General features: G+C 35.0%; 5 protein-coding genes, 3 long non-coding RNA genes and 1 other non-coding gene across 19 annotated transcripts; 6 read left to right on the top strand and 3 right to left on the bottom strand.

The window, feature by feature from the left end:
- Window positions 1–18784: 18784 nt before the first annotated feature.
- Window positions 18785–24238, top strand: LOC145115195 (glycine dehydrogenase (decarboxylating) B, mitochondrial-like). 6 transcript variants are annotated; one of them, XM_079051426.1, is made up of 15 exons: window positions 18785–19279; window positions 19365–19508; window positions 19580–19644; window positions 19772–19917; window positions 19994–20094; window positions 20165–20359; window positions 20448–20573; window positions 20679–20864; window positions 20949–21062; window positions 21857–21946; window positions 22745–22791; window positions 22869–22959; window positions 23037–23117; window positions 23281–23360; window positions 23954–24238. In XM_079051426.1, exons 6-10 carry the CDS (start codon window positions 20300–20302, stop codon window positions 21917–21919), a joined length of 549 nt encoding a protein of 182 aa, XP_078907552.1. In that variant the 5' UTR covers window positions 18785–19279; window positions 19365–19508; window positions 19580–19644; window positions 19772–19917; window positions 19994–20094; window positions 20165–20299; the 3' UTR covers window positions 21920–21946; window positions 22745–22791; window positions 22869–22959; window positions 23037–23117; window positions 23281–23360; window positions 23954–24238. The 6 variants fall into 6 exon arrangements, with proteins under 6 accessions (XP_078907552.1, XP_078907551.1, XP_078907555.1 ...); XM_079051425.1 differs by lacking the exon at window positions 23954–24238 and having other exon boundaries at window positions 23281–23662; XM_079051429.1 differs by lacking the exons at window positions 23281–23360; window positions 23954–24238 and having other exon boundaries at window positions 19455–19508; window positions 23037–23187.
- Window positions 24239–33001: 8763 nt separating this feature from the next.
- LOC145115649 (uncharacterized) lies at window positions 33002–35947 on the top strand. Of its 5 annotated transcripts, XR_013711642.1 has the most exons (6): window positions 33005–33794; window positions 33909–34006; window positions 34149–34224; window positions 34387–34741; window positions 35356–35523; window positions 35617–35947. It is a non-coding gene; the product is annotated as an uncharacterized LOC145115649 (long non-coding RNA). The 5 variants fall into 5 exon arrangements; XR_013711643.1 differs by having other exon boundaries at window positions 33002–33794; window positions 33909–33973; window positions 34149–34200; window positions 34387–35523; XR_013711641.1 differs by having other exon boundaries at window positions 33002–33794; window positions 34149–34200; window positions 34387–35523.
- A 4647-nt stretch (window positions 35948–40594) lies between these two features.
- Window positions 40595–77941, top strand: LOC145112293 (protein FAR1-RELATED SEQUENCE 5-like). The gene is made up of 7 exons (XM_079048470.1): window positions 40595–40649; window positions 40726–40818; window positions 40896–41044; window positions 41125–41753; window positions 41860–42091; window positions 77748–77827; window positions 77878–77941. The coding sequence occupies exons 1-7, from the start codon at window positions 40595–40597 to the stop codon at window positions 77939–77941; spliced, it is 1302 nt and encodes a 433-aa protein (XP_078904596.1).
- A 3057-nt stretch (window positions 77942–80998) lies between these two features.
- On the top strand, window positions 80999–82201 carry LOC145112973 (uncharacterized). Its single transcript, XR_013710701.1, has 2 exons — window positions 80999–81277; window positions 81746–82201. It is a non-coding gene; the product is annotated as an uncharacterized LOC145112973 (long non-coding RNA).
- A 9119-nt stretch (window positions 82202–91320) lies between these two features.
- On the bottom strand, window positions 91321–91992 carry LOC145112292 (protein FAR1-RELATED SEQUENCE 5-like). Its single transcript, XM_079048469.1, has one exon. It carries the CDS (start codon window positions 91990–91992, stop codon window positions 91321–91323), a length of 672 nt encoding a protein of 223 aa, XP_078904595.1.
- Window positions 91993–92471: 479 nt separating this feature from the next.
- On the top strand, window positions 92472–94772 carry LOC145116094 (proteasome subunit alpha type-4). Its single transcript, XM_079052453.1, has 2 exons — window positions 92472–92639; window positions 93904–94772. Exon 2 carries the CDS (start codon window positions 93904–93906, stop codon window positions 94651–94653), a length of 750 nt encoding a protein of 249 aa, XP_078908579.1. The 5' UTR covers window positions 92472–92639; the 3' UTR covers window positions 94654–94772.
- A 250-nt stretch (window positions 94773–95022) lies between these two features.
- On the top strand, window positions 95023–95805 carry LOC145110884 (uncharacterized). Its single transcript, XR_013710085.1, has 2 exons — window positions 95023–95486; window positions 95625–95805. It is a non-coding gene; the product is annotated as an uncharacterized LOC145110884 (long non-coding RNA).
- Window positions 95806–98634: 2829 nt separating this feature from the next.
- TRNAF-GAA (transfer RNA phenylalanine (anticodon GAA)) lies at window positions 98635–98707 on the bottom strand. Its single transcript has one exon. It is a non-coding gene; the product is annotated as a tRNA-Phe (tRNA).
- Window positions 98708–115838: 17131 nt separating this feature from the next.
- On the bottom strand, window positions 115839–117440 carry LOC145116867 (NADP-dependent malic enzyme-like). Of its 2 annotated transcripts, XM_079053180.1 has the most exons (6): window positions 117177–117440; window positions 116895–117046; window positions 116707–116805; window positions 116532–116597; window positions 116328–116423; window positions 115839–116231 (listed from the first exon to the last, which is right to left on the bottom strand). In XM_079053180.1, exons 4-6 carry the CDS (start codon window positions 116592–116594, stop codon window positions 116097–116099), a joined length of 294 nt encoding a protein of 97 aa, XP_078909306.1. In that variant the 5' UTR covers window positions 116595–116597; window positions 116707–116805; window positions 116895–117046; window positions 117177–117440; the 3' UTR covers window positions 115839–116096. The 2 variants fall into 2 exon arrangements, with proteins under 2 accessions (XP_078909306.1, XP_078909305.1); XM_079053179.1 differs by having other exon boundaries at window positions 116707–117046; window positions 117177–117439.
- Window positions 117441–128331: the final 10891 nt, after the last annotated feature.

The raw sequence follows: 128331 nt of genomic DNA, 5'->3' as shown, positions 1-128331 counted from the left end.
GTTGAGAAAGAAATTGTTTTAGTGTCAACTTTAATTCATTATGTTAACTCTAAAACGTTATGTTTCCTGAAACTAAGATTTAAAAGACTGTTGTAAAATACGACGGATCCAAATTGACTTAAATAATATTAGCTCAATGCGGAATGGGATCAAAAATTATCAAACCGTAATAATCACAACGTAATACGAATAAAATAAATAGAATAGAGACACAGGAATTTACGTGGAAACCCAAATCGAGAAAAAACCACGGGCGGAGGAAGCCGAGAAACAATTCACTATAATTTGCAGTGTTTACAGGGATTATGAAAGAGATTACAAATAGAGTGGGAGAGCTAAAATATACGGTAGTGTATCAATATATATATATATATATATATATATATATATATATATATATATATTTGATTTGGTTCGTGGGTTTGTTTATTCAAGCCTTCTGGCTTAGGCTATTTATAGCCAAAAGAGAACATATGAAAAGGAAAGAAAAAGCCGTCCATAATTGTAGGCGAAGAAGAAGTTAGGCGCCCCACATGTAACTCACCGTCCATTCTAATTTTCAATTTCACACTTATATTACTATTCATAGTCAAACTATGAATAGTAAATGATAAGTTACTGAAATAACCCCTGAACTATTTGTCACTTGCTAATTTTGGAGGCAACTTTTCCACAATCTCCACCTTGACGTCAAAATTAAGCAAGTCATGCTTTACGACTAGTCAAAACATATAGCTCATCAAACTCTAAAACTTCCATAAGAACCTGCAAATTTTATATAGAGAAATTTTTTTTCCGAAAAATAAATAATACTTCCTCCACCTACGAGCCTTCAGGCTCAACTGCGATCAGAAACACCCACCATGTCCAAACATAATTTGAACTTGGCTATAGGAAGACTTTTAGTGAACATATCAGCGGGATTATAATCTGTATGAATCTTGTCCACAACACAATCACCTTTTTCAATGATATCCCGCACAAAATGATAACGAATATCAATATGCTTTGTTCGGTCATGAAACATTTGATCTTTACTCAAGAAGATAACACTCTAGTTGTCACAGAAAACTGTGGTCACCTTTATTCTATCATCGAGTTCTCCAAATAACCCCTTCAACCAGATATCTTCCTTAACTGCTTCTGTAATCGCCATATACTCTGCATCGGTAGAAGACAGGGCAACTGTAGACTGTAACTGGGCTTTCCAACTAACAGCACAACCATTTAGAGTAAACACATACCCTATAATTGATCTTCGTTTATCCAAATCTTTGCCATAATCTGAATCAACATATACGAACACCCCAGTGTTAGATTTACCAAAACGTAAACACATAGAAGACGTACCGCGTAAATAACGAAAAATCCACTGTACTGCTTTCCAGTGTTCTTTCCCCGGGTTCGCCATGTATCTACTAACCATGCTAACAGCATAAGCCAAATCAGGGCGCGTGCAGATCATAGCATACATCAAAGATCCAACAGCACTAGAGTATGGAACACGTGCCATGTAAGCCATATCAGTCTCATTAGTAGGACTCAAAGCGGATGATAGCTTGAAATGAGCTGCAAAAGGTGTGTTGACAGACTTTGCTTCGTGCATACTGAAGCGTCTTAGGACTTTCTCAATATAACTTTTCTGAGAAAGATGCAAGATCCTAGACTTCCTGTCACGAATAATTTCCATACCTAAAATCTTTTTGGCAGCTCCTAAGTCCTTCATTTCAAATTCAGCTTTCAACTGGTCTTTTAACTTCTGAATCTCCTTCATATCTTTCGCTGCAATCAACATGTCATCCACGTACAAGAGTAAGTAGATCTTTGAACCATTGTCACCTTTCTTGAAATAAACGCAGCTATCATAGGTGCACCTGCTGAATTTGTGACCGGTCATGAAAGAATCGAACCTCTTGTACCATTGTCTAGGAGACTGCTTGAGGCCATAAAGAGATTTGTTCAACTTGCATACGTAGTTCTCCTTTCCAGGAACTACAAAACCTTCAGGTTGTTGCATAAAAATCTCTTCCTCAAGCTCATCATTTAGGAAAACTGTAGTGACATCAAGTTGTTCTAACTCAAAATCATTAGAAGCAACCAACCCCAACAATACACGAATGGAAGTATGTTTGACAACTGGGGAATAAATGTCAGTGTAATCAATACCAGGAATCTGACTGTAGCCTTTAGCTACTAACCGAGCTTTGTATCTTGGTTTATCATTTGGGTTGACAGGTTCCTTGAGCTTGTAGACCCACTTGCATTTAACTGGTCTCTTCCCTTTCGGAATAGGAACTAAATTCCAAGTACTGTTTCGCTGCAAGGATTCCATCTCATTTTGCATAGCGAGCATCCAATCATTTGAGTCTTCAGATTTGATAGCCTCGTCATAATTCGCAGGCTCCGTTGCGGACTCAATATTATCAGCAACAATAAAAGCATAGGCAACCAAATCAGATTCAGCATACCTCTTCGGAGGAATAATCTGTCTTCTCGATCTATCTCTTGCAATGCTTGGAGTAGTAGCTTGTGGTTGTGAAGGTGTTGAATCTTCACCAACAACATGCTCATCCGACGAAGAAGAATCTTGATGTTGATTTGTACTCTGATTAGTGGTAGGTGAAGTAGGAAGCTCCACCTCCATTTGAGCATTCTCTTTATTTGCTTCGGATGATACATCTGATGCATCTGTTCTTTTAGAAGAGTCAGCAACTGGTTGAATTATAGCAGACTCATCAAAAGTAACATCTCTTGAGATGATAATTTTCTTCAAATCAAAGCTCCATAACTTGTAACCCTTTACACCTTGATTGTACCCAAGAAAAACGCATTTGATTGCTCTTGGTTCTAGCTTCCCATTGTCAACTCGTGCATACGCTGGACATCCGAATGGTTTTAAATCTGAATAATTGGCAGGTTTACCGGACCATAACTCAAACGGAGTTTTCTTCTCGATTGCTCGTGACGGTGATCGGTTGATAACATAGCAAGCAGTCGAAGCAGCCTCCGCCCAAAAAGACTTTGGCAATTTGGAATTAGAAAGCATACACCGGACCTTCTCCATAATGGTGCGATTCATCCTTTCAGCTACACCATTTTGTTGAGGTGAATGGACTACTGTGCGATGTCGAGTAATGCCTTCCTTTTGACAATAGACATTAAACTCTTCTGAGCAAAAGTCAAGTCCATTATCCGTACGAAGATACTTTAACACCAGACCTGATTTCTTTTCAACCTGAACTTTCCAATTTCTGAAGGTAGAGAAAACGTCTCCTTTATGTTTTAAGAAGAAAGACCACGCCTTCCTGGAGAAATCATCAATAATAGTGAGCATATAAATAGCTCCACCTTTTGAAGCAACTCGAGCCGGTCCCCACAAATCCGAGTGAACATAATCAAGTGGTCCTTTCGTTGTATGGATACCACTTGCAAACCTTACTCGTTTTGCCTTGCCATATACACAGTCTTCACAGAAATCCAAATCAACAATCTTTTGTTGACATGTTTAATGCTTCTGCACAGTCACTGTCTTGCTTACGGTCTTAATTTGAGGATTAAATTTGTTAGAAGCTCACCTATGTTGAAGCAAATAATTTGATCGACTCAAGGACCAAAAGTAACATTTATTTGAAACAACACATGAACCGTTAAAATCAATGACTCAAGGGCCAAAAATACTGCTAAAAATCATAATTAATATTAAATGTCTATGCATAACATATATTGGATATTCAAATAAATATGTATTAATTTTAAAAAAAATATACAAAAAATTTTAAATTTTTTTTAAGGGATATATACACTAAAGTCCCAATATTTTCATCGATTTGACAAAAAGTCCTAAGCTTTATTTTTTTGACAGTAAAGTCCAAATTATCGGCAGTTTTTGACACTTTTACCCTTTTTTTTCCGGTTAGCCGGTAATTGGGAAATCTCCAGAAAAGACCCAATATTTTCGGAAAAGTTACAGTTTAGTCCCAAGATTTTATTTTTGAACGAAAAAGTCCTGAAAACCGGCAAAATTTTGCAGTTTGACCCTTTTTGACCGGTGAAACCGGTACCAAATTAATTTGGGACTATTTCCTAAACTAACCCAAAATATTGGGACTTTTCTATAAACAAAAATATTAGGACTTTTCTGAAAACAAAAATATTAGGACTTTTCTGCAAACAAAACCCTTATTATTATTATTATTATTATTATTATTATTATTATTATTATTATTATTATTATTATTATTATTATTATTATTAAAAATATAAATAAGAATATTATTTTTTGAACTTGTATTATTAATATTGTTAATAAAACATATAAATGCATTTAAATGAAAAAATAATGACATTGTTTAAGGCTGAAGGTGGAGGAGATGGTGATGCTGTTAGCATTGAAATAATGAATTTCTGCTTGTATATTTTTACTTTGTATATGGTCATTTCACATTTGTTATTGTTGTTTTCAATTCAGAATATTAATACTTAACAATTTAAAAGAAATTGCATATTTGTAAAATTGTTTATAAATAGTTTAAGGTAGAAGTCAACGGTCAAGGTCAACAGTCCATGTTGACCCAACTCGTCGAGTTCATCTACTGACTCGTCATGTTGACCCAAAACGAAGTAGATACTGGATCTACAAGCTCTTTCTCGTTCCAAACTTCTAAATCTTCATGTCTCTTCAAGAAATGCACCAAACACACACACTTTAGCCTCTTACACACTCAAAATAGGAAGTTAGCTCGATTAGGGTTTGTTTCTGGACGTGAATGTGGTAAGGGAGGCTGGAAGGAGGACTTAAGGTCCTTTAAATAGGGTGAAAACCTTAAAAATTAGGGTTTTCAAACACAGCCTCAACTCGTCGAGTTGGGTCCTCCAACTCGTCGAGTTGTACACGACGAGTTGGTGCATCCAACTCGTCGAGTAGGTATAAAAATATGAATAATAAACTTTATATTTTATACTTGGGAGTCGGGATGTTACAATTTCTTTTAAATTGTTAAGTATTAATATTCTGATTGAAAACAATAATAACAAATGTGAAATGACCATATACAAAGTAAAAATATACAAGCATAAATTCATGATTTCAATGCTAAAAGCATCACCATCTCCTCCACATTCACCCTTAAAAAATGTCATTATTTTTTCATTTAAATACATTTATATGTTTTAGTAACAATATTAATAATACAAGTTCAAAAAATAGTATTCTTATTTATATTTTTAATAATAATAATAATAATAATAATAATAATAATAATAATAATAATAATAATAAGAGTTTTGTTTGCAGAAAAGTCCTAATATTTTGGGTTAGTTTACGAAATGGTCCCAAATTAATTTGGTATCGGTTTCAATCGGTTAAAAAGGGTCAAACTGTAAATTTTTGCCGGTTTTCAGGACTTTTTCGTTCAAAAAAAAATCTTGGGACTAAAGTGTAACTTTTCCGTAAATATTAAGACTTTTCTGACAATTTCCCGCCGTTAATTAGGACTTTTTTGTCAAAAAAATAAAGTTTAGGACTTTCTTGTCAAATCGTCAATTAGGACTTTACTGTCAAAAAAATAGAGTTTAGGACTTTTTGTTAAATCGTTGAAAATATTGAGACTTTAGTGTATATATCCCTTTTTTGGTTAGAAATTTAATGGTATGATACTCTTTAAGCATAAGGGTTATTGAAACCTTCTCTAGTCAGCTAGATCCTATTGAAATCCTTAACGTTTGCTTCTTGTTAAATCGTTTTTTTAATCTCAACTAACCGACATTGAAAAAATGGAGATAATCAAGAAAGAAAGAAAGAAAGAACTAGGGTTGTGTTGGCTTTTTGCAGTCCCAAAAATGAAGAAATAAGAAACCGAAGAAAAAAAAACGAAATTTCCCTTGTTTCCCTTCTCCACATTCACACCTTTTTTACTAGGCATGTGTTGTTTGTGTTTGTATAATCTGTCCTCACTTTTTAGTTCAATATTTGGTGGCGAAGCAAGAAGAAAGTTTTACAAGTCTTTTCACACTTTCTCGCTCTCTCTTTTGCATATGTTTCTCCTGATCGTGATTGTTGGGTTTTCTATGCATCAAATACACTCTAAAACTAGGCAGCGGAAAAATCGAAACAACGATATACTTAAGTGTACATGCAACCTATGGATCTATGGCTTCATGCTAATTACATCAACCCTAGAAAACATAAAAACATAAAGAAGAAAACATACCTCTTATGTAGCCCTTGATCTCCATGCTTGAGATCTTGAACCTCCATGAAGTTGCGTGGATGAAAGGATCCAAACCAGAATCCCTCTAATGGTATCACACCCAATGACACCAAAGAGTGGAATAAAAATAACTAGGAGAAGGGTCAATTTCACAAACCCAAAGGGGTTAGAAATCGTCCCTAAGAGGGGGAGGAAGAAGGGTTGGCGAATACTTCAAGCCAAGGTGTGAGGAGGAATGAAATCCCTAAGACCCTATTTATAGCCTTGGATGCCTCAGTAGGTTTAGTACTCCTTCCCATGTGGGATGGGAGCATAACCACGAAATTTCACTCCTTTCCCATGTGGGATGGAGTGATTTTCATCCAACCCTAATTCCATAAGGTTCTGGAACATTCCTGATTAACCAACTATCGATTAATGAACATTCAACCCTTTAATTAATTAAAGAGTAAATTACTGAAACCGTCCCTGTGGTTTGGTTAAAATTGCGGGTTTGGTCCCTAACATTTTTTTTGAACTCGGACCATCCCTCTAGTTTGTTTTTGTTTCGATTATGGTCCCTGACAAACATGAAAAGACAATTTTACCCTTGCTATATTTTTTCCTCATATTTTAAATAATTAGTAAATATTTATTTATAATAAAAAATCATTGGGTCCCACCACCCTATCCTAACACCGACCCCACTCATCTTCTTCCTTCCATAAAACACTTCCACAAAATAGGCGTCCATCTGCCGATCAGCACCTCCAGAAACCACGATCAGTAACCTCAGTAACCACCACCGACACCAAATCATATGGCTACAAAAGCGAACATAAACCTGAAAAACTGATGAACCAGGAAAAAGAATGTGGTCATCCTTCCTTCCAATCCAGGAAAAAGAATGTGGTCATCCTTCCTTCCAATCTTTTTATCCCTAAACCATTAAATCAATAAGACCTCATCAGCCGCCACCCGCCACAACCGCACTGGCGCCTTGGCTGTTTTTGATGATCATACACATTGAGTTTTGCTCCACCGCCACTAGACTGTTAGAGGAACCACCGGACTTCCATTGGAACCACTAGAACCCTTCGTTCACTCTTTCTTTTTCTCAGTAATCTCCATATCGCTTATCCCTAAGAAGTTGGGAATGGATCTGGGTCAGAGGTGAGGGATCTGTAGGTGGGTTTTTTTTGTCAGTTTCACCGTGCGTTTTTTTGTGGGGGTTTTCATAGTGCTTCAATGTTAGTCTCCGATGGGTTTTTGGTGGTGTTGGATAGCGAAATTAGAGATTTCCGGTGGCTTTAGAGTTGCAGGTTTTCGGTGAATATAGAGTTGCAGGTCTCCGGTGGCTTTAGGGTTTCAGGTTTTCGGTGGTGGTGTTCGGATGCAAGATGATGGTGGCAGCAGCTCCGAATGGGACTTTAGGTGTAGATCGGTGGTTTTAGGGTTGACTCTAGATGAGAGAGGCGGGGGGAGGGAGCTTGAGCTGCAAATCGTCGGAGTTCTATGCTCGTTGGAGTTCTATGGTGGTGCTTGGGATTTCAGTAAAAGCATGGTGATGGAAAAGTGAAAGATCTTTGGTTTCTAAAGATTGAACACGTGAGAAGAAAGAAGAAAAGGGGGTTAGGGTGGGACCAAAATTTATTAAAATTATATTAATTGATTTTTTAATTAGTAATTAATAGAAAAAGTGAAAAAATGAAATAGTAAGGGCAATATAGTCTTTTTATGTATGTTAAGGACCACAAACGTAACAAATTCATAATATAAGGACCGTCCGAGTGCAAAAAAAACGTTAGGGACCAAACACGCAATTTTGACCAAACCATAGGGACTATTTCAGTAATTTACTCTTAATTAAACTGTTAACTAATTCCCAAAATATATTTCCAATTAGTTTCTAATTAATTATTAACCATAATAATTAATAAACCAATTTCTCCTTTATTTATTCTACTCAATTTGGGTCTTGAGGGCAACCCAAAAGGACCTTGCTATTATTAGAAATATTACCAATAGTTAATGACCTTGGACACTATTCCAACAGTCTCCCACTTGGACAAGTCATCAACTATACAAGGACCAATATATCTCAATAATCAACAGAGAGTTAGCCATCCAATGCAACTACCGAACTCTTGGTCTAATCAAGATTCAACCCTTAGATAAGTGATCAACTATCCCTTCGTTCTATGATATCTGTATGAATTTGAGACATGGATAATGGTAAATCTCAGAATTCAAAATTATGTTTCCCGATATAGATTTCTGACGACTACATCTGACTACTAAATTGAACACATCAATTCCAGTCGAGGCTCGGCCAATCACTTTAGATGTCAGCACCAAATCATCGAGGGGCCCATAGACATCGCTTCTCCTATTAAGGCAGAAGGAACGAATAAACTTTGACTACATAGTTTCTGTCTATTTCATCATGTCACACATGGACATACCCTTTATAACTACCAGTTACAGTTAGCGTTGGAGTAGACCAATGCATAACAGAATCATAGAGCAAAACCCCACATGTATCTAGGTTTGAAGAATAAAAGATATTATCGTCTTAGAATTACTCGTGACTGAATCCATGAAGTAATCTCTAAGCGTGGGTTGGTCCAATACTTAAATCTCTATTAAGCACTCATGAGTGTTAGCGCAATCACTATGCTATGTTCGATCATTATGGACAATCCACTAATACTCATGACAGTCTTGAATCACTACTTACTTCCAAGAGTATGACCGACTGTGGACGTTTGAGTAAATCAATACTCGGGAAGTGGGTTCCAAACATGCAAAAGTGAGAACGCAGTGATAGGCTATTTGAAATGACCGAAATCCATCATATATTAAGATCACACTTAATAATCGCCAAATCAAATTAAAACTTATACTGCTTAAAGTTCTCGAGTTTTAAAACAAACCAAACTAAGAGTGTTTAAGCCAATTCATTTGCAAATCTAATGCCTCTAGATTTTGTCTGACTGTCAGACTTGGTCAGTGACATTGGCTTAGGAATGGATCGACAAGATTATCTTTCGATATGAATCATTGACTATGATGTCTTTACATTTGACTCACTATCAAATGCGTTGGTACTTACTGAGTATGTGTAATGTGAGCTTGTGTGACTTGGGATCCATACTCGAGGTAAGTTCACCCAAAGTCACAAGAAACTTCATAAGGACCATCAATGATTAAATCAACAAAGATGTCACTAATGAATCTCTTTCAGTCACATTGTCCACTTTGCAATTTAACCAACTGCAATATACTCTAAGTATGTTAAATCCACTATGGTGTATTACCTAGTACTCTTTCAAGCTAATATATCATCATTCAGTAAAAGCACGAATTCCGACTACGAACGGAATTGCCTTTATTAGTGCGGAACTTAGCATCAATGTAACTCTTACAATTATCTCTTCCATACTATCAAGATCATCTTTTATGTCCTCCAAGGACACTTAAGAATGTTCTTGATCTTGATTCATTGATTCTTGCCAAATTGATCTAATCAAACTTGTCATGCTCAAGGCATACGAGTCATTAGATCTAGTACATGTCATGGCATTTATGATCGATCCCATGGCAGAAGCATGTGGGACACGACTCATTTGCTTTAGCTCAATTATAGAACTAGGATATTAGCATTGCTCAATGTCATGCCAGCCTAAACTCCTTTTTGAGTTCTGCATGTCGAGTTTCCTCAACATTCAATGTACTTTGGCTTAATCCAATTAATCACTTTGATCTATCTCCATAGATCCTTATTATGTACGTGTTTTGTATCTCCCATGTATATCATAGCGAAACAGTTCTCATACCAAGCCAAGCTTTTACACTTGCTAAGTTAGAATATAATTTCCTATGAATAGTACATTATCTATGTATAATACAAGGATGACTACAGTGCTCCCACTAGTACTGACATATATATGGCTTATCTATGTTTCTTGAAATTCAAACTCCTTGAACATTCTCATTGAAACAAGGAATCCAATTACTCCCACTAGCTTTGACATATATATGGCTTATCTTTATTTCTCGAAATTCAAACTCCTTGAACTTTATCATTGAAATAATGATCCCACTTGCGAGATGCTTATTTCGGTTCATAAATGAACTTGTTAAGCTTACACATCCTTCAAAACCTATCTTGGTTTGATTATGTGTTTGTTCATATCCATGCTTGTTTCTTCTTGAAGATCCACTTGCACCTAAGGGTTAAGGTCAAGTGCTTGATCTACCAAATTACAACATATATGGATTGAATCTCGCTTTCTGTTTCCTCCTTCTATGTTGTTGCCTTTAGGGCCTACCATAGCTTCCGATAGCTGGTACACTCTGATTGCTATCTACCAGTGACTCAAATACCTTAGCAATATAAACTCTTATATAACTAGGTCCATGAGGTCTTCTATAAGATCTATATGGAAAAATGGAAATATGTCAGTTTCCTTAATAGCTCTTTCAATTCCAAATTGAATGTTATGTCCAACTTTAGGCTCTTCGTTGGTTGACTCTTGAATCTTACCAAGATCAATGTGGCTCCCACTAGCCCTTTTGGAAATCAGCTCCCTCTCTTGGAAGACTGCCCTTTGAGCAACATACACTTTGTTCTCAGAAGGTTGTTAAACAATTATCCAAAATCAAAGTCCTAGATTGTCGAGCGCTTCACGACAAGCGTAAGCCTCATAATCGTAGACTCACATATATGGCAGTGAGGATAGAATCCCACTTCACATATCATAGAGTGTTTCAGGAACCTACTTAGTTGGCACAAGACCAAAGGACTTCTTGTAACACTATTCATGGTACAATCCACGAATTGTTAGCAAACACAGTGCGAATCATCTAGTACAAAATCAATGAACGATTTGTTTCTCTATCCAACTAACACTTCCTAGTGGTAGTGTTTTGGGTGGAGATAGATCATGAAACTCTTTCACGATCACTTAGATGATCGATAAAGTTTGGACTGAGATTCTCACTATGAGTGTCTCATCCTATTGCCCAATTGATTCTTAACTTCGCTATATGAGAGCTCTGAACACCTGAGAGGTTCTAGACTCACATTCATACGAAGTTGGTCAATATGTATCGTGGTTAATCTGAACGGTCCATTAGTGTGAACTAATTCCAACAGATACTCACATCACCCAGTGACACATTCATCATCTATCTTGATCAACAAGATTTGCATTTATCATAAGACTCGAGGTCAAATGATATCCAAAATCCGATCCAACTGGATACTTGGTAATGCATTTCTCATTTATGTATCCAAGACTGTGATGCCACAAATACATTTCACCCAAAACTTTGGATGTATTTGAATCAGTACATATTGTGGTCATTCTGAACGATCCATTAGTTGAACTAACATCAACAGATATTCACAATAATACACCTTATTCAAATGTTCGAATCAATTTTAAACTATTGCTACTATACTAGCTTCATAGATTTCATGACTTTTAACATGTTAGAATGCTCCACATTTAAATAAGTCAGAACTATCTCATGAATCAGAGTATAAACAATTTCAATTATAATACCATATAGACTACACATTTTGAAAAGAGTTGTATTTTGATCCTATGAATGTAGCAAGGGCTTGGCATTCATGATCAAATTATTTTCTCTATGTTTTAGTCTTCTTACTTCATTTTAGTAACTGCACATTCTTGCAAATGTCAGTACTAATCCTTATAAATCCATATATTTGATTGAATACCAAACATGGAAGAACTAGTTATCTTTTGATCCAATGGAAAGTAGCACAGGCTCGTGATCCATGATCAAATTTTAACTTCTTCATGTTCTAGTCGTTTCACCTCAAATATACATTTTGGGCCTGTATACTTTCTTGTCCTTTTCTTGCTATCAGAACATGTGTTAGAACAAGCCTTCCTTTGTCCTAGGTATTTGGGCCTAGATTAGATATACCAACACTAATCGCCTTTTAAACCATGGGCAATTGGCTTTCTTCTTCTTGACACTTCTATTCATGATAGTAAATTATGGGAGTGTTTTGAAGTATGAGTTTCTATGATTGGCCATGTTAGTTCCAAAATGAAACCTCAACATGTTACACAACTCCTTAATGAAACATTCCAAGTTGTTCATATCAAAATCAAGATGAATTGATTATACGTACATGTCAGCTAGTTGATTAACCCTAGTCAACTTCTAACTCAAGGAAATTCCATTTTACTTCAATATGTCAATTTACAACGTACATTTGATAATTGCTCTTTCTAACAATTTAGAATGCAATGTTTGAAGTAACCTAGGAAGAGCTTTAACAAAGGCATGATTTTTCCTTTCGTTTATGAGAACTACTCCCAAACTACAAAATTGACAATATTGATCATCCTTATAGCTAATCCTTTCAAAGGTTTTATAGCAGTAGATTTTAGTGGATAAGGTTATAGTCATCATTCAATAACAAATTCCATTATAGTTTGTTTTACTTATCCTTAGAAAATAATCACCCTAAATAAAATTATTTTAGAAGGCTAGGATCCATATTTGGCTCCATGATGTGTAAAGGGATGCCGTAAACACACCATAAAGTTATTTAGGTAGGCAAAGCCCTTTGCCAATTTCGATCACCACAAAATTCCTAGATCTTTGAGATTCATTGACTATCAATGGCATGTTAATCTCGGATTATGTTCATCTCAAATTCAATGACGGGGTCGCCGCGGATCACTAAACAGATGGTGAATCGACCATACAAAATCGCGTGGTCCCCGGCTCAAGTTACGTTTGAGATTCGCAAGTTCCACATCATTCTCTACCTATACTCTCAAATTGACGTGTCGGTTAACCACGCGAGCTCCATCAACAAGTTATAAAGAGAATGTGCAACTTTTATAGATAACATAAGATTCACATTAAATAGATTGAGAATTAACCATACAAAATCGCATGGTCCCCGGCTCAAGTTACGCTTGAGATTCGCGAGTTCCATATCATTCTCCACTATATTCTAGATTGATGTTCTGGTTAACCACACGAGCTCCACCAACAGAATATAAAGAGAATGTGCAATTTTCATGGATAATTTAAACTCACATTCTATTAATAAAATGAGATTTTGTTTTATACTTGTATTTAGAATACTCTTAGATTGACCATTATCACTATCAAACCCTTTCGGTAACTCCATTCTCAAAATGCAATTAGGCGGTGAGGGTGGTAAGCGCGAAGCATATTAAAAACCGACCTCATTAGGAATCAAAGAGACCTCCTTAAACCCCTACATTAGAACGGGTGAGCCTAGTCGAGGTAAGACTGACAATGTCAACATTTAAACACGCGAGGGCGCATGTTGTAACTTTCTTATACATATAATAAACACAATTCTAATATATATATATAAACACAAGGGGTAAATTTAAAACTCTTTAAATTTAGTTGTCTATTATTAATTCTAATTAATTGCGAGGACGCAATGTAACAATTAATAAATCATTAGGGGTTAATATTCAAATTTATAATTCTCTATTGCAAATAATTTTAAATATTAAATTCATTATTTAAATAATAGATAAATATCCAAATTCAAATAAACATATTTAAATAATATTTATCAATTACCAAATAAATATTCAAATTTAAATAAACACATTTAAATAATATTTATTAATTTTCCAGATTCAAAAACAATTTAAATTAGGTATTTATCCATGTTTATCAAAGCTTCATATTTGAAAATTAAAGGAAAATTCGAAAATCCCGAATCTGCTAAGTTCACGTCGTGAACGCTTAGTTCACGCCGTGAGCTACGACTAGGGTTTTAACACATTACGAATTTTTCAATTATTCTTTCATCCATTCAGTTTCAAACAAGTTTTTACTGAAAACATGGATCTAAGGTGAAGGTAACCATGAACCAATGTCTCTGATACCACTGTTGGGTTTTCTATGCATCAAATACACTCTAAAACTAGGCAGCGGAAAAATCGAAACAACGATATACCTAAGTGTACATGCAACCTATGGATCTATGGCTTCATGCTAATTACATCAACCCTAGAAAACATAAAAACATAAAGAAGAAAACATACCTCTTATGTAGCCCTTGATCTCCATGCTTGAGATCTTGAACCTCCATGAAGTTGCTCGGATGAAAGGATCCAAACCAGAATCCCTCTAATGGTATCACACCCAATGACACCAAAGAGTGGAATAAAAATAACTAGGAGAAGGGTCAATTTCACAAACCCAAAGGGGTTAGAAATCGTCTAAGAGGGGGAGGAAGAAGGGTTGGCGAATACTTCAAGCCAAGGTGCAAGGAGGAATGAAATCCCTAAGGCCCTATTTATAGCCTTGGATGCCTCCTTAGGTTTAGTACTCTTTCCCATGTGGGATGGGAGCATAACCACGAAATTTCACTCCTTTCCCATGTGAGATGAAGTGATTTTCATCCAACCCTAATTCCATAAGGTTCTGGAACATTCCTGATTAACCAACTATCGATTAATGAACATTCAACCCTTTAATTAATTAAACTGTTAATTAATTCCCAAAATATATTTCCAATTAGTTTTTAATTAATTATTAACCATAATAATTAATAAACCAATTTCTCCTTTATTTATTCTACTCAATTTGGGTCTTGAGGGCAACCCAAAAGGACCCTGCTATTATTAGAAATATTACCAATAGTTAATGACTTTGGACACTATTCCAACAGTGATTGTGTCAGGGTAAAGATGATGATGGTAAGAAAAACAGTGGTGCTACAACAAAAGTCACATTTAAAAGTTCTTGGGTTACGAAAATACACTAAAGTCTCAATATTTTCAACGATTTGACAAGAATGCCCTAAACTTTATTTTTTGACAGTAAAGTCCTAATTGACGATTTGACAAGAAAGTTCTAAACTTTATTTTTTTGACAAAAAAGTCCTAATTACCGGCTAACCGGAAAAAAATGGTAAAAATGTCAAAAATTGTCGGTAATTTGGACTTTACTGTCAAAAAAATAAAGTTTAGGCCTTTCTTGTCAAATCGATGAAAATATTGGGACTTTACTGTATATATCCCTTTTTTTAAATCTTATTAATAATTTAAATGTTTTATAGTATATATATATATATATATATATACACACACACACACACACATATATATATATATATATATATATATATATATATATATATATATATATATATACACACACACACTAGGTTTAAACCCGTGGAAATCCACGGTTGATAAATTGAAAAAAAAAATAAAGAATAGTGATATTGTAATTAACATGAATAAATCAAATACAATAAAGTATTATAAATTAATTAATTAATATGATGGATGAAGTGTGATACACAATAGTAAATAAAAGATGGTAGAAGAACACTGTTTATAAATTCCCAAAAACTTCCTTATAAACGACATTGGAAGTTTTATTTGTAACATAATGACACAATGTAGTCTCCCTTACCAGCTGCGTATTGAAACATGAACGTAAACAGGATTGTAAAAGATATTTTCTTCCAAATTTATTGATATTCGATTGCCTGATTTATTGGGATTGATATGCTAATTAGATATAGATAGAGTTTAAAAGATATTTTCTTCCAAATTTATTGTAGATTTATATGGTATAATTCAAAATTCAAAATTCAAATTTCCTGATTTCCTGCTATACATTTTTACCGAAATACATTAATTTTTTGGAATTTACAGTATTTTTCAAATAGAAGGGCAATCTGGGAAATTCACTTACATCTATTGAACGAAAAAATTGAAGAGGGAGGCGTTAAGGTAATGCCACGTGGCATTTGTGGTACTGTTTTATTAGAAGAGAAGATATATAATTATAAAAATTTATAAACAAAAAAGAACACCGACAATCAATAATGGATATAACATTATTTTATTTAAAATTTAAAGCAAGGTAATGTAATAATAATAAATGAACAATAGAGCATCCCATGTAATGTATGAATCTTTGGCATAGCCTGTAACAAATAGTTATATTAAGATTATCAAAATTTTGCATTATTAACAGGTAGTTGAATTAAAATTATAAAGATATCCATTAAAAAATTAAAATTTCTTATTCTTTTACCTTTCCAAGTTCGTAAAAATTGACAAGGGAGACCAAGACAAAAGCTTATTGCTGTGGAAAACATTTATGTATTTCCTTCTCAATCAGATTTTCCATGAACTTGCCAAAAGTGACATCATTTGAAACACCAAATTCAAACGTGTACCTTCAAGTTCAATCATAGGAAAGTAACATAATCAAAATCAAAACTTTAATACTTAAAGCATGTTTAAGATAAAACTCAAGTATTATTGATAATACACAACAATGTCAACACTTCTCAATCAATTAAATGGCATTTAAGTATTCTCATCTCCATGAACCAAGCTAAAACCAGTTAAATAAACAATAATATTAAAAGACAAAATCGAAATGGGTTATATCAGTACCTGAATGTTTTGATTACCTGCAACACAAGCATTTTGGCATTTTGATAATGTAACAAAAACTTAACTTATATTAAGATCCACAAATATACAACAATAACCAAAAGAGAAAGTTAAATACTAAGAAATAACAACTGAAGCCCCAAAAGATGGTCAAACTTTCTTAATCTAAAAAAAAGTCGGATTACAACAATGTGATGGAACAAAAGAAAGATAATTTATTACCAAGGGTGTGTAGATTTGCATTGCATTTTAAAACTTTCAAGATTCAAGTTGTAATTTGGTAGATTTTTAAAATGTAAACTGTACTGAAAGACCCTCATAATCATGATCATGCAACTTTATTTCTAGACATTTCATCGAACACCTTTAGGTCACTTCTTAAATCCACACTTTAACAATGAATTGTTGCAAAAGAATCCACATTAGAATCATCGACATCAAACCTTTTATCTAATATATTAATCCATTATTACCTATTGATCAATTTTGGTTACTGTGGGTTGCAAGATAAGCTCGTGTTGCCACCCTTTTCATGAACCATTCAAGGAGTTTGATTGTTCAAGAAATCAAGCACAAAGATAAAAATAACTTACAAATCCATTATAAAACTGAAAGATTGAAATAGAACTTATCAAAAGGAAATTCCACAAAAGAAGCATCTAAAAGCGGAAGCCATTTCATACATATCAGCAATTAATGTTCATCTTCAGTAAACACAAACAAAAGATTTCATACATATAATACAGAGTAATAACTAATTTTCAAAACCTCAACTTTGAAAACAACGAAATAAAAGAATGAGCACTACTCATCCATCCCCAAACACACGCATTAAATGTGAAATCAAATAAATCTAGGCCATAAACGTTACCTATCGTTAGAGCTTAAAAATCAAGATTGGATATTCTAGTCTCTGTCTCGTCCCTTTGAAGCTGCTTGTAAGGGCTATAAAAGTGAAGCATACCGACTCTTATTTTGAAAGATAGAATGACATTAAGCAAAAGGTGTCTTGGGTTAAGAAAAAAGGGAAAAGAATAAGATCACCCGGTGACTGCAAAAATCATCAAAAATCCATGGCCATCAGAGAGAAATCACTATCAACATAAAATAGATGAAAATGAAGAGTATTTGACCAAAACGTACTGATGGATCTGAGAATAAGGACGATAACAACTCATAAGAAACCTCCAGCAACCAGTCCGTCATGCGGTTCTTCCCAAACACTCTTCATCTTCAATTACTGCTTCAAATCTATATCATAACCCTAGATATATAAAAAAGGGCGAGATTTAGGGTAGATAATTAGGTATTCCAAAACTAAATCTCGTTAATAAATTTTAAACCAAATCAGAAACAACTACGATCAACAAAGGGTGGATGGAAACCATCAGAGTCGATCCTGCCAGTTTGAACTTCCTTTCCGCACATAGGCGGTGGAATTACACAACAAAGATGTTGAGACTTGGTAGCTAAAGAAATCGTCAAATGAGGAGGGAGAGAGAGAGGGAGGGAGAGAGAGAGAGAGAGAGAAGGAGAGAGAGAGAGAGTAACATTGAAGAAGAAGAAGAAGTGATCCTTTAGGGTTGAAATTTGAAAACCAAATCAATTTTATAGGATTACATCCCTGATTTCTGGAAATTGGAGGCTGATTTATAGCATAGAAGTTGGAAACTCTTAATTGTTTCCAACGCCAGAGCGAGAACGAAGGCAGATAGGGATATTAAGAGATAGAAAGGGTGTTTTTGGAACTTCACATAGAAACTTTGAACGGGAAAATTCACTGGGAAGAGGCTCAGAAAATGCCACCTGGCATAAAGGTACTGTTTTATTAGTATAGGGGATATATATATTAGATGTGAGACTCGTATGTTATACGAGTTTGATAAAACAAAACATTAAATATGAAAGTTTAATCAAAAATTTATTTAAATTTGAAATTTTATATTTGAAATTTAAAATTTAAAAGGAAACATATTATTATATTTTAAATATTATTAAAAGAAAACCTTAAATTCTAAATTGATGAAACAAAGCCTTGATTGCATTTCATTCCTTAGCTCTCCAGATCGTTTTGCTGACGTCATCTTACACCAAAATACGCATACTCATCGCATTGTAACGTCGTTCTTGCGTTTCATTCCTTCCTAGGTTTTCATCTCCACATAGTTAGCAGCGAAGAGCGTATATCAACATATCAACATGAAGTCATTTTCTTCTTCTTTTTCCCTTTCTATCTCCAATCCATCAATGGATGTAGCTGTGTTCGAAAAGGTGAAGACATTAACGCTCCTCAATGGATTGATTTCTCCAATCATGATCCTCCTGTTTATGATGAAGCTTTGGGCATTCACAAACGTCGTTGAATTTTAGGGTTTTCTATCCACCATTTTCCTGCACCACTTCTTCCATCGATTTCTAGAAGAACACCTTTTCTCTTTGTCCATCCACAATCATATTTTAGTTAATTTTCTAATCCGCTATGGGCCTGCAAATACACACCGCTTTTCTGCTTTGTTCTCTATCTCGACAACGATCGGTCTTTCAAGGAGGCATCACATCAATCGGGATCGGAATCGGCTTTGTTGCCGGAATTTGATCACCCCTGTCTTATATTATCAGGTTTAATGTGTTTTCTTGTGTGTGTCTGTAGTTTTGTGTGACTGGGAAGGAGCGAGATGACCTAATTCCTTTTCTATTTAATCAGGTACCTTGTGTATTCCTTTTCATTTGCTCCTAGTAACCACCAATTATTACAAACGATGGTCCCACTAATCATATGGTTACATCAAAATAGCCAGAGAAAACCCATACGGACGTCCTCTCTGATGCTAGACCAACCTGCTACAAGGTAATTATTAGTCACACATCATCTGATTATGTTTAATATCTAAAATATTTGTGAAACTTTCTTTCCTACAGAAAGAATCGAAGATGAAAGCCACATTACTGAAAAAAATCATCGTCCTCTTCAACATTCATTAGATGTAAGTATAAATATTTGTTGGAAATTTCATGTTTTGATATTTTTTTTAGGATTTTAAATATGACCGGGATGTTATAAGCATCGAATGATTCATGGAGATTTGAAACCGGACAATTTTTTGTTTGCAGATTGACACCACAGGTCTCTCTCTGTGTGCTCTTAAACTTATTGTCAAATATGCTCCTGCTTCTCTCAGATCACTATCTCTTTTGATGAGAAAACAATGATTGAAGACGTTGATAATCTGTTCAAAGTTTTCGCCTTGGGAAAACCCGTGAGTTTGCTCTTTCTTTTGATTTAACGAATCTTTATATAAATCAAGAAACTTGATTCTTGATTCTTTATTCTAGGTGACATTCAGTGCTACGTCACTTGCACCAGAGGTTGAGGATAATATCCCTTCCGGACTTGTCAGGGAGACTCTATATTTGACTCATTCGATTTTCAACACGTATGGATCTTTTTCAAAACTTAGATTACATAATTTAAAGTCAACTTTTTTATTAATAATTTTATTTTAGTTATCATACGGAGCATGAGCTACTAAGATACATTAGTAAGCTGCAGTCAAAGAATCTGTCATTATGCCACAGTATGATTCCTATGGGATCTTGCACCATGAAGCTTAATGCAACTACAGAGATGATACCTGTGACATGGCCAGTCTTTGCAGATATGCATCCTTTTGCTCCTACCCAACAGGCACAGGGTATCAGGTAATTTTGACTTACAATTCCAAATTATATTTCGGTTGACTTATTATTATTTTTTTTTAACTTGAGAGCAACATAAAATATCTTGCAGGAAATGTTCAAGAATTTGGGTGACATGTTGTGTACCTTAACCGGATTCATCTCTTTCTCTTTGCAACCAAATGCTGAAGCTGCTGGAGAGTATGTTGGACTGATGGTTATCCGAGCTTATCATATGGTATGCTAAATTGCTAAATTATTATACCCTTTTTATATCGGTTTTAGTTTAATCATATATATATATAAAGTCAAAGTCAAAGTCATTGACTTTGGTCAACTATAGGCGAGAGGAGATCATCATCGTAATGTGTGTATCATCCATGTGTCTGCACATGGAACAAATCCTGCAAGTGCTGCTATGTGTGGAATGAAAATCATTACTGTGGGAACTGACTCCAAAGGTAATATCAATATTGAAGAGGTACGCAAGGCTGCTGAGGCAAACAAGGAGTATCTATCTGCTCATATGGTAACCAATTTTTTTTATCAAAACATAAAAATAGATAATAAAAAGAAAAAGATTAATAACTAAAGTAAATTCTCTGTTTTTTAGGTTACCTATCCTTCTACTCACGGAGTTTATGAGGAGGGTATTGATGAGATTTGCAAGATTATTCATGACAATGGAGGTGAAGTTTACATGGATGGAGCTAACATGAATGCACAGGTATATAAAAATTACACTTCTTGTGTCTGATCAAATACTTTTCTGGTAAAAAATTGATTATTGCTTGGTTTTTTTAATTGTTTAATGTTTAATGGGTTTAGTTGCTTTTGAGACTTATGTAATACATAAAAATACAACAATGTGAAGTTAAGAATAACGTACCCATTTCGAATTCTATGAGTATTAAACATGATTTATCATTTTTTTTATGTTAATGGCTAATGAAATTGATGTTTGAAATTAAATATTACAAGATTACAAACTTTCAAGCTTTTATAAATGATGAGTGAACCATTTCAAACCTTATTCACCTGTATTTTTCAGCAAACAATCATTATTATACCAAAAATGCCCTTTTATACTTTTTACACTCCAATTCCTGCTACCAGGATAAATTCTCGAAAAAAAGAACAATAAATTAGCATCAAAACACTCTTTATAGCATCCTAATTTGTCTTGATTCAACTATTGAAAATTATGACAATTTAACCTTTTTCTATTACCATTTTGCCTTGATGTTTATCACTAGAAAACATGCATCATATGTATTTATACGAATTTTTTATAATTAGCTGATCATGGTGATATGTCTACTATTCTTTTCACTCATTCACGAATGGGATGTCTTTGTCTTATCTACTTTAGCATAAGAGCAACAACAATTTAAGAGATTAGTATTTGCTGCCACCATACAAAACAAACAGTTTTCAATTTTGATGGAATCAGTGATTCCATTCCTTTCCGCAATTCCATCATTTTAAACACTAAATTTTCTTAATATTTCTTTTTGGCAGGAATCTCAGAGTTATCCAATAAAGGAGGCATCTATTATTTTTCAATTTTCATCTGGTGCTTAACTTTATCCTGATTCTTATAAACAATGGGTGAGTTTTGTATAAACTGTTTTTACTGTTTAGTTATGAAGTGGTTATAAACAATGGGTGAGTTTTGTATAAACTGTTTTCGCTATTTAGTTATCAAATGGTTATAAACTTACCTCTGATATGACTTTTACTTAAAAATACACAAAAGTTTAATCAAGACCTTAAAAGGCGAGATATACAATGTTAGTTATGCTTATATGCTATTCAGTAGACTTATATAGTTTGAATAAATATTATTAGAAGAAGCATAATGTCTTCGTGAAAAAGTTTCGATATTCGCATAATTTCAATAACTAATTTGACATAAATAATTTTCTTTTTCTTTTTTCCTTATTTTTTTTTCACAATGTTGCTAATTTTGTAAGGTCTATTTGTTCCAGTACATATAAAAACAAACCAAAAATGAAAAGTAAATTATAAGTGTATTCTTTTTCCCTAATTTTAGAAGGCAAGAAAGAACCTGTTGTTGTAAACATAATAATATACATATTAATAATGTTCATTTGAATTGTAAGTTTATTCCTTTTATTCGAGGGGCCTGCTGTATTATTTTTTTTCAGAGTACTTTCGCTATTGGAGGAAGAAAGATGACGATTTATTTTTGAGAATTTATAAGAAGTATTTTCATTATTTACCAACTTCTATGCAAATCATAACGATAACAATTCCTCCAAATTAATTTCAGTGTGTGACGACCGAAAACTAACTTCATGTGTTTTCACAGATATATTTTTATTAGAGGAACTAAGTTACATGATGATAGTGACACTAAACTTTCTTAATATTTCTTTTTGGCAGGAATCTCAGAGTTATCCAATGAAGCGTATGTTATTTTGAAGAACATGGTATTACATCTCCTCCCATTTATTTTTTTAATACAATTATCGTCCCTCCATCTAAATAATAATTCAAGTTTTGTTAGAGTGATCGACATAGAAGGCAACTTCAATGGTAAGCCATCTGACATTAGGAGCACCACCCAAAATACAAAACCAGTCCAATGACATTGAAAGGTGAAATATTTATAGTTTCAACATTTTTGTTTCTATAATTAATTTTTAACAATATTTTCATTTAATCTAACTTGCAGGAATGATATTAATATTTAAGCACATATAACAGATGTTATCCCTTCTTTTAGGTTCTTGTAACGTTTTGGTCCCTTTTTAAAGTAAGTTGACTATTTTATGTATCGATTTATTCCACTTCATTAATCAGTAAAGAATGTTGGTATTGACTTATTTCTTATTAATTTTTTCTATATTTTCAGATTTATTCAATTCTTATATGTTTTTTATATTTTATTCTGATCCGACTTCTTTCAATGCTTCAAGGATATAGGCTTCGTATATTCATTGAAGTTAGTCAACATACTATGGTTGGAGGGTCTGTTGCTGCCTCTTCAAGTTCTAAGGTTTTTTTTTTAATTTCAAAATTTTCATTTCTATGATTTTCTTTCTTACACATCATTTACCTAACAACATTTGACCATTAAGTGATTGCTTTCAAACCTCTTAATGAAAGCATGTTGTTTTGTAAAAAAGATGTATTATATTATATTATTTTTTTATTGTTTTTTCAAAATAACACATTTTAAAAAAACAATTCAACTCTAACTATTTTACTTTTTTGTTTAAGTAAGTTACTTTCTCTACATTTTCTAATTTTTAAATCTCTTTATGTTGTTTTCGTTTTCATGCTTTGTTGACTTTCCATATCATTGCTGTTTGTTTAAAATAAACTCAATCTATTTTATGTTATTTTTCTTCTTGAATAAGAACACATTTTATCCTAATTCCATAGGATAGATAGATTTTCATAATTTAAACTAATATGTCATGTTCTATTGGTTCAATTGGTTGTATTTTGGTTATAAACTGATTGGTTGAGTTAAATTTGAGTTGTATCATTTGTTACTCATTTTGTCTCTTGCACATGGTTTATTTTCATATCTTTTGAAACTTATGAATGAATTTGAAAACATGTATCCGATGTCTTCCTGTATAGGACACTTTACAAGTCCTTTCATAAAGGAGTTGGTTCAGATAAGGCTCAAAAGTTATGAATTAGCAGGCTATTTTAAATATTTTTTAGATTGATTAATGGCAGTATGGGAAAGAACCTCTATGGGAAAGTCCATCAGATACTTTAGGGAATAATTACTGCAGCCTTAGATAAATCTTGCAAGGTTATGAATAACATCAAAAGCAACAACTTGTTTCCTTTTTTTTTTTTTAACTTTTTGTATATTGTAATGATACTAAAATGCATAATTCATTGGTTTTTCAAGAAGAGATAGAGGAGTTGTGGAAAAGTTGCCTCCAAAATTAGCAAGTGGCAAATAGTTCAGGGTTATTTCAGTAACTTATCATTTACTATTCATAGTTTGACTATGAATAGTAATATATATGTGAATTTGAATAATTGGACGACACATTTTGGACGCCTACAATTTGACTATGAATAGTAATGTAATGTTTGAACGGCGAACTTTTTGGTCAAATGTTAGGCGCCTAACATTACCTAACATTGCCTACAATTGGACGCACAAAGTTGGACGACATTTTTTTCCTTTCATATGATATTCTTTTTGGCTATAAATAGCCTGAGCCAGAGAGATTTAACATAATCATCCAAGTATATATAAAAAAGCATTACATATATATACTGATACACCACCGTGTATTTTAGCTCTCCCACTCTATTTTGTAATCTCTTTCATAATCCCTGTAAACACTGCAAATTATAGTGAATTGTTTCTCGGCTTCCTCCGCCCGTGGTTTTTTCCCGATTTGGGTTTCCACGTAAATTCCTGTGTCTCTATTCTATTTATTTTATTCGTATTACGTTGTGATTATTACGCTTTGATAATTTTTGATCTCATTCCGCATTGAGCTAATATTATTTAAGTCAATTTGGATCCGTCTTATTTTACAACAATTGGTATCAGAGCATCCGGGTTGTGATATTAGCTCGTTGGGTTCATTTTATCAAGTAATTAATCATGTCTTCGGTAAAATACGATATTCCACTACTGGATCGTAACACCCGATTTCCGTTGTGGCAAGTAAAGATGAGAGACATTCTCATTCAGATGGATTTACACAAGGCGCTCTTGGGTTTCAATATGATGCCCGATACATGGACCGAAGAAGAAAAGGAGATGAAAGATCTGAAGGCTTTATCCCAGATTCGTTTGCACTTGTCAAACGATGTTTTGCAAGATGTTCTAAAAGAAACGTCAGCGGCTTCTTTATGGCTAAAGTTGGAGCAACTGTTGATGACCAAGAGCTTACCAAACAAGTTGCATTTGAAGCAACGGTTGTTCAATCTCAAGATGATTGAAGGAGGCTCTTTAGCTGAACATATATCCACATTTAAAGAGTTAGTAAATAACTTAGAGAATATGGATGTTCAGTATGAAGATGAAGACTTGGCTCTATTCTTACTATCGTCGTTGCCAGAATCCTATAGCCATTTTCGTGATACTATTATCTATAGCCGTGACACTCTAGTTTTAGATGAAGTCTATACAGCTTTGGATTCCAAAGAGAAGATGAAGCATATTACTGGTGGTGGTTCAAGTGATGCTAAAGCCGAAGGTTTGAATGCCAGAGGAAGAACAACAGAGAGAAGTAGAACTTCTCAATCTTCCAACAGAACCAGATCCAAGTCAAAAGGCAAACGAAAGTTTTGCAACTATTGTCACAAGAAGGGACATGTGCTTGAAGAATGCTTCAAGTTGAAGAATAAAGAAAAAAAGAAGACGGCAGCAAATGGCAAACAAGCTAGCACTTCGGGTGAAGCCGATGTAGCTGAGGTTGAAGGTATTGGAGAACTTTTGACAGTTTATTCAGATAAACTGGATTCCACTGGTGATTGGATACTCGACTCTGGTTGTACTTTTCATATGTGTCACAACAAAAGTTGGTTTTACACATTTGAAAAGGTTAACCAGGGCTATGTGTTGATGGGTAACAATACTACATGTCCAGTTCTTGGACATGGTTCAGTTAGGATCCGTATGTTTGACGGAGTTATTCGAACCATGGGGGATGTTAGATATGTTCCTGACCTCAGAAGAAACTTGTTATCTCTCAGTTCCTTTGACAAAAAGGGATACGAGTTTGTAAAGGTGGAGTTCTCAGGGTATTCAAAGACGGTTCCGACAAACTGAGAGCCAAACGAAAAACCTCAGATCTTTACTTTCTTGACGGGCAAACAATTTCGAGTGATGCTGCTGTTGTTTCAAAGTCTCTTTCTAATCCAGATCAGTCCCGTCTTTGGCACCTTCGACTCGGCCATATGAGTTTTCAAGGCATGTTAGAATTGAGTCGAAGAGGTTTACTTGGTCAACAAAAGATTGTTGATTTGGATTTCTGTGAAGACTGTGTATATGGCAAGGCAAAACGAGTAAGGTTTGCAAGTGGTATCCATACAACGAAAGGACCACTTGATTATGTTCACTCGGATTTGTGGGTACCGGCTCGAGTTGCTTCAAAAGGTGGAGCTATTTATATGCTCACTATTATTGATGATTTCTCCAGGAAGGCGTGGTCTTTCTTCTTAAAACATAAAGGAGACGTTTTCTCTACCTTCAGAAATTGGAAAGTTCAGGTTGAAAAGAAATCAGGTCTGGTGTTAAAGTATCTTCGTACGGATAATGGACTTGAGTTTTGCTCATAAGAGTTTAATGTCTATTGTCAAAAGGAAGGCATTACTCGACATCGCACAGTAGTCCATTCACCTCAACAAAATGGTGTAGCTGAAAGGATGAATCACACCATTATGGAGAAGGTCCGGTGTATGTTTTCTAATTCCAAATTGCCAAAGTCTTTTTGGGCGGAGGCTGCTTCGACTGCTTGCTATGTTATCAACCGATCACCGTCACGAGCAATCGAGAAGAAAACTCCGTTTGAGTTATGGTCCGGTAAACCTGCCAATTATTCAGATTTAAAACCATTCGGATGTCCAGTGTATGCACGAGTTGACAATGGGAAGCTAGAACCAAGAGCAATCAAATGCGTTTTTCTTGGGTACAATCAAGGTGTAAAGGGTTACAAGTTATGGAGCTTTGATTTGAAGAAAATTATCATCTCAAGAGATGTTACTTTTGATGAGTCTGCTATAATTCAACCAGTTGCTGACTCTTCTAAAAGAACAGATGCATCAGATGTATCATCCGAAGCAAATAAAGAGAATGCTCAAATGGAGGTGGAGCTTCCTACTTCACCTACCACTAATCAGAGTACAAATCAGCATCAAGATTCTTCTTCGTCGGATGAGCATGTTGTTGGTGAAGATTCAACACTTTCACAACCACAAGCTACTACTCCAAGCATTGCAAGAGATAGACCGAGAAGACAGATTATTCCTCCGAAGAGGTATGCTAAATCTGATTTGGTTGCCTATGCTTTTATTGTTGCTGATAATATTGAGTCCGCAACGGAGCCTGCGAATTATGACGAGGCTATCAAATCTGAAGACTCAAATGATTGGATGCTCGCTATGAAAAATGAGATGGAATCCTTGCAGCGAAACAGTACTTGGAATTTAGTTCCTATTCCGAAAGGGAAGAGACCAGTTAAATGCAAGTGGGTCTACAAGCTCAAGGAACCTGTCAACCCAAATGATAAACCAAGATACAAAGCTCGGTTAGTAGCTAAAGGCTACAGTCAGATTCCTGGTATTGATTACACTGACATTTATTCCCCAGTTGTCAAACATACTTCCATTCGTGTATTGTTGGGGTTGGTTGCTTCTAATGATTTTGAGTTAGAACAACTTGATGTCACTACAGTTTTCCTAAATGGTGAGCTTGAGGAAGAGATTTTTATGCAACAACCTGAAGGTTTTGTAGTTCCTGGAAAGGAGAACTACGTATGCAAGTTGAACAAATCTCTTTATGGCCTCAAGCAGTCTCCTAGACAATGGTACAAGAGGTTCGATTCTTTCATGACCAGTCACAAATTCAGCAGGTGCACCTATGATAGCTGCGTTTATTTCAAGAAAGGTGACAATGGTTCAAAGATCTACTTACTCTTGTACGTGGATGACATGTTGATTGCAGCGAAAGATATGAAGGAGATTCAGAGGTTAAAAGACCACTTGAAAGCTGAATTTGAAATGAAGGACTTAGGAGCTGCCAAAAAGATTTTAGGTATGGAAATTATTCGTGACATGAAGTCTAGGATCTTGCATCTTTCTCAGAAAAGTTATATTGAGAAAGTCCTAAGACGCTTCAGTATGCACGAAGCAAAGTCTGTCAACACACCTTTTGCAGCTCATTTCAAGCTATCATCCGCTTTGAGTCCTACTAATGAGACTGATATGGCTTACATGGCACGTGTTCCATACTCTAGTGCTGTTGGATCTTTGATGTATACTATGATCTGCACGCGCCCTGATTTGGCTTATGCTGTTAGCATGGTTAGTAGATACATGGCGAACCCGGGGAAAGAACACTGGAAAGCAGTACAGTGGATTTTTCGTTATTTACGCGGTACGTCTTCTATGTGTTTACGTTTTGGTAAATCTAACACTGGGGTGTTCGGATATGTTGATTCAGATTATGGAAAAGATTTGGATAAACGAAGATCAATTACAGGGTATGTGTTTACTCTAAATGGTTGTGCTGTTAGTTGGAAAGCCCAGTTACAGTCTACAGTTGCCCTGTCTTCTACCGAGGCAGAGTACATGGCGATTACAGAAGCAGTTAAGGAAGATATCTGGTTGAAGGGGTTATTTGGAGAACTCAATGATAGAATAAAGGTGACCACAGTTTTCTGTGACAACCAAAGTGCTATCTTCTTGAGTAAAGATCAAATGTTTCATGACCGAACAAAGCATATTGATATTCGTTATCATTTTGTGCGGGATATCATTGAAAAAGGTGATTGTGTTGTGGACAAGATTCATACAGATTATAATCCCGCTGATATGTTCACTAAAAGTCTTCCTATAGCCAAGTTCAAATTATGTTTGGACATGGTGGGTGTTTCAGATCGCAGTTGAGCCTGAAGGCTCGTGGTGGAGGAAGTATTATTTATTTTTCGGAAACAATTTTTTCTCTATATAAAATTTGCAGGTTCTTATGGAAGTTTTAGAGTTTGGTGAGCTATAGGTTTTGACTAATCGTAAAGCATGACTTGCTTAATTTTGATGTCAAGGTGGAGATTGTGGAAAAGTTCCCTCCAAAATTAGCAAGTGGCAAATAGTTCAGGAGTTATTTCAGTAACTTATCATTTACTATTCATAGTTTGACTATGAATAGTAATATATATGTGAATTTGAATAATTGGACGGCACATTTTGGACGCCTACAATTTGACTATGAATAGTAATGTAATGTTTGAACGGCGAACTTTTTGGTCAAATGTTAGGCGCCTAACATTACCTAACATTGCCTACAATTGGACGCACAAAGTTGGACGGCATTTTTTCCTTTCATATGATATTCTTTTTGGCTATAAATAGCCTGAGCCAGAGAGATTTAACATAATCATCCAAGTATATATAAAAAAGCATTACATATATATACTGATACACCACCGTGTATTTTAGCTCTCCCACTCTATTTTGTAATCTCTTGCATAATCCCTGTAAACACTGCAAATTATAGTGAATTGTTTCTCGGCTTCCTCCGCCCGTGGTTTTTTCCCGATTTGGGTTTCCACGTAAATTCCTGTGTCTCTATTCTATTTATTTTATTCGTATTACGTTGTGATTATTACGCTTTGATAATTTTTGATCTCATTCCGCATTGAGCTAATATTATTTAAGTCAATTTGGATCCGTCTTATTTTACAACAGGAGTCATATAGTTCCAAAGTTTAACTGTCAAAAAACTTCTTGACCTGGTAACATTGTCTTCTTTAATTTATTATGATGCAATTTTAGTTACATGTATGTATTCTATTTTTTTTTGTAACAGTGTTATGTTTCCATAATGAACCAAAAACTGAAAAACATTTGTATAAGAACTGTTAAGTTTTTTTTTTAATTTGTTATAGGTAAGCATGCCAATTGTTTCGATTAATGCCTTCATGTTTCCTTTGCTTTATCTAAAAAGTTAATTTATTATTAAATATCCTTTGCTTTATCAGAAATGTTAATTTTTTATTAAAAATAAAAGAGTTCAGGAAATCACTTAGATACCATGCAATGCTACTGAAATTGTCTGCAATTTGTTGGATTCTTAGCTGCTACATTGTGTTCTTTTGGCTATTGGAATTTGAGTTATGCTACTGTATTAGCGAAGGGATTGGTAAAAAGATCAATTGGTTACTTTTATCTTTGGTTGATAATGGGTAATGCTCTAATAAATGATCTAAAGTGAAATTTGAATGTTTGGAGCTTAATCACAGTCGAATCTTTATTTTAAGGATGAAGGGATTAATATGGCTTGGTCAAAATCTGTTTTGGTTGACTTTCAAACATTTTTTTTATTTTCGAATACTTGGAGTTTGAATGACATTAATATGGCTTGGTCCAACAATTGCATCTGTAATTGGATCGTTTTCTTCAGGAAATGGTATAGTGAAGTTTTGATTGAAGGGTATTTATGTCAACAAGGGAAAATTAAGGAAAGTTTATTTTCTTTATGGAAGTTGATATCTCTTTGATTTAATTTTCATTTGCAGTGGAGGGTTTTTTTTTGTAGATTTCATGGGTTTTTTGGTCGTCCTATTCTTGAATGGATTATCAATGGTAAAAGGAAAAGAAAAAAAATAAAAAAGGGAATTTTAATTGGAAGTGTAGTAAGACCATTACCTTGTGAAGTGTTTTTTTATTTTTTGCAAATGGGTAGAACCCCCATTTTCTATGGTTCAAAATGTTTCGGTTCAATTTCGAACAAATTAAAATTGGACTTCACCTATATATATTTCTTGATGGAATTTTAGATCTTTTGATTTTTAAAACTGCTATTTTACAATCATTTTTTTTTAGAGAAAACATCTTTTATTTTCAAGAATAATGTTTTGGGATTTATATGTGGTTTGATTTTAACATTTTGGTAAAGTTCATTAGCTTGTGGTGGAACAGGACAATGACATCTCAACACGAAAAAGGCTTCTTGAAGCATGCACTTTTTAAAATTTTTAATTCTATCGTGTTGAAAGTATTTGAATTTTTTATTAATATACCACACTCATCTTTGCTTTTTCAGTATTCTGGGTGGGTGTCTATTGGAGGAAAAGGTGCGATTAATAATTAATAATTAATGATATATTCTTAGTTGACTACAAATTAGTGTTAATGTGTTTTATGATATTGTTTTGTACCTTTATTTATTTCCCAGTTTTCAATGTATGTTCATTAATTGATGTGTTTTATATCTTTTTGTAAGGAATGTTATTTGTTATTTTTTACTAAGTTAAAAATTACTATCATTTGGTTATTTTTTTGCAAGTACTATATTTAAGTTTGAAATTCTAAAAAAAAATAAAATTATGTACTTGAAAGCAGGATAGTATAATAGACACATCACTAAATGTATATTTATCCCTATGCATTGTCTATTAAAAAAATAAACAACTTTGTTTGAATGATATAAATATAATCGGGTAGATTTGTCATAGTAAAATGGTATAATAGGAACAAATGAAAGTATAATGCAACAAAATAAAGTAAAATTGGTTTATTGTTTTTGCATCCACATTTCAAGTAACTATTTTTTATTTGTTGTCATGTAATGCGTCATCAATTCTATAGACAATTATATATACAAACAATTAATGTTATTTATTTATAAGTATATTCATATATAAATAAATATAAAGAGTGTTTCAATAGTAAATGACATTTTTTTAACTAATATAATCTTGACATAGTTGCCCTTCAAAGTTTTTGTCAACAACCATATCAGGTCAAAACATTTAGGATTAACAAACTTGGACTTCAATGTACCAGGGGAATAAAAATACAAAATGACAACGAATTTGACCCTACTCGAAAACTGTTTTTAATAAAAACATGAATTTGTTGTTCCTGAAACAAATATATAAAAAACATGAAGTCATTGTACTAGGGGATTAAAATCTAATAAATGCCAACAAATGTGATTGTTTTGCCCCTCCTCAAAAACTATATATATATATATATATATATATATATATATATATATATATATATATATATATATATATATATTCCTTGCTCCAAAACTAATTAATTAATCATATTATTAGCACAATATTCTTTTTGCCAGATTATGTTACTTTTTGTTCGACTTTAATTACATTTTCATGAAAATGTCAACACAAATTGAATTTCAAAATGGCAACGAACTTTCAATACCTACTCCACAATACCAATCTACTTCTGACTAAGAAGCACATTTCTATTTTTATGTGGGTATTGAAGGTTTGTTTGTGTTATTCAGTGTAAATATCTTTCAAATAAAAAACTGCTCATTTTATCCACCTATTGGACATATCTGCCCTTACACAGTCAAGTTGACATATTTGCCCCTCCAGTTCTATTTTCCATACCTAACCTGCACAGTAAAATTAACATATTTACCACATATTGGACATAATTTCCCCTACATAGTCAAATTGTCATATTTTCCAGCTATTGGTGGTTTTACCCTAAAATACATTAATGTGTTACTTTCCGTTGTTGTAAGTCTTTGGAACAAATAACATTGTACTTTAGTAAGTCAACTATTTTTTTCTTTTTTTCATTAAAACATAAAAATAAATACTATTTTATGTTTTTTTCCCGAATGAAAAGCTAAGGGTGCACCAGGAATGGAAAATAATGTTTGTGTTTATTGATTATGGTAATGTACTTTTAATTGTTATGACGTTAAAATAGCTATTGTAATGTATGTTAATGAATTTAAAATAGCTATGAAAATATACTTTTAATTGTCATGCTTCCTATGGTGTAATATATGTTTACAATTCTATGTTTTTTTATGCGCTCCCCGCGTTTAAAACGGGTCATAATCTAGTACTATACTAATTCTAAACTAACGGGTCATAATCTAGTACTATACTAATTCTAAACTTCTTGATAACAGGTATTTGCTGTGATTGTCTGAATTATTTTTTTCTTCCTTTACTTTGCTGTAAGGCCGTAAAAGCACTATTGTTTTAATGTGTTGGAGCTTTTCTCTTTCTTGGTATCTTCAAATCCAGGTGTTTTGATGTGTAACAGCAAGATGCTCCACCGTTACTGTCACCCAATAAGAATGGGATTAGTGTGACCGATACCGACTCGCCTATCACATATCTGTTTCTTCTCCTCCCACCGTCCCTTGGGGGATCGATGAAAGCTTCGCCGTCTTCATATCAAATCCTCATTCGTTGAATATCGATTGAACCCTAAATCATTGTCGTTGTTGGTGGTGGTGGTGCGACGGCATGGACTGCCGGTCTTCGTGGCCGGAGGCGTCTTTGCTTACGGGTATACGTGTTTTCCTCCGCAGCTTCCTTCATTTGTGTAATGCTCTCTTCAGTACTATGGTGTCCTCCACCATTTCTGTTTCCCGATTAAATTACTCCACACCACCACCGACTCCAGCCCGATGTTTGGTCCATCGGCTTTTCTATATCTCTATTTCCCTCCTAATTGGATTCATAGTTGGAAAAAAATGGCGACATCACAGACTCAAATCGATAGGGAGGAGAGGAACTGAGGCCGGCGGCAGAGGTGGTTCAACCGGCAGGAACTGTGGTTGAATGACAGGCGCACACCCCCTATTTTTTTTACAGACGTTCGCTCAAATTCTCGCTACCATCATCACAGGAAGTATTTCGATTAGGGCTTAATTCCCCCAATTTCACCATCTGTTCGTTGCCTTTGGTTTCGCCCATCTTCACCGTCATCTTCAACACCGGTGAGTTAAAAAACACTTAACGTATGCTTTAATTTGAAGTGATTCATATCAATTTAGGATTATCGTATTTTTTTTATCATGAGTTAATAGTTTTCTTTTTGTTTTACTTTTCAGTTGACTTATGGTGTTGAGGGGTTGGTATTGTTGAAGACAACAATAATAAGCTATTCCATTCTCAGGTCATCCAGTCAAATAGATAGACTTAAATTACAGTTAGGTTTTCAGTTGATTATAATATCCCCAAATTACATAAAAAAAATTATGAATTGATCATGGTTGCTCTTCTTATTCTAACAAAATTTGCTGTTGGTCAGTTTGGCATATTCACATTTGCAATTTGTCTTTCATTTTCAGGTTCTTATATGGTCAAGTAGTCTCAAATTTACAGATTGCAGTTTCTGACAGGGTATATTGACCTCACTATAGAAAGGTTCTGCTTTTCAAATGTATATGATATGTATTGTTGTAATTGGAAACAGTTATCACATTAAGCTATAATAGCTTATTACAAGAATAAGAAATGTTGAAACAGGAAAGGTAACAACATTATTATCTATCCATCTGTTAATAAAAAATGTTTATTTGATTGCAGGTGTTTATCTGGTTGCTGGCATACGTGTTATCTCCTCATAAACCCACCACTTCCCGACTTGGTAAGCCAATGACATAACGATTGGTGTTGTTTCTTTTTTACTTAACGGGTTTAATGAGTTGAGCATCAAATTCAAAGCAGTTATACCTTATTGTTTCTTTTTGACTTAATCTGGAGTAAATGACTTACTTAATAGGTTAAGCCAAAAAAATCAGCTTAATGTATTAAGATACTATTCATTCAACTATTTGTACCTTTTTTTCTCCCAACTCCACCCACGTTAAAGTTGACCTGTCTTGTGAAATTTGGTTTATGGAATGCAAGCGCAAATTGGTCATTTGGTCCCCATTTTCAGGTACATCCCCTTTTAACATTTTCGTATTATGGAATAAAAAAAAAAAAAGAACGGTTCATTCCATTTTTTATCTATTGGAATGAAATGGATGATTCTTTAGGGAAATTGGTTCCTTCAAATTGGTTAAATTTCATTCAATTATGGAATAGATGAATGAAATGGATTATTCTTTAGGCAAAGTGGTTCCTTCAACTTGGTTAAATTTCATTCATTATGGAATGGAATGAAAGTGTTCAAATGGGTTTTTCTTTTCAAATGTCTAAATTATTTGATTGGATCAACATCAAGAAACTTTTTGTTGCTCTTCAAGATTCTTTAAAAACCTTCACATATGGTTTGTTTTTCGTTTTATTTCTTCTTTTTAGTGATAAGGGCAGTTTTGACATATTTTTTTCAGGTTCCAAACATTTTTTTATTTATACAGTTTTCTAAAGTTTGTGCTTTGTTAAAACCGTTTTAAATATATTTTTTTCTTGTTAGAGCATTGTACTTTGAAAGTACAATGCTATGACCATGTACAAAGATAACCACAAGTTTAAGTAAAGTGAGTTAAGTGAGACCCTTTTTTTCTTATCTGCATTTAACGTTTTTTCCCCTTTTGGTCCTGCTTTTAGAAGTGAGGCCCAAGGTTTGGTGTATCTGACACACGTAGGTGAACACAGTGATGGGGGCTTTACATGTATGGACAAAATAATTAAGGTCAGGAAAGGAACAGACGGGTAGGATTGAGTGAGAAAATGACATTAGAAGTGATGATATAGTATTCTACTTTGACTACTCCGGTATGAACCTTTTTTTTTTTTTTCGCATGTTTCACTTGAATTTGTTTCTTCATTGGATCCAAAACACTAACGATCTTCTTGGTTATTTTTCAGATATGGTTGAGTTTCTTGCTTTCGATATCTACACAAAATAAAAATCCAAGCCTCCATTCAAAGTGAAACCCTGGTGGCTCCTTATAGCTTGAAATTGTTTTGGCATTATACAAGGGTTCACTATTCTTTTGTTTTTTCGTGTTTTTGCTGGTAATTTATTTTATTTAGGGTTGATATTTTGATATTCCTCTTTTGAATAAAGAGGATATGCTTCTGCTTCTACTGTGTTGTGTGGATATGTTACATTCGTAGACAATTTTTCCCTTGAAGGAAAAGATTTGTGATAGAAATAAACCTGGCATGAGTTCTATAATTGATTGGTGGTTGACAACAGTCCAGAACTCCATGGCTGCTATGTTTTACAACCAAACACCTTCTGACCCCCGCAAAGCGGGATCCTTCCCTAGTTAAATACTATATGAGTAATAATATTGTAATTTATTGGTTATTTTCAATTAAGGAAATTATTAATTGAGGTATAAATATGATGTGTTAATTAAGAAAAGATAAAAAAAAATGAGAAAAATGACAAATGGAAAAAACATTTGTTAAAAAATACCAAAAAATGACATGTGCCCAAGTTAATGACATGTGACAAAATTATTTTCATTTATTAGGGAGGATATATATATATATATATATATATATATATATATATATATATATATATATATATATATATATAGGAAGTGGTTCAAATGAGAACTTAAAAAAAAAAGTTAATAACCCTAAGAACCACTATTTTAAATATTTTCATTAAGAGCATTCTAGACAAATCCAACATTTATATTGTATTAAGCAAACTTTTTCATTCAATAGTTTACAAACTACTTAACATTTGTCGACAGACCACCATCAGACCATCTTAGGACCACCATCGGATGGTGGCTAGACCGCCGCCATATTAACATTAAATTCAGTAGCAGTTTTGTATCCATATTCAATGCTTAAAACAAACGTTGTAGCTTCCATTTCTTTGGTAATACTTTTTAGTTTTCCAGCTAAAATATATAAACTTTTAGCAAAAATAGAATTATGTTTTGAAAAAGTCAATTTTCTTTTTTCTAAATTGTAGATTTATTTAGAAAAATATATATCGTGTATAAGAAATATTCACAGTTTAATAAACATAATAATTCACTAATACACGGTTTAATATTTTCATGCATACCTTCATACATAGTTTAACACAAAATTTATATAAAATATACAACTTAATATTGTCCATTTTTAGTTTAATTCATAAAATTCACAACATGATATAATACAATCCATTATATATTAATTTATATATTTAAAGAAGTCAAACTCAAATTCGCCTGCCACCACGACCAACTATCATACATCACCACCAACCACCCGTCCCATTGTTGCAGTCATTATTTCTTCCAAATCAAATCTGTATATAAAATCATTGATTGATAGTTAAATACTATATTCACAATTTAATAAACCAATTAATTCACTTTTTCAAAGTTTAATGCAAAATAATTATAAAAACAAATACATTTTTACATATTTAAACAACAGAAAAATAAATATATTCACTAGAAATTTGTACAAACAATCATACATAAATCATTCATAATTTAATATAAAATTCATAAAAAATTCACAGTTTAAATAGAAATTTCACAGTTTAGTGCAATCAATTCACAATTTATAACACAAAAATCACAGTTAAATATACATAATTCACATCTTAATAAAGTCAATTCACAGTTTAAACAGAAAATCTACAGCTTAATGCAGTCAATTCACAGTTTAAAACCCAAAAATCACAACTTAATACACAAAATTTATAGCTTAATACAAAAAATCCGCAGTTTAATACACAAATTATGCATTTACAATCATATTATCAACGTAAAACTCTTAATACAATTAATTCACAGTTTAGTACACAAAATTCAAGAATTTATGCAACAAATTCGCAGTTTAATACACACAATATATATTCATAGCCATATTCTCAAAGTAAAACTTACATTTATACATTCATGTATGAAGACATTTCTATGTATTAAATTGTGAATTTGATATATTAAGTCGTCAATAAAATTCACAGCTTAATACAAAAAATTCACAGTTTAATACAATACATTCAAAGCTCATTTACAAGTATAGTCTCATATATCATTCACAATTTAATACATACATAAATTATGTTATATTTAAAGTTACTTAAAAAAATATTAACATATAATATTTTGCACTAAAAGTTAACTTTAATATTATTTTACTCAAATATGAAACTAAACATACATTATTTTGTTCATACTTTACGATAGGAATTGTATACAAATATATCTTCGAAAATTTAATAAATAAGGATAATATTTGTAATTTATATTATTTGTTTTAAAATATCATAATATATTTAAATATGATAAATCTTAGAATTTATATTTATGTTTATAAATGTCAATAACATGACTATTTTTATTTTATTTCTCGTAAATCAATATAAAGTTAAAAAGATTAGTATAATACTAAGTCATCAAATTATAATATAAAAAATTATTTTATTGATTATATTATATAAATTTGAAATAATAGAAAGAATGAGAAAGAGATCAAATGATGATATGATTACTTGATTACACTATGAACCATAATTGTGTGTAACTCTTTTTCTTGGAAAAAGAAGTACACAATTTAAAATTAATATCTCAGAAAAATAAGACATAGGGAGGTGATAATAGAGTCATCCTTATTGATTGTTTAGCTTGGACCTAGGAAAAAAAGTCAAAAGATTATTTTCTAGATAGTTTACTTTATAAGCACACATATACATTTAATATATGTAGACAATTTACTCTATACACACGTATATAAATTTAATATGCATTTAAAGTAAAAAAGATTATCCAAATTTCTATTTGTATTTTCGTAAGAGTTTTGTACCAGTTATTTCTTTAACAAATTAAAGTTTAAAGATTTATAAATGGACCAACAATAAAAGGGAATAAAGCATTGTTGAATTTGTTTACTTTAACAGTAGTTTAGTATTTCAAGTTTCAATAATATTACATTCTACTAGAGAGGAAGATAAAAAGTTCAGGACTCTCATTCACAGTTTAATGAAACAGTTCATGATTCTTATTCACTATTTAATAAAACAGTTCAGGATACTAAGACACCAGTAAAAAAAATACTAGTTCAGACACTAAGTCACAAAATACTAGTATGATATCTATTCATAGCTTAATAGATTATTTCAAATAGTCATTCACAACTTAAAATATACAATCATTTCATTAAGGCATTTCATCAAACACCTTCTATGCATATTTTTTCTAGTTATTTTATTTCTATACTTTTCTACCAGATAACTGATAAGAGAATAGAATAGAAGGTAAGCATTTATCAAACATATTGTGTGCATAACACATATCAGATCTATAAGCACAACACATAAGATCTAACCTGATTTATACTTATACATCAAACACCTTGAGAAGAGGTCAATGGTGGTGGCGGTGGCGGTCGTCAGCAGTAGCAGCGGTCAACAACGGTGGCGACGGTGTGATGGCAGATCTGAAGGAGGATGTTATAGATCTGAGGCGTAGGTTGTAGACCTAACCAGATCTAGACTAGGAACACCATCAGAGACGAGGAAAACCCACCAGAATCATTTAGATCTAAACAAATTTGAGCAAAAAACACAAAAGAAAGTGGTCGGAATCACGTCACCAGAGACGACAGGAAGAGGAGGTGGTTCGCCGCTGATATGAGACAACGATAGTGGTGGCGGTTATCAGCATAAATCGGAGATCTGGAGGTGGAGGACGACGAAGCTAGCAATGCATCTGGTTGTTCTTTGGTGGTTCGATACAATGGATCTAGAGCAGAAATCAGAGATCTAGAAAACAACGACAATACACACTTGGATTCCGGAGTGGCGGTAGTCAGGCGAACATCGGCGGCGACGACGGCTGGAGGCTCGTGACGTCGGTGGTAAAAGAAGGGAGAGGATGGAAGGGTTGATTTTTTTAGAACTATGAAAAATGAAACAGATCTAGCATTTAGATCTAATTTGCAACATCTTATATGTTGTTTGTGAAACAAGGCTATGATGTGTTGTTATTTACAATAATGTCATTTTTTTTAACAATTGGTATACGAAAATGGTAACAAATATACATTTAATTATAAAACTAAAACTAAAGGTTCCTAGGGTTCTTATTCTTTTGTGGTTCTCATTTGTATAGAGAGAAAATTTCAATAGAGAACCAATATGGATCAAGGAACCAAGGAACCTATCTTAACCATCTATTTTCTTGTAATCTTGGCCATTAACCCTTAATTAACCAAAACAAACACGGAGGGGAATTTTGGTAATTTTAGGCTCTCATTTAATAGTCATGTTTGTCTCTGTTATCTTCTTCTGTGACTGCCCATCATCTTCACCACCAATCGATCCAAAATACTCTCGCCTGTTCTTTGAAATCTCAACCTTTTTCATCCAATTTACTAATAGTTTCTTCAGATTTCAGCTAATAATCAGGTATTTTTAACATCTATTCATCTTTTGTTTATGATTATTAGGTCAATTATAGATTTTCATTTTACCGTTGTTCTTCCGATGCTTTGTTATCAACTTATTTATATTGTTATTGTACCCGTGTGATTGTCAAATTCTCATGATTTTACCGTTTAATCTTCAAATAGTTATGTTTTTATTGTTAATTTGCTAATTTTATGTCGCATGTTGAATATGCGTTTGATGTTACTGTTTTTCCTTCGGTCGTTTTTGTAATCATTCGTCTGTAATGCATCTTCGACATTTAGATAATCAATTCTATCTTGTGCATATTCGACATTTAAATTATCTCCAAACTTTTAGTGATTTTGAGAATCTTATCTTATCTCGTGCGTATATTTTAAAGTTTTGTGATTATCTTGTTTATTTGTTTCCTTTTTTGTATCATTATCAATTCTAATCTCTATATAAACTCTAGGTTACTGATTCATTATGAGTTCTCTGAGTTTTTGTTCAGATTTGCATTCAACTATTAATGAACAATCACGTAAGTTTTTTTTTCTTAATATAAATTTCACATTTTCTATGTAATGTAATAAAATAGATGTTTTTTTCTTTTGCAGTTCATGATCAGTCATCTTCAGGTATGAATATTGATCATTCAAATAGCAGTAATTCTTGTTCAGATTTGCATTCAACTATTAATGAACAATCACGTAAGTTTTTTTTCTTAATATAAATTTCACATTTTCTATGTAATGTAATAAAATAGATGTTTTTTTTGCTTTTGCAGTTCATGATCAATCATCTTCAAATATGAATATTGATCATTCAAATAGCAGTAATTCTCGTTATAGATTTGATTTTGAGCTCTACAATACTGAGTCTTTTAAGCTTGTTTGTTATGATAAGTTGATACATAAGAAGCCTTTCAACGGATCGGTATTTGATTCGTTGGACATTGGTCTTGACTTTTACAAGACTTATGGTCAAGAACATGGTTTTGATGTGAATATGTCAAGTCAAAAAGATACAATGATGGCACAGTTCGTCTTAGATATTTCACATGTAGTAGATCTGGTTTCACGGAGTCGTTCAAGAATGAAAATATTAATGTGAACTTTTCAGATGCTAAGAGAATGAGAACTTCTTCTAAGAAGAATGGATGCCCTGTTGTTTTAAAGTTCAAGAATCTCCGATGTTCTTTAATGTTCTACATTTATGTGTTTGTTGAAGATCACAACCATGAACTTGTTGCTCAAGATCAGTTGCACTTATTAAGGATTAATCGGACAATTGATTTTCTTGATGAATCTTTTATACATAAGGTTGGTACTTGTAACATTGGTGCTTCAAAAGCTTATAACTTGGTGAGTAGTATGAAGGGTTGCTTTGATTCTAGGGGAGGGACTGCAGTCGACTTCAAAAAATTTCATAGAGATTTGAATTCTAAAATTGGTGTCAAAGATTACCAAATGGTTGTGGATATATTGACAAACAGAAAATTGTGTTTCTCTAAATTTTCATTTGAGGTCCAAAAAGATGTTCATGATCATCTTACTGGACTTTTTTGGGCTGATGATACTTTGAAAGCCAACTATAAGGAATTTGGAGATGTACTATCTGTTGATGCCACTTATCAAACAAACAAGTAATTCCTAATCCTTATTTGTTCTTTTTATGGTATTTGTTCGTTTTAATAATACTTATCAAAACAAAAAAAAAATCAGGTATTCTATGGTATTTGTTCTTTTTAGTGGAGTTGACTATCACAAGTGTTGTGTTACTTTTTCTGTTGGTTTACTAGCTCGTGAGACAGCAGATGCATATGTGTGGTTGCTTGAAGAGTTTCGTAAAGCATTTTTCAAGCCACCCATGATGATTGTAACAGATCAGGATTCATCAATCAAGAAAGCTGTTAATTTTGTTTTTTCTGAATCCAAGCATAGACTATGCATGTGGCACATCACTCAAAAACTTGAGGAAAATGTATATTCTTTGTTTCTTGATTCCTATATATGTTTATAACCATCTAGATCATAAAGCAAACTGTGAATTCACAATGTAAATTTTCATATGATGAAAGAAAAAAATCTAAATCATAAATCACATTGTGAAAAAAAAATTATGTTACTATGAACTACATCAAATATTCAACTTAATTAACGATTCTTATGTGTTTCCTTTTTTTAGATTCCTATCGATGTTTATAACCATCCGGACTTCCAAAAGACCTTTTTAATATTATATGGAATCTTCAATGTTCTCCACAATATTTTGAAAGTTCCTGGTCAACAATGTTAGATAAGTTTCATCTCAAAGAAAATGACTGGTTAAAGACTGTTTTTAAAATAAGGGATTTATGGATTCCGGCTTTTATGAGAGATCTTGAAGTTTCTGGTTTGATGCGAACTACTTCAAGATCAGAGAGCCTGAATTATGATTTCTCACATTTTTTGCATCATAAATCAAATTTAGTGAAGTTTATGATGTCATTTGATAGTGCAATGGAGAAGCAAAGACATTGTAATGCCTGGTTCCTGGTATGCATTTAAATTATAATTTATTCATAATTACAGAGCAACTCGACAAGTTGGTAGCCCCAGACTCGTCGAGTAGAGATTTAATGAAACCGCGTACTTTAGGAGACCTACTCAACGAGTTGGGAGGCCTCAACTCGACGAGTAGGATGGCAGATATGAAACCCTAATTTTCGGGGTTTGCACCCTATTTAAACACCTTAACCCCAATGTGTTGGCCTCATTTCCAGCCTCCAAGTCCCTAACCCTAGATCTCGAAACCCTAATGCTATTGTGAGTGTTCGTGAGCCATTTAAGTGTTTTAGTGTGTGCTTGAAGCCATTGGAAGAAGGAAAAGCTTGAGGACACAAGAAGGAGCTTATAGATCCAGAATCCTTGCCTCATCGACGACATTTTGCTGGTATAAAGCTTGAACCTTGCTTTGTAGTTGTTTAGATCTTCTTTTAGGGTTATTTTGATTGGTTTTGGTCCAAATATCATGGTACTTGGGAGTTGGACGTCCCAAATGGGTTTACACTTCAGATTTATGGTCTTGAGGGGTTTTCATGGCATAAATGTGCCAACTTTATGGCCATGGAAGTCCCATGCAACCCATCATTTTGGCCTTTTGGAGCTTCTAATGGCCATGCATGTAGAGAAAGCTGCGACTTTACGTGATCTTCTTGTCCCAAGAGTCCAGATCTATGACCTCATGGTCTATCTTGTAGTTTTGGTGGTATTTGGTATTAAGACTTTGGCCTTTTTGGGTTAGGGTTTGAGCTTAATCCATTTAGGAAAGGTATTAATGGGTAAAGTTGGAAACTTTACCCTCCTAGAAGCATTTTCAGTCTAGATCTGGAGTATAGAGTGTAGATCTAAATAATAAGGGCTTAATGCATTAAAAAGGGCTAACAGACTAAAGAACTCGACGAGTTCATAGAGGAACTCGACGAGTTGGGTCGAAGATTCACAATGTGAATCCTTACATTTCATACCAAAACACGTTGAGGTTCACCAAGTGATGTACACATACACATGGTGAATCTTTTCACTTTTTTGTGCATAGTGAAAACAAGCGAAAGTGGTAATCAACTTGGAAAACATTTTTAAGAGATTCACTGTAACATACACGTTCAGTTATCGTGTTTTGTAACTTTTAAAAATGAATAATATTATAAAATATTATGTGATTTTGAGCGTTGAGTTCTAACAGATAGTTTTTACTAGAAATGAAGTAAAACTATGTTTAGAATCACTCGGAAAATATTGGAAGTCTTATGAGATTCCAATCTAATGTCAAATATTGAAATTTAATGAAAATATAAAATTTGAAATAAGTAAAATTTTATTATTGAAAATTGTAAAGAACCTCGTTAGAAACATTTAGGCGAAAACCTCATCGAAATCTGAGTTATAACGATGAAGTTATGACTATTTGAAGTTTCGCGACAGAACCGGCACAACGCCATATGACATAAAAAGTGAGTTTTCGATAAACTACTTTTTAGCCTTTATGATCTAAATGAAAGTCGTAGTATTCGTTAAACCGAGAATTTCCATAAAAAGAACGTCCAAATCTAACATCGTATGAGGAAGTTATTATTTTTATAAGATTCGGTATAGCAGTAGACAGCTAAAAACTCGAAATAAAGATCGAGTGACTTTTAGCCAACACAACCTAAATGAGAATCGAAGATCTCGTCGATTGTAGTTCAACGGTAAAAAGACAGAAGAAAACGGACGTCAGATGAAGAAGTTATGAATTTTTAACGGACTTATCCAGTCCCGGCATGTTAAAAATATAACTTAAAAAATAAAGTCAAAATTAGCCAACGGAGTCTAAACGAAAGTTGTAGAGTATAATCTAACCTACGCGTGGATATAAAGAATGTCAAAAACGGAACTCGTACGCGAAAGTTACGAATTTTTGAAGTTTGGAAGTTCGGAGTACGCCCAGCGTACTCGTGTTCATGGTCCAAGATTGGCCACGTCACCCAAACTCTCGCATACGACACGTATCATACGGACTCAACACGTCCGATGCCACACATCACGCTACATGCAGCGTACTAGGTGTACACCCAGCGTACTGAGCCACAATACATTACGCCTCGCGTAATAGAGTGTACGCCCAACGAAGAGGCTATCAGGGCAGTACGCCCTGCGTACTTGAAGATTACGCCCATCGTAATTCGGGTTTCAGCCCTATAAATAGTGAGCAAGACCTCCAGGTTTTTTTGTTTACAAAATCTATTCTCTCTCACTCTCTACTTCTTCTCTACCTACGTTTAACCCCCCGAAGTCCCGATATCATCCCCGACACCCGAAGCAAGTCCCGACGCTCCGAAGTTTCTGAGAAAATCATATTTTCAAGTCGAAACTCTGCCCGAGTAAAGCCCGGTTTTCAACTAAAATCCCCGGTTTTGTCACAGAAAGTCATATTTAGAGCCGAAGTGCTGCCCAAATTATCATTTATTCCTTCGGTTATTTCACAGTGAGTTCAATATAGGGACAATTGTATGTTATGTGTTATATATTCAATGTACTTTCCTGTGTTATATCGGATTTATGCCTTTGGCCATGTAGAGCATGACTCGTATAATTTTCTCGTATTGGCTTTGTGCCTTTGGCCATGTAGAGCATGACTCGTATAACTTCTGGTATTGGCATATGGCTATGTAGGACTGAAAGTCTGTATATTCTAGCAAAATGATAATCCAAAATTGTATTTTCTGTGCCATTTAGGCTGAAGCTTTATTGATGTATATCAAGTTGAAATTGATTGTTGGTTGATATGGAAAGTCTGTCATATGATACACATATGCCTTTGTTGTTCTTTGTCCCTCTTTGCTTCTGTCATATTGATATGTATATGGCATATCGTTATATTGTAACTGTTATTGAACTCATTAAGCGTCACCCGCCTAACACTCTCAATGTTTAAACTATTGCAGGTGATAAGCATCAAGTATAGTCATGTACTGGTAGAAGATGTAGAATAGATAATATTATAGCTTTTGTATTGTATTCTTGGGAAAGTATGTAATATATAAAACTTTGTAAAAATCTTAATAGTCGGTTTGTATCCAGTCTACGTAATTAAACTATCAATGTAAAATATTGTTTTATGAATATGCATGTAGCATGTTTTGGAGTAACTTGGAGTGATACCACGGATTGGTATTTAGACTTAAACCGTTGGGAGTTCAATATATGAACGGATTCATTAGGAGTATATGGATACAAATCATAGGAAAAAATTTAAGTAAAGTATTAGGTAATAATAAATCCTAATATTCTAAATACTATGTTGCTCCAAATTTTCAGAAGAATGGCTGAACAGGAAGGTAGCCATACACCAGAAGTGGGTGGAGATCCTAAACCTGGTGAAGTAAATAATCCAGTATCCCCTCGTGAGGAGCGACTCTTGGGTAAACTTACTGGTATTATTCGGCAGACTCTCGAATAACACAAAAAGAATGGTGATTAAGGCAAAGAGAAAGTCACCGGAGAATCTTCAAAAGGAGAGATGAGACGTCCCTCATTCAAAACTTTCAAGAGTAGTGGTGCTATAGAGTTTTCTGGTGTCCTTAATCCCATAGTTGTTCTAACTTGGATTTAGAACATAGAGAAAGTATTTTGTATCTATCATGTGGATAATGAAGACAAGGCTAATTATGCTTCTGGTATGCTCATCGGAGAAGCCTTGGTCTGGTGGGAGGCAACATATGAAGCTCTTAAGGAGTATGACCATGAAAATTTATCCTGGGAAATGTTCAAAACTCGTTTGCTAGGGAAGTATTGTCCTCTAGACATAATGAGGAGATTGGAAAAAGAATTCCTCGAGCTTAAACAGGGAGTAATGACTGTGAATGAGTATGAAACTCAGTTCAATCAAAAAGCACGGTTTGCTGCAAAGTATATTCCAACTGAAGACGAGAAAATTCAGTTATTCATGGAGGGACTACGATATGAAATCCACGATTTCGTGAGCAATCGGGATGTTCTATCATTTGATAAAGCTGTTGAGTATGCTCGAAAGCGTGAGCATGACTTAGAGATACGTGGTGCTACTTTTTTTTGTTCCGAAGCATCCACGTATTGATCAAACTGTTTCTGTTCCCTCTATTCCACCAGCTCAATCTATTCGTACTGATCCCGGTAAACAAGTGAAATCCCAAAATACCCCTCGTGGCCGAGGTAGGTCACAATCTTTTTCTCTTCAGTCACCATCGTGTCAAAAATGTGGAAAGAATCACCAGGGCCAATGCAGAACAGCAAAAGAATCGGTGATCTGTTATGGATGTGGAGAAATGGGCCACATAAAACCCGTTTTCCCGATGAAGAGTGTTACATGCTTTGCTTGTGGTGTTACTGGCCACAGGAAGCGCTTCTATCCTACTCTTACTAGCCAAGTGACGGGAAGTCAAGCTTATGTTCAACAACCGGCGAGAAGTCAAGCCCCTGTTCAACTATCAAAGAGTACTCCAACTAAAAAGGAGGAGGTGCCAAAAGCTAAGGGCCGTGCATTCCAGATTACCACAGAGGAGGCACGCGAGGACCCGAATGTTGTGACGGGTACATTTCTTGTGAACTCTAGACCTGCTCACATTTTATTTGATTCTGGTGCCTCAGATTCTTTTGTGTCTCATGAATTTGCGCATTCTTTTCAAATTGCTTGTTATGCACTCGCGCAACCATTTCACGTAGATACTGCGGGAAGTATATCATTACTTGCTGATAAAATCTATAGGGATTGTGTCATAGAAATTGAAGGCTACAATTTTCTTGCTAATTTGATTCCTATCTCCTTGCCCAACTTTGATATTATTCTCGACATGGATTGGTTGTCAAAGAACCACGCAGAACTCTTGTGCTATGAAAAGATAGTACGCATTCCTATTGAAGGGGATAATTTTATATATGTTTACGGTGAACAAAGAATCTTAAAAATAATCTCTTTCCTAAAAGCTCGTAAATTCATATCGAAGGGGTGTTCTATCTATCTAGCCTACACCGTTGATATCTCTGATAGGTTTTATACAAACAGTCCTATGTGTGCATGCAACCCTAATTGGATCTATGTTTTCACTATAAGACATACAACTTTATGAACACAAAATAAACCCTAGCATGCTCCTACAATTTTCGAAAATCATATAGAAGAGTAGAAGACATACCTTTGTTGTTATATTGCAATAACAACTAGTTTCCTTGATCTCTTAGACTCTTGAAAGCAAGCACCACAAATGTAGTGCCTCTAATGGCTCACAAACACCAAGAAGCAATAAGGCAATTAAGAGAGAGGAGGGAGGATACTAATTTTCGGCCTTAGGGTTTCTCTTGGAACAAGTGGCCAAAAATTGAAGGCTAGGGTCTCTATTTATACTGTAGGGTGCTAGGGTTTCAGTCTAAACCCTAATGGATAGCTTAGCCACCAAGCAGCCCAAGGAACCTTCTGGAATGAGGCCTTGGACGAAAATATGATGATCCTTCATCATAATTTCGTTCCCCCTTAGTCCATTAGGTTTCCCAGCCCAAAACTCAACTATCACACATTTGACAGTTTATACCCCTTTATTTAAATAATCTCTTTTAGTCACCAAATTAATTCCTAATTAATTTATGACTAATACTAATTAAATAAATATGATTTCTCCTTTAATATATTATTCTTATAATATATTAATAAACCACAATATCCTCTCTCTCATATTAAATTACCTTGCCAAGTTGCTTTGGTGAAGGCAACCCAAAAGGACCATGCATAACCGGGTCAAGTACATACCAAATATAGTTACGGGCTTAGACACTAATCCAACAGTCTCCCACTTGGATAAGTCTAGTAACTATATCTCACATATGACTTCAGGATCCGATTAGCAATTGTAGCTTTCAATAGCCGCTGTCAACTCTGATCAATAATCTGTCCTTCAGATAAGGGATCGTATAATCCTCTGTTCTAGATATCATGCTGACAATACTTATTGTCCAGCATTTTGTTTCTCGATCTCTGATTTGTTCGACATAGAACTCAGTTGAACACATCAACTTCATCCTGACTGGGCCCGGCACATAAGTCAAACCAAATCATCGAGTGGCCAAGATATCGCTTTTATTCTCTTAGAATAAAAGGAACAGATAAACTTCGACTTATATGCTTTTATTATCTACTAGCTAAGTTACACACAATAATACGTTTTATAACATCAAGTTACTGATGCGTTTTCGTATTATCAATATATAATCAACTAGCAAACAATAACCATATCTCTAGGTCTTAAGATTATATGATATTATCATCTTGCGATCACTTGTGATAACTTTCATGAAGTGATACTAGCAAGTGCGGGTTTATTCCAATGCTCAAAACATATTTCATAAGCACTCATAAACTTTGTAGCAAACCTTTGCAATGTCTAAAACCTTTTAGACAATCTACAAACAAATTTATGACAATCTTCTTTCATATCTACTTCCAACATATGAGCGATTGTGGACTGTTCGAATAATCTTATTATTCAGGAAGTCAAAACATGCAAACTCGAAACAATAGATAAATAATCAACACAAGATAGTAACTTTCTTAAAAATAACACACCTTTATTTAATCATCAAATGTTGAATACAAAATTATCCATTACAAGTTTCCTACCTATCTAATCTAAACTAATATTGTCCTTTAGCCCAACGCTCCTAGCGTGCTGCAAATGCTTGACCCTACTCAGTCCCTTCGTAAGGGGATCTGCTGGGTTATCTTCCGACGATATCCTCTTCACAACGAGGAGTCCCTCTTCTACCCGATGTCTAATAAAATGGTATTTCCTGTCGATATGTCGAGATCTGCCATGATCCCTTGGTTCCTTGGTTAAGGCAACCGCTCTTTCATTATCACAGAAAATTTCCATGGGCTCCTTTATGGATGGCACAACTCCAAGGTCTCCAATGAAGTTCTTCAACCATATAGCCTCCTTTGACGCCTCGCTTGCCGCAATATACTCTGATTCGCACGTTGAATCAGCTACGGTCTCTTGCTTGGAACTTTTCCAAGTCACTGCTCCTCCGTTCAGGGTAAAGACCCAGCCCGACTGTGATCGGTAATTATCCCGATCCGTCTGGAAGCTAGCGTCACTGTACCCTCGCACCCTTAAGTCATCACTCCCACCGAGGACTAGAAACCATTCCTTGGTCCTTCGTAGGTACTTAAGAATATTCTTGACAACAATCCAATGCGCTCTACCAGGGTTCCCTTGATATCTGCTGACCATGCTCAAAGCGAAGGCCACATTAGGGCGAGTACAGGTCATAGCGTACATAATCGAGCCAACTGCGGAAGCGTAAGGTACTCGGCTCATATAAGCTATCTCTGCCTCTGTACTCGGGCTCTGAGTCTTACTCAGTTTGGTATTGCATTGGATTGGAAACTCCCTTTTCTTGGAATTTTCCATACTAAAACGCTTTAGTACCTTTTCCAAGTATGTATCCTGACTGAGTCCTATCAGTCTCTTACTTCTGTCTCTTACTATCCTTATTCCTAGAATATATGCAGCCTCTCCGAGGTCCTTCATAGCGAAACACTTCCCAAGCCAGGACTTGACCTCCTGCAAGGTTGGGATGTCGTTTCCTATGAGCAGTATGTCATCGACATACAATACGAGGAAGCTCACTATACTCCCACTGGCCTTGACATACACACATGACTCATCTTCATTTCGCAGAAAGCCAAACTCTTTGACCTTCTCGTCAAAACAAAGATTCCATCTGCGAGATGCTTGCTTCAATCCATAAATGGATTTCTCAAGCTTGCACACTCTATTTAGATACTTCGCATTGACAAAACCCTCTGGCTGATTCATGTAAACATCCTCAGCCAACTTCCCATTTAGGAAAGCGGTTTTTACGTCCATCTGCCAGATTTCATAATCATGAAACGCAGCTATTGCGAGCATTACCCTAATAGACTTTATTTTAGCAACTGGCGAGAAGGTCTCATCATAGTCAACTCCAGGAGTTTGAGTAAATCCCTTCACGACCAATCGCGCTTTATAAGTGTGCACTTTCCCATCCATGTCTGTCTTCTTCTTGAAGATCCATTTGCACCCGACTGTCTTACGACCTGGTACATTATCAACCAAATTCCAAACTTGGTTGTCATACATGGACTGAATCTCGCTGTCCATTGCCTCTTTCCATTTAGCAGACTCTGGGCCTGCCATGGCTTCCTTATAGCTATTAGGTTCGTCCAGATTTACTAGTGTACTATCACTGATAAACGTATCCCCGTCTTTAGTAATATGGAAACCATAAAACTGGGGTGGAACACTAACTCTATTGGAACGTCTAAGAGGTAAGGACTGGTCAATTGGTTCAACAGGAGTTTCCTCCTCAGATTGAGCGCCAGTGTTAGAGGTTCCTTCATCTCCTGACTCTTGAAGCTCTTCAAGGTCAATTTGACTCTCATTGTCTCCTTGACTTATGAGTTCTCTCTCTCTGAAAACTCCTCTCCTAGCAAAAAAGACAACATTGTCACTTGGTCTATAGAAGAGATAGCTAAAAGACTTCTGTGGATAGCCGATGAAATAACACTTCTCACTACGAGGTTCTAGTTTGTCGTGAGTCTCTCGTCTTACGTAAGCTTCACAACCCCAAACCTTGATATGTGCTAACGAGGGAGCTTTCCCTGTCCACATCTCGTGAGGTGTTTTGGCAACCTTCTTGGTGGGAACTAAGTTAAGGATATGGGCGGCAGTCTCTAAGGCATACCCCCAGAATGAGATTGGTAACGAAGCACGACTCATCATAGAACGAACCATGTCCAACAAGGTTCGATTACATCTCTCAGCCATACCATTCAATTGTGGCGTTCTAGGAGGCGTCAATTGCAAAACTATTCCACATTCCTTTAGATAGTCGTGAAACTCAAGACTTAGGTACTCTCCCCCTCGATCAGATCGAAGCATCTTGATTTTCCTACCCAGCTGATTCTCCACTTCATTCTTAAACTCTTTGAACTTTTCAAAGGTTTCTGACTTTTGCTTGATCAAGTAGATATATCCATATCTGCTATAATCGTCTGTAAAAGTCACGTAGAAGCGACAAGCGTCCCTTGTGGTGGATCTAAAGGGTCCACATACATCAGTATGTATGAGATCCAATACACCCTCACCCCTCTCACATGTGCCAGTAAAGGGTGACTTGGTCATCTTCCCAAGCAAACAAGATTCACACACGTCATCGTCCCTAAGGTCGAATGACTCCAAGACTCCATCCATTTGGAGTTGGGCTATGCGTTTCTTGTTAACATGGCCAAGGCGACAATGCCACAAGCATGCTTTGTCCAAACTTGTGGACGAATCAATATTCAAAACATCATTTCCTAAATTATCAATAATTAACACAGATTCATAAATCCCATTACAAGGTAATGCATTGAAATAAAAGACACCATTCAAATAAGCATTAATAGAACCATTACTATTATCAAACGAATATCTGAAACCTTGTCTAAACAATCCATGAAAATAAATGATGTTTCTTGCCATATCTGGCGAATAGCAACAATTATTTAAATCTAGTCCTAACCCATTAGTCAACACTAAGGAATAAACTTCGATCTTGGTTACTGGTGAAGACTTCTTGTTTCCCATGATCAAGTTTATCCTTCCATGCTCCACTTCCCTATTTTTTCTTAGCCCCTGCAAATCAGAACAAATGTGGTAACCACATCCAGTATCAAGGACCCATGAAGTAGCAAGTGATGAGTTATTAGATTTAATTAAATACATACCTGCAAAGGTGGGCTTTATCTTCCCATCCTTAATATCATGCAGATATTTGGGGCAGCTTCGTTTCCAGTGGCCCTTCTGGTGGCAATAGAAGCACTCTGCTTCCTTGGGGTCAAAAGAGGGCTTAACAGAACCTGCTTTGGTCCCACTAGAGGAGGAACCATCTTGGGTCTTACCCTTATGGTGGATCTTAGAAGGAGCCTTCCTCTTCTTACCCTTTCCTTGGCCGATTGCCAACACAGGAGCAGCTATAGTAGAGGATGATGCAATAGATTTGTCCTTGAGGTTGCTCTCAACTGTCCTCAGGAGCCCTTGAAGTTTACTCAGGGTGACCTCTTCCTTGTTCATGTGGTAGGTCATTCTGACCTGGTTGTAGCAGGAAGGCAAGGAGTGGAGGATGATGTCGATAGCCAAATCCTCATCAAACTTAACATTAAGTTTGAGAAGACGATCAACATACCTTTGCATTCTTTGAAAATGAGTGGTTACGGATTCTCCACTCCCCATCCTAGCGGTGATCATGTTGGTGATGATCTCATAGCGCTCTTGCCTCGCGCTCTGGTGGTACCTTTCCAGCAAATCTTGATGCATCTCATATGGATACATGTCCTCATAGGACTTTTGGAGTTCGAGGTTCATGGTGGCCAACATGATGCAATGAACTTTCGTTGCATCACGCTCGTGGGCCTCAAAGGCGGCCATCTCTTCAGGAGTAGCTTCTTCTGGGTTGATCCTTTCTAGCTTCTCGTCGAGGACATATTCTTTGTCCTCGTAGCGAGTTATCATGCGAATGTATCTCATCCACTCGTTGAAGTTCGAGCCATCAAATGTCACCTTTTGACACAGGTTCATCAACGAGAATGACCCAGAAGTGTTGTTGTTTGCGTTTGCGTTTGACATCTGAAATAGAAAGGAACAAAGTTTGATTAGAAATGAATCCCCAATTAAACACCCAAATGAGAAATTAGGGCTAGGATCCAACAACATTATTTACAACTTAGAAAAGGGATGCCGTAATCTAAAAGTAAATAATTTGAAGGTAAGTGAATGACGATTCACTAATTTTCACCATGAAAAACGAAAGGAAATTAAGTTTTAGATGTATTTGAAAATTCCTAGATTTCTTTTTGAGATTCAGTGAACATTTCAATGGCATGTTTAAATCTCGATATGCACTTCAAATTTGCGACTAGGATGCCGAGGATCGCAAACAAGTTTGTGAATAACCATGTGAAGCAACATGGTGCACTCAATGTCTTCATCACCTAATCAATGTGCCGGTTAGTCACGCACGCTCCATTGATCTATGATAAAACATCGAGCCACCCTTTGTCACCAATGTCAATCCCAAATTAGTGTGCCGGTTATCCACGCACGCTCCACTAACGTTTGACAGGGGTACAAAGTGTAATTCCATGGAATAGCATCAATTTCACATTTTACCCTAAAGTAACTAAGATTGGGAATTTATAAAACAATGTAGTTACTTTAATATTTCCATTATACTTATAATGAGGAATTAAGTGCTCTATCCTATCCGTTCGGCTAACGACCCTCCACCAGTCAAGCAAGCGGTGGATGTGAGTGTACATCCATTAAGCGCCATTTTATAGGCGGCAACCTTATACCCACCTTATAGACTGGCTTCGTGAATGAGGCCTACTAGCGATAAGACTAGCTTATTCTTATACATATATAATAATTAATCTTATAATATCATAATTGTATAAGGGTGTATTTTAAACATTTCAAAATACTAGTGTTTTAATTATATTTAAAATTTTCGAAAATTAAAACTATTTAATTTTAAAATTTTAAACACCAAAAACTTTGATTTAATAATCATCTAAAATTAAACAATTAATTTAAACTATTAAATCTTGAAGGATTATCTTTAAATTAAACAATTAATTTACCCTAATCCTTTTATCCCCTAGATTTCGAAAATTATGGAAATGATAATTCAAGATCTTCAATTATCTAGTTTAACCAATTAAATTGATAATCACAAAGATGACATTATCCAAATCCCTAAAATTTTGGGATCTTGTCTTGGGGACATGGGATTTTCGAAAACCCTAGGGTTTCTTAACCCTAATTTCGAAAATATGGAGGCTAAGTAAAAGGGTTTAAGAACCCTATCAAAAATCGCCAACTAGGGTTTTGCAACCCTAATTGCGAAAATTACCAAGCCTTAGGGTTTACTAGCTATAAACCCTAATTTGTCAAGTTCATATTATGTATCAAATCCAATTGAAAACAAAACCAAAGGCTCTGATACCACTGATAGGTTTTATACAAACAATCCTATGTGTGCATGCAACCCTAATTGGATCTATGTTTTCACTATAAGACATACAACTTTATGAACACAAAATAAACCCTAACATGCTCCTACAATTTTCGAAAATCATATAGAAGAGTAGAAGACATACCTTTGTTGTTATATTGCAGAAACAACTAGTTTCCTTGATCTCTTAGACTCTTGAAAGCAAGCACCACAAATGTAGTGCCTCTAATGGCTCACAAACACCAAGAAGCAAGAAGGCAATTAAGAGAGAGGAGGAAGGATACTAATTTTCGGCCTTATGGTTTCTCTTGGAACAAGTGGCCGAAAATTGAAGGCTAGGGTCTCTATTTATACTGTAGGGTGCTAGGGTTTCAGTCTAAACCCTAATGGATAGCTTAGCCACCAAGCAACCCAAGGAACCTTCTGGAATGAGGCCTTGGACGAAAATATGATGATCCTTCATCATAATTTCGTTCCCCCTTAGTCCATTAGGTTTCCCAGCCCAAAACTCAACTATCACACATTTGACAGTTTATACCCCTTTATTTAAATAATCTCTTTTAGTCACCAAATTAATTCCTAATTAATTTATGACTAATACTAATTAAATAAATATGATTTCTCCTTTAATATATTATTCTTATAATATATTAATAAACCACAATATCCTCTCTCTCATATCAAATTACCTTGCCAAGTTGCTTTGGTGAAGGCAACCCAAAAGGACCATGCATAACCGGGTCAAGTAACAATCTCAAAAGAGGAGAAGAAAACTGTAAATGACGTTCCTGTTGTTAATGAATATCCTGATGTTTTCCCCGATGATTTTCCTGGACTTCCTCCGGATAGGCAAGTAGAATTCCGAATTGACCTTGTGCCTGGTGCTGCTCCGATTGCGAAGACTCCTTATCGTCTTGCGCCAGCTGAGATGAAAGAAATCATGATCCAACTGCAGGAAAAATTTGAACATTGATTGTTGAACAGGAGCTTGAATTCTCGCCGGTTGTTGAACAGAGGCTTGACTTCCCGTCACTTGGCTAGTAAGAGTAGGACAAAAGCGCTTCTTGTGGCCAATAACACCACAAGCAAATCATGTAACACTCTTCATCGGGAAAACGGGTTTTATGTGGCCCATTTCTCCACATCCATAACAGATCACCGATTCTTTTTCTGTTCTACATTGGCCCTGGTGATTCTTTCCACATTTTTGACACGATGGTGACTGAGGAGAAAAAGATTGTGACCTACCTCGGCTACGAGGGGTATTTTGGGATTTCAGCTGTTTACCGGGATCAGTTCGAATAGATTGAGCTGGTGGAATAGAGGGAACAGAAACAGTTCAATCAATACGTGGATGCTTCGGAACAGAAAAAGTGGCACCACGTATCTCTAAGTCATGCTCACGCTTTCGAGCATACTCAACAGCTTTATCAAATGATAGAACATCCTGATTGCTCACGAAATCGTGGATTTCATATCGTAGTCCCTCCATGAATAACTGAATTTTCTTGTCTTCAGTTGGAATATACTTTGCAGCAAACCGTGTTTTTTGATTGAACTGAGTTTCATACTCATTCACAGTCATTCCTCCCTGTTTAAGCTCGATGAATTCTTTTTCCAATCTCCTCCTCATGTCTAGAGGACAATACTTCCATAGCAAACGAGTTTTGAACATTTCCCAGGATAAATTTTCCTGGTCATACTCGTTAAGAGCTTCATATGTTGCCTCCCACCAGACCAAGGCTTCTCCGATGAGCATAGCAGAACCATAATTAGCCTTGTCTTCATTATCCACATGAGAGATACGAAATACTTTCTCTGTGTTCTGAATCCAAGTTAGAACAACTATGGGATTAAGGACACCAGAAAACTCTGTAGCACCACTACTCTTGAAAGTTTTGAATGAGGGACGTCTCGTCTCTCCTTTTGAAGATTCTCTGGTGACTTTCTCTTTGCCTTTATCACCATTCTTTTTGTGTTCTTCGAGAGTCTGCCGAATAATACCAGTAAGTTTACCCAAGAGTCGCTCCTCACGAGGGGATACTGGAGTATTTACTTCACCAGGTTTAGGATCTCCACCCACTTCTGGTGTATGGCTACCTTCCTGTTCAGCCATTCTTCTGAAAATTTGGAGCAACATAGTATTTAGAATATAAGGATTTATTATTACCTAATACTTTACTTAAATTTTTTCCTATGGTTTGTATCTATGTACTCCTAATGAATCCGTTCATATATTGAACTCCCAACGGTTTGAGTCTAAATACCAATCCGTGATATTTAGTTCACTTAAACTATTGCTTTGATACCATGATTGAAAGACCCAAAACTTTCATACTAAAGACATCATTATCACTCCAAGTTACTTCAAAACATGCTACATGCATATGTTGGATTAATGTCTAAGTCCATAACTATATTTGGTATGTACTTGACCCGACCCGGCATGGTCCATTTGGGTTGCACTTCACTGACACAATTTATATGGATAGTCTTTTGAGAATAGTATATTTATGATTTATATTAATATATTATAAGTTCTAATATATTAATATATAATCATATTATTTAATTAGTATTGATCAAGAATTAATTTATAATTAATTAAGTGATCAAAAGGAACTAATTAAATATGGACTCTTAGATATATATATATATATATATATATATATATATATATATATATATATATATATATATATATATATATATATATATATGTGTGTGTGTGTGTGTGTGTGTGTGTAGTGGGCCAAGTTCATTTAGGTTGGGCTAAGTCTTCATGGATAGTCCATGGAGCTTTAACCCATGGATCCTAGGAAATGAAAAGTCATGGGTATTAGGGTTTAACCCTAATCCTCCACACTATATAAAGGGTCTTATGGTTCATGAAATTATGCTAGTGGCTAGTGTGGATACACTAAAGAGGGCAATAACCGATTTCATAGTGTGAGCCAAGTATCCATATTCTCTAAAGGTTTTCCAAGGTGTTTTGGTGATTTGTGATTCCACTTGAGGCTTCCACGCTATTGGGGCTCAGCTCTTAAAGCTTGAAGACATCAAGCTACATCAAAAGGTATGTCATCTAACTAGAACTTTGTAGTATAGGTGCTTCATAATATGCTAGTTAGGATGAAACCTTGGAATATTTAATATTTGCATGTATAATAGAGAAAACATAGATCCAAGGTTTATAGGGTTGCATGTACACCATAGGAGTGTTAGAATGCTCAAAACCCAACAGCATATTCATAAAACAATATATTACATTGATAGTTTAATTACATAGACTGGATACAAACCGACTATTAAGATTTTTACAAAGTTTTATATATTACATACTTTCCCAGGAATACAATACAAAAGCTATAATAATATCTATTCTACATCTTCTACCAGTACATGACTATACTGGATGCTTATCACATGCTTATCGTATGAGGAAGTTATGATTTTTATAAGATTCGGTATAGCAGTAGACAACTAAAAACTCGAAATAAAGACCGAGTGATTTTTAGCCGACACAACCTAAACGAGAATCGAAGATCTCGTCGGTTGTAATTCAACGGTAAAAAGAAAGAAGAAAACGGACGTCAGATGAAGAAGTTATGAATTTTTAACGGACTTATCTTGTCCCGGCCTGTTAAAAATATAACTTTAAAATAAAGTCAAAATTAGCCAACGGAGTCTAAATGAAAGTTGTAGAGTATAATCTCACCTATGCGTGGATATAAGGAATGTCAAAAACGGAACTCGTACGCGAAAGTTACGAATTTTTGAAGTTTGGAAATTCGGAGTACGCCCAGCGTACTCGTGTTCACGGTCCAAGATTGGCCACGTCACCCAAACTCTCGCATACGACACGTATCATACGGACTCAACACGTCTGATGCCACGCATCACGCTACGCGCAGCGTACTCGGTGTACGCCCAGTGTACTTGAAGATTATGCCAAACGTAATTCGAGTTTCAGCCCCTATAAATAGTGAGCAAGACCTCCGGGTTTTTTTGTTTACAAAATCTATTCTCTCTCACTCTCTACTTCTTCTCTACCTACTTTTAACCCCCTGAAGTCTTGATATCATCCCCGATACCCGAAGCAAGTCCCGACGCTCCGAATTTTCCGAGAAAATCATATTTTCAAGGCGAAACTCTGCCCGAGTAAAGCCCGGTTTTCAACTAAAATCCTCGGTTTTGTCACAGAAAGTCATATTTAGAGCCGAAGTGCTGCCCAAATTATCATTTATTCCTTAGGTTATTTCACGGTGAGTTCAATATAGGGACAATTGTATGTTATGTGTTATATATTCAATGTAATTTCCTGTGTTATATCAGATTTATGCCTTCGGCCATGTAGAGCATGACTCGTATAATTTTCTCGTATTGGCTTTGTGCCTTTGGCCATGTAGAGCATGACTCGTATAACTTCTGGTATTGGCATAGGGCTATGTAGGGCTGAAAGCCTGTATATTGTAGCAAAATGATAATCCGAAATTGTATTTTCTGTGCCATTTGGGCTGAAGCTTTATTGATGTATATCAAGTTGAAATTGATTGTTGGTTGATATGGAAAGTCTGTCATATGATACACATATGCCTTTGTTGTTCTTTGTCCCTCTTTGCTTCTGTCATATTGATATGTATATGGCATAGAGTTATATTGTAACTATTATTGAACTCACTAAGTGTCACCCGCTTATCCCTCTCAATGTTTAAACTATTACAGGTGATAAGCATCCAGTATAGTCATATACTGGTAGAAGATGTAGAATAGATAATATTATAGCTTTTGTATTGTATTCTTGGGAAAGTATGTAATATATAAAACTTTGTAAAAATCTTAATAGTCGGTTTGTATCCAGCCTATGTAATTAAACTATCAATGTAAAATATTGTTTTATGAATATGCATGTAGCATGTTTTGGAGTAACTTGTAGTGATAATAATGTCTTTAGTATGAAAGTTTTGGGTCTTTCATTCACATTATGAATGTGTGAGGCTATGAGTTACATCAAAGATTCACATTGTGAATTTATGCATTTCATACCAAAACAGTTTGAGGTTCACCAAGTGATGTACACATACACATGGTGAATCTTTTCACTTATTTTGTGCATAGTGAAAACAAGCGAAAGTGGTAATCAACTTGGAAAACATTTTTAAGAGATTCACATTGTGAATATTTGAGAATGTGAGATGTACATCGAAGATTCACAATGTGAATTTATGCAGTTCATACCAAAACAGGTTGAGGTTCACTAAGTAATGTACACATACACATGGTGAATCTTTTCACTTATTTTGTTCATAGTGAAAACAAGCGAAAGTGGTAATCAACTTGGAAAACATTTTTAAGAGATTCACATTGTAAATCTGTGAGGAAATGAGTTACATCAAAGATTCACATTGTGAATTTATTCATTTCATACGAAAACAATTTGAGGTTCACCAAGTGATGTACACATACACATGGTGAATATTTTCACTTATTTTATGTATAGTGAAAACAAGCGAAAGTGGTAATCAACTTGCAAATTTTGTTTTAAGAGATTCACATTGAGAATCTGTGAGAATGTGAGGTATACATCGAAGATTCACAGATTCACAATGTGAATCTTTACATTTCATACCAAAACAAGTTGAGTTTCACCAAGTGATGTACACATACACATGGTGAATCTTTTCACTTATTTTGTGCATAGTGAAAACAAGCGAAAGTGGCAATCAACTTGGAAAACATTTTTAAGAGATTCACATTGTGAATCTTTGAGAATGTGAGATGTACATCGAAGATTCACAATGTGAATCTCTACATTTCATACCAAAACAATTTTAGGTTCACCAAGTGATGTACACATACACATGCTGAATCTTTTCACTTATTTTTTTCATAGTGAAAACAAGCGAAAGTGGTAAGCAACTTGGAAAACATTTTTAAGAGATTCACATTGTGAATCTTTGACAATGTGAGATGTACATCGAAGATTGGACAATGTAAATCTCTACATTTCATACCAAAACTGTTTGAGGTTCACAAAGTGATGTACACATACACATGGTGAATCTTTTCACTTATTTTGTGCATAGTGAAAACAAGCGAAAGTGGTAATCAACTTGGAAAACATTTTTAAGAGATTAACATTGTGAATCTGTGAGGCTATGAGTTACATAAAAGATTCAGATTCTGAATTTATGCATTTCATACCAAAACAGGTTGAGGTTCACCAAGTGATATACACATACACATGGTGAATCTTTTCACTTATTTTGTGCATAGTGAAAACAATCGAAAGTGGTAATCAACTTGCAAATTTTTTTTAAGAGATTCACATTGTGAATCTGTGAGAATGTGAGATATACGTCGAAGATTCACATTGTGAATTTATGCATTTCATACCAAAACAATTTGAGGTTCACCAAGTGATGTACACATACACATGGTGAATCTTTCACATATTTTGTGCATAGTGAAAACAAGAGAAAGTGGTGAGCCACTTGGAAAACATATTTTAAGAGATTCACATTGTGAATCTTTGAGAATATGAGATGTACATCGAAGATTCACAATGTGAATCTCTACATTTCATACCAAAACAGGTTGAGGTTCACCAAGTGATGTACACATACACATGGTGAATCTTTTCACTTATTTTGTTCATAGTGAAAACAAGCGAAAATGGTAAGCAACTTGGAAAACATTTTTAAGAGATTCACATTGTGAATCTTTGAGAATCTGAGATGTACATCGAAGATTCACAATGTGAATCTCTACATTTCATACCAAAACAGGTTGAGGTTCACCAGGTGATGTACACACACACATGGTGAATCTTTTCACTTATTTTGTTCATAGTGAAAACAAGCGAAAGTGGTAAGCAACTTGGAAAACATTTTTAAGATATTCACATTGTGAATCTTTGAGAATGTGAGATGTACATCGAAGATTCACAATGTGAATCTCTACATTTCATACCAAAACAGGTTGAGGTTCACCAAGTGATGTATACATTCACATGGTGAATCTTTTCACTTATTTTGTGCATAGTGAAAACAAGCAAAAGTGGTAATCAACTTGCAAATATTTTTAAGAGATTCACACATTGTGAATCTGTGAGAATGTGAGATATACATTGAAGATTCACAATGTGAATTTATGTATTTTATAGCAAAACAGTTTGAGGTTCACCAAGTGATGTACACATACACATGGTGAATCTTTTCACTTATTGTGTGCATAATGAAAACAAGTGAAAGTTGTAAGCAAACTGGAAACATTTTTAAGATATTCACATTGTAAATCTTTGAGAATGTGAGATGTACATCGAAGATTCAAAATGTGAATCTCTAAATTTCATACCAAAACAGGTTGAGGTTCACCAAGTGATGTACACATACACATGGTGAATCTTTTCAATTATTTTGTGCATAGTGAAAACAAGCGAAAGTGGTAATCAACTTGGAAAACATTTTTAAGAGATTCACATTGTGAATCTGTGAGGCTATGAGTTACATCAAAGATTCACATTTTGAGTTAGTTTTTTTTTAATATGTGTGTAGTATATGATTAGATAAGTTAGTTTTTTTAATCTGAATATGAATGTTCTAACCTGTTTTTTTCTCTTGAATATCTTCAATTTTTTCACTTGTAGTTGAAGGTAGAACATTGTTTAGATTTCTTGTCAATTTCATTCTTTTCTTATTATCCTTTTTTCGTTGATCTTTTCTTCATTTCCTGTCTTTGATTAACAAAGTAATTCAAACATCAGTTTCATGATATGAAAGTTATGAGTTATTCATATAATTCACAATGTGAATCAGGATTACAGATAAATTTAACATAACATTTATTCATATTGTGAATTCATTGTGAATCAAAATATTACCAATACAACTCTTTATAAATTTACAATGAGAAGCACAATAAGAGATACAAGATCAATTAAACATAGATGCACAATGTGAATTTGCACAAGATGAAAAAATTAAATGTAAATGATAAAGCACACTGTGAATTCACAATTTGAATCAATGATATGTTAAATCATGATTCACTTTGTGAATTGTCAAAAATTGTAATACTTAGAAACATTGAATTTTTTTTGAAATAATCAAATGTAAATCACAAAGCACGAATTCACAATGTGAAATTAGTTTTTTAGTTTAATGAATAAACTCAGAAACCACTTAAATTCACAAAGTTTTAGGAAATTACGGTTTGTTATTTTATATATTGATGATTTCTATATCGATTTGAAGAAATTTAAATCATTAGGTTTTTGGTAATTATACAAATTCACAAAAGTTCATGAAATTAGGGTTTCGATTTAATGAATAAACTCAAATTCGAGTTATATTCACAAAATTTTAGGAAATTACGGTTTGTAATTTAGATATTCATTAGGTTTTCGTTATATCTACAAATTCACAAAAGTTCATCATCTGAGCGTTTCAAATCAGTCTAAAACGATTTTGTTAATAAAATCGTATTCACAGATTCATCGAATACATAATGTAACAAATAGTTTAGATTTTTGGTTTTGAACATTATCAATCGGAAAATTTAATGTTTAAAACACATTAAATGAGATAATCGAAAATGAATAGCAGTCAAATATACCTTCTAGATTCATTTTTACGAACTTTCCGGCAAGATTCACGGTGGATATTGACTGAATCGTCGTCGGCGATGCGTTTGAAATCGATGTTCGTCGGTGAAGTAAAAGATCGCTTTCAATGAAAGGGTAAAATCGATTTCACTGAGATGTGATATAGATGAACAATAACTAACGTCGTTAATTCACCCTGAGAGTTAATAAGTTGTTGACGAAAATGCCCCCTTAAGTTCACAAAGTTTTAGGAAATTACGGTTTGTTATTTTATATATTGATGATTTCTATATCGATTTGAAGAAATTTAAATCATTAGGTTTTTGGTAATTATACAAATTCACAAAAGTTCATGAAATTAGGGTTTCGATTTAATGAATAAACTCAAATTCGAGTTATATTCACAAAATTTTAGGAAATTACGGTTTGTAATTTAGATATTCATTAGGTTTTCGTTATATCTACAAATTCACAAAAGTTCATCATCCGAGCGTTTCAAATCAGTCTAAAACGATTTTGTTAATAAAATCGTATTCACAGATTCATCGAATACATAATGTAACAAATAGTTTAGATTTTTGGTTTTGAACATTATCAATCGGAAAATTTAATGTTTAAAACACATTAAATGAGATAATCGAAAATGAATAGCAGTCAAATATACCTTCTAGATTCATTTTTACGAACTTTCCGGCAAGATTCACGGTGGATATTGACTGAATCGTCGTCGGCGATGCGTTTGAAATCGATGTTCGTCGGTGAAGTAAAAGATCGCTTTCAATGAAAGGGTAAAATCGATTTCACTGAGATGTGATATAGATGAACAATAACTAACGTCGTTAATTCACCATGAGAGTTAATAAGTTGTTGACGAAAATGCCCCCTTAAGTTCCGTGTTTGGTTATAATCAGCTGCATACTATTGTTTTTCAGACTTTTACAACTCAAATCCAATGGCTGTTAAATTTTTGATCCAACCATCTTAATAGGTTCCTTGGTTCCTTCACCTATATTGGTTTTCTATTGAACCCTTCCCTATATATATATATATATATATATATATATATATATATATATATATATATATATATGGCTAGGTTCAAATATTTCTCATATTTATTGTATGCTAGAATGCACCAATAAAAATTTAGTAAAATTAAATTCTTATTTAATTAAATAAAGATAAATACTAAATGGTTTCCATAACTGTATGTATATTAAATGATATCCACAGTTATAATTTTTTTTTATGAAAACTAATTAAATTCGTCATTGGTGTCAGCAATAACATTCTTTCAGAATGAATTCACATTTAAGTTTTCATGTACGGGTTCGTGTTTTGTTTATGGACTACTCACTTAAAATACAACAATGTTGCATGACATATGAAGAACGAAAGTGTATTATACTAGAATACACTCTCATTCGATTAAAATATACTCTCATTCTTCTAGAATAAAATCTCATTCTGCTAGAATACACTCTTGTTCTCCATGTTTCAGGCAACTTTGTTGTATTTTGAGTGAATAGGTCATGAAACAAAATACAAACTCATACATGAAAACCTAGATGCGAATTCATTATGAAAAAATATTATTGCTGATATTATTGAAAATTTTAATTTGTTTCCATAAAAAAAGAATTGTAACTATGGATATCATTTAATATACATATAATTATGGAAATCATTTAATATCTATTTTTATTTGATTAAATAATAATTTAATTTTTACTAAATTCTTATTGGTGCATTCTAGCACACAATAGATGTGAGAAACATTTGAACCTAGCTCTCTCTCTATATATATATATATATACACACACACACACATATATATATATATATATATATATATATATATATATATATATATATATATCTTTACTATCTTATAAAAGAAATCTCACTATTTCTATAAATAGATTAAATATAATAATAGTATTTTTTAAGACGTTCAAATCTTAAAGCTAACAGTATAAACAACTATCAATAAAATAATATTATATTTAAAATAGTCCAAACTTTATAACATAAGGTACAAATGTTTGATGCATAGAAGAATTGATCCGTCTCTTTAATTTGATTACGTCTACATTGAATACTGATAATTCGGCAAATATAGCTGCTTTCGAATCCTAATTCGAACTTCTCCATCATCTTTCTCTCTCTCTCACAGACTTCCTCCATCTCTATTTGCTCCCTCTATAATAAAAACCCTAAATGCGACCATCTACCTTTATTTACCAACATCATAGGAATTTCACCACCACCATCAAATGAAGTCACACGTCGTCACAACTTATATCTCAATTAAAACCCTCATTATAGATGAATATCTCTCCCCTCCCTCATTTGAAATCTTCAATTTTCTATGTAAACACACGCTCTCTCTACCTTGTCTAAAAACTCAGAACCCTAAATGCAGCTCTTTGTGACACCAGTCAAGTTTTGGTCAAAAATAAATTGATCAATAATCGTAATTGGGATGAACCAAGTGGTAGAGTTTGTAACAAGGTTTCCAAAAACATAAAGAACACTGAAATCCGAGTTATAACGAAGAAGTTATGACCAATCGAAAATCCACGGTAAAACCGGCAAAACACTGTTCAGTGTAAAAAGTGAATTTTCGATAAAAGGCTTTTTAGCCTTAAGAATCTAAATAAAAGTTGTAGAATATGTTAAACCGAGAACGTTCATAAAAATAACGTGAAAATCCGACTTCGTATGAGGAAGTTATGATTTTTCGAAGTTTCGGTTTAGCAGTAGACAGCTAAAAATTCGAAATATAAATCGATCGATATTTAGCCAACGCAACTTAAACGAGAATCGAAGGTCTCGTCAAAAGTAGCACAATGATAAAAAGACAGACGAAAACGGACGTCGGATGAAGAAGTTATGATTTTTTAACGAATTCCCGTCCCGGTCTGTTTAAAATAATAATATTAAAAATAAAGTCAAAATCAGCCGACGAAGTCTAAACGAAAGTCGTAGAGTATGATTTTACCTATGCGTGCATATAAAGAAGTAAAAAACGGAGCTCGTATGCGAAAGTTATGATTTTCGCAAGTTTTTGGCACAAAAATCGAGAAATTGTGGATAACCGAGAAATTTCGCATGTCACTCTTCGGACACGTCATCTGATGGGTTTTAAGCATTCTAACACTCCTATGGTGTACATGCAACCCTAGAAACCTTGGATCTATGTTTGACTAAGATACATGCAAATAATTATTTTTCCACGGTTCTTATCCTATCTAGCATGGCATGGGGAACTTGAATCAAATAAAGCTAGTAGAATTACTTACCTTGTAGTTGTAGTTGATTGCTTGGAGTTTTAGAGCCTAGCACCAATAGTGTGGATGCCTCAAATGGAAATCACAAATCACCACAAACTTGGAATTTTGAGAGAATAGTAATCACCTTTCTTGAAATCGGCCCTCTTACTTTACTCACCACAACTAGTGTGATTTCAAGAACCAAAGCCTCCTTTATATAGTGTGGTGGATTAGGGTTACATTCATGTAAACCCTAATACCCATGTCTTTTCATTTCCATGAGATCCATGGGTTAAAGCTCCATGGAGTATCCATGGACTTTCCATGCAAGCTTAGCCCATTCCAAATAAGCATTAGCCCACACTATATAAATACAAGAGCCCATATTTAATTAGTCATACTTTTGATCTCTAAATTAATTCTAGATTAATTATAGATCAATACTAATTAAATAATATGATTTTATATTAATATATTAGGACTTATAATATATTAATAAATCATAACTTATACTATTCTCAAACGATTATCCATAAATTGTTCGGGTAAAGTGCAACCCAAATGGACCATGTCGGGTCGGGTCAAGTACATACCAAATATAGTTATGGACTTAGACACTATATCCAACAGTCTCCCACTTGGATAAGTCTAATAACTATAGTTGCAAATATGACTTCAGGAACCGATCAGCAATCGTAGCTCTTTAAACTCTGTTGAACTATGAAGCGCCATTTTAGATAAGTGATCATATAATCCTCTGTTGTAGATATCAGCCGGACAAATACATGGAACATGGTCTTGCTTATTGTCCAACATTTTTTTCCCGATTTCCGATTTGTTTGACATAGAACTTAACTGAACACATCAATTTAGTTCTGACCGGGCCCGGTACATAGGTCAAAACAAAATCATCGAGGGGCCCAGATATCGCTTCTAATCCTAGAAGGAACAGATAAACTTCGACTCATATGTTTGCTCTACTACTTGTTGAATTACACACAAAAGCACGGTTTATAACATCGAGTTACCAATGCGTTTTCGTGCAATCAATGCATAACCAACTCATAGGCAACAAATCATATCTCTAGGTTTGAAGACTTATATGATATTACCGTCTCACGATCACTCGAGATAAATTCCATGAAGTGATACAAGTGAGCGTGGGTTGAATCCAATACTCAGAACTTATGAGCACTCATGAGTGCTGTAGCCCCGCTTTGTCTAACATCTTAGACCTCTACAAGCCAACCCATGACAGTCTTGATTCATATCTACTTCCAACATATGACCGACTGTGGAGAGTTTGAATAATATGATATAAACCATAACATAATTATTCTGGAAGTCAAAACATGCAAAAAGAAATAATAGTAAACGATTGACAAGAGATAGCAACACTTTACTCATAAATAACAACTTTTATTTATCATCAAATGTCAATTACATTTTACAAATTTCAAGATTATCTAACTACTAAAACTAATATCATCCTTCAGCCCTATGCTCCGAGCATGCTGGAGATGCTTAGCCCGAGTCAGTCCCTTCGTGAGGGGATCTGCTGGGTTCTCATCCGATGATACCCTCTTTGCCACGAGGATTCCTTCTTCTATTCGATGTCTGATGAAGTGATATTTTCTGTCAATGTGTCTGGATCTCCCATGATCTCTTGGTTCCTTGGCTAAGGCAACCGCACTATTGCTGTCACAGAAAATCTCCATTGGCTCCTTTATAGCTGATACAACTCCAAGGTCTCCGATGAAGTTCTTTAGCCATATAGCCTCCTTTGCTGCCTCGCTTGCTGCTATATACTCTGATTCACAAGTGGAATCAGCCACTGTCTCCTGCTTGGAACTTTTCCAAGTAATTGCCCCTCCGTTTAGAGTAAAGACCCAGCCCGACTGAGAGCGGAAATTATCCCTGTCAGCCTGAAAGCTAGCATCACTGTACCCTACAACTCTCAAGTCCTCACTGCCACCGAGGGTAAGGACCCAGTCCTTAGTCCTCCGTAGGTACTTGAGGATATTCTTTACCGCAGTCCAGTGTGCCTTGCTAGGGTTCCCCTGATACCTGCTAACCATGCTCAAAGCAAAGGCTACATCAGGTCGAGTACACGTCATAGCATACATGATCGATCCTACAGCTGAAGCATAAGGTATTCGACTCATTTCTGCTATCTCAGCCTCAGTACTAGGGCTTTGTGTCTTACTCAATCTGGCGTTACTCTAGATGGGTAACTCTCCTTTCTTGGAGTTATGCATGTTGAACCTTTTCAACACTTTGTCCACATAGGTGCTTTGACTAAGTTCAATTAGTCTTTTACTCCTGTTTCTCAAAATCCTTATCCCTGGGATATAGGCAGCTTCTCCAAGGTCCTTCATAGCGAAACACTTCCCAAGCTAGGACTTTACTTCCTGCAGGGTTGGGATGTCATTTCCTATGAGTAGTATGTCATCCACATACAGTACCAAAAAGCTGACTATACTCCCACTAGCCTTGATATAGACACAAGATTCATCTTCACTCCTTGAAAAGCCAAATTCTTTGACTTTCTCATCAAAGAAAAGATTCCATCTGCGAGGTGCCTGTTTTAATCCATAAATGGATTTCTCGAGCTTACACACTCTACTGGGGTACTCTGTACTGACAAAACCCTCTGGCTGAACCATGTAAACATCTTCAGCCAACTTTCCATTAAGGAAAGCGGTTTTGACATCCATTTGCCATATTTCATAATCATGAAATGCAGCAATGGCTAACAGTACCCTAATAGACTTAATCTTGGCCACTGGTGAAAAGGTCTCATCATAATCAACTCCCGGAGTTTGAGAATAACCCTTTGCAACCAGTCGTGCCTTATAAGTGTGTACATTACCATCCATGTCAGTCTTCTTCTTGAAGATCCATTTGCACCCAACTATCTTACGATCAGGTACATTGTCAACCAAGTTCCAAACTTGATTGTCATACATGGACTGTATCTTGCTATCCATAGCCTCTTTCCATTTAGCAGCCTCAGGGCCTGCCATGGCTTCCGTGTAGCTGTTAGGCTCATCCAGATTTACCAGTGTGTTATCACTGATAAGTGTCTCACCTTCTACAGTAATATGAAAACCATAATAATGCTCAGGTGCATTCCTAACTCTGGTGGAACGCCTCAGAGGTATAGATTCTTCAGTCGGCTCAACATGAGTTTTCTCCTCAGGTTGAGGGCTAGGGTTTGAGGTTCCTTCACCACTTGACTCTTGAATTTCCTCAAGGTCAATTTGCCTCCCACTGTCTCCTTGGCTCATGAATTCTCTCTCTCGAAAGAATCCTCTTCTTGCTACAAAGACCACATTATCATTAGGTCTGTAGAAGATGTAACCAAAGGATTTCTGTGGGTAGCCGATGAAAATACACCTTTCGCTTCGGGGTTCGAGCTTATCGTGAGTCTCGCGTCTCACGAAAGCCTCGCAACCCCAAATCTTGATGTGGTCTAGATTGGGAACTTTTCCAGTCCACACCTCGTGAGGTGTTTTGGCAACCTTCTTTGTAGGGACTAGATTAAGGATATGGGCGGTAGTATCTAAGGCATACCCCCAAAATGAGATTGGTAGCGAAGCTCGACTCATCATGGAACGAACCATGTCCAACAAGGTCCGATTGCGCCTCTCAGCTACACCATTCAACTGTGGTGTCCTAGGAGGTGTCAATTGTGAGACAATCCCACATTCCTTAAGATAGTCAAGGAACTCAGTACTAAGATACTCACCACCACGATCGGATCGAAGCCTCTTAATGTTCCTGCCCAACTGATTCTCCACTTCTTGCTTAAACTCTTTGAATTTCTCAAAGGTTTCTGACTTATGCTTGATTAGGTAGACATATCCATATCTACTAAAATCATCAGTAAAAGTCACATAGAACCGATTAGCATCTCTTGTGGCGGTTCTGAAGGGTCCACACACATCCGTGTGTATGAGGTCCAACAAACCTTCACCCCTAGCACAAGTGACAGTAAAAGGTGACTTTGTCATTTTACCAAGCAAACAAGATTCACAACTATCATCTGACTTTAGGTCAAATGACTCCAAGACTCCATCCTTTTGGAGTTGGCCTATGCGTTTCTTGCTTACATGTCCAAGACGACAATGCCATAAGGATGCTTTATCTAAGCTAGTGGAAGAGTTAATACACAATACATTATTTCCTAGATTATCTACAACAGATACAGTTTCATACATGCCATCACAAGGTAATGCTTTAAAATAAAGAACATTATTAAAGAAAGCATCAATACTACCATTATTATTATCAAAATAAAAGGTAAAACCTTGTTTATACAATGCATGAAAGGAAATAACATTTCTTGCCATTTCTGGCGAATAATAACATTTATTCAAATCTAATGTAAACCCACTATTTAGCACTAAGGAATAAACTCCTATCTTGGTGACAGGTGAAGCTTTCCTATTTCCCATGATCAAGTTTATCTTTCCCTGCTCCACATTCTCACTTCTTTTTAGTCCCTGCAAATCACAACATATGTGAATACCACAACCTGTATCAAGGACCCAAGACTTAGAATGAGGTGAGTTATTAGACAATATAGTGTATATACCTGCATGGTTGGGTTTTACTTTCCCATCCTTCAAATCTTGCTGGTACTTTGGGCAGTTTCGCTTGCTGTAAGAAAGGAAATAACATTTCTTGCCATTTCTGACGAATAATAACATTTATTCAAATCTAATGTAAACCCACTATTTAGCACTAAGGAATAAACTCCTATCTTGGTGACAGGTGAAGCTTTCCTGTTTCCCATGATCAAGTTTATCTTTCCCTGCTCCACATTCTCACTTCTTTTTAGTCCCTGCAAATCACAACATATGTGAATACCACAACCTGTATCAAGGACCCAAGACTTAGAATGAGGTGAGTTATTAGACAATATAGTGTATATACCTGCATGGTTGGGTTTTACTTTCCCATCCTTCAAATCTTGCTGGTACTTTGGGCAGTTCGATTCCAGTGCGACTTTTCATGGCAATAGAAGCATTCAGCCTCATTAGGGTTAGCAGAAGGAGTGACAAAACCTTTCTTGGTTTTGCTTGAAGAGGAGCCTTCAAGGGTCTTACCCTTGGTACCCTTAGAAGGGTTCTTTCTCTTCTTCCCTTTGCCATGCCCGATTGCCAAGACATTGGCCGCAGTTGGAGTAGGAGTAGGAGTAGTAACAACCGACTTACCCTTTAGACCACTTTCGGCGGTCTTCAAGAGTCCTTGAAGTTTGCTGAGGGTGACTTCTTCCTTGTTCATGTGATATGTCATGCGGAACTGATCATAACACGATGGCAAGAAGTGCAAAATGATGTCTATTGCTAACTCCTCAGGGAAGTTCACATTCAGCTTTAGTAAACGGTCCACATACCTTTGCATTTTCTGCATGTGGCCCGTGATGGGTTCACCATCCTTCATTCGGGTTGTTATCATGGAGGAGATTATTTCATATCGCTCTTGACGAACACTTTGATGGTAGCGGTCCATCAAGTCCTGATGCATCTTAAAAGGATAATAGTCCTCATAGGACTTTTGGAGCTCGGCTGTCATGGTGGCCCTCATGATGCATGCCACTTTTGTAGCATCTCTTTCATGTACCTCATATTCAGCAAGCTCTTCAGGAGTAGCAGTTGGCTCGGGTACCTTCAGCTCCTTGTCGAGAACATATTCTTTGTTCTCATACCGAGTGACCATCCTGATGTTTCTGATCCAATCTGTAAAGTTGGACCCATCAAAGATGACTCTCCCACAAAGATTCATGAGAGAGAAGGAGCTAGTAGGGTTTGAGCCAGAAGCATTGTTATTGGAAGACATCTGAAAAGAAAAGGGAATAGATTAGATTAGATATAGAGATAGTCCTTAACAAAACACCCAAATGTAATATTAAGGCTAGGACCCAACACAATATTTTATAACTTAGAAGAGGGATGCCGTAATCTAAGCTATAAGATATTTGAAGGTAGGTGAATGACGATTCACCAATTTCCACCATGAAAAACGAAATATTTAATTAGGTTTTAATTGGTTTAGAAACTCCTAGATTCTTTGAGATTCATTGAACTTTCTTCAATGGCATGTTTCAATCTCGAGTGTGCCCTTCAAGTTTTGTGACCGGGATGCCGAGGATCACAAAACAAGGTGTGAAGTAACCATGCAAATTACTTGGTACCCTTAATGTATTACCCCTCAATCGATGTGCCGGTTAACCACACACGCTCCATCGATACTATGATAAACATTAAGTCACCCTTTACCTACCTTGTTAAGTTCAAGTTAGTGTGCCGGTTAACCACACACGCTCCACTAACGACTTAAACAAAGTGTAAAGTGTAATTTCATGGATTAGCACCTTATTCACATTTTTCTAAAATAACTAAGATTGGGAATTCAATAAAGTTTAGTTACTTTAGTATTATCATTATACTTTTAATGAGAATTTATAAGTCTTTGTCCTACCCGTTCGGCTAACGACCCTCCACCTATCAAGGAAGTGGTGGGTGAGAGTGGACACCCATTAAGTTGCCATTTTATAGGCAACAACCTTATACCCCCCTTATAGACCGGCTTCGTGAATGAGGCGTACTAGCGGTAAGACGACTTGATCTTATACATATATATATATATATATTATTAAACTTATAATATTATAAAGTATAAGGGTTGAATTTTAACTTTTAAAATTCTAGGGGTTGGAACTAAAGTTTTTAATATGACTTTACATGTTCCAAAACTTGAGGGCAAGTTTTGTAAACTTTCAAAACTTTTCATTTCTCATAACTTATGAGTTAATGGTTATTAAAAATGAAGACTCTTCATTTTTTGTAACCTATGTGTTCTTTTAATGGTTATTTATAAATGTGATTTTTGGTTATCCATAACTTAAGAACTAGTTATGGACTCCATTAAAACACATAAAGATCAAGAATTAATCTAATCAATTATTAGCACATAATTTCTATGATCTTCTAAACTCATATGTTTATGAATGTTCATATCAAAAATTTCAAGAATCGTAAGTACATATACAAAACTTGAAATTTTGATACGAGCTTTTGAACAAAACTTCGATTTTCAAGTTTTTTTTTTTTTTTTTTTTTTTTTTTTTTTTTTTTTTGCATCAAGTATCAAATAAACAAACCAGGCTTTGATACCACTGATGGGTTTTGAGCATTCTAACACTCCTATGATGTACATGCAACCCTAGAAACCTTGGATCTATGTTTGACTAAGATACATGCAAATAATTATTTTTCCAAGGTTCTTATCCTATCTAGCATGGCATGGGGAACTTGAATCAAATAAAGCTAGTAGAATTACTTACCTTGTAGTTATAGTTGATTGCTTGGAGTTTTAGAGCCTAGCACCAATAGTGTGGATGCCTCAAATGGAAATCACAAATCACCACAAACTTGGAATTTTGAGAGAATAGTAATCACCTTTCTTGAAATCGGCCCTCTTACTTTACTTACCACAACTAGTGTGATTTCAAGAACCAAAGCCTCCTTTATATAGTGTGGTGGATTAGGGTTACATTCATGTAAACCCTAATACCCATGTCTTTTCATTTCCATGAGATCCATGGGTTAAAGCTCCATGGAGTATCCATGGACTTTCCATGCAATCCTAGCCCATTCCAAATAAGCATTAGCCCACACTATATAAATACAAGAGCCCATATTTAATTAGTCATACTTTTGATCTCTAAATTAATTCTAGATTAATTATAGATCAATACTAATTAAATAATATGATTTTATATTAATATATTAGGACTTATAATATATTAATAAATCATAACTTATACTATTCTCAAACGATTATCCATAACTTGTTCGGGTGAAGTGCAACCCAAATGGACCATGCCGGGTCGGGTCAAGTACATACCAAATATAGTTATGGACTTAGACACTATATCCAACATCATCATCACGTGCGAACCTCCACGTGTCACCTGCTGATAGGACCGAACCTTGCGTGGCACCTCCTCATTGGACCGCAGCCGAGGTCCACTAAGAAGCGAACAGCCTCGCATCGGACACCCCGGAGACACCCCCTTCGCATGCGTGTCAGTCTCCCATTGGACCGAAGGTTGGTCAAATCCGAAGCCTCCATCTGTCCGAGGCACGTGCCTCGCACCGGGTCAGAAGCTCCACCGCCTTAACCTTCGCACGTGGCCTTCGCAGGAGCTGCCACGTAGCTGCTGACTCATCCGAGCCTCGCCACCTGTCACCTTCGGACCGAACCCTCGCACCCCTATATAAAGGGTGCGAGCCTTCTCGGATGGAAGGGTTTTTCACCCCATTTTTGGCCCTTTTTCACTCCTCTCACTTCCATAATTCACAAACAACCCGCAAGTCCCCGATATCACGTCTAAAGCCCGAAGCAAGCCCCGGAGCCCCGGAATTCTCGAGAATTCATCCTCTCTCCTGTCGAAACTCTGCCCGGTTTGAGCCGGTTTTTCGTCAAACAAACTCTTTTCCGGGAAACGAAATGCTGCCCGAATCACCGCTTATCAAAGTGAGTTCATACCCCTTTAATATACCTTTTTAAATGGTTTTATATGCTTTTTAGGGGGGGGGGGGGAAATACAAGTTTAACACAATATTAAATTGTGTTAATAACTGTATGTGATAATAATCACACAAATGTTTCCGTATGCTTTTAAGAATTATCAAATACTTTCAAAATAACGTGAAGTCATGTTAAATCTTTAAAGTCATGTAAAAACTCCGTTAAATTCTTTGAAAAACGTTTTATAAGCTATTTCAAAGTATAAATACCAAAATCATGTTTATATATGTATAAATATATAAATAAGATTTGAAGGGCTTAGGACTAATGAATTATCCTATATCCTTTTCCTCGTTTGGATGTGGAATTAGGGTTGTATTATTTGTCCGAAGGTCGTTTCCTTCTTAATTATATATATATATATATATATATATATATATATTATACATATATGAGTACAAAGGGTTACTCCTTTTTGTATCTTCACCTTTGTATCAGGCTGAGCAAAGGTGTTCATCCCTGAGAAACCATGCTAATCAGATAGAACATATAAATTATAATAGGTATAATTTATGATTCAAAACTAAAGATACAAGTATGATTCACGACTGTATATTTTCCAAGGAAATTACCAAAATTCATTCAACTATACCAAGATATGTATAATACCTTTAATATACGAACAACATATTAAAGAAGTAAAGATACATCATACCTAGTTTGCATTAACAAAGGTACTATACAGAGTACCAGAGTTAGCAAACACGTGGTAATGTCGGGTTTGCATTAGCAAAGGTACTATACAGAGTACCCGAGTTAGCAGACACGAGGTAATAATACATTCTATCGGGTTTGCATTAGCAAAGGTACTATACAGAGTACCCGAGTTAGCAGAAACGAGGTAATAATACATTCTGCCGAGTTTGCATTAGCAAAGGTACTATACAGAGTACCCGAATTAGCAAACACGAGGTAATAATTCATAATTCAAGTATACTAGAATACACTGTTTTACAAGAAACCAGGGTTTTGGTTCAAAACAAATCAAGGGTTTACACTTATCAAATACATGTTTGGAAAACTAAGAATATACTGTCAATCATTATTTCAGAATGATTGGGTTTTCAAAACTAATATACATGTAACGTTTAATATGCTTTTTATGAGACTCTATATTCAGGTTGTTTAATTCATTTTAGACAACATAGGAAAGTCCTGACATTATAACCAGAATCTCCAGCCGGGGATCAAAACAAGTGTGTGTAGATCTATATCGGGATTGATAACCCCGCACTCAGGCTGCTAGCTACAGTTAGATGAGTGACAATTGTTATCACCAGTTTAAACGCCCACAAAGCGTTTGTTTCAGGCCATCAGTCATAGTATGGTTATAATAACTACTCATTAAAAAGGTATTAACAATACGCTTAGTGTATAAACAAATAAACGAAAGTACACCTTCAAAGTACCAGTTTATAGAATACAAAATACAATGGTTTAATACAGTTTTCATTAACACCTGGTGGAGCCATGCACACTCTCAAATACAAGTTTTCAGAAAGGAATACAAATACAAAACAGTAATACAAAGAGAACGGTTTATGGGAATAAACCACTTATCAAATGGAACTTAGTCATTCAATCTCTGTAAACTAGTATAACATAAAAGACCTTTAGTGGTTAATTCTATAATTCCTTAGTTATTACATCATAGTTATACATAAGTAATATCTGATTGACAGTGAAATATGTGACTTCCGCCTTACTTCCTGTTCCTTGTTTGGTTGTGGGCTTAGGGAAGATGCACCCAATTGACTATCCATTCGATATTGTGTTATGTATAATCAGTATAAACTAAGCAATTACAGAGGGGAACTATTGAGGTTATCAATCTAGCACCTCAGGAAATATAGGATTTCCTGGAGAAACCAATGAACTTATTCAAAGAACTTAGGGTATACTTAACAGAACTAAAATACTTATGAACTCACCAGCTTAAATACTGACCTACTCTTTCCAAATAACTTGTATTCTCAGGAATCTAGTAGACAGGTACACTCCAGAAGCTTTTGAGAAGACTACCTAGTACCGTACCGCGACTCTTGTCATCTGTTGTACCTACTTTAGTGTTTGAATATGTAATGTTTAAACACTTATGTAAAACTTATACTTATTAATGCAATGGTTGTTTGTACTTTGATTACTATGTTACATGTGTTGTGATACTTACCTTAAGTCCTCCGCCCCCGAACATTTCCGCCGTTCTGGTTTGGGGGTGCGACACTCTTACCCGGTATTCCTCACAATCGAGGGTTCTTTCTCCTCCTGTGTTTTGGGGGTATCAGATTTATGGGGAAATCCGTCGAGGTTTGTTTATATATTTGATGTTTCTCTTAATTTTATATCTTTGATGCTTCTCTTAATCTCCAGGTATTCATCCATAACCTTTTATTTTTTCTTTTTGGTTATGGAGAACGACTATCGTCTCTTTCTCCCTAACTACAGTGTTTATCGCCCATAAATTCAAAGCGATAAATACATGTGCGAATTGAATCCATTATTTTGTTCCTGAAGGAAATATACATGCATTTCTACTAAAATAACCTAATTTTGTTATGTAATGTCAGGTAATTTGTTCTAAAAGAAGCGAAGGAGAAGCAAGCCAGATGATCATCTTGATCCATATACCTTTCTCTGTTTCTGAAAGGTACTGCACAAGATTTTTTAAATTTTAATGATGGAATGATGAATTTTCAGGCATTTTCTAGATCTATGGAGTATTGGAAGCTTCAAAATGAGGATGTTGTGCTCTTTTAGATGAACAATCTTTTTTTTTTTGTAAATTATTGGTCATAATAATATTTCTATGTTTTTATGATCTATGCAGAAATCATATATCATGTTATGTTGTTTAGGCATATTTCCTGATTTCATGGATTTCTTCTCCATATTAGGACCTAGCTTGAGGATTTAATTTGAATAGATTGAAATCCAAATATTTATGTACTCCAGAGGTATGTATCTTTTTTATTTTACTTTCTTGAATATAGCTTATGTTCTCATAGGTATTTCTGTTTAAAATATGTTTTGAGAAACATTGTATGTGTTTTATTGTTATTTTTATTGTAAATTACGGGTCATAATAATATTTTTATTTTTTTCTTGTCTATGCAAAAATCATCTCTTATACGGTTTCTAAGCAAGTTTGACATATTCCAGTAATCAGAATCCGATGATATGTGTTTAAAGAATTTCATTTTTGCTCTAAGGTTTCAAAAGTAAGTGGTAATTGGAATCCGATGATATGTGTTTAAAGTATTTCATTTTCTAATCTATGAATCATTCCATTGCATATCTTATTCCATTCCAACAATCCCTTATATTAATAGATTTTCTATTTCCTAATATTTTAAGAAGTGAGAGGAGTTCCAATTGGATGATTTCTTCTTCGTGGAAAAGAGGTTCAAAACCATGAAATAGATGCATCCGGAAGCAACTCTAACGATGGAGTCCTTAATCATAATGAGACTGGTTCATCTATAATACATCTTAGAGAGGTTTACCATTCCATTCAAACATGCTTTCAATTCCATTTTTCCTTGTTCTTTCTTTTATAAAGTTTTTTTATTTACTTTTTGTACATTTTGTGTGTCAAATATTAATGGTGGCAGCCAACATTAATTTTGAATTCATCATAAATGCATTCGGAGCATGAAGTTAAGTTGTGGCGTTGGCAGTTAGAAAACAATTATTGGAATCATATTATATAATTGTTAGGAAAAAAATCCAAGATTCTGTGCCTAAAGCAATCATGCACTTTTTGGTGAGTGCTAAATTTTGGTAGATAGTTCTTGTTTGATCTTTTATTTCAAGATATTTGTATGTGGCTCTTTGTGCCTCAAATTAGTTGTGATTAAAACTAATTTTTAACTTTCTTTACAGGACTTGAATTTGATCGATAGTCTATAAGTTTCTATTTTGTTAAGACTTGAGACAATATTTAAAATCTTTGGTCCTTGACTTGATTATTTTCAATGAATCGTTCTGAAAAATAATAATGATGTTGTTTATCTGGTGTTTTTTCTCGTAGTTAACGGTTATGATTTACAACTTATTGTACTTTTGATAATCAGGTGGCTATATCTAATCTTTTAGAAATTTCTTCATTTTAGTCGGTATTTTGATCAATTTTAGGTTGTGTGTTTTTAGGGGTAGAATTGAGCACTTGAATGGGGAACTGAAACCAGTAGAAAGAGTTGTTGATGACAGAAAGTCGCCTCCATTCATTTAACAAAAGCACTAATAATATCTTCTTCGGGTACAACATAGGCATTGTTAAATTAGTATTTTTTTAATTCCAGTGGCAATCAAGATGCGGGCCTACCTCTAACCGGGACATGAGTGGTGGTCAAAGGCTTTGGTTTGGAATTACAGTTGCAGCAACTCTATCTTACAAGGCTTGGTTTAATGACAACCATTGTAGTTGAATTCTATTTTTTTTTACGTTTATTTTCATTTCCTTGGTATTATAAAACTTGCTGGATAGACGCATATATGTTGATTCTTTATCTAATGTTATGATTTAAAAGTGCTAAATGGTTCCACGAAATTTAAATAGTAATAAATAGCATATTTTGACCCCCATTCCTTTGTCCAAAATATCCAAACCATATATTTTTATAACTTTCTGTCTACTTTGTTTCTTGGTGAAAGGGTATTTAAAAGAGGGTTTTTCTCTCCAAATCTAAAAATTGGCTGCATATTATTATCCTCTCTCATAAAAGTATCTTATCATTTCCTTTGCTTCAAGATTACTTCTCAAGTTTTTTTTTTTTTTTTAATATTCCTTTTTGTGATGAGAGATTTCTGGTATATGATACCAAATTTTAGATCAATTTGAATAATGGTAGTAATCGATTACGGGAGTAATAGCAAAGTAATTCGATTGATTTGAATTGATTACAATAATAACCAAATCGAGTAGTAGCATAACTGCATAACCTTTCAATCGACTTGAGTTTATTTCAAGTTAAAAATACAAACCTTAAATTTTTTAACGTTTAAAAGATATAATTTTTCCTCCGGTTTTCAATTATATTAAGAATAATTTGAAAACAAGAAACAAAGATAACCAATTTTAGAATGCCTTATTTGTTTATTTATTTGATTCATTCCAATCAATGTGTGTCGATCAATGTGTGTCGATCATTAATATTATTCTATTAATTTTTTTAGTTCAATGTTCATATTATATTGTATTAATTATATTAGTTATTACAATACTAAACGCATACATAGATATAATTTGTACACTATATATATGAAATTATTATTTAAAAACCATTTTTAATAGAGTTTAATTGATAAAGTTTTAATTTCATTTGATGAATCTTGACTAATATAACTAAGTGAGATTATTTCAAATGAAAACACAAACATCCAAATACATAGACGTGGAACTAAAACGAAAAAACTTAAGTTAGACTAAAAAACTTGAATTCGAACCGAAAATCATAACATCAAAGACTGTTGGACCAAGCTGCACTAGAATGAAACCCAACCGAAAAAAATACGCAACATAATAAAGACCCACCATAAAAAACCGGTACAAAAAAGCTGAGGAAATTATATAAATGATCCATGTGGTTTCCCATATTTTTGGTTTTCGTCCCGACCTTTTTTTTCATTACATATATGGTTCAGATGGTTTTCGTCCCAAAAAGAAACTAATTGCCAAAACATAGTATTCGCCGTCCGTCGCATTGCGCGGGTAGACTGCTAGTATATATATATATATATATATATATATATATATATATATATATATATATATATATATATGGAAAAAAAGAATTTGTGGCTGTTAGGTAGCTAGTGTTAGGTGGGGAACCTAAAAAATGTTGTCGTTTTAAGGTGAGATGTATTAAATCCCGTATTCCTTTTGTATCGACTTATTTTTCTTCTTTCCGTCAGAATTCTCATATTTATCGACTTCTTCCTTTCTTCATCTGAGTAATCTCTTAGGAGTATTGTACGCAATCTTTATGTGTTTACTTTGCAAGGAACAAATCTCAAAAGTGATGATTTAATATATAAGGGCCGGCCCTGTTGCCGAATGCCACAAATTATATCCCTCGTCCTAAATCGATTTACACAAGTTAAGCTATACATTCTTTGTTTTAGATAGACTTACTTTTGTAGTTGTTTAATTTAATTTAGTTCTTTGGAATTCTATTAAAAATTTGATTTCATGTAAAAAATCTCGATATGTAGTACTTTCTTTTTCCCCTTTTCATTTTCCATTTAATTTTTTGGTTTCTACCTTCTTCGATTTTATCTCTCTTATTACTATTATGAGTTGTAATTAGGTTTTCCATTTTCTCTCTATTAAATTTCAATTTGTTGTTAAGTCCTTATAGCACAGTATGTTGGTATTAGGTAAATCCTAATCACATCCCATAAAATTAGATTTCTTTTAATTTATACGGTAATTACATCCCATTATTTTTTTTGAATTTTCATCTAGAATATTTAAAGTAGTTATTACAAATATTAACTATCAATGGAGATGAAGTTGTCGTTAATAAAAACAATTCGTTTTTTGTTTGTTTTTTTTTAACTTCAGGCAATTCAGTTCTTCTGAATTCTTCCATCTATAGTTTCCACTGACTAGTTGAACTTCTCATCAAAGATAAAAGACTTGTTTCTATTTGGAAATCCCTTTCAGATTGTAGCTGATATCACCAAGGTAGTAAAACCGAATGAAAGAAAGGCGTGAAGTTGATGTAAGGGCAAAATCAGTAGCAGTATCAATAGTGAATACTTTACCAAAAACTAGAATCAATCATTGAACTTTGAATATGTGTTATGTGGTGAGTTAGTTGAATTGTTGTAATTTTTTACTTTAATTCTTCGTTGTATTCCATTTATGCCCTTGAGCTTTTTTCTTACAAATGAGTTGTATTATTTTTATGTACCTATAATTGCAATCACTTTTGTAATTGAGATGTCATATTATGCTCAATCAAAGGAAGCTAACTGTAATCCCCATACAAAAGAAATTTACTCAACTTTGACTAAATGGTTTCTGTTTTAAATGCAAAACTCATTAACAACCAAAATCCAATATCCAAATTTCAGGTGAAAAAAACATAACACGGAAAAAAATGCAAGTTCTTTATCGTATCCCTTCTCGAAACAGGTTGGATGAGGCTGATGAAATGACAACACCATATCACCTAATAGTTACCATATAATTCTTTGTCTTTTAAAGCTTCCTCTGCCTGATGCAAAATCAAATGAAAGCATTTAACCACAAAATATGTTACCTATTAAGCTCTATATAAAATAATACATTACCTTTTTAATATAGCACCCACTGAGATAATGACCTAATCCCCCACAGTGAGAACAAGTTCTTTTTTTCTTCACCATTTCTAAAGAAGACTTGATTCTATTTGCATTTTTGGGACACCCTTTTCGTATTAGTCGGAAGAAGAGGATCCCTGATAGATAATTGAGGCACCATGTCTACTTGAGAAATGCCTGCACAAGATTCTTGTGATGTATTCAGATGTCCTTTCTCCTTTTTCTGATTAAGCTGGTCTTCTAAAAACTTTACCAAGAAATTATTAAGCTTTCTTATCTCAAAAGAGGAGTCTCTTGCTTTTGCTTAATGTTTCATGAGTTAAATTGCCCATAGCTTCTATCCATTCTTTTTTAAAAGCCTCAAACATCTTTCTAGTATAACATTCACCTGCTTTTGCTTTCATTGGATGAACAGAAAATAGAACCGGTTTCGAGTTCATAGTCTAGAAGTCTTCATCTTCTTCGGCAGCTCTTCGAGAGTGAACTGCTTTATCATATTGTACAACAAATTCATTCAACATGGTTTTGGAATTAACAAATCCGTCAAAAAATGAATGAATACTCTCACTTCGTCCGCTTGTTGTCATGCCAGCGGAGAAAGCATCCTTCAGAAAGGCTTCAACCTAATGTTTCCGTTGGTAATACATCTCGGTTAACCAACTTTGGTTTTCTAGGTTATACTTATCACGTATACCTTCCCACTTGATTTCAAACTCTTCTATGGTATTGTTGGATTAGGTGTCTAAGCCTATAACTATAATTGGTATGTACTTGACCCGAGAGTAGCATGGTCCATTTGGGTTGCATATCATCAGGACACTTTGTTAGGATGGACTTTTGAGAAGAGGTTATTTATGATTTATTAAAATATTATAAGTTCTAATATATTAATATGAAATCATATGATTTAATTAATATTGATCAAGAATTGGTTTGGAATTAATTTAGTGATCAAAAGAGACTAATTAAATCAATGGGGACTAATTGTGTAATTTAGTTATATTTATATGTGTTGGGCCATTGATCCATGTTGGACTAAGTTTATGTATGAATAAATAAAGAGTTGGGCCGCATGAACCATGGATCATAAACCCATGGGTATGGATTAGGGTTAACCCATGACCCTTGGAATCCTACATATAAATATGGTTCTCCATGACCAAAATCGGACACATCTTTTCTTAGAGAACTATGGACGATTTTGGGGCAAGGCAAACTCTCACAAATGCCATCCTTTATCCTAGGTGTGTTGTGAAACATTTGATGCATTCATACTATTGGTGCTAAGCTCTTAAAGGCCAAATGCAACAAGTTCTACAAGCTACACAAAGAGGTAAACTCCTAACTAGTGTTTATATGTTGATTATATCATTTGTATGCTAGTTGTAGGCTTAATGCTTTGGAAACATATTGCATGTATAATTAGTGAAAACATAGATCCAAGGCATTTAGGGTTGTATGTGCACCATAGGATGTTGTAGTATACAAAACCCATCAGTGGTATTAGAGCCATGGGTTGTTTCCTTATATACTTGATGTCTTATAAGTTTTCAAAGTGAAAAAATCGAAATTTTTGCCTTCTGCCCAGTGAACTCGTCGAGTCCACTGGATGACTCGCTGAGTAGCATGCATTTTGCCATAGACTCGTCGAGTCCAGTTTGGGGCTCGACGAGTTGGCAGTTCAGAAAGCAAAGTTTTGAGTTTTTTGGCCTGTTTTGAATTAGAATCATTACCACAAAAATGTTTTTGTTCATAAAATTTGATTTTGTTGTTATGATAAGTGTGATTCTCTTCCAATTAATAGATAATTGTCAAAGTTTCAAGACTTGTATTAGTTTATATGATTAGACTAATTTCTTGAAATTTGTTTGATATGAATTATCTTAATTTATGAGTTTGTTTTTTATAAATAGAAAGTTGTATGATGATAGTTATTGTTCAAAGTTTGATCTAAAATATTCTTGATATGAGTTTTGTAACTTGTCCTCAAGTTACATGAAAAGTCTCATTCAATAATTTTAAAACTCATAAAGTTCCATATGTTATGAAAATGAAGAGTCTTATTTTCTTAAATGATTTTAAAGTCTTCCATAACTTGTCCTCAAGTTATGGAACTTGAAGAGTTTTTTCATTAAACCACTTTAAACTCATAAGTTATGAAAACCAAAAGTTTTTGAATAGTTCAAAACTTGCCCTCAAGTTTTGGAATTTGTAAATGCAAAGTCTTACTTTGAAACATTTAGTTCCAAACCCTAGAATTTTAAAATTTTAAAATTCAACCCTTATACTATTATAATATTATAGGTTTAATATATATATATATATATATATATATATATATATATATATATATATATATATATATATGTATGTATGTATAAGAGTAAAGTCAGTCTTACCGTTAGTAGGCCTCATTCACGAAGCCGGTCTATAAGGGGGGTATAAGGTTACTGCCTATAAAATGGCCGTTTAATGGGTGTCCACTCTCACCCACCGCTTCCTTAACTGGTGGAGGGTCGTTAGCCGAACCAGTAGGATAAGACACTAATTATCCCTTCATTAAAAGTATAATGATAAAAATAAAGTAACTAAACTTTTAATTAAATTCCCAATCTTAGTTACTTTAGGAAAAATGTGAATTTGGTGCTAACCCATGAAATTGCACTTTGCACCTTGTTAAGTCATTAGTGGAATGTGTGTGGTTAACCGGCACACTAATGTGGAACTGACAGTGCGTGGCAAAGGGTATCTTGATGTTAATCATAGATCAATGGAGCGTGTGTGGTTAACCGACACATTAATTAGGTGGTTGTAACATTGGGTGTACCAAGCTAATTCGCATGGTTATTCACACCTTGTTTGTGATCCTTGACATCCCAGTCATAAACTTGAAGGGCACAATCGAGATTTAAACATGCCATTGAATTGTTCAATGAATCTCAAAGGATCTAGGAGTTTCAATCCATTTAAAACCTAATGATAAATTTCGTTTTTCATGGTGGAAATTGGTAAATCGTCATTTACCTACCTTCAAATATTTTCCAATAGGATTACGGCATCCCTCTTCCAAATTGTAAAGTATTGTGTTGGGTCCTAGCCTTAATATTTCATTTGGGTGTTATATTAAGGACTAAAATCAACTAAACTTGAATTTCTCCCTCATAAATGTCTAAGTTCAGACAACTATGGTCTTCTCGAATCTTTTGAAAAAAGGATTTCTTTATAAATATGATTTTCCACAAGGCAATCGAGGTGAAAGATTAATCCCTTCTTTGTGCTTTAGTGGAAATTCACTTCCTTCACCTCCTCTAATTATTCTACCTAACCCACAAGTTCAAGGTCACTCAAAGCCCTATTGGCAGGAAGGAAAGTCTGTATGTGCTCACGTCTTGGAGATGAAGTTAAATATTGACAAGCTGGGAGAGTTGGGTGTCGAAGTCTCAAGGAAGTTGGCGGTTGACTGGGTTCTTCAATCACTTCCTAAGTCATATAGCGGGTTTCCTTAAGGACTACTATATGGGAGACCACGACATGCCCCTTATTGATCTAACATATTTGCTTGGTGCTGCTGAATCAACAATGATTTGGCGCACTGGTAAAACAAATTTGACTGGAAGATCTACTCCCCAAACTTCCATGGATATTGACAATGGTAACATTGGAAGTCCAGAAAAGCTTTCTCTTCCCAATGGAAAGGGATCGGCCATAGTCAACCCGGTTGACCAAATGGTAAAGAGTCCCATGTGCCATTCCCAAAGAGTTCATATGTTTCTATTGCCAAGAGACGGGGCATTGGTTGCGAAGCTGCCGTATCTACCTGAAGGACCACAAGGATGGTAAAGTCAGAGTGTATGACTCTGCTTCAGGTAAGTCCACTATCTTACTCTATTAAGTTCCTATTTGGAGATTCTTAATACATGATGGAATGTAATTACAATTTGATGTTTTGAAGAATCGAAGAATTGAAAGGAAGCTTAAGGGAAGAGTATGCTGAGTCTTGTCGCGAAGAGATGGATTTCGATCGCATGGTTCGATGATCAGATTTGTGAGCTGCTGCTTAAGAGTTATGATAGATTGCTTAGGAATAGATAACAACATTTTTTCACTTTTTTTGCATTGTAAGAATAAGTTTTCCGCAATTTTTTTTCAAGTAAAGAAAATTTTGAAATTTATCTTATTTTTAAAATTTCCTTACAATGGCTTTTGTGGAAAATTGTTGTTTATATGATTCCATTGATAGCAATATTAGGAAAATGGATTTGATTCTTTCGTGGTAGTGTCGAGAATTTGTCAAATAAGGAAAGATTCTCATCACCCAAGTTTCAGTTGGATAGAAACTTGGAATCATGCAACTTGTATTGTGTGATGAATGAGAACCTTCATCTTTGGGAAATTAAGACTAATTATGTGTTCACATGTTTATGTGAGTCAAGTGAAGGACTAGGGGATCAGGTACACTGGGTGTGCGCTAGTCAAGTCCACCACAGAGAACGATAAGACTATTCGTCATGATTTACTAAAGTTTAGTAAATATGGTTATGCTTACAAGTTTAAGTATAATTCTTAAACATTGGAAAAGTTTCAATGTATGGCAGAACGAATGAGAAGAATCAAATTGGGCAGAAAGATAAAAGTTTCTCCAATCTGAAAATATGGGAGAGTACTTGAGTATCGTGTTTTATGATCATCTTAATGATTATGAAAACCATGTCACAATTGATCCTCTAAAGATATCTTAGTGCATTTGTGTGGCCCAAAAGAGGAATCGTGAATTGTTTAAATGGTTAAATCAAGAACATGAGCCATACTTTGTTCCAAAACAAGTCTTAGAGTCATACTCCAAGATTGTGTCTTGAGTGACATAATCTTAGGAAAGGTTTATAACACTCATCAAATGTAGAGTTAAATGTTTTACTCTTGTACAATTGAAATTGGTAAGTTGTGATGTCTTGGTAAGGACAAAGACCAACTAAGACCAATTGTGTGAAGTGTTTATCTTGATAAGAATCCTTACTAACTCTTGAATATTTGTTTTGTCAAGGAATGGTTCTTGACAGAGAATCTTATATGTCAAGAGGTCAGTGGGAGTCTTATAGATCTTGACAAGTTTCACGAACTGATCGAGAAGAAAACCTATTGTTTATCACTAGCACACGACTTGAGGTTTGTAACCTATCGTGTTGACATGTTCTTATTTCTGTGCCCATTCCAGTTAAACTTGACTATGCATATGAGTTCTATGAGTTCTCAGTTGTTTGCATAACAACCTGGAAGCAATGGTAGGCCCTTGTGCTGCCAAGTGGCAAGAAATTAAGATTGAACTAGTTCAATCCATATGAGTTTGGATTTGTCACTAACCTTGTCTTTTGATTATGGTTTGACAAATTCACATGGATAGGAACACATATACCATAAAATCTAAGTGTCATAAGGTTTCTCTCCGATTCATGAAAATGATGGTGAGGAAGCGCTTTCACTAAGTAGATTTTAAGGAGATAGCAGTTGTGATATTTGCATTCTCAAATTTGATTATGATTACGGCATACCTTTTCATAATTCGAATTGTGAGGAATGGCAAAAAGTATAAACATTTGAGACTTATTGCTGTAAGTTCTTAAATTGTTTAGACACACATGTGAGCTATCTAAGGGAAGGTGTATGAGTTTGAGAAGCCTAGATAAAGTCTTATCAAAGCATCTTGTATCAGAAATCTGAACTTTTGTAATGAAAGTCAATAAGTATTGATTTCAAGAAGTCCATCTGATTTATGGGTACATGTCATAGCTAGTGGGAGCATAAATGTTATGCTAGTAAAAGTAATGATTATTATGATAGTGGGAGCATAATCAATTATGATGAATGTTGCAAGTTAGCAATGTTAATTATAGAAAACAAAAGTTTCAATTCGCAAGTTGCAGGGTTTGAAAAGTTGTTTTCCTATAATTAAGGGAGAGAAATTTATACTTCATTTCAAGTCTAAGAGCTTAGATTGAGATTTTAATCAGATTCAGTCAAATATATATATATATATATATATATATATATATATATATATATATATATATGAATGCTATGTTGGAATGGTTCAACATAAGAAAATTCTATATATAGAAATGTTAATTGCGTTCTCAAAATTTGATTATGATTACGGCATCCCTCTTCATAATTCGAATTATGAGAACATGGCAAATAGAAATATTACAACAAAAGACTGATCAAGTATCATGTCTTTACTATGAATCGCATCATATATGCTTCGGGTATAGGATCGATTGCATATGCTATAATATTATTGTGTTCTAATTTTTCCAAATGCCTAGGGCATTAAGAGGGAAAAAGGAATAGAACCGGATATGACTAAAATGGTTAAGCAATTGTCGAGGACAATCTGAGGTTTACCAAAGATTGGTTGCTCATGGACAATTGGAAGTATATTTAAAATTTTGGAAAGGACCATATTGACATACTCTGAGAAGAGGCAACTCTTGTTCAGAAGTGATAGTTAAAATGGGAATATGGAAATGTTTCCATAAGTGGAAGTTATTCTTTAAATCTGTGAAAGATTAGGAAACTTAAATGCAAGAAGGATGTTCGAAGGAATTTACTTTGAATTTGAGACTTCACTTCCTTGGAATTGCTTTGTCAATAGTCTCCATTGGAAAATTTTGTAATATCGTTGGTCAAGTCTCTATGACTTTTGGTACCTAGACATTACAAAGGAATCATTACATTATAGTTTAAAATCTAACACATTCTGGCAGTGACAAGAATTTGGAATTCTTACACTGGTGATAAAGATTTGGAATTGTGAAATGAGTTTCATTGAAGATGTGTTCGATTGATCTATTTAACAAAGTAAGGACCATAGACAAACATAGTGTGCATGCTTGGAGCATGGCATAACTATTGTTTACACAAACATAGTGTGCATGCTTGGAGCATGGCATAGCTATTGTTTTAATTCAAGTATTAAGTTCATTATTCGAAACATTATACAATGAATAATGAGTAATCAATATGACTCAAACGTTTTTGGGCCATATAGGATTAGTATTCTTATTGTGTTTCAGTTTGCATGTTTTGACTTCCCGAATAACTAGGTTATTCAAACCATCCACAGTCGATCATACTTTAGAAGTAGGTATTGAGGAAAGACTGTCATGAATGGGTCTGTAGGATTGTCTAAGGTGTTAGACATAGCACAAGTTTGTTGCAGTATTCATGAGTACTCTTGTAATAAGTTTTGAGTATTGGATTCAACCCACGCTCATTTGTATCACTTCATGGATTTTATCATGAGTGATCATGAGACGATAATATCTTATATTTTTGAAACCAAGACATGTGAGTTGTAATTTACAAGTCGGTTGCACATTGACATATGTAAACGCACCAGTAACTTGGTGTTATAAAACATATCGTTGTGTGTGATTTGATAAGTAAGTACAAGCAAGCATTTGAGTCGAAGTTTATCCATTCATTTTACCCTTAGAGGGATAAAAGCGATATATGTGGGCCCCTCGATGATTTAGTGATGACAACCCTAAGCGCTCGGCCGAGCCTGGACTGATTTGATTTGTTTAATTAGTCGGTCGTCATAAATCAGAAATCGGGAAACAACAGATGGACAGAGAAAATGATTATAATCCATGTCTCATGTCCATATGATATCTAGAATGGAGGAATATATGATCCCTTATCTAATGGACACATCATTGACTAGGCCAGAGTTCGACAGCGGCTTTTGAGAGCTACGATTTCTAGTCGGGATTTTGGAGTCGTACTTGCAATAATAGTTATTAGACTTATCCAAGTGGGAGACTGTTGGATTAGGTGTCTAAGCCCATAACTATAATTGGTATGTACTTGACCCGAGAGTAGCATGGTCCATTTGGGTTGCATATCATCAGGACACTTTGTTAGGATGGACTTTTGAGAAGAGGTTATTTATGATTTATTAATATATTATAAGTTCTAATATATTAATATGAAATCATATGATTTAATTAGTATTGATCAAGAATTGGTTTGGAATTAATTTAGTGATCAAAAGAGACTAATTAAATCAATGGGGACTAATTGTGTAATTTAGTTATATTTATATGTGTTGGGCCATTGATCCATGTTGGACTAAGTTTATGTATGGATATATAAAGAGTTGGGCCACGCGAACCATGGATCATAAACCCATGGGTATGGATTAGGGTTAACCCATGACCCTTTGAATCCTACATATAAATATGGTTCTCCATGACCAAAATCGGACACATCTTTTCTTAGAGAACTATGGACGATTTTGGGGCAAGGCAAACTCTCACAAACTCCATCCTTTGTCCTAGGTGTGTTGTGAAACATTTGAGGCATTCATACTATTGGTGCTAAGCTCTTAAAGGCCAAATGAAACAAGTTCTACAAGCTACACAAAGAGGTAAACTCCTAACTAGTGTTTATATGTTGATTATATCATTTGTATGCTAGTTGTAGGCTTAATGCTTTGGAAACATATTGCATGTATAATTAGTGAAAACATAGATCCAAGGCATTTAGGGTTGTATGTGCACCATAGGATGTTGTAGTATACAAAACCCATAAGGTATAACTTTTTACCCATGCTTTATAGGAATTTTTAAAATCACTATAACGAGATACAAGTGGTCGAAGATGTTCTTGATCATGCTTCTTAATATGCCATGCACAAAAACGATGTCGAGTGTTTGGAAATACTTTGCTGATTGCGTTACCCATAGCTTTATCTTGGTCTGTTATTATTGATGATGGATACTTTTCGAACATACACTTCAAGAAATGCTCGAATAACCATTTGAAAGTTTCTTATTTTTCATTTTCTTGCAATGCACCACCAAAAAGTATGGATTGACCATGATGATTCACCCCAACAAAGGGAGAAAATGACATCTTAAATTTGTTCGTCATGTACGTAACATCAAACACGACCACGTCCCGAAATTTTGTATATGCATCCCTTGATCTTCCGTCAGGCCAAAAAATATTTCTAGGAGACCCATCCTCAAACAAATCCACGACAAAATATTGGTTGCTATCAACTAATGCTTTATCTTGAAAATGTTTGATGAGCCCATAAAACTCTTTACCTTTGCACTTTCTTCGTTGCTCGGGTAATACATCAACACATTGCTTGGAAGTAACATCAGCTTCATTTGGAGATTTTATTGCATTTACAGCCTTTTTAATTTGAGAAGGCTTCAACCCTGATTGACCAAACTCCACCATAAGAGATTTGCATGCCATTGAGCGGTGGAACTTCGCATGTGAACGATGTTTCATTACTTTTGTTGGTGTAATACTCAACTCATGGTTATGTGTATCATTAAAAATATCCACAAACCATTTCCCATCTTTCCTTTTTGAAATGCGAAGCATCGCTTCACATCCAGTTCGTAAAGCTCTACGACGCTGCTTTGTATTTCCACATGAACTAGCACCCTTCAATCTTTTAAAACCTTGTTTGTTGCACACATACATCTTGCGATAAACCTCCTTTGTTGTCTTATTCTTATAACCCCAATGAGTTCGTATGGTGTTTGACTCGTATACTACACGAGTTTATTAAAAATAAAAGTTTAATATAAATTTTTAAGAATCACATACTTTTTAAGTAAGAGTATTTATTTTGAAACAAGAAAGAAAGAAAACGATTATAAAACATTTATTATGAAATTTAAAAAATTTATTCAATAAAAACATAACATTTAACAAAAATAATTACAGAAAATTACATATATCGAATTGAATAAGAACATAACATTTGACAAAAATATTTTTCATTTATTAGGCTAAACAAAAAAAAATAAAAAATAAAAAAAAAAACAAAAAAAAAACTCACTTTGTTTTTTTTGAAAGAAAGAGGAAGCATGTAGTAATATTTGGGTAAAAAATAGAAACATTTATAAACTTTAGGGTACTTGGACCAAAACCTAAAAAACTTAAAAATAAAAAATAAAAACGAAGAAAGCTTGGGGCACAATAAAAGTCCGGACGGAGAATAAGATCATCACTCAGTTTGCGGATTTCCGATTCGATTTCCCCTCAACACTTCTTCACGATAACTCCACAGCTGCAATTTCTCTCCCACCTTCAATACCGACAGTCTCACCTTCTCCGATCTCCTGGTAAGTCACTTTCTTTTTTCTGGTTAGGTACAAATGTATGCTCGTCTGATTCGATGAACCAGCTGCAATTAGTTGTTCGATTAGTGTCTTAGTGTTCGAAGCACATTAATTAATCTAAATCCTAAGTAATTCCTGGTCTGATATCTAATTCCTGTCAAGATTTGGTTAGGTATCTGTTTCTTGTCTGAAATTCTTTCAAGATCGATGTATGGCCTGTTATTGATTTTATACTTGTTGTCGTGCATGCAGACCTTGAGAACTTCTGTGTGTTTGTTGTTAAATATTGTTTAACATACTTGTTGTGTGTTAAATATTGATTGGTGGATTAGTGGATTTGTAGTTATTTTAATGTTGGTTTAGTGAGTCTCATTTGGTATTTGTAGTTTGAATGGATTCTTTTGTCTAAGTTCATTTGAAATAATTTCACTTTCAGGTGTAATTGCTTCTCATAAGAACATCCACCTACCTGTATAATTGTTTTATTAGAGTTTGATTTCTTGTTACTTGTTAAATTATGATAGTTGAAGATTCATTATCAGTATCACATACATATGTAGAAGAGGGGATGGAACCTGGTTAGGATTTGGGACATTTGAAAGTTATCTCTCAAAATTTTGTAAACCAACAAAATATTCACTTCACCTAGAAGAAGTTTCAATAATATCGTTTAATTGGAGTAGACATTTGTAGTCCAATATAGCAAAAGGCCTAAAGAATACACTACAGACAGGCCTCTTTTTGGCCTTTTATTCATTCTATATGATTGAAGTGGATTATAGTGGATGAGTTGGTTGATAAATAGTAATCAATAAGATTTAGATCGAATTGAAAATGCTTTATGTACTATGTGACTATGTCATATAGAAAAATCTAACACATCAAATTAGATTTTTTTTTCCTACTTTAATGTGATGCAATTTCTTATTAGATAGATAGCATCCTACTTTCATTTCATCCTATTACAAATTTCACTTCACACAAATAATAAATATATTATTGAAGAAAAGTATAATGCATGCTATAAGAGTTTGGTAAGTAGATTTTCCAAAGTAGAATGCATAAGTAAGGATTTGCATAATCATTTTGTTTAACATGTGAACGTATTAAAGAAAGCTATAAACTAATTTCTTATTCCAGTTTTTCAATTCAGAAAACTTAATTATATCACTATATCAGAAATCCTGCCTTATATCAAAAAGGCTTTTATACTCCTTGTGTTTTATTTTGAACATATGTAAAATGACTATTTTGCCCTTGACAACAGATGTCTCGAAGGTATGACAGCCGAACAACAATCTTCTCCCCGGAGGGCCGCCTGTACCAAGTGGAATACGCGATGGAAGCAATCGGAAACGCGGGGTCCGCCATCGGAATCCTGTCAAAAGACGGAGTCGTCCTCGTGGGAGAAAAAAAAGTGACCTCAAAACTCCTCCAAACCTCGACCTCGACCGAGAAAATGTACAAAATCGACGACCACGTGGCGTGCGCGGTGGCCGGAATAATGTCGGACGCCAACATCCTGATCAACACCGCCCGTGTTGCCGCCCAACGCTACACCTTCTCCTACCAAACACCAATGCCAGTGGAACAGCTCGTCCAATCACTATGCGACACCAAACAAGGCTACACTCAGTTTGGCGGGCTCCGCCCATTCGGGGTGTCGTTTTTGTTCGCGGGGTGGGATAAGAACTACGGGTTTCAGCTTTATATGAGTGACCCTAGCGGGAACTATGGTGGCTGGAAGGCGGCGGCGGTTGGGGCGAATAATCAGGCGGCTCAGTCCATGTTGAAGCAGGATTATAAGGAGGAGATTAGTAGGGAGGAGGCGGTACAGCTGGCGCTTAAGGTGTTGAGTAAGACGATGGATAGTACGAGTTTGACGGCGGAGAAGTTGGAGTTGGCGGAGGTGTTTTTGGATGATGGTGGGAAGGTGAAATATCAGGTTTGTTCGCCGGAGAATCTTGGGAAGATGTTGGTTAAGTATGGTGTCACTCAGGCTCCGGTGGAAACCTAAAGTGGTGTCATGTCATTGGTTTTCTTTGCTTGTAGACTTACTTGTTTTGGATTATGTTTTAAGTTGGATGTTTGGATATTTTTTTTTGGTGATAAATTTATGGTAAGATCTTAATTTGATGTTTAAGCAAAAAAAGGCCTATAATTTTATGTTTTTATTGGTTTAACAATTTTATTATTAATGTGGTGATTAAATTCTCTTCAACAGAAAAATGGGCTTTTTTATATGGGCTTTAATGTTTTAATTGCTATAAAAACAACCACATGGGCTTTTCAAATGTCAAAGGTATAATGATTTAAATGCTATAAAAAAGATTTGGCTTGAAAATGGATAAGAATTGTGTAAGAACAAATCAGAGTATGACAACGTTATACTCAATGAACATCACTAACAGTGTTTTTTTGGGTTGGGGGTCCAAATAAGGCACACATACTAATAGATGAAGAGTATCCTGAGGGTCCAAAGCCAACATTTCGTCTGAAGGCTGTTCCTGTGAATAAACCAACTACTGAGGAAGAGAAAATTTGCAATTTACCTCGAGTTTCAGGGTATCGATCACTATGTTCGTGATTTCAAGGCCATGAAACTTCTTGACAAGGTATATTACATGGAAAGGATTAATAAAATTGAAGATATATAATGAGAAAGCTTTTGTTGTTCAAACCAAGAGAGATGTTTAAGTGTGGCCTAGTGGAGACGAAGATGAGGGTGAAGGGAAAGTGTGCTTAGTAGCAAAGAACGTGCCATTTGCTAAAGGGAAAAAGGACGCGTCCAAGAAAAAGAATTATTGCTTCATGGTGAACAAAGTTAGCAAACCATCAATCATTGAACAGGTAAATAATATGCTTAAATTTAAAAATGTTTGTATGGATAATTGTCAAAAAAAAAATTAAGGATATAAAACTAATTATAGCAGACGCATTAAGTGCATATATAACATCGAGATCACGAAAAATGAGTTATGTGCTCAGGAGATATTTTTGCTAAGGGGAAGGTTGGATGATAGGAAGTTGAAGATAAACAAGTTAGAGAGGGATATAGTCCTAGAACGAAATTCTAGGATCATTTTGAAAAAATGAAAACCTTTTGTTAGTAATGTAATGTACAGTTGAACTCTCTACTTGATAAAATATATTATTCAAAGTTCACTTTTGAGAATATGATGTTGTAGGAAACACATATAACTAGGGTTGGGCTGGAAAAATGGCCCTTGGGCATAAAAATTTTCTCACAATTTTGTCCACCAAAGCCAAATGTACATGTCCCTTTTTCATCTATCAGAGGATGCCCTGACCGAAAGGTCAAAGTCAAAGATTCTCAAGACAAAATTGTCCAGATTAACAGTCCCCAAGATAAAAACTGCTCCTCAATTCTACTAAAAATGTGATAAATTCACCAATTATACAGGCTCCAAATGGTTTATCTCATGTACGACCCATAGGTATTACGATAACATAATACTTAGCAAAATTATTGATGAATAATCACCTCATAATCCCAAATACGACTTACGTGTTTGGTTCTATCTCTCTACATGCCGCTTATTTATGACTTCTTTTGCCATGGGTCATGTATACCCATTGTGCACACATTCTCACCCATCCAACTTCAGCATCGTACTTACAGACGTGTCACATATTATCTCCTTACACATAGTATTTTAGCAACATACATTGTTTAAATTACTCACTATACCGTGTACATCAAACTGATGTGGCGCGTAAACTAATGTAGATTTCACCATTTGCTAGAATTTACTATATTAAAGATTTTACTTTGTTTCAGTGGATTACCACAATCAACAAAATTTTCAGTAACACCATTAAAATCTCATAGAGTTCGTCAAAATGACCAAAACGCCCTTGTGCCAACATAGTTCTCCAATATAGCCAAACACACATAATTACTCACATGAGTATTACTTCATCAAATTTCTCCATACCGATAAGGTTTTATCTCTATACTATGACACATATGGAATTAAATTATATATATATATATATATATATATATATATATATATATATATATATATATATATATATATATATATATAGACACACACACACATACATAGATACACACACTTAACACCACATTCCCTAATGATATATAAGAGTTAACTAACTTAAGTGCACACATCAAGTTAAATCACACCTCTTCTCTACTCTCCGGTTTAAATTTAGGAATCTACTACCCGGCATCTAATTCACTTAAACCACAATTGTAATACCAACTTATAACACCAAACTTTTTAATACAAAGTAAACCCAAAAATTTTGTTTTTACTTCATAAATCAATTCTTCAATTAAGAAAAGGAGAGAGAACTAAAATAATAGACTAATCGTTCTAGGTATTCTTTCTCTTACCCCATTCGAAAGGATCTCATCTCATAATTATCCATGACTGTTTATGTCTCTAGCATGACCACTTGATGAAATGTGGAGGGAAGTGGGTTAAATGGCCGATACTACTGGAAGAATTCCTTTTTGGATAATAGGTACTGTAGTTGGTATTCTTATGATCGGTTTAGTAGGTGCTTTCTTTTATGGTTCATATTCCGGATTGGGTTCATCCCTGTAGTAATCGGATGAATTGAGTTGTAGACATGAAAGCGTAAGAACTCAACAGATTCCCTTCTTTGTTTGTCTGATTTGAGGGAGAAGGTCCCGTTGAGTTCTTAATAATTAGAATATTTTTTTTGAAACATTTTTCAAATACAAAAGTTCAGTATCTTCCCCCGAATTAGTAAATTAGACAGGATTCCTTTGCACAGAATAAAAAGTCGCGGCTCAATCTTCATAAATTTCATCGTAAATGTGAAATACTTATAAAAAAAAATACGGGAGAGATAAAAAAGATGCAGGGTCATTTGTCTGCTTGGCTAGTTAAGCATGGGCTAATTCATAGATCTTTGGGCTTTGATTACCAAGGAATAGAGACTTTACAAATCAAACCGGGGGATTGGCATTCCATTGCTGTCATTTTATATGTATATGGTTACAATTATCTCCGCTCCCAATGTGCCTATGATGTAGTACCAGGCGGACTATTAGCTAGTGTGTATCATCTTACTAGAATAGAGTATGGTGCGGATCAACCAGAAGAGGTATGCATAAAAGTATTTGCCCCGAGGAGGGATCCTAGAATTCCGTCTGTTTTTTGGGTTTGGAAAAGTGTGGATTTTCAAGAACGGGAATCCTATGATATGTTGGGAATCTCTTATGATAATCATCCCCGTTTGAAACGTATATTAATGCCTGAAATTTGGATAGGATGGCCTTTACGTAAGGATTATATTGTTCCCAATTTTTATGAAATACAAGATGCTCATTGAATGATAAAAAACGAATCTTCAATTATACAATTTTATAGATTCCAGGTTCGATTCTAGATTAAACAGAGTAATTGAAGTCTCGTTTATGGTTTGTATTTTTATTATGTATAGAATAAAAAAAATACAATAAAATAAAATCAGGAATTAATCGGGATTCTCAAATTTGTAAAATACTTATTTCGGACGAGCCAAGTCGATAGGAGGAACCAAACGAATTATGCAACATAAACTTTGGACTGCACACATCACTTAAGGGGAATCTATAAAGTCATGTAATGTAGGAGTAAATTAAAAATGGAAAAGAAAATACAAAACTGAATCTTATTTATTCGCATCCTTCAACTACTCTATTGAATCTTTCAACCTTAACCTTCGAATATGCATGTGTATGAAGTATTCCCATTCTTTTCTTTTTGAACCAGAGAAGAAATAAAAAAGAAGAGAAAATAGAATCTCCCTTTTTTTTACATACTTTGTATAATAAACTCTTTACCCCCTCTATAAAAATCAAATAGATGGGGTTCTAAAGAACGAGATGGAGAATATGTATTATTATCTAGACTCTTAATGAATATGTATTCATATCAATTAATTGCTCATATCAATTAATTGGTAGGATAGAGACTCATACAAATTAATCATGTGTCAGGAACCAGATTTGAACCGGTGACACGAGGATTTTCAGTCCTCTGCTCTACCAACTGAGCTATCCCAACTATTCCTCATGTCTCATACTCATTTTCATTTTACTAGAGAACTTGGGTCTATGTCAATTGAAAGGGTATTACAAAGCCTCATCCCGGGCCTATAATTTGTTAAAAGAACAACTTTGTAAGTTTCAGTATGAATAAAAATATCGATCGTGAATCAGTCAAATGGGGATTCCTTGCTCAAAGATGTTCATTTGTACATGTATCATATATATCACATGTGATTTTACGCTTATTGTATAAAGATTAGTGAATGAGAAAGATAAGGAGTTTTGAACCGCTAACGAAAAAAGGATAAAGAAAAAAAAGGATACGATAAAGAATTAGGGAGCCAAATGGTCTTTTTGGGGATAGAGTGACTTGAACCCTCACGATTTTTGAAATCGATGGATTTTCCTCTTACTATAAATTTCATTGTTGCCAGTATTGACATGTAGAGCGGGACTCTATCTTTATTCTCGTCCGATTAATCAGTTCTTCAAAAGATCTATCAGATTATGGAGTGAATGGTTTGATCAATGAATATTCGATTCTTTCTTCAATATGGAATCAATTGACAACAATTCTTCTCTAGTATGTATACAGGTTTATCCTTCATCTTTTCTGAAGTTTCGATAGAAGGATTCCTCTACTAACGTAAGACAATCAACTCCATTCGTTAGAACAACTTCCATCGAGTCTCTGCACCTATCCTTTTTTATTTTCGCTTTCTGAACCTTTGTTTGTTTTCGGAAAACGTGATTTGGCTCAGGATTGCCCATTTTTATTAATTCCAGGGTTTCTCTGAATTTGAAAGTTATCACTTAGTAAGTTTCCATACCAAGGCTCAATCCAATTAAGTCCGTAGCGTCTACCGATTTCGCCATATCCCCCTTTTTGAGATGAAACTCTCATTGTGATCTCGTTCCCCGCTCGTTGTGAAAGACCTATTACTGGATAATTCATGGGTAGAGCCGAAGAATGTGAACTATACAAGTTAGCAATAACATTGATTAAATGAAGTAAAGGCTCCGGTGTATAGAGAAGACCTCACCGTTTAAGAAGTAACCATAGAAACGATGGAATCCACTATTTCTTTATCATTGCTATTTTTTTTTTATTTTTTTTAATACCTAGTCTAGTACAATTTCGTATTTCGAGGCGAAACGCCTATAAAAAAGAAAAAATCGTGGTTGGGAAGGTTATAGTAGCCAAAGCCGTTGGAATTTTTAGTTTATACATTGGAAAAATCCGTTTTGTTATTAATATACTAAGAAAGGGGCAAAAGAATAACTGAAAGAAAGGAAATCTATTAGTTATTCGTGAAAGTTTCATTTATTCAATGACCAGAATTAGACAGGGATATATCGCTCGGAGACGTAGAACAAAAATTCGTTTATTTGCATCAAGCTTTCGGGGGGCTCATTCAAGACTTACTCGAACTATTACTCAACAAAAAATAAGAGCTTTGGTTTCGGCTCATCGGGATAGGGATAAGCAAAAAATCAATTTTCGTCGTTTGTGGATCACTCGAATAAATGCAGCAATTCGTGAAAGGGGGGTATGCTATAGTTATAGTAGATTAATAAACGGTTTGTACTTCTTAATCGTAAAATACTTGCACAAATAGCTATATCAAATAGGAATTGTCTTTATATGATTTCCAATGAGATCATAAAAGAAGTAGGTTGGAAGGAATCCACCGGTTAAACGGAGTTGCCCGGAGAATGAACCCCGGGAAGGTCGAATAAAAATGAATAGAATATGATAAAATATGAGAAAGTAGTCAAAATAAATATGAATCAACAAGTTAAATAAAAAAATTTATTCTTCCCAGATTATTATTTGTCTTCTTACGACACGAGAATTCAATCCGAATTCTTGGATTTTTCCAACAAAATATCAATCCCCGTTTGAGTTCGGATGGGAATTCGAATTCAAGTGAATAAAGAGTAAACCTATCTCTAAGACTAGGAGTTCTAGTGGTCGACTCGGTTCTTTCAAATTGTTTCTCATTATTAAGAAAAGGTAACAAAGATGAAATACGAGCTTGTTTTATAGCAATAGTAATTAATCGTTGTTGTTTCAAGGTCAATCTATTCACTCGTCTAGATAATATTTTTCCCTGTTCACTAATAAATCGACTAATTAAACTCATGTTTTTATAATCAATTCGATCCCCCGATTGGATCGGGGGCAAACGCCTATGAAAAGATCGCTTGGATTTAAGAAAAGTTCGCTTGGATTTATCCATGGTTTGGTTAGTTTATTTCTTATCCCTAAAATCCTATTTCAGCCGTATCTCTAATTAGAATAAAAAAATAGGATTTGGTTTGTTTATAATTATCTTTAACTATGTTAAATATGTTATATATATAATGTCATTTTTTCCTTTTCCTTGTAAGATAGATAAGGGCGCAGGTGCTCGGTTCGATCTATTTCTTTACCTCCCCGTGAATCGTATGTTTGTAACAATATGGACAGAATTTTCGCAACTCCAATCGATTAGGCGTATTGTGCCGGTTCTTTTGAGTAATATATCTGGAAATGCCCGTTGATGCCTTATTAACATTAACACCGTTTCGAACACAAGCGGTACATTCCAAAAGAACCGGTATTCGCACATCTTTACCCTTGGCCATGAACCTCCTTTGGATTTTTCATTTACTCAACTCTTCCTCTTTCAATCCGAAACGAAAAAGAAGAAAGGAAGGAAAAAACAAAATAGAATTTGTAACTTACTATCCTCTTATGCAAGATTTCACTACAATCAATATAGCAAATAAGATAGAAAGATTTCTAAACTAGATTTCAAATCACAGTACAGTATTTCATATAAGTATCTTATATAATACTCTTTCCCTAGAACCACAGTTTGTATTCTACTTCCATAAAAATTGAATACATAGAAATTTCATATGAATTTAATTCCAACCTGAACCCGAGTCTCGCAGCTGTTGAATGCACTTTTATTCTTTCTCTTTCTTCCCTTATTCTAAAATTTTTTAAAGGGAAAAAAGAGAAAAGAAGGGGGGGGGGGGGGCTGGTATTTAATTGTATCTCTAATCTTCTTTATTCCTTCCCACGTCAATAACTAGAATGAAAAAAGGGGAACGTCAACGCATCCGGGAAAAAACAATTAATCTCTATCAATAAACCTGCCAAAGAACCGAACCATAGAGTACTTAATACCGGTGCTACGGAAAGATATGTTTTTAGATCTCGCATTGAAAAACCTCCTTCATTTTATTGTAATACATAAACATATTGAAATGTACAATCATCCAGTAAATAAGATTGACTTTTTGTTAAATACAGAAAAAAACGTCCTTTCTTCCCTAATATTCCCCCAACTCATTTATTTTTCCTAGGGGTTCCATTCCATTTTTCATATAGATAGAAGTATTTTACTATTATTATATGTTAAATGAGAACAAAAAGACGAAATGGACATAAAAATTCTAGATTTTAATAGAGGAGATAACGATGTGGAAAACAAGACAAGAATTCTCTACAATGACACTGTAGACCAATGGAAGGGATGTAGCGCAGCTTGGTAGCGCGTTTGTTTTGGGTACAAAATGGTGTACATATGTATTAACTAATCAGTGCAGGAGGTTATCAAAGGGATCTTACAAACATAACCAGGTAAGGATCCAAGTCGGGCGTTACTAAACTTCATGCATCTCTATCGATTCTACCTGAACCTGAAACGTAAACAACAATAAAGAATAAGCCACAGGAGCTTAATGAATAACCTATACAATGAGATATATAATAGATACACAAATAAATATATCAACACACCCATAACCTTTACAATCTCTAAAGTGACTTTCAATCAACCCAATATACACTCAATCTAAATGTTATTACACCAATTCCCTAATAATTGGATTTGCAACCATTCTAGTTGTTTATCAATAAATCTCTATAGTAGACTATACACTCGAGTTGAGTGTTATTACACTACTTCCCTAATAATCAGATTTACAACTATTCAAGTTGTTATTTCTATCAATAAATCTCTGTAGTAGACTTATAGCCACTCATGTTACTATTATACTCTTATAACCTTTCCCCCATGGTATTTATAGGCTACATGTAGCACCGAATTCAACTTACTTTTCATTTTGACCATTGGTGTGTAAATGTTTTGAAGATTTGGTCCCTAAAGGGGCAGTTTAGCCAATTCCAGAAAAGTTAGAGTACGCTGGGCGTACTCCTCGCACGTTGGGCATACCCCTCGTACGTTGGGTGTATGCACTCAGAGGAAAAAACGCTAAATTTTAGGGTATGAACTCTATTTAAACAAACTTATGACCCATGATCCTCTCATTTCTCAACCTCCATTGCCCTTTTGGCCCTACTTCAAAACCCTAGCCCTTCTTGAAGAGATTTGACCTTCTTGTGTGTGTTTCTATTGTGTGTTGGTGGGATTTTAAGAAGAAGAGCGTGGAAGAAGGAGCCTTTTCCAATGGAGAGTTTGTAGATCCAGATTTCTCTCATTATTTCCAGCTTCATTGAGGTATAAAGCTTGGAACTTGCTCCTTGTATGCTTAGATTTAGTCTTTATGAAGTTTTGGTCCCTTTTTGGTCATATGATGAGATCTAGTGGGTTTCTTCCACTCCAGAAGTTAGGAGTTGCTTCTCTTGATGTTTCTAAGGTCCTTAGTCCATAAAGTTAGCATCTTGATGGTTGTGGATCAACCATGCATGTGTTTAGATCATTTTGGTGAAAGTAGAATGCTAAAACTAAGGTTTGGGTCCTTTTGGGCCATGCAAAGGCTCCAAGTTCATAACTTTATGGATTAAGACGTTTAATAAAACATGGATCTGAAGTTTGGGCTTTTAGTTGCAAGTATTAAGCACTTATGGGAAAAGTGCTGAATGGGCACGTACGTTGGGCGTACGATGTACGTATGCTGTGCGATCCCCGATCATGCACGCTTAGTAGTATGTTGGGCTTACCCAACTCCTACGTAGCGCGTACTAGTGATTGTTGGTGTATGCAGGATGTAAGTCTGAGTACGATGGGCGTACTCAGCTGTCGTTGACTTATGTTGACTTTCATGGTTTGGGCCATATTTGGACTAGAGGAGTTTTGCGCCTTATTAGGCCATTAGCCTTCTGAATTTGGGCCATTTCTAGGCTTTGGGCCTTCTCAGAATTGGGCCCATAATTGAATTTAGGCCTCATTTAGGAAGTTGGGCCATATTGGGCTTTTTGATGCTATTGGATCGGGCCTCTGATTTTGGGCCAAGTGAGGAAAGGGTAAAATGGAATTTAATCCTGAGTGTTGGACACTTGGACTAGGATTCCAGCTATGGGTTGAGGACCAATTATTAATTGGGTATTACTTGATGATGTTAGTGCGGGGATTTTCCGGATCAGCAGTTCGAGCTTTTATCGGAGATATTCAACAGTTAGAGGTGAGTTTCCTTAATGTGCTTGGTGGGTCGAAGGCACCAATGTCGTCCCATGGTTTATTATGATTAGGATGCTAGTTGTATGCGTGACTCTTGCATGTATGTTATGTGATATGTATATCAGGCGGGATCTGATGCAGGCGGGGCCTGATGAGTGTATTGTATGCTATTTATCAAGGTTGCAGAAATCGCTCGACGGTAGCTCGGCGGTGGACTGGGGTCAAGGGATTAATCGGTTAGGCGGAGATTAATCGGGGACCATTAAGTATTAAAAAAATTAGTAAAAAGTTAATAAATATAACAATAATCCTAATCCTAAGAATATAAGTAAACAAATTAACAAGTTAATAAATATAACATTAATCCTAAGAATTAAAAAAAATCACACGATTATATAAACACCATACAAAATTCAAATTAAACATAAATCAAAATTAAACAAAAAAACAAATTAATAAAAATACATTGCTAATTCTTGTATTTAAGCCTTACAAAGATCAAAGCAATTGATAAATGAAAACAAATAAAACTTTAAAAAAGATCAAGGCGGAAGATAAACTGCCAACATATATCTTTTTGTTTCTGTTGTTAAATGCTTTTAAAGGTCCACAATCACAAAGTGTACTGCAAAGAAGGCATCTCCTCAAAAACCATTCACGCCTCAATGATAGACCTACATTTTGGGTACATGTATGCCAAATTACTACCCACAAAAAGGTTGTAACCAAACCCAACCATAAGAGCAACACAATGGATTTGCTTCCCAACTTGGATAGATTTGAGAGACGAGCAAGCTTGTATCACAATGATAGACCCACTTGATGTGTTGTACAATCAAACTATGATACAAAAGTTTCACATAAGCATTTACTCAAACACTTGGCATACACATATACACGTCTCAACAACACCAATCACCTTCCCCTTGAAATCAATAGACCAAACTCCAAAGACCACTCAAATCCTTTTGGACCACAATATCATCATCCAAGAACACGACTTTACTAAGAACAGGGCTATAACTCTCGATCGAATTCTCCTCCCAAAGACAACAGGTTGAAGGTCCGAGGTCGTTTTCGAGCATTTCTCAATTCCGACTATTTTGAGCAGGGTGAGGCTCCGTCAATTTCGAGTAGTTCTCAATTCCGACTATTTTGAGTTTGAACAAGTCTCAATTCTGATGCTTGTTCTTCAGCCATGTGTTTGATCTCAGATTAAAGAAAAAAAACAATCCAATATCTTAATAAAAGCATATGAAATCGTTGGAGTAGGCTTTTCCGATCAAACCAAGAATCCCAAACATCCTCTGAACATACGAATAAGAAAATAGGAGAAAAAGAATGAATGAATTGTTGATTTTGAGTTTGAGCAGCTCTCAACTCCATTAAACTGTGTTTTTTCAATTAAGTATCCCACATCGTTGGTGGGATAAAAAACCAAGGGCAAACATTCCTATAAAAAAGGTAGAAGGCCTCACTGAAATTCAGATCCAACTATGCTTTGGGGCAGCGGTCTCTTTTGAGCCCAATTTTGGGTCCGATTTTGGATCCGATTTTGGGTCCGATTTAGTCCGATTTTGACCGAATTGGACCGGTTTTGACCGATAATGACCAAGGCCGATTATTTTATCCTACAACCCTTATTCGTAGGCGGTTGGAGGCCGCCAAGCGCCTAGGCGCCGATTAATCAGCCGCCTAGACCGATTTTTACAACCATGCTATTTATCTTAGTGATTCTTGCATGTGTTTTATATGTCTGTATGAATGTCGGGCGGGGCCCGATACCGGGCGAGGCCTGATGAATGTGATGAGGTGGAGACCATCTCATGCTACTGACAGATCTGTTCTGAGCGGGGCCCGATGTCGGGTGAGGCCCGATGCCCGATGGGTGTGGGTAATGGCCTATTATATGTCTGATATGTATGGTATGTGGTGTTTTGGGGAACTTACTAAGCCTCGTGCTTACGGTTTTCAGTTTATGTTTTAGGTACTTACGGATCAAAAAGGAAGAGCTTGGGGTGATCGCATCGCACACACACCATGATTTCCGCTTTATATAACTCCAATGTATTGGATTGGTTGATTGGCATACTCTGATTTTCTTGTATGGTTTTATAAACACGTTCGGGTTGATGGTTTCATTATAATTAAAATGATTTTTTTTTCTTAATTTTGGGACGTTACAACTTCGTATCAGAGCCTTGGTTTGAGGGGTTTAGGCATACTCTTGGGTGTGTCTGAACTCAAACTGAGGATTTGGTAATTTTTTTACATAAGCAGTTTTCTAATAAAAGAAAGGGGTGTGGTGCATACAGTCGACCGAGCTCAAGTAAGTTTTCCCAAAATACCCATACATGTTTTATGTTATGCTTTGAATTGTAAATCTTTGAATCGCATGCTAGTTTAGGGCCAAGGATCTGCTTAGGATTGCATAATAGAATGCTAGGAGAGATGCCTTTGTATGTATGTTGTATGAGCTTTTAGAATTGCATGATAGTACTGACCAGTCAGTGATAGGATGGCTTGTTTAGGTTATGTTTGATTCTGATTACTCAATGCTCGAATGCTGCTTTCTTTGTGCTTTTAGGAGTTCCCAATTAACATCAACTAATTAGTAAGTGAATATGTTAAGTTACATGTTGCTAAGACTACATAATTTTAGAAGGTTAGGTTTTAATTCTATTGTGTAAATCTTGTTTGAGTCCAACCGTTGTAGTGCGAGACATTTCATTTGAAGAATTATCTGGTTTCAGTGACATGTAATTGTATTCGTAAGCTAGTAGAGGGTGTTAGGAGAGAGTTCCTTCTGCAGCTGATAGCAGAGAGTGGTGTGGTGATTGCCCTAGGAAAACCTAGGAAGAGATTTAGTACTGGGAGCATTGTCTTGTTATGGATTATATTGATAGATAAGGGAGTGACTTGGAGGATTCAGGACGATCCTTGAGGAAAGTGCAGATAAATGTGGAAGGTAGTATGGTCCCGTACTACTAAAAGTAGAGGATCCGTACACGAGTGAAGGGGAGTCACGATGATACCTGGAAGCTTGTAGGTTTTGGGACTCCTCAGTGTATATATGTATGTTCGGATGGTTTGTGTGGTCTATGCTCAGTATGGTGGCCACACGAGGAGGTTGTGGCAGTGGTTCTGGTTCGGGCCAGAAAGTTGGATGGGCAGATACGGGAGTTCTTTTCATATGATATTACCTGCAGCATACTGGAGCAGACTATTGTGATCTTTGGTACAATCAAGGAGGGTATTATGGAGGTTCTAGAGGAGCGCTTGGGCACTTTTCATTCTGAGATGGTAGCGTTGATGGGAGCTCGCACGTTGACTTTCGGGCATGTGTGGCTCTGAAGTTCTTCAGAGAGAAGGACCCGATTGCGAGTAGACATTGGTTAGCGGATGTCGTGAATGCCTTCCGCACTAGCAGTTGTCTCGAGGGGGGGGGGGGAGGTCAGACTTGCTTCCTATCTTTTGAAAAACAGAGCTTGAGATTGGTGGGAGGAGGTTGGACACGCCGTAGGGGACGGGGCGGTTGATTCGATGATATGGGATGACTTTGGACGAGATTTCGAGCTAAGTTTTCTCCGGTGATCGAGGTGCAGCAGTTGGCGAGGGAGCTTCAGGACCTTCACCATACTACTGATACAGTGACTAAGATCACATCTATGTTCCTCGAGAGGGCGTTGTTGGTTGTGCAATATATGGCGGGTGAGGAGATAAAGAAGGCCAATAGCCCGATTTTAGTAGTAGGAGGACCAGTTGCAGCACCCACTCCAACGACTCTACGGATTACCGATGGCCGCCAGGGCAAGGCGAATGTGCCTGTTGTGAGGAACATGGCTTTCCAGCTGACAGCCAATGAGTCTCGTGCAGCACCCGATGTGGTGACGAGATCGTTCCTTGTGAATGATATCTTTGCTTTGGTATTGTTTGATTCGGCGGCTACCCCATCTTTTGTATCTCTTACGCTCAAAAGGAGGTTTGTTGGTTCTCCGAGGGAACTAGATTGTCTGTTAGAGGTTGAGATTACGGATGATCGATCTGTCTGGGTATCGAGGGTTCATTGGGGTTGTATACTGGAGATGTTCGACGAGCAGTATCCGATTGATTTGGTTCCTATTCCTTTGCGTGGGAACAAGGTTATTATAGGGATGGACTGGTTGAGCCCCAATGGGGCAGTGATTTATTGAGAGCATCAGATGGTACGTATTCAACAAGGTCGTTCCGGATATGTTTCCTACATTATGGATACCCGGGAGAAGGGTAAGGAAACTATGGATGATGTACCGGTTGTTTGGGATTAACCGGATGTGTTTCCGGAGGATTTTCCTGGAGTGCCTCCAAAGAGGCAGGTGGAGTTTAGGATTGACTTGATTCTTAGTATGGCTCTGATAGCCAAAGCACAATATCAGTTAGCTTCTCCAGAGATGCAGGAGTTGTCTACAAAACTGCAAGAGCTTTTAGATAAAGGGTTCATTCGATCGAGTTGTTCGCCATGGGGAGCGTTGATCTTGTTTGCAAGGAAGAAGGATGGATCACATCGGATGTGTATCGACTACCTTGAGTTGAATAAGCTAACGGTGAAGAACCATTATCCACTCCGGAGGATTGATGCCTTGTTTGACCAGCTTCAGTGTGCATCTAGGTTTTCCAAGATCGATCTACGTTCGACTTATCATTAGATGAGGTTCAGAAAGGAGGATGTGCAAAAGATGGCCTTCCGGACTCGTTATGGTCATTACGAGTTCGTGTTGATGCCCTTCAGGCTCACCACTGCTCCAACCGCATTCATGGACCTCATGAATCGCGTATGCATACCTATGTTGGATCGGTCTGTGATTGTGTTTATTGATGAAATATTGGTCTATTCTAAGACCCAGGAGCTGCATGAGGAGCACTTGAGGGAGGTATTGGAGACCCTGAGGAGGGAGAGGTTGTATGCGAAGTTCTCTAAGTGTGAGTTCTGGTTGCGCGAGGTGTAGTTTCTGGGGCACTTTCTCAACCAGAACGGTATCCTAGTCGATCCGGCCAAGACGAGGCGGTGATGAGATGGGAGGTTCCTAGGTCTCCATCTGATATTTAGAGTTTCCTTGGTTTGGCAGGTTACTATCAGAGATTTATTCAGGATTTCTCCAAGATATCGGTTCCTCTGACTCGATTGACAAAGAAGACTGTCACTTTTCGCTGGGGGCCTAAGCAGTAGGCAGCTTTTGAGACCCTGAGACAGAGATTGTGTGAGGCACCGATTCTGACCCTGCCTTAGGGTGTTGAGGATTTTGTAGTTATTGTGATGTGTCGATCACAGGTGTGGGTGTAGTTATGATGCATAGGGGTCGCGTTATTGCTTACAATTCAAGGCAATTGAAGCTTCATGAGGCGAATTATCCGACGCATGATTTGAAGTGGCAGCACCGCAAGGGTTCAGAATGGACATGGGAGCCTGAGATCGAGATGAGGGCGCATTATCCAGAATTATTTGCGACATCAGACTTCGAGGACGAAGTTTGATTCAAGTGAGGGAGAATTGTAGCACCCGATTCAAGGTACTTTTCATTTTGACCCTTGGTGCGTAAATGTTTTGCAGATTTGGTCCCTAGGGGGCAGTTTTGCCATTGTTGGAAAAGTTGGAGTACGTTGGGCGTACTCCTCGTACACTGGGTGTACACACTCAGAGGGCAAACCCTAAATTTTAGGGTTTGGGCCCTATTTAAACAACATTATGACCCATGATCCTCTCATTTCTCAGTCTATATTGCCCTTTTGGTCCTATTTCGAAACCCTAGCCCTTCTTCAAGAGATTTTACCTTCTTGTATGTGTTTTTAGAGTGTGTTGGTGGGATTTGAAGAAGAAGAAGAGCTTGGAAGAAGGAGCCTTGTCCAAAAGAGAGTTTGTAGATCCAGATTTCTCTCATAATTTCCAACTTCATTGAGGTATAAAGCTTGGAACTTTCTCCTTGTATGCTTAGATCTAGTCTTTATAAAGTTTTGGTCCCTTTTTGGTCATATGATGAGATCTAATGGGTTTATTCCACTACAGAAGTTAGGAGTTTCTTCTCTTGATGTTTCTGAGGCCCTTACTCCATAAAGTTAGCATCTTGATGGTTGTGGATCAACCATGCATTTGTTTAGGTCATTTTGGTGAAAGTAGAATGCTAATAGTAAGGTTTGGGTCCTTTTGAGCCATGCAAAGGTTCCAAGTTCATGACTTTATGGATTAAGACGTTTAATAAAACGTGGATATGAAGTTTGGGCTTTTGGTTGCAAGTATTAAGCACTTATAGGAAAAGTGCTTAATGGGCACATACATTGGGTATACGCTGTGCATACGCTGTCTGGTCCCCGATCATGCACGCTTAGTAGTACATTGGGCGTACCCAGCTCCTACGTAGCGCGTACTAGTGATTTTTGGTGGATGCAGGGTGCAAGTCTGAGTATGTTGGGCATACTCAGTCGTCGTTAACTTCTATTGACTTTCACGGTTTGGGCCATATTTGGACTAAATGAGTTTTGCGCCTTATTGGGCCATTAGCCTTCTGAATTTGGGCCATTTCTAGGCTTTATTGGGCCCATAATGGATTCTAGGTCTCATTTAGGAATTGGGGCCATATTGAGCTTTTTAGTGCTATTGGATTGGGCCTCGGATTTTGGGCCAAGTGAGGAAAGGGTAAAATGGACTTTTATCCTGAGTTTTAGACAATTGGACTAGGATTCCAACTATGGGTTGAGGACCAATTATTAAATGGGTGTTATTTGATGATGTTAGCACAGGGATTTTTCGGATCAGCAGTCCAAGCTTTTATATGAGATATTCAGTATTTTGAGGTGAGTTTCCTCACTGTGCTTGGTGGGTCGAAGGCACCAATGTCGGCCCATGGTTTATTATGATTAGGATGCTAGTTGTCTGCATGACTCTTGCATGTATATTATGTGATATGTATATCGGGCGGGTCCGATGCTAGGCGGGGCCTATTTAGTGTATTGTATGCTATCTATCTTAGTGGTTCTTGCACATGTTTTATGTGTCTGTATGAATGACTGGCGGGTTCCAATGCCATGCGGGTCCTGATGAATGTGATGAGGCAAGGCCCATCTCATGCTACTGATAGATCTGTTCCAAGCGGGGCTCGATGTCGGGTAGGGACCGATGGGTGTGGGGCATGACCCATTGTATGTCTAATATGTGTGGTATGTTGTGTTTTAGGGAACTCACTAAGCTTCATGCTTACGCTTTTCAATTTATGTTTCAGGTACTTCTGGATCAAAAAGGAAGAGCTCAGGGTGATCTCATCGCACACACACCATGATTTCCGCTTTATATAACTCTGATGTATTGGATTGGTTGATTGGCATACTCTGATTTTCTTGTATGGTTTTATATACACGTTTGGGGTTGATGGTTTCATTATAATTAAAATTAGCTTTCTGGTCTTAATTTTTGGGATGTCACACTACCACGACAATGTAATTTTATACAAGTATAGTATTTCGACTACCATCAACATCTGATAACTCAAATACATCCAGTCTCTATCTTTTACTCTATCCGTTAAGACAATTATATTCAATTATGATCGTACAATAACCTAGATAGTTGCGTTTAACTACAAGTTCTCAATATAACTTAGGTACTTAACTCGTATAATATGGTGGTCATAATGTAAAACAATCTAACTATTTATCTATTAAATTACATAGTATAACTTAACCGTTGTTCACTAAATCATTTCATCACTCCATCACTCCAATAGCAACAATCCGATATTAATTTAGTATAACTTGTAGCCATAATAAGCTATACCAAAACTTTATAAATCCCAGTAAAATACATTTAAACTAGCTACTTAAATCGTATAACATAATTAACTATAACTCAACTCAATCAGTCCATTACTCCATAATATCAACACATGGTATGTAATTTAGCTCTACTAGTTTTATGAAACTCTTAGCCAGATATAACATACTATTCCACAACAATCATAATAATATTGTATTTATCACATGATAAGTACAATAATAAGCACACATCAAGATAACATTTATCTGGAAAAGGAGTGTTGTTACTCACTTGGGTAGTTAGTGAAAACTAACTTCTACTTTGATTTATATTCTTGGGATGCCCGCTACTTATCATTTTGCCAGAACATATTTAATTAAGATCTCATGTTCCTTAGAACATGACCGAATTCCCTAGGAGTTTAATTATCATATCTAACCATAATGATCATTCACCCGATCACTACTGAACTTGGTAACCATTTGTTACCAAATTTACTAAACTTTACAATGTAGCTGCTAAATGACTTCACTCCGTAGGTCATTAGCTAAATCTCACATATCTAAAACTCTATGAACTAAGTTTTATAATCGTAATTATAACAAAATCAAGAATTCCCACCAAGTTTATAACTGTAATTATAACAAAATCAAGAATTCCCACCATGGAATTCATCCATTATACCTACAACATTGTTCATAATAACACAATATTATGAACTCTAACAACTAACTTGGGTTCTAAAAGTCCTTTCAAAATTACGCTATGTAAACATAATTATGTAATAATAAGAAAAATGTGATTCCTCAGTTCGTGCGATAATCATAGCCTCGCATACTAGCGTCGATCTTCCCGTCACAAACATTGAAAATTATCATTTCGCACCCACCTATAAAAATCTTGTGAACGGGAAAACAATAACCAAAGACACCATTATATATATATATATATATATATATATATATATATATATATATATATATATATATATTACTTTTATGTTAAAATACATCATGTTCTCCTTTCGAACGTGTCGCGTCCACGTGTTCTTCTGAGTTTATGCTAGGAATCATGTCCCCTGGTCATGTGTGATCCATTCTCTATTTATCAGGTTTCGAATATATGTTTCCACTACCCGGATACATTAACCTATCGCAATGTAACCATAGTCACATCACATTACGTATAATAGCTAGAACCTGTCACGTGTCATATGTTGGGTTTTCTATGCATTAATACACTTTATCTAGGCAGAAGAAACAATCAAAGATTTACCTGAGTGTATGTACATCCCATGATCTAAGTTTCATACTATTACTGCTACCCTATGAAAAGCATAAAACATTAGGAAGGAATAATAAAATACCTATTATGTAGCCATTGATCACTATGCTTGAGATCCTGTCCCCCTCGAAGTAGCTTGGATAAGAGGACCAAACCATAATCCCTCTAATGATATCACACTCAATGACACCAAAGAGTGGAATAAAAATAACTAGGAGAATGGTCAATTTCACAAAACCTAAGAGGATTAGAAATCATCCCTATAAAGATAGAAAGAAGGGTGGCAAAAAATTAAGCCAAGGTGCAAGGAAAAATGTGATCCCTAAGGCCTTATATATAGCCTTGGACCCTTTTCTAGCTTTTGTACTCCATCCCATGCGAGACAAGTAGCCAAAAACGAAATTCACTCCTCCTCCCATATGGGATGAGGAGTTTATATCCCACCGTAGATCCCATAAGGGTTTTGGAATATTCCTAATCAACCAACTATTAATTAATTAATATTTAACCCTTTAATTAGTAAACAGTTTAATTAATTCTCAATATATTTTCCAATTAGTTTCTAATTAATTATTAAACCATAATAATTAATAAAGTAATTTCTCTTTTATTTATTCTACCCAATTTGGGTCTTGAGGGCAACCCAAAAGGACCTTGTTATTATTATAAATATTACAAATAGTTAATGCATTTGGATAATATTAGGTTTTTATTCAAAAATTAGTTTCAAAAACTCTATATTTTAGCAAACGGAAGACTTTAAAATTTGAACAACATAAAACTAGTTTAAACCCACCAATGATCTTCTTGCAAAATTTGAAAAGAAAAACATCAACCATGAAGAAGAAAGAATATGGCAACCTTTGAAGTCCTTTGAATTAACTTACTTTATTCACCTTACTTCTACTAGAAAAGGCTAGAGTTAAAAGGGTATGGAATATATAATAAGCAAAACAATCTTGTCTACCTTTTTTAGCCTCCTTACTCATTTTTTTTAAGAAAAAGAAAGAATATGGCAGCCATGTTTTTTTAAATAAAAAGAAGTATATTAAAACCTTTTAAAATACTCATATTTTTCATTTAAATACTCCTCTTGACCATGCTTTAATCATCATAAAGAAGGCATGTCTGTAATGTATCTTTCTAGTAATATTATAAGCATTAAGGACTAACATTTTGTCTAGAAACAATATCTACGCGTACATCCTTCAAAAGGAAGACAAGAAAGGGATTTTACTTATTCTTTCATTTATTAGTCATGAATAATTAATTTATATAACAAAACCCTTATATATATATATATATATATATATATATATATATATATATATATATATATATATATATATAAAAGAATATTTGTAACTTATATATAAATCATTCATTATAATTTCACTTTGGTACTTAATATTGAAATTTATTATTTTCATAAAATAAATAATTTCCAGTTAACTACCAGAGTTATATTATTTATCAAGAACCAAATCTTATAAATAATATATTTGCATCAAGTTGTTGTTAGTGTGACCCTATAGGTTCATATATTATCTGACAATATCATTATATAATGACTCATGGGCATATAGATCTTTCAATCACCCACTTGCACAAGACTCATTCTAGATTGATATAGACGGTGGTGAACGTCTAGCAACATTTCACTGCCCCTAGTCGAACATGAGACTTGGATTGCAATCAATCTCATTTCATGTTCAAATTTAGGTAACGCACGTTAAATGTCTAGCTCTCAACACATAAGAGAATAAATCCCATCTTGGCTATATAAGCCTCTTGTATAGTTGACACCATACCTGAAAATGGATTTTGTATCTACATGTTTGAGGAACAACATTTGACCATATCAAAGCACAAAACACCCTACACTTAAGACCCACTATGTATCTCATGTGTTCAGGATACAAAGATAGTACCTTTTAATCAAGTATCACTCATAATAATGATCTATAAGGTGATCTTGATGTGGGTACGTAAGTATCGGTTCTCTATCAAGTACATATGAATCTTGGTTACAACCACTTGCCTACTTTCATCTTGTAAGAGTCAACCAATCTAATCCATATTAGTCTTACTTCATAATTGTTTCCACAATAATAACCGACCATAAACCTTTTAGAACAATGAGATTATTCATGGATTAAACATGTTAATATGGAACACAATAAGTATTGCTGTGATGATCATATCCCAATATATCGAAACAATATAATAGTTGTTATATTCATGTTCAAATATCTAAATACTAAATTCAAATCAAAATCCCATTTTTAGAATAATGAAGTCCTATTGCTGAAATGTGACCATTCATATTTTAACGCCCACATTTCTTTCTAGGAATTAATAAGATATGTAATTGACGTTAGTGTTGGATTAGGTGTCTAAGTTAATAACTGAATTAGTATATTCTTGAATTATTAGGAAAGTCCTTTTGGGTTGCCCTCAAACCTAGTAATTAAATAGGATGACTTTTAGAGTGAGTGAGAGTGAGAGAGAGAGAGAGAGACTGATTTATTGATTTATTATATAATTAATAAAGAACAATAAATGAATTTGTTAATATGTTATGAAAATAATATATTAGTTAGAAATAGTAATATTTAATTAATAACTAGGGAAGAATCCAACTATGCGGGATTGGCCGTGGCATCATTGTTTACTGTAGAGTTTAATCATTTGAATGATGCATTGAAGGAGTAGATCCAACATCTGAAAGTACTCAAAAGACAGAATCTTTCAAATTTTCCTCAAACATCTTTTTCATCAAACAACCACCACCAACAACAACAACAATTTTACTCCAACAATCAAGCTATGAACATGAAAACCATGTTAACTGCACAACAGTTTTAGCAACTCCAGATTCAGTAACAGAAACAACAACACCAACACCATCTCCACTAAGAGTTTTAACAGAACCACCACCAACAACAACAACAGGAGCACCAGTTTACGATGGAGATGAAACAAACCTGTACAGAAACTTTTTGACCATAGTTCTGTTTGACTGCAGACATGAGCTCTTCAAGTAATTCATAATATTCCTATAGAAACAAAAAAAATAAAAATATCAAAACTTTTATTTATATGAAATAAAGGACATGATTGAGTTACAAAAAATCTAGACAACTTCAATATACTTTTCTAGTGGTCCTCTTTTGTTTAAGATCAATATAGAATTCATCATCTAGTAGCTTCTGATTATTTGTCCCCACATCAATGGTTATTGGCAAACACTACATGGAAAACATAATGGTCATAATTAAATTTCCAATTTATAGTGTTTAGTAATTTATGATCTACCTAATAAAATAAGTAGAAAAGTAAGTACTCAAACAACTTACTGCAGAAGGACTAACTCCTCCAAGTGCAGTATATAATGCAAGTTTCCCAACTGGAATTCCCATACCCTGTACAAATTAAAATAGTATTTTAGAATACAACATTGTTTCATTAGAAAAACTATAACGACATTGATGAAAATAATCATGAAGGAAAGAAAATTAGCTTATGTTTTACCTGGTATCCAAGATCTACAAGTCCCAAGACACGTTCTCCATCTGTCACCACAATAACTTGAATACTCCTCTCAGCCCAGTTCTTGAGTACCTCAAGAATCTTTCCCCCGTGAATTTGAGTTATTTCATTGTCAACTCATGCTAATTTAAAGTAATTTAAGTAAAAACAGGCTAATGTGAGAGGTGTACTTCTCTTTCAAGCTAATATATAGACCCTGAGGGCGCTTGAAAATACTCCCATATTTCTGGTAGGCTTCACCAACTGTAGGAGCGTATAAAACAGGGAGAAGTTCTTCTACATTGTCAATAAGAAGCTTGTAGAACAGCCTCTCATTTCATTCCTATAAGCCACAATAGAATCAGTATTTGGAATAAACATAAAATAGGATGAATGATATGAACTTGTGAGAATGCGTTGATTGCAGAAAATCAGAGGAAGAAAGGAAAAGACGATAACGTTTCAAATGATACCTCAAGTTCCATCATAACCACATATTTGTGCAGGAGAAATTCATAATTGCGGATACTTTGCATCAATTTCCTCTCCTGATGGATCATACAGATCATACAGGTCTCATGTAAACTAAATCATAATTAAAATTGATCTTCAGTGTCTACAGAGATATTGGGGACAAATGTAAACCTAAAGCTCCTGTGTTGAAACAGCTGGAGGCAATTGACCTTGTAAGTAATGAGAATCTCTTTTTTTTTTCTTTTCTTCTTGTAGGTTGTTAAAGATGGAGGTAGAGTATATGGTGTGTTTGTTTTCATTTTTAGTCCTTAATTGAGATTCTTGCAAAAATTTTGGTCCAAAAAATATATTCAGTTTCTTGAAAGACGGACAAAACCGTTAAAAAACATTAAAGTAAAGACCAAACATGCAAACAAATATTATTTGGGACAAAAAGGAAAATAATCGGCTATACTCAACAATCAAAAATGTAATTCACTGCAATTTCTATAATTTGTTTAAAAAAGTGGCAAACCTGATTGCGCCATATTGATCGCTTCCTCTGCCTAAAGAGCTACTGTGTGATACCTTTAAGTTTAAGGGTAAGTTCGTACATTAAATTAACAACATACGGGTTTTTCAGGTATATGTGTGACAACTGGCAAAGTTGGATTCAAGCAAAGTCTGAAGATGTATTATGTTTAAGTGAAACCACATCTTAACCTTGTTGCATTGAATCATCTATAGCCAAAGAGACATCATTTGTATAAGTAAATATATATATATATATATATATATATATATATATATATATATATATATATATATATATATATATATATATATATATATTTCAAACCATGTTGAATTTGACTATGGTAAGTCAACACAAGTCAATTAATTAAGAGTTAAAAGCATGAGTTATACCCCACTAATGGTTTTCGGTTTTAGGAATCTAGGAACAAGGGTTTTCGGTTGTATAGGGCCGAAATCACAAGCCTAGGTACCACTAGGACCGAAATCACCCTTCCTTGGGTGATACCAAAACCGAAATCAACATGTGTGAGTGTGTATAAGGTGATTTTGGTCATGCCTTGGCCGAAATCACCCTTAGTTAGGCTGAAAACTCCATAAAATATCTAGATATTTATGCCACTTGATTGGTTGATTAAGTTACCAATGTGATATATTATATTTTCTAACGTACATGTCACTTCTCTTACACCTCTTTTCCCATATATAAACCATGAATTTAGGGACTCTTTCAAACATTTCACAGTTAACATATTTCACCCCATATTCTCTCAAATATCAAGTGCATTCTCTCAATAACAAGTCCAAACATTCCAAAGGTTTATTGTTCAAAATAGTTCTTAAGGATTGTGGTAAGTGTTTCTTAAATAATCTAGTGTTTACAAACACTTTCATGATAGTTCATATATTCACACACATTATTATGTGTTATAAACTATTAGGATTTCAACTACGTTCAAGCATTCTAACTTAAAGATCATCATTTTTACCTCGTTATCTAGCCGCAAACACACATAAGGTGAGTTTATACCCCTACATTTTCAAGACTTTTTCTATGTTTTAGGGGGGGAATACAAGTAACACACAGGCAAATTTACGTTAAAACGCAAACATTCAAATACGTTTATTTACTATTTTTACGAAAAGTGATAAATACATGAAATGGCTTTACTACCAAACTCGTATATTATTATATGCAAAGTTTTGATAAAAACATAACGATATCAAAAACGAATTTAAACACACTACATTATTCATTATTCATATATATATATATATATATATATATATATATATATATATATATATATATATATAGTTTATAAACTTCTTTTCTGTAATAAAATATGCAAGTATAGTTTACGAAACTTTACTCCCTTTGTAACCTGTTGAGCAAAATGTATAATTATATAAAATACATATATAATTATTTTACGTCGTTTTCTCTATTATCCTTAAAGCGGGGGATAATTACATATACAAACGTTTTCACTACAAAAACACGTAAACTTGTTGAATACCTTTGTGAGACATTGTCTTCACCGTACATTACAAAGTACACACGAAAGTCATGTTTTATAACCAGAATCCCCTGTGTGGAGAGTGTGATACTTGTGTATAGATCTATACGGGACTGACAATCCCGCACCATAATTGTTAGCTACAGTTAGACCGGCAGGTCTTGGGTGACAAATGTCATAACATTCCGACGCCTGAAGAACGTCACGACAGGCCATCTAGGTCATTAGCACAGTTATAAAAACTCTCATGAAGCAACAAGGACACATTTAGTTTACGGAAAAACATTCTTCAAACGGTTTTATATACAAATAAAACTGCATATTACTATTTTAAGTATGAAAAATACTTGTACATTTCAGTCTCGGTACATTTAAGACTACAACTCATTTTTATGGAAAATATCAGATTTTCTATAAAACAAACACTACTACATTACAAAGAAAGGTTTACAATTACTCATATAAACGCTTATGAACTCACCAACTTAATTGTTGACACCTTTTCAAATAATTTATATTCTCAGGGAATCATTAAAACAGGTAACTACCGGCTTTTGAGGATGGGACGCTAAGGCGTCTAACAAATCTTTTGTCAACATATTGTAATTGACTTTTGAAACATGTAACACATACAAATGATGTAACTATTTCAATTATATATATGTTAGTTGTGTTTGCTTTGATCATTTATATTCAATTGTTATGATACTGTACATGATAGTCACCTACCCCCAGACGTTTCCGCCATCCTGGTCTGAGGGTGTGACAGATTGATATTAGAGCATTGTTTATAGTGAGCTAATTATATCAAACCACATAAGATATACAAACTATAAATACAATAAGACTAAAACTCTCTGACGTAACATTTTCATACAAGAACATTAAGGACCCTTGCTGGTAATCTATGCTTGCTAAGTGTATACGTTAGGGTTGTATATAATAATATTCTATAGACTTATAATTTATGGCTTCGCTTTACTTCATTTTCCTTGTTTGGATGTGGGCTTAAGGTAAAATCACTGATTCGACTGACTATTCGATCTTGATTATATATGACTTGTATACACAAGGCAAATATAGAAGGACCAGGAATGGACCAAGGATCACGAAAATATAAGTACATACAAACATACTAGTACAGGGTCATAACGGTAACAAAACAAAAGTATTAAGATAAGTTGAGCAATACGAGTAAGCCGAGGGGTATATAATCAGGTCTGGGATGAATATAGCCTGATCAACTATATTTATCCGGGATGTGACTGGCGTATATCGAGGAATGGTCGTAGTGAATGACGAGTCTAAAACTTACCAAACAAACCATACAAAGAACCTTTAACATACAAATTTAAAATACTATAGGAGTGTTTTATGATGCTATAGAACCACACACTTAGATTCTTTCTATGCTTCTTACCCCTATCCTCGCATAGTCAAAATAGCAGGATTTCACATACCCGGAGATCCCTATTTTCCCAACTAGGGAAATGGTGGTTGGATTGAGGCAGACCCCGAAGAAGATCCTGAAGAGGATTCCGAGGAGGAAGAAGATGAAGAAGAAGTCGAAGAAGACACCGACTCAGAACCTGAGGTTTACAATCCACCCCAGGTCTCCCAAAACCCCAGGCGAAACTTCTAGGGCCCGACGCCCCGGTGGGTAGTGGATCTGAGGAGATGGAGTCAGGAACAGGGCCAGCGCCCACGCTACGGTATGGAACGAGGCTTCTACAACCTCGATAGAGGAGGTTCAGCAGACAGGGATCTCCCTGTCATAGTTCGTCGCATCGCCCGCCAAGGCGAACAAGAAAGGGCATCCGCCAATCAGATCATGGAAGTTGGTGCTACCACCGAAGTTACTGCAGTCCGTCTTCGTCGTTTGGACGAAGATCATGATCAAACATAGGAGCACACCGAGACCCCTCAGAAGGAAGTTACCGCGACTCGAGCTGAGATGAGAGAATATCGGGAACGTCAGGCTATAATGGAGAGGTGTGTTATTGAGGCTGAGCACCGAGTGAAGGAGATGCAGACTTTCATGACTTATTTTCAGGGCTCACAGGATGCCATGCACCGCGAGTAGTTCTTATACTACTCAGGTTTTGTTATAGACTAGGTATTTCGAGTAAGCGTTGGTGCTACTCTCTTCTAAAATATAGGTTCGACCCTGCGTATAAGTGATTACACTATTCATGGGTCATAATGCTGTCAAAATTTTCCCTTACATTGATGTACTATAGACCTTCTGCAAGGTCAGTTTTTTCGGAACCACGTACCAAAATATAATATCAATGAAATTGGCATGCATTTTTGAATATTACCATTAATTTCATAAATTGTTAAGAAACCATTTACTTATTATAGTAGATTTCCTATTTTATGAATGCCTTACAAATACGATAAAGTCGGGACACAAAATGTATATCACTGAGACTTTCCATAACAATTATTGAAGACTTATCATCATTTCATATTTGAACTTATGGCAGAAGCATGCCTCCACTAAGAAATCCTAGACATATCAACACCATAACAACACCACCACCCCCACTGCCACCACCTCTACCGATGGATTCTGCTATCTTTTAGGTTGCTGTAACAGCCGCTTTGATCGCAGCCATGGCGCAGATCAGTACCAATGGCGCCAATGGGAAGGGAACTGGTACAAATAGTTCTATCCAAGGCGAAAGCCATGGACGCTCCAGAGTATGTTCCTACAAGGACTTATCGAATTACAAACCCAAAACTTTCTACGGAAACGGAGGCGTCATCGCCCTAACAAGATGGTTTGAGAAGACGGAGTCAGTGTTTGAAATATGTGCATGCCCGGATGAGAGCAAAGTCAAATTTGCTGCCTGCACTTTCGCTAACGGGGCTCTTGTTGGATAAGGTGTCTAAGTCCATAACTTATTTGGTATATACTTGACCCGACCCGACATGGTCCATTTGGGTTGCACTTCACCCAAACTATTTATATGGATAACATTATGAGAAGAGTATATTTGCGGCTTATTAATATATTATAAGTTATAATATATTAATATGAAATTGTATTATTTAATTAGTATTCGTCTTAAATTAATTATGAATTAATTTAGTGATCAAATGGTGACTAATTAAACATGGGCTATTATATTTATATAGTGTGGGCTAACACTCATTATGGTAATGGGCTAAGCTTATATAGGAGTCCATGGATGATCCATGGAGCTCTTAACCCATGGATCCTTGGAAAGGAAAAGACATGGGTTATTAGGGTTTACCCTAATCATGTGCACTATATAAACAAGCTTGTGATGCATGAAATGACACCCTAGTGTGTGTGAAGAAAGGTGGCCGATTTCTAGAGCATAGATATACTCTCTCATAAGTTTTCCAAGTTTGTGGTGATTTGTGATTTCCATTTGAGGCATTCACATTATTGGTGCTTGGCTCTCAAACTCCTAAGGAAACAATTCACAAACAAAGGTATATAATTCATCTAGTTCTTTTATGTTTAAAAGTTCCCCATGCCATGCTAGATAAGTTATAAACCTTGGAAAACAAATTTTGCATGTATTTTAGACAAACATAGATCCAAGGTTTATTAGGGTTGCATGTACAATTAGGAAGTGTTAGAATGCTCAAAACCCAACAGTGGTATCAGAGCCTAGGCTTGTTTGTTGATACTTGATGCAAAATTGTGTTAAAAATCGAAATTGTTTGCTGTCTGAATAGTGGACTCGCCGAGTCCATGGGGGGACTCGACGAGTCCAAGTGAAAATTCATCCTACTCGTCGAGTAGGTTCGTGCACTCGACGAGTAGAATGAACTGACAGCAGATTTTCGACTTTTGTTGCTGGAAATGGACTAGAAACATTACCCTAAACTGTTTTGGTGTTTTAAAACCTGTTTTAGATGGTGTAATGTTTATGCTAATCCATTTACAATGGCTTATATCAAAATTCCATGATTTTATGTGCTCATATAATTCTTGAAATCTTGATGATCATGTTCATGTTCTTATGAGTTTAGAAAAATGATAGGAATTATTTGCTGAATTGTTTATCATTAATTCTTGATCATTTATGTGTTTTAATGGAGTCCATAATTTGTCCTCAAGTTATGGATATCCAAAGGCCACTTTCTTTTAAACACACATTTAAACACATAAGTTACATAAAAATGAAGAGTCTTCATTTTTATGAACCATTAACTCATAAGTTATGAAATGAAAAGTTTTGAAAAGTTTCAAAACTTGCCCTCAAGTTTTGGAATTTGTAAAGTTACACACACTTTAATATACTTTAATTCCAACCCTTAGAGTTTTAAAAGTTAAAATTCAACCCTTATACTATTTATAACATTAATGGTTAATTATTATATATATGTATAAGATCAAGTCGTTTTACCGTTAGTAGCCCTCATTCACGAAGCCGGTCTATAAGGGGGGTATAAGGTTGTTGCCTATAAAATGGCAACTTAATGGGTGTCCATTCTCACCCACCGCTTCCTTGATCGGTGGAGGGTCGTTAGCCGAACGGGTAGGACAATGACTTTAAATTCTCATTAAAGTATAATGAATATTATAAAGTAACTAAACGTTTTATAAATTCCCAATCTTAGTTACTTTAGGAAAATGTGAATATGGTGCTAACCCATGAAATTCACACTTTGTACCTTACCAAGTCGTTGGTGGAGCGTGTGTGGTTAACCGGCACACTAACTTTTACTAGTAAGGATCACGAAGGGTGACTTAATGTTTATCATAGATCGGTGGAGCGTGTGTGGTTAACCGACACATCGATTAGGTGATAATATTAAGGGTACCAAGTGAGTTTGCATGGTTATTCACACCTTGTTTTGTGATCCTCGACATCCCAGTCACAAAACCTGAAGGGCACAATCGAGACTGAAACATGCCATTGAAAGTTCAATGAATCTCAAAAGATCTAGGAGTTTCAAATCCAATTAAAACTTACTAATTTATTTCGTTTTTCATGGTGGAAATTGGTGAATCGTCATTCACCTACCTTCAAATATTATATAGCTTGGATTACGACATCCCTCTTCCAAGTTATAAAATATTGTGTTGGGTCATAGCCTTAATATTTCATATTGGGTGTTATATTAAGGACTTAAAATCAACTAACTTGAATATCTCCCATTGTAGATGTCTGGTTTAGACAACTGTGATCTTCCCAAATCTCATGGAAATCATACTTCTCTACCTACACCTCCTCCATTTATTCTCCCTGACCCACAAGCTCGAATACTTGAAAAATTCAAGGTCACTCAAGCCCTACTAGCAATGAAACATAAAGATGGAAGACCTGTGTGCACTCATGTCTTAGGAATGAAGTCACACTTTGACAGGTTGAGAATGTTGGGTGTCGTTGTCCCAAGGAAGTTGGCTATTGACTGGGTTCTTCAGTCACTTTCAGAGTCATATAGTGAGTTCATTCAGAACTACTATGTGATAAATCACGACATGACCCTAATAGATCTATCTTATTTGTTTGTTGCTGCTGAGTCAGAAATGATGTGGCGCAATGGTCAAGAAAATATGGGTGGAAGGTCTATTTCTCAAACTTCCATGGACATGGACAATGGTAACATTGGAAGTCCAGAAAAGCCTTTTCTTCCCAATGGAAAGGGATCGGCCTTGGTCGACCCTGTTGACCAAAAGGCAAAGGGAAAGGCTAAGTCTGTGATAATCTCGTGTACCGTTCCCAAGGAGTCTATATGTTTTTATTGTCATGAGAAGGGTCATTGGAAGCGAAGCTGCCCTGAATACCTAAAAGATCTGAAAGCAAGTAGAAACAAAAGGTTTGACTCTGCTTCAGGATCAAGCAAAGGGAAGGACACTTAATAAAAGGAGTATGCTGAATCTGATAGCGAATATGGTTGGTTCGAAGATCGGATTCTTGAGCTGCTACATAAGAGTTATGATAGATTGCTAGAAGATATGTAATAGCATAGTTTTCATTTAAAGTTGCATTGTAAGGAAAAAGTTTTTCCGCATTTATAAATAAATAAAATTTTGTTTTATTTTATTATATCTCCTTGCAATGGCATTTTATGAAAAATTGATGTTTGTATGGTTCTAGCAATAATGGAAATGTGCATTTGATTCTTTCATTAGTGGTAGTGTCTAAATTTATCAAATAAGGAAAGATTCTCATCACCCAAGGTTTCAATTGGACTGAAACTTGGAATCATGCAGGTTGTATTGCATGATGAATGAGAATTTTCATTTTTGGAAAGTTAAGACTAATTCCCTGACCACATGTATATGTGAGACAGGTGAAAGACTAAAGGATCGGGTACACTGGGTGTGTGCAGGTCAAAGTCCACCACAAAGATCGATAAGACTATTCGTCATGATTTACTAAAGTTTAGTAAAGATGGTTGTACCTACAAGTTGAAGTACAATTCTGAAACATTGGAAAAGTTTCAATGTATGGCAGGACGAATGGGAAGAATCAAATTGGGCAGAAAGATAAAAGTTTCTCAAATCTGAAAAGATGGGAGAGTACTTTAGTAGCTTGTTTTATGATCATCTTAATGATTAAGAAACCATGTCACAATTCATCCTCTAAGGACATCTTAGTGAATTTTATGGCTAAGAAGAGGATTCATGATTTGTTGGAATGGTTAAAATCAAGAAGATGAATCATACTTCGTTCCAAAAACAAGTCTTAGAGTCATACTCCAAGATTGTAACTTGAGTGACACATCTTAAAGAAGGTTTATAACACTTGTCAAATGTAAGAGTAAAATGTTTTCTACTCTTGTACATTTGAAATTGGTAAGTTGTGATGTTTTGGATAAAACAAAGACCAACTGACATCAATTGTGTGAAGTGTTTATCTTGATAAGAATCCGCATGGACTCTTGAATGTTTGTTTGGTTGTCAAGGAATGATTCTTGACAAAGAGAAACTTGCATGTCAAGAGGACAATGGGAGTCTTAAAGGTCTTCAGAGTTTCAAGAGCTAATCAAGGATAAAACCTATAGTTTATCGCTAGCACACGACTTGAGGTTTGTAACGTATCGTGTTGACATAATTCTTGTTCCTGTGCCTATTCCGGTAAAGTTGACTATGTATGTGAGTTCTGTGAGTTCTCAATTGTGTGCATAACAACTTGGAAGCAATGGTGGGCCCTTGGGCTACCAAGAGGCAAGAAATCAAGATTGAACAAGTTCAATCCATATGTTTTGAGTTTGTCACTAACCTTGTCTTTTGATTACGGTTTTGACAAATTCATATGGATAGGAACACATACATCATAAAATCTAAGTGTCATAAGGTTTTTTCCGATTCATGAAAATGATGGTGAGGAAACGCTTTCACTAAGTAGATTTTAAGTAGATAGCAATTGTGTTGTTTGCATTCTCAAAGTCGTTAGTGGAGCGTGTGTGGTTAACCGACACACTAACATGGACTTGTGAGAAATGGCAAACAGGTCTAAACATTATGATTATGGCATCCCTCTTCATAATTGTTTAGACACACATGTGAGCTATCTAAAGAAAGATGTATGAGTCTGAGAAGCTTAGATAAAGTTTTTTCGAAGCATATCGTATCAGAAGTCTGAACTTTGGTGATGAAAGTCAATAAAGTATTGATTTCTAGAAGTCGATTTCTGAGTACATGTCAAAGCTAGTGGGAGCATAATTGTTGTGCTAAATAATTATTATGCTAGTGGGAGCATAATCAATTATGATGAGTATTGTTAATTATAGAAAACAAGAATTTCACTTGGAAAAGGTTGTTTTGCTATAATTAAGGGATAGAAGATTATACTTCATTTCAATCCTAAAAGTTTAGATTGAGATTTCAATCATCTTTAGTCAATGATATATATATGAATTTTATGTTGGAATGGTTCAACATAAGGAAATTCTATATATATTGCGTTCTCATATTCGATTATGATTACGACATCCCTCTTCATAGTCGATTTTTGAAAACATGGAAAATAAAAAAATATTGTAGCAAAAGACTGATCTAGTATCGGGTCTTTATGTGAGACATCGTGAATCGTGTCCCATATGCTTCGGGTATAGGATCGGTCACATGTGCTATAATATTCATCCTTTCTAAATTTTCCAAATGCTCAGAGCATTAAGAAGGGAAAAGTATAGAATTGGATAAGACTAAAATGATTAAGCAATTGTCGAGGACAATCTAAGGTTCACCAAAGATTGGTTGCTCAGGGACAGTTGGAAGTATAATGTTAAATTTTGGAAGGACCATATGGATATATTCTGAAAAGAGGTAGCTCTTGTTCAGATATGATAATCAAAATGGGAATATGGAAATTCTCCATATTGGGAGTTGGATATTAAGAATCTATGAGAAAGTTAGAAACTTTTATGCAAGAAGGATGTTCAAAGCAATGTACTTTGAATATGAGAGTTCGTTTCCATAGAAGTGATCTCCTTTGGAATACTCTGTAATGACTGTTGACAAGGTTTTGTGACTTTTGTGCATAGTCATTACAAGAGGATCAATGCATATAAGTTTGGAATCTAACAGATTACAGTAAATGACAAGAATTTGGTATTCTTACATTTACGATAAGGATTTCGGACTGTGAAATGAGCATCATTGGAATCATGTTCAATTGATATACTTCACAAAGTAAAGATCATAGACAAACATAGTGTGCATACTTGGTGTATGGCATGACTATTGTTTAGAAAACATAGTGTACATGCTTGGAGCATGGGACAACTATTGTTTTAATTCAAGTGTTAAGTTGATAAATCGAAATAGAATAATGTGGAATCAATATGGTGATGAATAAAATGTGTTTTATTTATATTCATAAGGGCTGAGACCATATTGGATTCAATTATTCTTGTGTTTCACTTTGCATGTTTTGACTTCCATAATAACTAGGTTATTCTTTCCGAATGATTAAGTTATTCAAACCATCCACAGTCGGTCATATGTTGGAAGTAGATATGAATCAAGACTGTCATGAGTTGGTTGTAGAGGTCTAAGATGTTGGACATGGCTACAACACTCATGAGTGCTCATAAGTTATGAGTATTGGATTCAACCCACGCTCACTTGCATCACTTCATGGAATTCATCTCGAGTGATCGTGAGACGGTAATATAATATAAG

This window comes from Lactuca virosa, chromosome 5 (genome assembly GCF_052849685.1).
Source record: "Lactuca virosa cultivar CGN04683 chromosome 5, Lactuca_virosa_CGN04683_v6, whole genome shotgun sequence".
Classification (NCBI taxonomy): domain Eukaryota; kingdom Viridiplantae; phylum Streptophyta; class Magnoliopsida; order Asterales; family Asteraceae; genus Lactuca; species Lactuca virosa.
Note: the sequence above shows the minus strand (reverse complement) of the source record. Positions and strands in the feature narration are given on the sequence as shown.

Coding starts and splice junctions, on each gene's coding strand:
- LOC145115195 (XM_079051426.1), top strand. CDS start 20,300: ATGGCCAGTCTTTGCAGATATGCATCCTTTTGCTCCTACCCAACAGGC. Junction 20,574..20,678: donor TTATCCGAGCTTATCATATG/GTATGCTAAATT, acceptor GGTCAACTATAG/GCGAGAGGAGATCATCATCG. Junction 21,063..21,856: donor GAGCTAACATGAATGCACAG/GTATATAAAAAT, acceptor TCTTTTTGGCAG/GAATCTCAGAGTTATCCAAT.
- LOC145116867 (XM_079053180.1), bottom strand. CDS start 116,594: ATGGGAATTCCAGTTGGGAAACTTGCATTATATACTGCACTTGGAGGA. Junction 116,424..116,531: donor GAGGAGTTAGTCCTTCTGCA/GTAAGTTGTTTG, acceptor TTTTCCATGTAG/TGTTTGCCAATAACCATTGA. Junction 116,232..116,327: donor AAAAGAGGACCACTAGAAAA/GTATATTGAAGT, acceptor TTGTTTCTATAG/GAATATTATGAATTACTTGA.
- LOC145112293 (XM_079048470.1), top strand. CDS start 40,595: ATGAGTTCTCTGAGTTTTTGTTCAGATTTGCATTCAACTATTAATGAA. Junction 41,045..41,124: donor AGAAGCCTTTCAACGGATCG/GTATTTGATTCG, acceptor GAATATGTCAAG/TCAAAAAGATACAATGATGG. Junction 77,828..77,877: donor CCTTTCTCTGTTTCTGAAAG/GTACTGCACAAG, acceptor ATGAATTTTCAG/GCATTTTCTAGATCTATGGA.
- LOC145112292 (XM_079048469.1), bottom strand. CDS start 91,992: ATGTATGTGTGCAACAAACAAGGTTTTAAAAGATTGAAGGGTGCTAGT.
- LOC145116094 (XM_079052453.1), top strand. CDS start 93,904: ATGTCTCGAAGGTATGACAGCCGAACAACAATCTTCTCCCCGGAGGGC.